Raw genomic sequence first — 104,214 nt, 5'->3', positions numbered from 1 at the left:
AAGTAGCCCCCAACACTCTGGGGTGGGGACCCCCAGCTCCAGCCACCCTCTCTGGGATCAGAGAGCAAAGAAAACTGTGTCCAGCTGCCTCCTCCATTCACAAACCTAGCCAGGACCCTGGGGGACTGCCACACTGTGCTGGGGGGCACAGTCCCACACACAGCCCCTGGCACCAGGCACTGCTGAGCCACACACACAGATCCAGCAGGCTCCTCTCCTCAACTCTTGCTCCTAAGATTTCCTATAAATTCAGCTAAACTAATCTCTTCTAATAAAACCTGTTATTGTTAAAGCTCACCTCCAGGTTTTACAAATCACTGTGCTGCACAGCAATTTGTTTATTCCCTGTTTGAGATGATTTGCAGCCTCCTGCCCCTCCTAGCATGTCCCTGGGTCTTCCTTGTCCTCTGCTGTGTCCTGTGTTTTGCTGCACAGGTGACCAATGCATCCTAAACTCTCTTCTCCTCGCAATCCCATTCCCTGACAGAGAATTTGAGCATAACCCCAGCCCCATAGCTCTGCCATGAATTGCTATGGCACAGCACCATTACTGGAAAAAAAATTGCTGCAATGATTTACAGCTGCTGCCCTGCAGCTCCTGAATGTTTTTCTCCTGTGCCCTTTGCTCCCCAAGACTGCAGTTCTCCAGGTGGCAGAGGTGACCATGGCTCCAAAGACACCAACCACCTCTGCCTGTTCCTGCCCCCAGCACAGGCTGACACCTCTGGTGGTAGAAAGAGCCACCAGTGCTTGTCCTTCTCATCAGCACAGCGAGGGGTGAGCATGATGGAGGTCCAGGAAGTAACAAGCTTCAAAGGAGCTGCAGGATTCCAGGCAGCTGGGCTAGGCTGGGCATTGCCACTGGAGTGGCAGAACGAGGCCCCAGGGGCAGCCAGCACCCTGCTTTGGGCACCCCACCTCCCACCAGGCTGGAAATCTGGTCTGAGTGCCCAGGTGGGTGTCAGGATTTCACCTGGCAGCCCACCCAGCCACCCCACAGCACCCAGCACTCCATGGCCACAGCACGGAGCATCCCCAGCTCACCTGGGACCTTGCTGTATCCTGCACCCCGCAGGGCAGCAGCTCCCAGGCTGGGCAGGAGCTCCCCAGCTGGAGCTTTTTAAAGCTCTGAGCCCTCAGGTGCAGGTGATGATGTTGATGCCCACCCTCATGGCCATCCCCACCGGCCCCAGTCCAGCAGCCCTAGCTCTGCCCCTTTTTACCCGAGGCCATGCCAAAGCCCTGTCCCCTTGCCGTGCCACAGACAGAGAGCACAGACCGGCAGAGGCTTCGTTTAAAGAGCTTTATTAGCTGCAGCAGGTCTGATGGTGGCAGGCTGGGGGGCAGCAGGGGAGCAGCGCCCGGCACCCGGGCGGGGAGGCTCGGGACCCCCCTCTCCCTCCCCACAGCTCCGTCACCAGTGGCCGTGGTCACCCGTGGGGGCAGCAGGAACGGGCTCTGCTGTTTGCACTGCGACACAAGAGCCCGTGGGCCAGACCCTGCCCGGGGCAACGTGGTGCTGTGGCCTGGTGGGGAGGGATGTTTGACCGAGAGGGGGCCGAGAGCCACGGCAGCACGGGCAGCGGGACGGGGCCACGCTGGACGGGGCTGGCGGATGAGCGCCCCATCCTCTGTGAGATGCGAGGGGAGGAGGAGTGATGGGTGAAGGGGCCAGCGCCGATGGCACACCTTCCCGGGCATACACGGAGCACGGGCAGCTGCCTGGCTGAGCGATGCCAGGAATGGGCCGTGCCGTCCTTCCTCTGCTGAGCTCAGGCCTTGACGTGCTGCTGGGGGCTGCGGGCAGGCAGGGGCAGGCAGGGCAGGGGGGGATACACACGGGCTCTAGGATGGAGGCTGGAACTAAGATACGCACTGTGGGGCTGGAACCGAGCAACTAAACGGGGCAACCTACAGGAACAGGCGGCTGGGTCTGCGAAGCACGGGGGAGGGCAGGGAGGGTCCCGTGGGCAGGAGGGCCCCACTGGGCAGAGAGCGGGGACACAGCACAGCCCGCGGCACCACGGTGGCAGCGGCAGCGGGCGCCCACCCGCACAAGGCCGGGGGGATGGGGACCACCACGTGTGGGCACATGCCCTGGCCCCGGGCACAGCCCCGGCGATGCAGCCACGGCACTGACAGGTCCGGCTCCCACACCACGCCGAGCCCTGGCACCGCTGGGCCCCGTGGCTGGGGAGAAACCCGCGGCGCCCTGTGGGAGAGGGAGGTGGCGAGGGGTGCTGGACAAGACGGGGTGGTGGGGCCAGTCTCTGGCAGGGGGTGCGGGACCCTTGGTGGCTCCGCTGAGTCCGGGGCGGAGGGGGGCTCCGGCGTCCCCCCGCACCGCCCACCTACAGCACACAGGAGGTGTCTGCCGAGCGCTTCTTCAGCTCCTTCCCGGCTTTGTGGTGGTGGTGGTGGTGTGCGTGGGCTGAGCCCGGCGCGGCGAGCTCTGCCAGCGGCGCCTCCCGCAGCTCGGTGTCCTGGGGGTGCCCCGGGCCCCCCGCTGCCTCCACCCGCAGGTACGCCTTCACCTTGTGGTGCCGTGCCTTGCCGTCGCTGGAGTCGATCACCCGGCATTCGTACGTCCCCTCGTCCTCCAGCTTCACTCGCGACAGCCGCAGCTTGTGGGAGATGTTGCTGCCGACCACCTTCACCACCTGCATCGGGGCAGACGGGTGGTCAGGGGGCCCCCAGGACTCCCGCTGCCCCCCCCCAGACACCCGGGTCAGTGCCACCCCCGACCGTGTGCCACCACACCACGCCACGCCCTGGCTGGCGAGGACGTGGTAAAGGCTGGTGAAGTTGGTGCAGGGGGGACCCAGCCCCAGCCTGGGCCCGCAGGATGATGGAAGCCCCGGCTCGCACCCGGCCACGCAGGGCTCGGAGATCGATGCGGAACCACGCTGGCTAATTAGCTTTTCTACCAAATTGATTCGCTCTCAGTATTTATCACCCAATGAAATTTAAGACTTACTCACTAGCCAGAGCCGTGGCTGCTCTGGGCTGGGTCAATAAATCAGATTTATAACCCACCCCGAGGCCCCTGGCTCTGTTCCCTATAATCACACTGGATGGCAAAGGCCGTTTTTCTATTCGCCACTGCATTTGTTAGCTGAGGATTTTATGGTGTTTGGAAATGGGGCTGGAGAGGGGCAAAACCCACCCCAAACAGCACAGGAGGCAGCGTGGGGACCAGGACCCCTCAATGTCCCCTCACTGTGGTGGCATCCAGTACTGGAACATGAAGACACCTGCCCACACGTGCACATACAAGCACATACAAACACACATGAGCACACACAAGCTGCTGCATTCAGCTGCCCTGCACACCATGGGCTGCTGAGAGGGAGCCGTGAGCCCCAATCCTGCACTGCTCCAAGTGTGGGTCTCTTGGGACAGGACAAGCCCTGGTGCAAGTGTGCCCAGATGCTGAGACTGCCATGGGAAAGGAGCTTCAAAAAAACCTCTTCGTTGAGAGAGCCAGAAGTCACTGAAATTAATGGCTGGGAAATTTAGAACTAATAAAATAAAACCCCAATTTGCTGGTGCCACCAGTGGCCATGGAGCCACTACCCAGCAGGTCACTGAGCCTCAGGAGGGAAGATTTTATGACAGGCCATAACTCCTGTGGCTCCACCAGCACAGGCAGGGCAGCGACAGCCCTCACTGCCCATGGGAATGGGGCAGAGCCCCGGCATGGCCAGGATGGGCAGATTTGCTGTGCCCAGCCCCAGCTCAGCCCTGTGCTCTGCCGTTGGATTCAAAGGGGGGGAAAAATAAACCCAAACTCATCATGTTTCACAGCTCTTCATCCCTGCAAAGCATCTCCAGCACCAGGTGTGTTTGGTGAATAATACACGGCCAAGGGGTGCCTGGCACAGTGGCTCCTCCTCGGGATTTACATCCCCCCCTCACTGTTTGACCCTGCTGTTTGTTCCCTGTCACCTGCTGTTGTGGCTGTACCTCACGTTCCATCAGAACCGCCCATGCTCATTTACCTCCTCCATTCCATAAACACTTAATGACCAAGGACATTTGAAATAACAACAAACAAAAGAGGTTTGAAGCTCCAGCCTCTCCCTGCTGGCTGGATCTGGAGGAAGCAGCAGAGACCTCGAATGATTCAAAACAAATCCTGGTTACACTCACACACCCGTCAATTCCATCCCGGCGTGCAATTAACTGCCTAATTATGCTGAAACATGCACTGGTTGAACTGAGAGAAGTGCTGGCCCCAGGATGGCTCCGTGCACCCACCACAGCCCCTCCTGCCCCTGGAGCAGGGCCTGGGTGGGATGCAGGGAGCAGCAGCCCCCCGAGCTGAGCAGACAGGGCCTGGCAGAGCCCAGGCTCTGGCTGCTCCAGCAGCAGTCCTGGAACTTTGCTGCCTGTGGGGCAAAGACCCACAGCACCCTGGTGAGGAACAGATCCTGGAGGAACCCACTTAGGTTTGGATATGGATTGTGGGTGTCAATTAATCTAAGGGGACATGACCGCTGGAGGGGGATTTGTTACCATCGAGAGAGCCATGCACTGATCCTGCAAGTGAGTGCTGAAAGGTGATGCTCTCCCTTGGGAAGGGCTCCCGAGGGATGAGAGACTGATCCTGGGTGTGAGGGGCACCCATCTGAGAAGCCACGGGTGCCTGACCAACCCCATCCCCCCTTGCTCACTCAGTGAAGGAAAATAGAAGTGCCAGGAGCGAGTGCCAGGTAACAGTGGGAAGCTTTCCAGCACTGCTCTGTGTCTGTGGCACCCCCAAATGCAGAGCTCCCCAAGGCAGGGAGGGCCAGGGGGGCACACACCTGGCAGCAGAAGTCCAAGAGTGTTTTATTTAACTGATTAGCAGCTCCTCATTCTGCTCACATGAGCCTAAATGGCTTTGGGATGCTAATCCGCCGAGTCAATTGGATTATTTTATCCCTGGCATTAATGTGTCACTCAGATGCCGGACGAGGCTCAGGGTCCAGGCTGTGCCTCTCGGTGCCAGGGAGAGCAGGGCAGCCACCCCTCACCCCGGTCACCCCCAGGACTGAGCCAAGGCAGACCCAGGTCTCCCACCCTGGTGTTCCCAGCCTGTGGCACTGGGACCAGCAGAATGTCCTGCTGAGCCCTCAACAAGAACCATCACCCAAACTCACGCTGATTTTTGTCGCCTCTTTCCCGGGCTCCTCTGGTGGTGATGATTTCAGCTGTGGAAAAAGCAGGGTAGGGGGAGACCAGAGAGGGAAGAGAAATGGTCAGTTCAGCCCACCAGACTCCTTCCCACTCCCAGGATGCCTGCCCCAAGCAGGAAGGAAGAGGGAGAAAGGGGGAAGAGAGAAGAGTCTGCCCAACCCCAGCAAACCCAGGCACCCAGGGCAGATGAAGTCACACTGGGTACCCGGGATGGGAGGGACCAGCAGCAGCACAGCAGCCAGGGAGCATAGGGGTGCTCACCCACAGGTTCTGCTGCATCTCAGCTCCAGGTGCTCCCCACGGTCCAGGAGTGGGGATGGAGCCCTGATCACTGTGGCATCACTGCTGCAAGGAGTGACCCCTGTCCCTGGAACTCTGTCCCCATCACTGCCAGCACCTGCCCCATTGCCACCAATCTTCCCTCCTGCAGCCACAGGCTGTGCATTCCCAGCACCTTCAACACCCTTGGCCCTGCCCACCCTCGACCCCTGGCAGGCCTCCACCCATGCTGGCAGCACTGCCCTGAGGCTCCTCAGTTTATGGCAACACCAGCAGCAACCCTGCCAAAGTCACTACAATAAAGACTCATTAAAATCCCCAAAGCTGTTTCCCATTCTTTGGCCCTTATCTCTGTGTGAACAGAGAGAGAAATAAAGAGAGGCTGTTTGCTGGACGAGTACACAGGGGAACAGGGGACAAGGGAGGGGTGGAGGGTGCAGGGCCAGGAGGGATGAGCTGGTGATGAGATAGGCAAAGGCACAAGCACAAAAAAAAAAAAAAAAAAAAAAAAAAGACAAAGCCTCAGCATGGGATGGATCCTGGCAATGGGCCAGGCAGCCCCTTGGCTGGGAAGGGCAGCCAGGACAGCCCAGCCCCACTGGCCCCGGAGCATCCTCGGTGCAGCTGGACGTCAAGCAGCCCATGCAGCCAATTAATTGCACCACAGGACCCTCGGCTGCTCTGTCAGAGCAGAAGGTGAAACCCTGCTCTGCAGGTCCAGCCAGCACCGGGGGTGCTGCTGCGGGTCGGGGTCCCACCAAAACCCAGCAGTGGCTGCAAACAAAGCCCTTCCCCATGGCAAGTGCAGGCAAAGGCTCTGCCTGAAGGGCTCTGCCGTTCCTTGCTGCCGTGGAGGAGGAGGACGAGGGGCATTACCTGACTGGAAGCCCACGTCTGTTTGTCCGTCCAGTCCTTGTGGTTGCGGACGTACCACCACTGGATCTCAAGGGAGTAGGAGGGGGAGCCGCTGCCGCGGAAGGAACACGCCATCTCCACATCCTCACCCGCCTGCGCCGTCATGTCGTGGGGGGTCTCGGTGAAGAGAGCTGCTGGAGACAGAGCGAGGGCTGTGGGTGCCTGCGGGGACGCAGCACTGTCCCGGTGAAGGACAATGCCACCGGCCACACAGGCAGAGTCACCAGGAGTGCCTGGATCCTTCCCTGGCCAAACAGACCCAGCCCCTATGGCACAGCAGACAGGTCCTTGTCATCCCCAGCTTCTCCTTTCCCACACCAGTGTCCCCTCCCCACCCCCAGCAGAGGTGCCTGCCCCCCACCCAGGCACTTTGCAAAGAGCAGTGGGGGGAAAGGGAGGGAGCAGAAACCTGTGGTCCCTGCTGGCTCAGCATCCCTCAGACCCCTGCCCCAGAACGAGCGCGGGACCTGCCACACCTCTGAGGTGAAGGAAATAAATAGAGCATGATTGCATCTCATTCAGATCAGGACATAACTGAAAAACAAATCCTCACTTAATGCGGCCCCAAACAGGCTCCCACACGCCATATGGTTTGCTTTCCTCGCTCAAAACAAATATTGTTCAGAGATGTAATTAGAATTCTTTTCATCTCCTCTGGAGAGACTGTTGTTCCTCCGTACAGACGGCCCCAGTGTGCAGGGCACCGGCAAACGCTGCTGCCACGATCGGTGCGGTGGCTTCTCCGTGGCACAGCATGGGGACAGGGCAGCCTGCCCCCTGCACACCCCGGCACTGCTTTGGCTTCCGAGGGTGCCCTGTGCCTCCGGTCTTCACTCCCCACCTCACGCTGCCGGCACTGCTGGCTCACAGCCACAGTGCAGGTCCCATGGGAGCCACCGGAGCCCTCTGGGACACACAGCCTGTCGGGAGCAACACTCTCTCCAGCCCTGATCCCTCTGAAAACCAATTATCACCAGCCCAGACAAAAAGTTAATACTTCTAATATCTCCCTGTCCCTCTGGATGCATGGAAATCCCATCCACTTATCGCTTTCCTTTAATCCATCTCAGCAGGGAACAGAGGAAAATACCCAACGCCAGGGTTTACCAAGGCAGGGTGTCCTGGTGGGGTTCCCGGCGCTGTTCCCACATCCCGTTCACCCAGAGCCTGGTGCCAGCAACCACATGGATTCTGTGCTGGGCAGGGAGGGAACCCCAGGCAAGGGAACAACTCTGGTGACCAAGGGTTGTGGGAGGAGCAGGGGGGTCTTCTTGGCACAGGACAAGGGGTTCCTCCATGCTCCAAGCCATGACTGGGCACAACAGCTGAGGCTATTGTGTCCGGTCATTGACCAGCACTCGCCCACCCATTCCCTGGCTGCAGCCAGGATCAGGCTCTTGCCCCGCAGAATTCCTGCTGGCAGGAGCAATGGCCAGAGCCAGTGGGTCCCAGCAGAGCCTGCACCAGGCCCCCAGCCACCACAGCTCCAGCAGTGCAGAGGTGGGGTAATGGCCTGAGGGCTCCAGCCAGGTCCAAATTACTGTGAACACAATTAAAATCTGCTCCCACAGACGGGAATTTGGCAGATAAGCTGAGAAAAGGCTGGATTGAATCAAGCGCCTTCTTTCTTTCTGATTTTAATTGGGAAGCGTATGTACTAATTAACCCCAGAGCTCAGCCACCTCCAAGCACATCCAGAGGAGCATAGATCCTGCAGATGGATACCCAGGGTCATCACTTTTGCTGGGGACACATCTTTCACATATGTCCTCCAGCAGCACCATGTGCCTTGCCTGATGGATGCCGTGGACCCAAACCCCACCTGGAGAGAGGTGACTCAGTGCCCCTCAGCCCTGCCCCTCACAGGGACCCCAGTGGGGATCAGGGTCCCCCCAGGCAGCCCCCAGGCTGGGCATGGACCCTGCACTGGGTTGGCCAAGCTGCCTGGACACTGCTCCTGTGAACACTGGACAAGTCACCAACTCTGGCCACTGCCCTATCCCCGCAGTGTCCCGGTCCCTGCCCCCCCAGCCCCATCCCTCTCCCCCCACTGACACTGGAGCCTCATCCCCACAGAGGGAGGGAGGGGGCCGCCGCTCCGTGTGCTTTATGGCCTGCTACCTGTCATAAACTGAGAACACTAGGATCAATAAATCTTCCAGGAAATAAAAATCAGGGGAAATAAAATGAACTCAATGGGGAAACACAGATAAACAGAATTGAAAATGCCTGCTGGGACAGCTTGGTGCTCTCATAAACCAGAGACAGACCTGTGGTGGGCACATCCCTCACCTTGGTCACGCTCTGCACGGGGAGGGGGCTCCTGCAGCGGGGATGGGACTGTGCTGGGGCAAGAGCAGGTCGTGCATTGCCCCAAGCACCTGGAAATGACCTCAGACCCCTGCTCCATCCCCCTGCCTCGTCCTTAGGCCCCACGCAGCACAGAAAGCCGTGCAGCCCCAGGAGCCCAGCAGGACTCTGCCTGCTGCCTGCCATTCCTCAGCTGTGCCAGCCTCCACAGCCCCCCACCACAGCCCCCACACGGCACCAAGGACAACACCAGAGCAGCGTCAGAGGCACCAACTCAGGCTAATGGTTTTGTAAAGATGTACCAAAGGACAATGAAATATGCATTGGACATTTGCAAACTCCTGTTAATCACCTGGTCAGCGCAGGTTCCTGCTCCGGGAGGAATTTTTTCCCTAAGCACGGAGTCAGAAGCCTCTTTCTCTGCCCAGCGGAGCTGGAGCCCCTCTCTGGAGCTGCAGCCGGGCTGGTGGGGTGACAGCCAAGCAGGCGGTGGGGCTGGGGCTGGCTCCGTCCCACACTGGGCAGGGACAGGGGCTGGGGGAGCTGAAATGTCCCTCTGCTCCTGCCCGCTGGAGTGTCCATCCAGACCTGCCCTGCCTCCCTGGTGTGGGGCCGGCTCTGACCTGCTGGGTTTGTGCTGCACCGCTGCAGGAAAAGCAAATGAGTCCAAGAGAATCCACCACCACTGACACTCTCCCCAGGCACCCACAGCCCCTCCGGCACCGTCCCCTCCCCAGACATCCACGACCTCCCCAGCACCCTCCCCTTCCCAGGAGCCCACGGCCCCCGTGGCTGATGGACAGCGACAGCCCCGGCTTCAGGGGCGCCATGTCCTGCCGGCAGCAAAGGCACCCGGGACACATCCCGGCACACGGACAGGGCAGGGACAGAGAGACACATGGACCCTCCTGGCTGCTACGGACCCCCCAGCCCTTGGCACAGCCTGCCTGGGAAAGAGCCATCCCGGGAGATCGGGAGGCACCCTCCGGATGGATCCAGTAGAGAGCTGGGCACTACCCCAGTGCCTGTGTGACCGATGCCCCACCATGGGGACCCCGGATCTGCCAGAGGCTGCTGCACAGGTCGGGCTGCAGCCTCCCTCCCCTCCCCTTCCCACCGCCACGAGCAGCTGTGGATGCGTCTCCTCCTGACAAGGCTGCGAGCAGGGATGCTGACCCCGGGGCGCTGAAAACACATCGCGGTGCGAACCGCTGCATAAACACGGCGTGACGGCCGCGTCACTGCTGAGAGAGGCCAGGTGGCCCCGGCCCCGGCAGCTGAGCGGGCAGAGCACTTTGGCGGGGAGCGCTGCTCTCCTCCAGCCATCCAGCCATCTCCCTTCCCACGAGACGCGTCAGGCTGGAGCGTCGCGGCCGTGGCTGGGGCCGGGAGGCTCCCACCACACGCTGGGGATGGCAGCGCCATTGCTCTGCCCCTCTTTACTGTCATATGAGCAGCAGAAGGAGCTCAAATTTGCAGCATGTGAGTTAAAACAAAAAAAACCCCACCTAACTCAGTGAATGTGATCAGGCCAGCACTCACCTCATCAGAGAGCTGGAATTAACCTTGAAAACTGCAGATGTTTCCAGCAGTGCCCCTTCGTGTTGGGCTGCCCCAGCTCCTGTCCCCAGCGCTTCCCACTCCCCTAATGTTTAACCCCCTCAGCAAGAGTGAGGTCAGTGGTGAGTGTCTCCAGTCTGGCCCCGGATACACAAAGCTTTGCCCATGGAAGGGGACTTGCTGCTCCCATCTGGGTCCTGGGGACTCACAGTTCTCAGAAAATTCCCTCCCAAGGGGCTCAAGGAAGAGCTGCTATTTGGTAGTATAAGTAGCAAAGCCCTAAAACGGCCTTTTTTTGACAGCTCCCTGTGGAGCTCCAGCAGTGTGTGCAGCCAGCCTGCAGCCACCCCTCGCTCTGGTGCTGCTCTCTGCCAGGGGATGGCTCCCAGCAGCCAGGGGAGGATTCTCACCTGGAATCATTCTGTAGGAATGGGAGGGGGCAGACAGGATCAGCCCCCCTGGTCTCACACCCAGCACCCAAAACCCGAGCCACCGGCGCCGGCAGCTGCTGCCAAGAGCTGCCCACACCGCACACAGGTGCTGGTACCATCCCCCAGAGCTGGCAGTGCCTGGTGCTCATGGACACGGCACCTTCCAGCCCGGCTCTGCCCACCCCACCACTGCTGAGCTCATCCCAGTCCAGCTGCACACGGAGCACACGATACAAGTCATGAATGCACCCGTCACAACCGAGCCCAGCCAACATCCCCGGTGCTCAATCGGGCACCCACCACAGATGGAGCCATAGGGAGGGGACAGCCAGGCAGGAAAGGGGAAACAGCCACGGAACAGAGGAGCTCGGAGAGAGCCAGAGCTGTCAAGGACGGGGCCAGGAAGGGCTGTCTGTCCCAAGATGGACAAGTCCCACTCACACCATGAACCAAAAATCCCAGAGGAGCCGTGAAGGGGAGAGGGCCCAGCAGGTGCCCACTTGGGCATCCATCTGGCCCCGGAGCAGCCCCTGGTGAAGGAGGCAGCAGTGCAGAGCCTCCAGCTCCCTGGCCCACTCCAGGTCCTCACTCCAGCCCTGCCGTGCTGCCCACAGCTCCCAGACCGTATGCAGCCGTGCCGGCTGTTGGTTGATTCCTGCCTCGCTCATGGGGAACGTTATGATTAAAATTAGCTGTCACTGTCCTAACGTAATAATTCCCAGTGTCTGGCCCGTCGTCTGTCAGCCGCTTCAAGGGAAGAGAAAGCCCAGACGTTTGATGAGGAGAGGTGTCAGATGTAATTGCGCTGAATGACTGCACGAACAGCAGCAGGAAAAACACATCGCGTGGAGAATTCCCACCAGGAAGTGTGCAAAAATCCGGCAGAATGCAAAGTGTTTATGAAAGTAATTGATAGAATAATCACTGGGGTGTGCGGGAACGGAGCAGGGCAGCGCCCTGGGGAGCCGGGGCACCGCTCTCTCCAGCCTGCAGCCGCGGCTCTGCTGAGGCGAGGCGATATCGCCTGTACAGGATGCCGGGAAGAAGCCGGGCAGCTCCTCCTCACGGCACAGCTCCCCTGCCCCGCTCCAGAGCCAGCAGGCTGGGAAAGCGGCTGGAGCTTCCCAGCCAGTGCATGAGAAAGCCGATGGCAGCAACCCAGCGTGCACAGGCTGCAATGGGGGGCATGAATAATTGAAGGAGCCAGGCTGAGGAGAGGAGAGAAGGGGGAGAGGCAGCAGCACTGTGGGTAGGGAAGGGATGGTGGGAAGAATCCTCGGGCTCAGATGCTCTCACGGGGCAGTTGGAGCCCATTCTGGTTTCATCCTTGCCACAGGCAGAGCCTTTGCTGTGGCGGCAGGTAAAGGACTTTCTTTGACTGTGACTTTTCTCTCCCCACAGCCGTGGCTGCCCTGCGAGCAGAACCCCGCTGCCCACTGTGGGGTGGCAGGAGGGGGGAGGTGCCCGCACCCCAGGGGTGCTCATGGCCACTCGCCGATGCCTGCAGAGCACACGCTGCTCCCGGTCAATTCCCGGCTGCATCCGGCGTGGACAAATTGAAAGGAAGAATGAACGCACTCCGGGGCTGTGGCAGAGCCTTGGGATGCCGTGGAGGCTCCTCCAGGCCTCCAGCACCTGGCAGAGATGGCAGCGAGCTCTGGGCGCTGCCTGCTGCGGGCAGAGCCTGGCAGGACCTGCCCGTGCCCGCCAGCCACGGCCGAACCCATCCCGCTGGCCACAGCCCCTCTCCCGCTCCACGTCTCCAACCTGCTGGACTCTCGTGGTGTGGAGGCAAAGCTGCACCAGCCAGTAATGAAATGATCAGTCTCCGATCTGCTAAACAGCGATTTATACAGGTTTTCAGCACACACAGCTTTTATCAAATTGGTATTCACCTACTGAACACAAATGGCTTATTATACATGACCCACTTATTCACTGCTTTTCAGTATCGTTAATAAAGGTTTCTGTTGTGATTAAGTGAGTTGCTGCAGAACTGCTCGAGTAGCAAGCTGTAATGTGGCTCCAAAGTGCACTCGCCCTCCCAGAATATTTCATCTCCTTTGGCTCCCTGTTCCCTCACAGCGACCATTTCACTATTTATTTGCCTATTGCTGAATTTCTGTGGGGAGCAGCAGTGGCTAATGGAGGCTCTTCACCCACCTTTCCGTCTGGCATGCCAGCCTGGCAGGTCTGGAAACTCTCCTGCTGTGAACCCCCAATGCAGAGGCTGACCATCCCTTCCCTGGGCAGGCAGGTGCCTGCCAGCCCACGCACTGCTGCGGGACACCACGAACTGCGGAACACCTCACACCCGCCACCCTGGCATGGCCCGAGGCGAGTGCCTGGAGGCTCCTCGGGGCAGACAGTGGGTCCCTCCGCACACGGGAGGCCCCGGAGCTGGGCGGGGGGAAGAGCTGGGACCGGGGCACCCAGCATGTCCCCGTGGTCACCCCTCGGGCTGAGACTGAATGTGCCCGTGTCACTCCACAGAGAGCGAGGAGGGGTCTCAGCAGCCTCCTCCGAGGGGTCTTGGTGCCCTGTCACCTTCTCGAGACCCACGAGGGAGCTGCCCCTACGCCAGGTTCCTCACCGGAGGGTGCAGGATGCAGGAGGAGGTTCCCCTTCCCAACCCCGGTGGATCCCGGCGGGCTCGGCAGCACGGACCCGCCGAACCGCCGTGCACCGGAGAGAGCGGAGGAGCGGGAGGCGGCGGGGAGCCCCGCTGCCGGGCGTGGGGCATCGCACGGCGGGGCGGGCGGCGGCACCGGGAGGCGCACCGAGATGCTCACGGACGCGGGGTGCGGGTGGTGGCGGCGACGCCGTGAGACACACGGAGACGGGGTGCGGACGGCGGCGGGCACCGGGAGGCGCACCGGGAGGTTCACGGACGCGGGGTGCGGGTGGCTGCAGGCGCCGGGACGCACCGTGCGGAGCCCCCGACTCGGCAGCCCAGCGGCGAAGGCAGCGGCCGCCCCCCGGGCTCCGGAGTCGGGAGCGGCGAAGCCCAACCCCAGCTCGCCCCGGCTGTCCCCCGCTCCTCGAGCCGCCGGCGCGACGGACCGCGACACGGAGCTGCCCTCGGCGGCGGAGCCCGACCGGGATCCCCGATCCCCCGCACCCGTCCCGCTGTCCGAGCAGGAGCCGCCCCGACCCGCCGCCAGCCCCGCGGGGCACCGAGCCCCGGGAGCTCCCGCCGCTCAGCCGCCCCCTTCCCGAGCCCCGGCCGCCGTCGCCGCCTCACCGCTGCCCGCCGCCGGGGCGTCCCACGGGGGGTGCCGGGAGGCGGCGCCGAGCTGCAGGTAGAGCCCCAGGTAGTGGAAAATCCCCAGGGCCAGGGCCAGGGCGCCCATCTTGCCGCGGGCGCGTCCGTCCCGGGGGCGGCGGCGCCGCCGGGCCGAGCCCTGTCCCCGGGGCTGCGCCGCGGTCCCGGCGCCGCCGCGCTGCGGAGCTCTTCCCTCGCGCGGAGGGCGCCGCGCGCCGAGGCGGTGCCGCGGCTCGCCCGGAGCCTCCCCCGCCCGGCGGAGGGATCCCGGCCCGCGCGCACCCCCCAAGTTTTTTTCCCTCGGTTCATCCTCAAACCGCGCGGGGCGGGGCCGCACCCGCCGCGCCCACGCGGGACCCCCGGCACCGCCGGGACCCCCGGCACCGCCGGGACCCCCCCGTTATTGCCCCGCACCGCCTCGAACCCCCGGCACCGCCGGGACCCCCGTGCCGCCCCGCCGGGACACCCGTGCCGCCCCGCACCGCCTGGAACCCCCGGCACCGCCGGGATTCCTCGCACCGCCCCTCCCGCACCTCTCCTCCGCCCTGCCGGGACCTACCGGCACCGCCGCGCCCACTCGGGACCCCTCAGCATCCCCCGTCCCGCCTGGACTCCCACGCCTCGCCGGGACCCTCCGCACCGCACTGCCGGGACCACCCGCACGGCCGGAGCCCCGCGGCACGCACAGGTCCCACACAGGGAAAGGTTTCTCCCGGGCGGCCCCGGTCCCCGCGGGGCGAGACCCCGGGCACCGCCGGTCTCGGCGGGGGAGGCTTCAGCACCCAGGACAGAGCCCGGCGCAGAGCGCGGCTCCGCCCGACCAGCCCGGCCCGGCACGGCCCGGCACGGCCCGGCCCGGCCCGGTACGGCCCAGTACCACCCAGCCCAGGGCCCTCCAGTTCATCTCAGCACGGCCCCAGCGTCTGCAGATGCAGCGCCGGAGGGGCAGTGCCCGGCCGGTGCGGTGCCCGCTGCTTCGGCTTCACCGCAAGTGCCAGGGCCCAGCTGGGGGCACTTCGAGGGGCTTTTGAAACGTTACAGGAAGAACAAGGACACGCGTCCCCACGTGTATCCTGATCGCTGTCCCAGACTGTGCAAGACTTGTCTCAAAACGAAAAACCTGAAGCTGGGGTGGGTTGCAAGCTCACATGCACCCTCAGAGCCCGGCTGGAGTGTGGCTGGTGGCACCAGAGAGGTGGAACGGCCACCCTGCTCCTGACTCGAGCAGGATTTCATGGAACCGCTGGGATCCCAGTGTCCCTTTGGGTGGATAAATCCTGAGGTCAAATTCACCGACAGCACCAACACTTCCAGAGCTGCACATCACAGCAGGTCACAACCACAGCACCTGTGCAATTCATACACCTCTTCTGAAAAGCCTAAAATTCACCAAGGGGCCCAGTGGTGCCGTATCACTGTCCTAAACACTGGCCTCAGCACCAGGGGAGGCACAGAGCAGGTATCACTCACACGAGAATATCTGTATGCAACAGAGCAATCAAAAGGATATTACTTGCTCTCTAGATAAACAGAAAAAAATCAGATTATTTCAGGTGTTTTCTGCCAAGAGATGACAGATGTTGGCTGCAAAGAGATTCTTTAAATTGGATTTGAAAATACTGACTGTATTTCCTCAGCCTTCCCTTGGCAGGGCTCCAGAAAGAGTGGGGGTATTCTTCCCATTCCCCTCCAGCAAGGCAGGTCCTGGCCAGGAGCTGTGCTGCCTCGTACCTGCGTTACTAATCAATAAATTAAAAAAAAAAAAAATTGTACCTGCTGCAGCATTTGCTGCATGTCAGAATAAAGCCTGTCTCAGAGCAGAGCATTGATCTCTGCCCAAGTTCATTACTCCCTCTGGAGTTAAAAGCTGAGGGAAGGAGGGAGCAGCAGTGACAGAAAAATGGGCATGATGGCCATGCCCGGCTGCATTTAGAGGTTTCCATGGCTGGTTGGGATCGGAGGGTCTCACTCTGGGATGGCAACAGCAGCAGTGGCAAAGGACTTCAGGTGTCCTGAGGTGAAGCTGCCTGGAGCTGCTGAGCAAACACAGCTGGGTCAGGGAGGAGCTCTGGGCTGGATCCAGACAAAGCAAAAGCATCAGATCTCCCAGAGGCATGTGTGGAGGCAAAACCCACGCACTGAAACAGAGGGATTCATGTACTGAAGGGATGGGGTTTGTGAAGCCCTGAAATAGGGGGTTCTTGCACTGAAAGACAGAGTTCAGGTACTGAAAGATGGAGTTTGTGCACAGGGTCAAGTGCATCAGGAGAAGCAGCAAAGGCCAAGCACTCGTGTGCTCCACATTTTAGGCGATTGGCCCAGTCTCGTGGCTGCTGTCTGGCCCAGGGACCATCTTCTGCCACTGGTCAGCAAGGGAATAAAAACAAGCCCACACTGAGGTGGCAGCTACAAACTGTGCTCCCCCAGACTTGGCACCACACTTTGCGAAGCACCCACCCACAGGTGTAGCCAGAGCAGGAGCTGGAGACGTCACCCAGTGGTGACTGCACATTCCAGGCGTGGGCAGGGGTTCCCGGCTCCAGCCCAGCTCCTGCACCCCGACACAAGGGCAGCACATCCCCCACTGGAGGCCGAGGCCATGCAGCTGCACCTCCAGGGCTGAAACCTGCCTGTGCACCATCTGAGATATTTAAATCATGCCAGGAGGAAGCAAAGAACATAAATTCCTCCTGGAGCCAGGAACACCTCCAGAGGCAGAGCCTGAATTAAGTCCCATTTCCAGCAGATTTTCTGCCATCACAGTGGATGAAAAACGGGTACTGGGGCTCTGCAGGACCCAGCAGACAGGAAAGTGCCAGTGCCCGTGTCTTAAGCACGCTGGGAAGGTTTGGTTCTCCTCCTCAATTTTAATCCACCGGTGACGAGGCCTCGGGCAGGTGCTGCTGCGGGTGCAGCCGTGCAGCCCCAAAGAACCCCCTGCTGTCTGACAGGGACACGGGGGGAGGTCACTCGCACGCAGAGGCGGGAGCAGAGCCAGCGGCTCCCGGAGCCGAGCCGGCACCCGCTGCGCAGCGGGTCCCTTATCTGCTCACTGTTATTGCTCAAAACAGCCAGCGCCTCCCTCACAGGGCTTCTCTTCCAGCAGAATGGGCTCAGGGACTCGCTCTCGAGGATGAAACGCTCCTTGTCTCTGTCAGTGCCAGGTTCCTGCCCACTGCTCAGTTCTGCTTGGGGTGGGGGGGGGCACTCGCCAGATGAAGGAAAGCAGTGGGCACTTCCATGCAATGAAACCACAAAGATCCCAGAGGCACCACATCCACCATGGTCACAGCTCGTGCACCCGTGAGGTTTGCATGTGAATTCCCTGGGACACCTGTCCATCAGGAAAAGGCAACCTGCAAAGCTGGAGGGTGCAGTGGAGTTCAGGAGAGCTGGGTGGGGTTGGAAGGGGATGGGGGTCAGCCAGATCGGTAACACCTCATGAGGCATCGGCCTCAGGGGGATGCCCAGACCCTGAGGGGCACAAAGAACATCCCTGGGGACACAGCTCTAACCTGGAGTTGCCCAAGGACACCCAGAATGAAAGCAAGAGAATTGGTCCTTCCTGCTGGCTCCTGAGTGCTGCTCGTGCTCATTGCAAAGCCAACAACACCTCATGTTCCCTTTTGACAGGAAAAGCTGCCCAGCAAATTGAAGAAAAAAACCTCAAACCCCAAACCCCAGAGCTGCTGAAGCACTGGGGTCTGCCTCATGCATTATTTTGAAATTCACTTCTTTAAGGGTTCATGCAGGGGCACCCCAAGGCTCAGCACTGAGCTCTCCTAAGGTCCAGGAGCCAACGCTCGAATTTGCGTCTGCCTGGGAGAGTGAATTGGGTTGTTCATCTCTCTGACGGGCAGAATAAACACCCTCCACATTGATACTGAGCTCATTTCTGATACTTGTTTAGAGACTTGACAATTCCTGTATAAAAGGATTTCCTTCCACAGCTGAAGTTTGACATTCCTGCATTATTAGATTATTTGCAAAGGTCTGCGTGCGCTGCAGGAAAACAATGCTCCCGCCAGGCAACATTAGAGCCTGCTCCTCCACAAATCATCCTGGGCACAGCCAGCCAGGGAGGCAGCGCCTGTCGGGATCCCCCGGTGCAGGGAGGCAGCAGCCAGGGAGGCGGTGAGTGGGAGCTCAGGTGAGCAAACACAACCCACCCACCCACACCACGACAGCCACAACAGCATCAAAAATAACAGACCGAGCAGGAGAGGGTTTTTAGGTAGAGGGAACCTTGCTCAAGACACCAGCACCACCACGGGCTCCTTGTGTCACTGCCAGCATAGCCCTTCCCAGTGGCACGACCTGGCTGGGAGAGCAGTGGGAGTATTTCTGGGCAGGGACACACGGTGGTTTTGTCCCCCTGCCTGTTTTGGGATGGTCACAGCCCTCTGTCCCTGGCCCCCCACCCTGGGGAGCCCCGGGATTCCCAGAAGGATGTGGGAAAAGCAGCAGGAACACCCCCCCCCCCCCCAGCACATGGGGGCTTTGGGACTCATAGGCCTCTGCCCAGAGCAGCCCCTGCACAGGGAAGTCTCCAAAGCATAAAATTCAGAAGAAAATTACTTGAAAAGAATTATTTCTTCAGAGAACTCAAGCCTGTTTCCAGGCCATTAACTCCTTCCTCTGCAGAACCCACTGCCAGGTTCCTGATGGAGAGGAGCAACATCACAGGTGTCTGTCATTGTGGAACAGTTCCCTCTTTCCAAACAATTAAGCACCAAAAAAATTAAATGTAAAAGAAACAAACAAAAAAATACCACAAACCAACCAGCCCTTCCCCCTCCAAATAATTTCCTGCCCCAAGAGAAAAGCTTTCCCTGAGAGCAAGGCCTTAAAAGAAAAAAAAAAAAATAATGAAAAAAATCAATAGTGTAAGTGACTTATTTTGCAGCTGACGGTTTGCTCCCAGTGCTGACAGCCTCTGTCTGTATTTAGCACAGCCTCAGTTCCTCCACTGGGATATCAGGAGATGTTCCTCAGCCATGATTTACACTCATTTCCCCCCATTTAGGGAGGCTCAGCCGGGAGCGCAGCTGAAGATGGATTTGGACACACAGTGAGGATGGTCCGTGCCTATTTCCCGTGGCCAGAGGGAAATGCCAGCAGCTTCTGCCACTCCCAGCAGGAGGAAACCAGTGCTCCCATCCCCCCTGAGACTGCCAGCACTGGGACTCCCACCCTGTCACCCACGGCATGGATGGTGTCACCATTCCTCTCCCTCCCCTCTCTCACACTTGCGACAGGATTTCCCCAGCCCCAGCCAAGCCCAGCTTGGCCTCAGTCCAACTAAACCCCATCGGGGCAAGCACCTCCATGGGGCAGAGGTGCTTGATGACCCCACAGACTGAGGACAGCATCTCCCTCATCCTTTGCTGCCTTCCTGCTTTTAAATCCTGCACTGGTGCTCAGCAGCCTCGTGCACCTGGTACCAAACTGGGATCAGTGTCCTGGCAAAGCCCAGATGTCCGGGTGACAGGCTCATCCCCGCCTGCAGCAGCCACTGCCCACAGCTCGTCTCAGCCTGGGGCAGCCTTGGGCGTCCCCAGGGGTCAGAGCTCCCACCACTGCATCCCGGGATCCTGCTGCAGAGGGAAGCGTGAGGCACCGCGGGTGCTCTGCTGAAGAACATCCTCCCAGCTCCTTTCTCCTGGAGAGCAAGATTCCTGCTTCCCATCACCAGAGTGCCCCATCCATCACGTTCCCCTCTAATTACCTTCTCATTTAGCTCTTTAGTCAAATCTGTTTACAATCAGAGACGAGAAAGCATGGCCCAGGGAGGGGTACAATGGGAAGAGGTCTCTGTTCCTGCATGTTTTGCTGCCCTGTGCCTGAGGCTGGCCCGGTACTCTGAGAGCAGAGTGGGCAGGAGAGTGTGGCTCAACACAGTGAGGGCTCACAGAGGAGCCAAGGCCACCAGGCTCCTGCCACCAGTCCCTGCCATCACTCCCAGCAGCCCACAGTCGCACAGGTGCTGCCTGTGGGTTGTGCCAATCCCACATCCTCTCCCAAAATCCACGTTTAACTCAAAAGCCAACAGTGATGCTGCTGTTCCAGGGCTACAGAACCAGCAGGGTTAAAGCAGGGCACAAATCCCCCTGTCTGCAGCCTGTGGATGCTTCCTCAGGGAAATCTGTTACTAACTCCACCTTTTAATCCTCCCCCAATTACAATAACGTCATTCTCCACAACTGCCAAGACTCGGGGTGCCCATCCTCACACCTCCAAGGCTTTTCTGTGCTGCTCAATATGACAGCACAAATGAGCTGGCTAGAGCAGCACATTAAGCTGAATAATTACCTTAATTATTAACTGTGTGCCCAGGTGGACCCCAGCCTATCCCAAGGACCAAGGCAGAGGATCCAGTGTTTCCCAGCAGTGGGGTGTGGGGCCAGAGTGTGGGTGCATGGCAGGGCCTGCTGTGATTACCAGGACCAAAATCAACCAGGCTCCTTTGGAGCAGTGGGGTTCGTCCCTCTGAAAGAGCTTGGAAATTAGAAGGGAATAATTCATCATCCACCTTGTAAAAGCCTGATTTGCAGGAACCATCTCTGCGCAAATTCCTCAGCGACATCTGGAGCACCCTCATCCATCACAAGGACAGTGGCTGGGCTGGGTGGGATGAGCACACTGCCATTCCCCAATCCCACAAATTCTTCTTTCAGCTGGGGAAGACAATACTCATGGCAAGGCATTCCTGCTCCCCAGGTGCAGCACCACAGCCCCAAGAACTGCGACAGGCAGTGCAGGGGTGGCACCATGCCCCCAGCCCTGCAGAGGGAACACCACCTCACAGGATGCTGCTGAGGCCCAGGCCCCATCACAGGCTGTGCCTGTTCCTTCTCCTGATCCAGGACAGCACTGGCTGCTGACAGCTGGAGCAGTGCCAGGACCCTTTCCTGCTCCCCAGGGAACCCACACACCACACCACCACGCTTTTGGTTCCTCCAGCCCCTGTCCCTTGCTGCGAGACCTTCCATTGTGAGTTCACTGGCACAACCCACTGTGGCAGTGACCAACATCTCATTCCCAGCAGATGCTGCAGGAGGTTTTCCCCATCTGAGAGGAGCCAACTCAGAGAAGGGATCATGCACTGCACACCCGCAGCGGCCCACCAGCTGTGCATGGAAATGATCACAAGCATACACACACGTGCAGCAAACAGCAAAATCAGGTTTAAAATGGACACTCAGATTTATAAACTTACCTTGCCCTTAGGCAGTTTACTGAAGTTTTCTCAAGACCTTTCCTGCCCTTTTATCCCCCAGATACATGGCCCACTTCTCACCTGAAATTGTTCCACATTCACTAAGTCCCCTTTCTGCTCTGCCTCAAACTCTCTCTCTGAGATCCCTATCCCTCCCTTTCTCCTCAGCTCCTCCAACACAAGCACAGTGTGAGGGGACAGCCACTTATCTTCCAGGGAAAACCAGAGACCAGCTCTGACCACAACTCCACTGGTGTGGAAAGGGAATAATTCCCAGACTCAAGTAAAAACCTAAACACACGTGAAAGCTAAAGGAAAAAACACCTTTAAGGAAGCAGATTGAAAACAGAAGAAAGAAATGAGGAATTTGACAAGTTCTGCACAAAAAAAAAAAAAAAGTATTTTTGCAGCTTTTTGTGGCTGCTGAAGCCACGACTTCCATGCTGATGCCCTGAACACCAGCGTTCAATAGCACCAGGCCAGCAGTGCCTGTGCAGTCAGGATTGAAGGCAGTCTTTAAGCTTGCCTGACAATGCATTTTTCTTGGAGATAAAAAATGAATGCTGCCAGCATGCAAATCTCTCTAAATTAGGCACGGCCCAGCTTGCGGGAGCCACGATGGCTTGTGATGACAGTCATTAACTTCAGCAGCAGAAAAGAGGATGCAGGAAAATATCCTCTGCTACTTCCTATCCCAGTTGGGAGTCCCGGCTCAGGGAAGCACTGGAGTCTGACACAATGACACCCAAAACCACACTGGGGTGCAGAAGGTGGTGAGAATGAGCTGTGTCCCCTTCCCCTGGGGCAGGCAGGATCAACCCTCTGCTCTCAGGGACTTGCTGCTGCTCCAAGAGCCAAGCTCCCTGTCCAGGAACCACAACACTGGTTTTCTACTGAACAAGCACAGCCAAGACCCAAAGCTGACTGTGAAAGGAAGGCAATGGAATTTGGGCATGTCACTGCTTACTCCCCTCACTCTTAGTTCTGGGTAAAACCCCAATGGACTCATTCCCTCTTTTTCCTCTTCAGGAGGGAACAGTGACCAGCCTGTGACAGAACCTACTTTCAATTCCCACTCACCTTTGGGAAGATTTAACAGGAATGGCTGATGTGGCCAATTCCTGGATCTTGTCTGCCTCTGAAGAAGGGATGAACTGGACACACACCACCACCTCAGCCTCCCATCAGAGCAAGGGTTGTACATTTTCATTAATGGATCACGCTGGAATAACCTGCCTACAGTCTCTTGAGCCATGCAGGCTTCCTCTCTGCCCTCCCTGCCACATATACATTTGTATTGTTTCACACTGATCCTTGGCAGCTTGATTTAGGGGGAAAAAGATAAAAAGGATGAGAACCTCATGCTGGCTTTGTGCTGGGTATGCAGCTGCAGCCCCACTCACAGAACACTGCTCAAATAACAAACCAGGAACTAAAAAAAAAAAGCAAACTATCTTTAATATCTCCCAAATCCCATTTAGAAGCAGTTTCATAGAAACATCACTTTCATCGTGCAATAGAGGCTGGAGGAGGGGCAGGAGGAGGGAGAACTGGCGCCACATCCTTGTGAGCAGACACAGAGGTGTCTCCCAGGTCCTCAGAAATTCTCCAGCAGATCCAGGATCCGCTTCTGCTCACTCTCCCGAAACTCCTGGTTCTTCCCGTCCCCGATGTTCTCCGCGTACTCTGCAGGGAGAGAGCAGAGGGACACAGGCTGTGAGTGCAACAGCAACAAACAAAGGACAGCAACTCCTGCAGACACCACAGAGGAATCTACACCCACACAAACAGCCAAATGGGAATTAATGCAAGGAGCATTGATGGTTTTCCTGCCCATCCCCAGGGTTAAAGCTTTGCATAACAAACACCTGCTGACACTCATTAAAGCTTTTGAGGCAGACAGACACAGAGAGCTCCCTGCTCTGGCCCAAGCAGACAGCAGCACCCAGAAGCACCCATTTTCTGGCATGGGAATCATGGCATTATGCCCAAGAAATGCAAACAGTACCATAAATCACTGCAAATCACCAGCTTCCCAGGTCCCTTTGGACACTGAGCATCATCAGGGAAGGCCAAGTGGGGTCTGTGACAACTGCCTATCATTCCCTGTTCTGGGTTTAACTTGCCTGCTGTCCAAGCATCCTGAATGAGGATTTTTGCCGAGGAGACCCCAATTCCTCCATCTACCCAGTGCTTTTAACCACACAGAAGAAAAGCCACCAGTTCAGATTTAACTACAAACCAAACTACTTGTCATCAGGCAGAGGACACCAGACCCTGACTATGGTCTTGCCCATCCATGCACAAGGCCAAACACCACAGAACTAAACATGCCCTCTGTAGCTCTCCTTGATACTAATTTGGAGCTAGCAGCTCTCATCCCCTACCAGCTCCCTCCTTCCTGCAACCAGAACCTGTATTTTCAAAGACGGTTTAAAAAGAAAATATGAAAAGCAGGTTCTGAGCTGCAGAAGCAAGGAGCTGAACAAATCTGAGGAATCAGGAGCAGGCTGATGCTTCAGACAGCGCTTCCCTGCCTCCGCTGTTTGCATTCTTTTCCTTCTTCCAAACAAACAGAACAGCTTGTATTCAGCACTGAATGGTAAGTTGCTGCAGAAAGTTTGCTTTAATATTTATACGTTTAGCACAGCTACACACTCTGAGCTCCATCAAAGCCTTTGTTACAGGAGCACTGAAAGCAGTGAGGACAGGCAGAAGTTAGCTGATGTGGGAGTCTTCCCTCCTGTGTGAACACTCTCTCTCTCTCTCTCTCTCTCCCTTCCCATGTAAAAGCAATAGAGTTCTTTGCCAAGCCTCTGGAAAAAAATATTTTTAATATTTATAACCTGCTACCGGTAACATGAGCAGGTGGTAATGCTGAGGTTTGCTGCAGGTGAACCTGAGCTGCCCACTGTCCCAGCAAAGGACCAGCTCAGGACACCTTCTCTTAGTGAAGGAGCTGCTCTCCACAGCTCTTAAAAGCAGCAGAAAGCTCCTACAAGGACAGATTCCTTGTAGCTCCTGTGGATGGACTGATTGCTGCGAGGCAGGAGATGATCCCAGTGCACAGGGATGGGGTCCCCTTCCCAGCCAAGGCTGGCACTTAGCTCAGGCTCCCCTGTCCCCTCAGGCAGTACCAGAGCCTGAGTACTGGGGCTGGTGGAGGAGCCAGCTCTGTCCCCAGCAGTCCCTTCCATGCTCCATCAGGGTAAGTGCCTCTGGAACAGCCGGAGTGGATGCGAGTGCTGGAGTTTATTGCAGCCCAAGGGCAACACTTCTCACCTGCAGTGGCCTCTCCAAGCCCAGGTGAGGGACAGCCACAGTCTCCAAGCCTGGCACAGCCAGCAGCCCTGCCCCCAGCTGTAAGGATGGTCAGACTGCTTGGACTAGGGCACAAGCAGGGAGCCACTGAGTGCCACTAATGACACTGCCCTTCCTTTGTACTGGGAGATCACCCAAACAAAAACAAGACATAAATTCTTCTTATCTTGTCCAAAAGCTCAGCATTTCTCCTTCTAAACATCGAGGCTTTGTAAGACTAAAACCCCAGTTACTCCAAGGCAGAATGTTTACTGGGTTATGACAGCTGCTAATGCTCATTTGAAGCATTAGCAGCTTGAAGACACCAGATAAAACCCCCAGAATCAGGCTTAAAAAAGTAAATCTCCAACCGAGATTTTATGTATTTACTTTTTATTTAAAATTCCACCACTTCACTGAGACTGCTAAAAAAAATCAAATGTAAGCTGCCCCTGCCAACAGTTAACCAGAGCTTACACATTGCTGTAGCTACACAAAGGGAAAGGGCCCAAGATTGGTTTCTGCTTCATTAGACAAAATACAATGGTTACAGAACAGTAAAAATCAATTGGGAAATACTGAGGCTTGTAATGGATATTGGAAGCTCTGGAGCCTGCACAGATGGAGGCACCATGAGCCAGACTAGGCTCCATCCTCAGAGCACACTGACCCTTCCTTTGTGTTTACCTGTGCTAACAGGTTTGGGCTGAAATGTGCAGCAGACATTCCACGTGCCCAGCTCCCAGTGTGCCTGCTCACCTGACACCAGGTGTGAGGGGGGCCTCAGCAGGGACAGCTCTGACAAAGCTCCTGAGGGAGTCAGGATCAATGGCTAGTCCCTCTGGATCAGTGAGGAACAGGGAGATTTGCCATTCCAGAGCCAAGTATCACCTCAGAGAGGCCAGTGCCTCACTCCATTCCCAATGACAGATGGAGACCAGGCACCTCCCCAAGATACAGAGACTGCTGCCATCCCCAGTCCAGCCTCCATCCCCAAAACATCTCTCTAGCCAAGGTACACTCCGCTCAGTTGTTTTCTTCCAAAGCATAAACTAACTGTCCTGTTGCAAGAAATGTTTGATCTTCCAGAAAAAGGAAGTGTGGGAGGACTGGTCAGCCTGCAGAAATGCATTAATGAGCCTCCCGTTATTCCCTGCCCACTCCTCCCCCTTGAAAGCTCTACCATAAGAAAACAGTCTCGCTTCCTTGCTTGCATCGTAAGTAATTCTGAGCCACCCCAAGGGATCCATCAGCTGTCAGGTTGCCAGAGAAACATGGAGAATATGTAGGCCATAAAAATCAAACTAAAAACTGAGCACCTAATTAGTATGCAAAAATAGAAAATAAAAACTGAACAAGAGCAAAACACTGAACAAAAAGTAAAAATAAACCAGTCCTCATCTGTCCTGAGAGCAAGTTGGGAAGTAGCCTGGAAACATTCCAGCCAAGGCTCAAGCTCCTGATCTTTCAGTAACTTGCAACAGAGTCTTGTGCAGTTGACTCCAGTGAAGTTTTGGAAGTCCCTTGCTGGCCCCTGCATCCCAGCAGCACACTGCAGGGCCCACACCCAAATCCCTGTTCCAACCCCTTTGCTTCCCTGAGAAGCTGTGTCCAGGGAACTGACTCCTTCAGGGAAGCAGGTGCTGCTGCTGTTACAGGCTGGTGAATCTGTGCTGACTATGCATGTGGACACAGGTGTGTAACTACTGAAATGCTCAAATTTCAGAGCCCAGACTGCAGCTGAGCCCAGTGCTGCTCCTGCCTCCTGGGTCCAACTGCAGGACTTCACAAGCATCCACTAAGAAATTTATCACTGAGGTTTTGATTATTGTCTCTAGAAGTCTCTAAAACTGGCAAGTGTAAGAGTTGGGAAGAGCTGCAGTCAGAGCCCAAATTCTGTACCCATCCCTGCATCATTAACAAGCCAATGTGCCTCTTCAGGAAGGGAATGTGCTGCTGCTGAGAGCACCCAACCCAGCACGACCCTGAGCTTGCAACACCCGATACAACCACGGAGAAAGTTTCACAATGCAAGTCACTGTCTGGGAAAGAAAGAATCAGATGAAATTTTAATGCAGCTGCCCTCCAATTCAGCTTGGTATGTAAGTCAACACCCCAGAGTCGTGACCGTGAGGTGGGCAAACCCGGCGAGGTGTGCAGACAACTCCCCCAGGGACACACGGCCCAGGGCAAGTGTGGGAATCTCAACAAGGACGTGTGCCGTACTCCACACTGGAAAGGGACAGTTTAGAGGCAGGAATTTTCAAGTATCATAACTAAAATCAGAAAAGACATCCTATGCAGCCCCCCGCTCACCAGCAGGCATTAACTTGCACTTCGTGGCTAAAGACAAGGGCCAATGAGATTGCCTATAGCTGCAAGTAATTTCACACTGTCAGAAAATCACTCTTAATTTTGTCATACCAGCCAGCCTTCCGATTCCTTTTATCCTGCATATGAGAAGGGAGAAAGCCGACAGGTTTTGCAGGAAATAAGCTGTGTGTACCTGCCATTTTTGAAGTGGGGGCAAGAAAAGCCCAGGAGAACATTGTTGCTCCCAAAGAAAGCAGAAACACTGAAACACATCCCACAGCCCACTATCCCAGAAATGCTGCCAAGCTTCCCTTCCCTCCAGAAGAAAAATAGACTCCTCTCCTCACACTGAACACAGTCCCTTTGGAGCAGATACATTCCATAAGGAAGCATCTTCTCCAAGCAGCTCTGGCTCCCTGCTGCTCCCACTAAGCCTCTCAGCTCCAAGGGGCCATGGGAAGAGGCTGAGTCCTGCCCTCCTCTCCCCCATTTCCACTAGCTGCTGCTGCTGAAGGCTGCAGGCTGCAGAGGAGGGCCACAGCTCAAATAGGCATTGCTCTAATTCACCATGAGCATTAAAAATAACAAGCAGTACTTTAAAACTGGGATTGCAAATCACAACAGCTACATTTTAAAGCTATGGAGGATACTTTAATGCTATAATCCGTATTAATTTGACACTAAGAACAAGACAAATACACCACAGGTACTAATATGGTGCAGATGGTAAAGTGCAAGGCCATGTTAATGAAAGACGAGACTCCACTATTCTTCCCTCTAGCAGGCCTTACACTTCCCTTAAATATTTACTCTCACGTTAATGTCAGCAGTGAATTCCAGCCAGGCTGGAGCTGATGGAAGCGTGCAGTGATGTGCAGTTCTCTGACAGCAGCTACAGCAAGTGTCCTAACTCGGAGGCAAAGCAAAGCACGCCACTAATCAGGGTGATTCCAGCCCTGCCAGGATCTCAGAACACTGCTCAGCTGCTGCCTGGAGATGCTCAGGAAGCCAAGGAGAATTACATGTGAAGGCTCATCCTGCAAAGCGATGACCAAGCTGTCCCTGGTAGCGATGAGACACTTGCACAAAAATATCTCTACTCACCCTTCAGGATGTGTCGAACAATTTTAATGGAGCTGCCTCTCATGTTCAGGATCTGGTGGACTCTCTGACGAATCTGATGGGAAGTAGGACAGAGAAGAAAGAGATCTTCAACACACATCCATGCACAGCCCCACTTTTTCCCACTTTGAGGGATAAGCAGAGACCTGAGCACCACAAAACCCAACTCAGTCTTGGCAGCCCTCAGCATCTGCTCAGGAACACCCAGAAGGCACATAGCACAGAAATAAGAAGCCACAGAATGCATTCACAAACCCAAATGTGTTCACAGAGGAAGCAAAGATGCAGCATTTTGCACAGATCAAGAAAAGCTGTGCTTTCATGAGACCTCCTGAGAGCAGGTCCCTTCCCCCTGCTCCCTCAGCAATGGCATCACCATGGCCTTTCCATTTCAAACCCTGACCTTGCTCACACAGGTTATATGAATTTAGTGACAACAATCAACTTCTGTCCCCACTAATGCCCTATCTGCTGTAATTTGATGGAGCTCTATGGACACAAGTGCAATAAACAGGAGGTTTCCTCCCCAAAAGGGAATTAGAGAAACAATTACTCAACGCAGAATTTGCAAAGATTTAGAGCCTTGTCTGCACCATGAATGGAAACACAGATGATCTGCCAACCCTGTATGCAGTTTTACCTGGGGAACGTTGGCATTACAGATCTCTGCCATGATGTAACAGATGAGCTGCAGCACAAAGAGCCCGGCATCCAGACGACGGAGATAGAATTCGTCTTCCATGTCATCGTCTATGATCTCTCCTCGACGCACCATGTCCTGTAAAGCCACACAAAGGAAAGGTGTGAGGATTCTCTCAGAGCACTTCCCAATTAGGAGTGAAAAAATGTTGGTGGAATTTGTGGTTTCTTAAGAATTGTTTTGTTCCCCCAAGCATTATCAGCCATGTATTTCTCACCGAAGAAGTATTTTTAATAGTTCATTTAAATTCACAAAACATTTCATTCAGTTTTGAAGAAGTTTTGCCGTTGCTGGTTGTGAAGTGTGTCCATCTGCAAGTCAAAATTTTAATTTAAACATACAAATCCCATTTCTACATTGAGAGGTGAGAGTGTGTGACTATGGAACAGACCCATGTATCTGTGATTTACAAGTCCTTTGTCAGAATGGAACAAAACCTGCTCTTTTACTGGCCATCTGAGGGTGCTGTTCAGCAGTGCAGAACATGACTCTAGCACACTCTAAGAGCTATCAGGCTTCTAGCTTCATGATTGACTGATATATGAGAAAACACATCTGAAAATCCTGCACAAGGACAGCTTTTCCGTGCCCAGACCCAGGCTCTTCCAGCTGTTTCTAAGGGGTGTGCCAGGGCAGACCCGGGACAGGGTTTTTTAGCCAAAGACTCCCATGGGAATGATGACCCACCATCCATCCTCCCTCTGTATACATGTGTTTCACCAGATAGACCTGCCCAGAGGGAAGCCAGAGGAAGAATGAAAGAGGCCATTCCATTCCATTCCATTCCATTCCATTCCATTCCATTCCATTCCATTCCATTCCATTCCATTCCATTCCATTCCATTCCATTCCTCATGTCCAGAGAGCTCATCTTCTTCAAAACACTGCCAGAGCCACCTGGCAGCGAGCTCAGAACGGCCTCATGTGAGCTGGCCCCAGGACGTGCCTGGGCTCCATCCTCATGGGGACTGACAGGCCCGAACAGCTGTGTCACGTGTCACCTTCTGCATTTTGGGGTTTGTCTTCAGGTTTTGTTCTTAAACAAAGGAAGCAGCTCGTCAGCCCCGCGAGCTCGCTGCAGCTCTGTGATTTATTCCGCAGCCGTCTGGCAGGTGGGCGCGCGCCGGCGGAGCAATATTTCCTCATTAGAGCCATCACCTGCGAGCGCTCCGTACCCGCAACGCTCCACAGGACGCGCCTCCTCGGGCGCGCGTGCTCCAGGCACGCACCCACGGTCACCAGCACCAAAGCTGACTGAGGCTGCTGAATTTTGCTGTTCTGTCAAGCCAAGCCCTCGCACCTAGCGATGAGTTGAGGGTTTTAGGTGTAAGAAGGAAAATGAGCCCTGTGTAACTCTCCCTGGAGGGGGGCAATGGATGCTCCCCAGATAGAAATCTGATGGAGTGACTTAGACAGCTGTTTCTCACTTCTTCTTGAAACGAAGAGGAAAACTTAGGTAGTGAAATACTTCTCCTTTCCTCCTAGAAATCCAGTCTGTCAGTAAAAGAACAAGTTTAGAAGCCAGTGCCTTCTTAATAGTCTTGTGAAATCAACTGCTTTGGCTACACTCAGATGTGACGCTTTAGCGTCAGATCCTGAAGACTCCAACACATGCATGACTGTCATTTACTCCAGATTCTCAAAATCATGGGCACAGGCATGATTGGGCAAAGCCTGCATGTGAGCTCTTGCCAGTAAATAGAAAAATCTAATTTTGTGCAGAGTGACTTCCCTCACCCTAAATCCATGCCAAATGGCTCAAATCTGGTCTCTAAAGCTGAACAATGATGAGTCTGGCTAGTGAGAGAGCTGAACACTGACTGAATTATCTAAAAGAACACTCAAGAAAGACAACACACTCACTCCTGTACCACCGCTCGCACTCTGCACTGCACACAGGCTTATTGGCTGCTCTGCTCAACAGTGCTAAATTCCTGAGCAGAAAAACATCCACAGGCCAGGACTGAATCTCCAGAGCAAAAAACAAAGGCCAGGTCTGCTCTGTATTCTGATCCAAGCACGGTGATCACAGGAGCTGGATCCAGGCAGCCGCGGTCTTGATTACACAGCGGTGGCGGCTCTAACAGCCCCTCTCAGCAGAGAAGATTATTTTGTGCCAGTAAATTAAGCAGATATGAATTAGAAGACAAGTACAGTTTTAAGGTACCTTTTCACAGTCCTCTTTTTTTTTTTTTTTTTTAAACTACACCCACCCTTTCAGTGCTAATCTGCCTCCAGTACAGTGTGAAGCAGCCCCTTTCCCACTTGGACTTTCTTTCAAAGCTGTCAGTCGCTAACCTCCAAATGAGCGCTCAGGTGCCATTTCTAATCTGCCAGCAATATGTGCTGAGATGCCCCTTGCTGATGGGAGAAGACAGCAATAAGATGGGCTTCTGTGAAGCTAAAATGAGCTTCTCTCACACTAATGAGGCAGGACTGACAGGCCTCGAGGTGTCAAGTAGAGACTCCAAGCCTAAAGATGCGATGGATGTGCCAGTGCTGTACCAAAAATCACATAGCTCCACACAGGCACTGGAGGAGATTTCTGCATCCTCCTCCCTCCTCACCTATCACTCGCCTTCTAGCATGCACTGCACAGCTGGGCATAGCAAAAGGATACTGACCAAGAACAAAGAACACCTGCAGGATCCTGGTTTTACACCCTCACCACATGGAACAGCAAGGCCAATCCAGGTGGACAGAAATGAGCATGTTCCAAATAGCTGTGCACCACAACAACCTCCACAATGCGTCTCTCACTCTAAGGATGGAGTCTCTCACCTTACTACTTTCTGTCTGTATTACTGGGGAGAGCTGAGGGATGTCAGACATGCTCAGGAAGTGCCTTCAGATCACAGGCTAAGAGCCACACTCACAGCCATCATGTCCTGCCCTCAGCACAGCTCCAAGCAATTCGGTCTTTCTACACCAAACTGAAAGGATGGACTGACACAAATCCCCACCTGTTATCCCTACCTGTGGATACCACACTCATCCTAGGAGTTCCACCTCTTCCTTTCAAGGATAGAGTGGCTGAGCTGTACCACAATTAGCATGTAATTTGTAAGTCATTATAGCACAAAGTGTCTAGTGAGAATATTTTATTGAATAAACCTGATGAGCATAATTTTCCATGGAACTATAAAAATATTAAACTATCTCTTGTCATTTCCTACTATCTTTAGAGATCATCAAGGCTATTGCTGCCACCCATAATTATACCTCATTTTATAGAAAGGTAAAGGCCACAGGATGTTGCACCGTTTCCTACAGAAATAATTAAAGAAATTGAGAGGAGAACAAGATATTTTCATTAACTAAAAACTCTGAGAAAAGTGCTAAGATAGGCATCAGGTGTTGGAGACAGTGCTCTCATGGACTGTGCACCTGGGTTTCCCATGGCAATTAGGATAATCACCAAGTTATCATCTCTGAACCTTCTGAACAGATTCCACTGAAACAAACAAGGGGGTAACACTGAGAAGGGATTCAATGATATCATGCTGTTTCACAGTCCAGATCAGGGTGCAGATTATTACAACTGCTCCTCCTCAAAACAGCCGGCTTCAGAAATTCCTCCCCTCCCTTCCACCCTCAACTACTCCCCTACCATCAATGCCATGGGCTGAAAATCAGGGCTATAAACCAAATCACAAAAATAAGCCAAGCTAAAAGAAATAAAAAGGAAGAGAACTGCATGAGCAGGAGCTTCTTATGCCGGCTGCACTACTAAAGATAAAGCACTCAGTCATTCCTTGTGTAAGCAGCTTTTCACTCCTTGTAATGCAAGACTTACACCGGGATACTCTGTCCATCAGACTCAGATCTCACTCTCATCAGTGTAGGCTGAACCTATAAAATCTCACCAAGTATCATTTTTCCATGGGGCAGGGAGAAAGGTGAGGATCTGTATACCAGATTTTTGGGGTACTATGTCCTCTACTGCAAGGGAAAGGTCAAAAGCCCCCCAGTGACAGAGCACAGTTTCTAAAGTGTTCATACAATCCACCTCAGTGATTCATGTGCCACAACAACGAACATTAAAGTGTCCCATAAATCCTGTCACAGCCAGACAGGGCCATGATGTGACAGACAGAATGATAGCTTTTGCCTCTTTCTGTATGTGGAAAATACTTGAGCCACTTCAGCTCTCAGGAGACCATGTCCCACTGACCATCTGATGAAGCTTCAAAATAAAGCAAACAATAATTCTCCAAAAGTGTTCCAAGCTAGGAATGAACCTGAACATCATATTTTATACATGTTGTGGCCAGTATGTTGAATCCATGAGATGCTTCTGTCAAATCCTGTTATTAGTTCTAATAGAAGGTAAAGAATTGAGGTCCATTTATTTTGGATACAAAAATAGTTTTACTTCTCTTATGCATTTAGTAGACATGAATAGGTTAATATTATTAATTGAAAAGCTTCCACAATAGAGTCTTCACACTCAAATCCCCTCCACTCCTGCTTTGTGCTGGCTGATGTTTTGCTACAGATGTTAACGTTTGCAGGCTGCTCCAGGGTGTTTCTGGATAAAGGGCACATACCCTTGCTCTGCATGTGGTATTTTAGGGCTCTGTACAAGCAGCTCCAGCACACTACAAGGCTTCAACTGAAAAAATCCAATCTGATTTTTGAGTTCTAAAACCCCCACACCAACATCAAAACCAATAATTTCTTGCCCTGTCCTGAGGAGGAAGGACAGAGCACAAAAAGAAAGCAGGAAAGGGTAAACGCTGTTTTCCTCCAGGTCACCGCTCAGTGGTGATGCTGCCACTGTCCATATGGAGCCTGAGTGCTGGCAGCAAAAGCAGCTCCATTCATCACTCACTCCCGTGCCTCTTTGAGCAGCAGCAGCGCTCCGATGCCCTCGGAATGTTTGGCAGTGCCCAGAGAAGCAGCCTTGGCAGCGGGCAGGCAGCTGTTTGTCGGGGCCTGGTGGGGGGCTGCTGCCCGTGGCACGCAGAGCGCGGTGTGCGGGATGGCAGCTGCAGCCATTGCTCTCCGTCGGTGCTAATCAATCTCACACCCTCCCCAGCACTGATACAGATAATCTTGTGGGAAGCTGGCCAAGCTCACTAACAGCTCTGCAAGCTGCTTCCTGACCCCAGCCGCTCGTTCCCTTTCAAAAGGTCTGTTCCAGCTTCAGTTCCAAGAAAGTGCTGTGTGGTACCAAGGCTCGTGTCACTCAAACATTCACTGCTGGTGTGCAGAGAGCACACAGCCCTTGGCTGCTCCTCAGCCAACTCATCAACACAGACACTTTCTCATTGCTGATCACAACTCTGCAGACCAGGGTAGGAGGCCTCACACATTATCATGTAATTGTCTCTCTGCGTTTCACCTGCTCTCCATCTGCCAAACCAAGCAGGACTGCAGCCAGGTAAAAGTGAAGGCAAATTGAAGCACAGGCAGACTTAGGTACTTCTAGTAAAATTCACTCTAAGAGACAGCCAGAAGCACTTGGAGAGAAATTCTTGGCCCTCTTTATCTGAGGTTACCTGGAACCTGGAAAGTGAGGCAATAGGAATTAAGAGGAACAGCACAGGTATGAGGGCACACCTAAAAACAGTGACTGGCTGAACCAGAAGTCCTGTACAGATGACATGGCTGTGCAGACGTGTTACAGACATGACCTGGCAAAACTTAAGCAATACATACGTGTTTCTCCCCATCAATCTTCTTATCAGCTACTTGCATTGCATCCAGGTACTTAAAATACAGTTCCATCAGCCTATCAACCTGCAAGGGCAGAAGAGAGAGACATAAGCAAGAAAAAAGAACAATGCAATCATCTTTAATCCTTCCTGCAATTTTCCTCTCAGCTTCAGCCTTCACAAGGCAACAGGCAGCTCTGTCCTTCCCGGGACAGAATGTGTTACAGAAGGAAGGTACAAGTGCAAGCTGGATGAGCATGCTGGGGCTGCAGACTTTTGGATGTCACCTTATTTGGGGAACATGGTCCCATCAGTGCCAGATAAACGGCAGCAAACAGACACGTTTGCCCCAGCTCACTCGCTGTGCTGTGATCCTCCAGGCTCCTGGCTTCCCCAGTGGACTTGTCTATCTGTGCTGGATGTTCCAGCTCTCCCACTCTCCTCTGAACTGTGTTAGGGCAGCTGAAATCCTTTCTAGTAATTATCTACAATTGGTAGAACAGGTTATGAAAAACACTTTAAAACACACTAATGAGGAATACTAAGGTACCAGTATTTTTCCCAGTGGCAGAATTTACAAATCCCTTGGGATCCTTGGTTTGCAAAAGCTTTTTCTTTTCTGCAAAGCTTTGATCTATCCACCACCATGTAAATATTTTGGGAAGAATTTCCCAGAGCAAACACCACTAAAATGAAACATTCTAGGAGAAGAGTGGAGAATGTTAAATGCGTACCATAGCAACTCCTAAACTCTCTGCAAAAGAGCTTCACCAGACACACTGGCACCTTTCCACACTATCCTGATCTCAGAGCCAGCACGATCTAATACTGCAGATTGTCTTCTATGGCCAGGTTTCAGCAGAGACAAAACCCAGGACAGAATTGCTACTACCATATGCAAGGGCACCAGAAAACAAGAGCACAGGGGATGTGGAGGCCATGCACTAGATGTCCAGTTTTGCAGTTTGTAGATACAATGTGAATGAGAGAACAAAGGTCTGTGACAGCAGAAGTCTCCGCAGGCAGGCACGAGGATGGCTTTTCGTAACTCGGCGAGCGCACCAGGCACCCTGAGCAAGAACCCTCCCAACCTGGCGGCCCAGAGACTGAGACACATTCAGCACTCACCTTCTCACTGTCATTCTCTGTGAATTTATTCAGTAACCGTGTCCTCTGCTGCCCTCTCAGGTTTCGCAGAAGGGAAGCCAGGATGGAACAGACATGTTCTAGAAATAAAAAAAGGAAAATTGCATGCTGAGATCAGGAAGAGCAGCTTATTTCCCTCTGTAACCTGCCATTAAATTTACTATTAACACTCCAGTATGTAGCTGTTGATAAGCAGAACCTTGGTTCCTTCCCATCATGGTGAGAGGAGACAGAGCAGCAGTAAGAGACACAAGCCATGTTTGCAGGGAGCACAGATAGCTCCTCATTCCAGCCCTACCAGTGAGGTCTCCTCCTCGTCTGCCTCAGGGACCTAAAGCACCTTACATAGAGCACAAGTTCCACTCTGGTTTTCTCCTCTTTTGTGCCTAAAGGAGCCCTGGCCAAAACCAGCACTTAAATGACCCTCAGGTCACCAAAGCAAGGACAGCTACTGAAACAAGAGAGCTGGAGAAAGGGAATAAGTGTGCTCCTGCAGAGACTGAAGTGGTATGAGCTAGTGGAAAAATTCTCAAATCAACCACTTTCAGCTATAGAAAATCCCATCAATGAATATAAATGGGCCACAACAAACCAGAAACGACCAAATAAACATGTTTAGAGTCTTCTCAATTGCACTTGGGGGGCATATTTTTCAGCACAAATCAAGGAGACAAGTAAAAGTCAAGGCTGCAAGCACACAGGAGACACCTGTGTCAATGTCCCACCACTCTGAGAGGTGACTGAGCCACTTGTCTCAAGCCCAAGCACAGCAGTGCAAAGCAAAGGGGAAGGGCTTGAATCTCTTTCCCTTTCCAAATCAGTCAGTACAACTTCCCACCTGCATGACTGCATTAAACACAGGCCATGGTGGTTTAGTCACCCTAGCTTCTCCAAGATGTCCTCACTGTAATTTTGCTGATTAAGACTGATGAAAATTAATGGCCATAAACAGTTCCTCACCCATGGTGGTGGGGAGCAACCAGATTTGATCTTTTCAGAGGGGGAAACACAGCATACAGGGGAGAGAGATCACTGTTTCATTGCTGTCACACCATGCATTTCCCCAGCACTGCCCAGCCCAGAGCCACGAGCTGCCCTGATTGATCAGTCCAGCACAAAGAATGAGCAACACCACTGTGTTTGCAGGGATTTCCTGCTCCTAGCAGCCTGGGCCCTGGAAGGTGAAAGCACGCAGGCTGCCTGGCCAGGGCGCCTGTGCTCCCTGCTGCATGGATTATCTGCATCCTGCACACAAGGGCAGCACCAGGAGAGGCTGCACAGGCACACTCACACCCCCCATTTCATTAGCTGCTTATAAATGGAGCTTCCTTTTCGAAACAGATTTCTGCCTGAGGTGGTGTCAATTTTTCATGTTCCAAGGAGATTGGGAGCGTTGCTGGCAGGAGGAGCAGGCAGATAACAGGTTTATCGGGTGGCCACACCGTGTGGCTGCTCCGTCATTCCGACAGCCTAACGGGGGTGAACGATGGCTTGGGGGGTGTCAGAGCACGCTCCCACTGCACACAAACTGCTACTCCACAGAAAGCAACACCAAATCAAGTGTTGACATTAAAAGCATTGTAAAAACCTTTAAGTTCTTGCAAGATCCCATTTTCTTAAGGAGAAATAAATTCAACAAAATGAAGAATTTTCCCCCCATATATGCCAACATATGCTCTGCTGGTTTAGGAAGAAGTCAGCATTCTGTATGTCACACTATTTTTTTCCCCAACCCTCTTTTTTTGGAAGTGTTGATGCAGCATTTTAGCAGCAGTATTCTCACCAATGATCTATCTTCATTGCTTTTTCCCGATATTCCTTTACTAGGAAATGTGTTTTAGCTATCATTTTTGCTTTGGTGGTTGTATGCAGATATTTATCCATTTTATCAATAAAATCTTTAAAACTACTGACAAGTCTAAAGGAGCTGACACAGAGATTTTGAGAACAAGGTTATGCTTTCAACATATCACTGCAGAAAATCCAGGAAATATTCAGTTGCCTGGTCAAAATGTTCAAAGAAATATTTTACAGAAATATTTCTGAACTATCTAAACTGTTCTGAACTATCTAAACAAGAGCTTCCTGAAAAATAACACATTAGTGTGTTTTATGCCGCACCCCAAAATCAAGGTTATGCCTGATAATGCAAGTCCTGGCCCAATAAATACCAACATCCACAGGCAAGGACACTGGCCAAAATGAGGGCAAAGGTTGATGGAATGAGAGGTTGAGTCTGTGATTCAGTGGATTAAAGTGTTTGCACAGCCATGGGAAGGGAGAAACAGCAACCTTATGGTGCAGGTTCCCATAGACGAGGTCTCACCATTTTACCACAGACTGACCCAATCTCCATCTCACATGTGCAACATTTTAAAAGCTGTAATCACAATATTTGCACAGGGTTGGATCTCCTTTGGGAAATGGTGAGTAGCTGATGCTGTTTTGAGCCCCCAGAACACAGAACCTGCAGCTGCCTGGCTTTGATCTCAGTGCAGACAGAGGCCATGAGCTGTGCATTGCCCCAGGGTGAAGCCACAGGCAGCCTCCCTGCTACAGAATATTCTGGGAGCTTCTCCATAGGAATATAACACTCAGCCAAGGTCTACATCCCCTGCACAAAAGGCATCACTTCCAGAGAGGGCACAGACAAGGCCAGAGGCAGAGGTTGCAGACGAGCCCTATTTCAAAGAATGACGAAATGTGATTCCTTTGAGAAGCAAACACCAAACCAAGTTGTGCTGAAGCACCACAAAGGTGCCTTCACAGAAATAACAGGTACCAGCTGGCAGCTACTATGCATCAAGAACAACTTTTTTCGTGCAAACATCGCAAAATCCCCTAAATTCATGGATGTGGGAAGATGGGAGGCTTCTCTCTCACCAGCCAGTAGCACTGCTGCTGCCCCGTGGCTGGCTCACCTGCAAGCCCTGCTGCTCCCCACGATCCCAATCCTGCAGGGCACCATCCCAGACACATCCCTCGCTCTAGGAGGTCATATTCCATTTGCTTCCTGCAGCAGCACCGGGGTCCTGCTTAGCCCAGCATCACCTCAAGCTCTCAGAAGCCTTTTTCTCTCCAGACAGGCACAGGGACTTCAGCATGCAAGCAGTGTTTAAAACACCCTAATTAGATCGATCTTGACTTCAGCTCGGCGTGTTGGAATACAGATTAATCTATTCCATGGCTGGCACTGGCAGCTGCAACAGCAGGAGGTCCTGTCAAATCAAGCTGTAACACTAGACTCCTCTGCCTTTATTATCCCCACACCCTGCTTTTTTTTTTTTTTTTTTTCCCCTCTTTTTACATCTCATTATAATGGACATTTGCCTGGCAGGGGAGGAAGCTCAACAGTGAGGAAGAGGAGGCAAGCATCATCCTGCAGGAAGGGACCAGTGGGCAGTTCTGGATGCCAGGGACAGCAGCTTGTTGGAGGCCAAGCAGGATGATCTGGTGAACCCAGCAGAACACATTTAAGAGCCTTCTGTCTTGTAAAGAAGGCGTAATATAAATTGCAGTTTCTAATTAGAAGCAGGAAAATACCATAAAAAAAGCAAGCCAGCTCTTTGAGATACTTCTACCCCTCCTAGGCACACAACTCTTCTAATGCAAGAATTAGACAAGATATTATAATATTATAAGATATTATTACAAGGTATTACAACTCTTGGATTATAAGAGGCTTCAGGGCTGCTGGGAAACCTGGATAAAGCCACTGGTCCATTCCAGTACTACAGGTGGCACTGGGACATGCTATTCCAGCAGAGTAGCATCTGATAATCTGACTTGTTTCCACATGCATTAATAATCTACATTTCAAAAGAGTAACCCACTCAAGTATCACTGCATTTTGCCAAGAAAAATCTTATCTTAAAATAATGAGAACAAGCAAGAAACACAAATTTTATGGATGGGTGAAGGGGGGCCTGGGAGGGTTGGGAAAGCTCCACATGCAACAGCCCTGGTGAGCTGGATCCAGTCATCAAGCTGAACGTAAAACAAAATTCTTTCTATTGACTGAGAAAGTTTATTTTTCTGATGTTCTTGCAACAGAGCACGCTCACTTTAATTGAGATAAATTTAACTCTGTTCTCAGCATCATGGCTCACTCAAATCACAGGTTCCTGTCAGAGGGTGATGGTGAAATAACAAATTGGCATAATAAAGTTCTGCTTAAACAGACTGATGCCTTCCCTGGGTGCTCACTCCTCAAGACCACCAAAAGGAAAAACACTTTCTGCTGGCTGGCAGAGGGTGCTCAGTTAATACCAATAACTCCTTATCAGGCCATGTTTCTGCTGCTGCCTTTTCACTTCCCCATGCCCAGGGAACCTGGTTCTGAAGCAGATACTCATTCCAAGGGCTCTGCTGCCTTTAGTGCATGTCACAAAGGAGTAAGAGTATATTTACTAAGAAATGGGTTTTGTTGCTGTTTTTAAAGGGAGGGTGTAGCTGAGGATCTCCAAAAGAGGCTTTGTTATTGATAGAGGGCAAACAAGCAAAACACCCCAGCGATAGGAATTCTCCTTTGGAAACTGGCTGAACTAATTCTCAGGTTATCAAATTAAACATTCCTAAGTAAAACTGACATCTAAGACAAGAGAAGGCTTTTAAATGAAGATGAATTGGACAAACATCCTTTTATAGTTCATTACACTCTCCAAGTGAGCAAAACTCGGCTGCAAATAACCATCCTGAGAAAGAGCAGGAGGATATACAGCCTGTCGAGCTAGCTATGATTGCTTCACTACAGACTCTCTAATTCAGGAGGAATTTGTGTTTTCTCCATTTTTACCTCACTGAGACTGTTCAAGAATTTCAAACCAGCATCCAGCACTGTGACTCGACTGTGTTGAGAGCTGCTGCACCCTCATGGACAGGGAGACACCCCAACTCTCAGCTCTGCAGCAGGAGGGTTTTTGGAATGCAGATGCTCATATAGCAACCCCCACATTTCAAAAGTCACAACACAGAAGTGTTATTTAAAATCTTACCCTCTATTTATGCCAAGAACCACCCAGAGGCAGATTTCTGTGCACTCCCTGCAATCACAGACATTAAAGGGACACTGCTGTTCAACCAGCTCACAATACACAACCACGATGGCACCTCCTACACAGCCAGGCTGGTTCTCTTTGTGGCTGTCCAACCCAGCTGGGCACTCACATGAGTATTGCAACCCCACAGACACAGGAAAACTCTAAGCCATTTCTGTCTTCAGCTGCAAAATATTTCTGGTTTGAGTTGCTTCACTGCCTCAGAAAAAGGGAAATTGCTTCCAGTGAGTTTTTTCTCCCAAATCTAATATCCTAATATAATGATCTGTACAAACACAGGCAAAATTCAAGTGTAGATAATGTGCACTCAGTTAGACACCACAGGCCCAATCTTCAGGCTCAGATCATCCATAAAGACGGTTAAGAAATTTTCCCTTTCTTTTTTCCTAATTACATAGTGTACATAAAGCATAAATACGTGCAGTTTGGATTTAAATTGTTCACAGGCTCCCTAGAGTAAAATAATTTTTAAACACTGACAGTGTTTAAAATGTAGCTAACCAGCACTGACACCTTTATGCAAGCATTTAGAAAGGAAGAAATACATTACAGAGAAGTTGCTTTTATCAAATTTAATTTGGATTATAAATTTCTGCAATAAATAAAAGCTCAGCAAGTCACATTGAGATTTTTTTTCACTGGGGTATTTATTATTTTGTCACATTCAGAACACTGCCTTAGAGACAATAAAACAAACATGGTTTTATAGACTATCTCTTATGTAAATAGCAACACTGCTATAAAATAAAGACAAGGGGATATTTTCCTACAACCATCAGATACATACAGAAGATCTGATGCTCTGGAGATTGAGCACTGGATGTCCTGTGAGAGGTGAAGCACTTGGAGCCACAGCGGGTGCCAGGACCTCCAGCCTGGTGGCCCTTCAGCCACTGCATGCAAAGAGACAGAGGGACAGGCAGGACAAACCCTTCAGCAGAGCTGTTTGGAACCTCACCCAGTGCTGGAACATTTTAGCAAGGCTGGCCTTTAGGCAGCTGTAATTAGGCCCCACGTTTCAGAGCCCACTGAGGATTTTGTGGTTTAGAGCACAGCCTGGGGTGCCCAGCCCAACACCATCCCAGCAGCAACACAGGGAGGGCAAGCACAGCCCAGCTCCTCAGAGCTGCTTGAAATAAATACTGAGGCCACTGCTGCAAAGCCATTCCAAAGAATCCTTTAAAGGAACCTCTTCCTCCATTTGGCACGCACATGAAAGCTCTCCTAATACAGGATTGTTCTAATTAACTTTTTTGAAACAGATTGAACACAGGATAAAGTTTTTATGAGCAAATATTCAGACTGAACATGAGAATTCTTTTTGATCAATAAACAAAGAGATAAGCAAAGAGCAGCATGCTCCTAGGACCAGAAGAGCACAGAGAGAACCAGTTCCTTCATGCCACACCTGCACCATTTCCCTTAAAGCCAGAGGCACCCAGGAACCTGTGCCATGTTCCCCCCAGGAGCAACTACTGCATGGTTGGGGCAGCACTCAGCAGAGTAAAAGCACACACTGTGCTGCTTACACCGTGTCAGGACAACGGCGTGACAGGCTCCAGGGAACCCTGTTGAACATCTCTATTACCTCCTGTCGTTAGAAATTCAGTAACTCACCTGCCCAGTGATGCAAAACAAAGAAAATTGGACTTACTACCACAGCCTTTTAGGGAGAGTTTATTTTAATAGAACTGATTTCTGGACTCATCTTAATGTTCTCCATTTCTTCAGCATGATAATGAGACGGAGATGTGATACAAAGCCTGTTTGCATGGATCACTTCATTCTCCTCAGGCCAGACTGGCTTTTCAAGCTATCACAGAAATAGTCAGGAACTGACCCTGTCAGGGCTTTCCAGACTAATCCTCACAGCAGCCAGGACTGCCCACAGGTATCAACTGCAGTCTCCAGAAGAAGCAGATGAGACAGAGATTAGCTCACTTTCCAAAACTGAAAAATAAAGTCAATGGCATGAGCCACAGACTCAGACCTCTACACAGAACCTCCCATTCCAGCTGAAGCTTTCTCTCAGTAAGAATTAAACAAACCTCACTTTCACACTGCAAATGAAAATTTCTAAACCTCCCCTAAACCCATCGAAGCATAACTGTGTATTTTATTACATAAACCAGCAATTTTATTACATAACCTACAGAAACCAAACCTATCTCTGCAAGTCCACTGAATAAACCCCAGACCTCAAGATAGCATTTTCCCCTCACCATTATCTACCCAAGACAAGCAACCCAAGGCAGATAAAGTGACCAGAACTGTCAGCGGGTGTGTGAATTGCTCTGGGGTTGAGTGACAGGTGAGTTCCTGCTCTCCACCTGTGCCAGGAAAGCAGCCACTGCCACACATATGCCCATGACACTGCCCATTCCTTGTCCTGCTCAGGAGGGAGAACAAGCAGCTGTCCCCAGCTCAGCACCTCTGCCAGAGAAAGAAGCTGCTCAGTCCCAGCACCCAGAGAGCTCTGCAGGAACAGCACCTCCCTCCTGGCCTTGGGAGAACACCTGAATCCCACCTGAGCTGCCAGGACAGTCCCAGAGCAGGGGATTTGGGTTTCGAGTTCCCATGTTTCTGCTGTGTCCTTCCACTTTCCCTTGGCTTGCTGCAGGAGTTCAGGATGGATCTTAGGCATATGTGAAACCCACTCACACCTCTTCAGCTTTTAACAGTATTCACCCTCTGTAGAAATGAGCTGAGCAATGAACTGGCACAAAACCTTAAGCATCACTGGCAGTATTTAAAGTTTCTTCCAAGACATCGTCCATGCTCTATTTTGTTTCCCAACAAAATGGGAAAGGCGGTGTTACCAGGAGCAGGAGGGACTGACCACTCAGCTCAGTGTAAGGTCCCACAGTAATAGTAGTTTTACTCCACAGCAGATCTCTGTTGAAGCAGTTTTTCAGGGTAGAGAGTTAAAAAATATAAAAAGGAGAAAAAAAACTAACTTCAAAAGTAATGCAGTTTATTTCTGCAATGCCTGATGTTCATCCAGTCACACTTCAGTGCTCAGAGCCATGAAAACACTGCTTTTGAGGTGACATTTGTAGTTGCCTCATTACTCTTTTCAAAAGAGTTTTGCATCAGAGTAAGAACTTCAAACAACAGACTCTACAGGAGTAAAATAACTTATTAACAGCACATGAAATGGAATTGCTAGGAGCTGCTGATACCAAAACAAGCAGGACAAGTGTGCCCTCAACAGCCAGCTGTGACAGGAGCAGCAGGCTGGACACCCAGAGCTGAAGGCTGCAAAGATGGGTGCTGTGCCCTTCCCTCCTCCCTGCAGGTACTTTTTAGACACTGGCTGTCCATTCATCTCCTCCATAGAAATAAGAAGGATCTGGAAGCACACCTACCTTCGTGTTCTTTTTCAGTTGTTCCAACTTTCTTTATCTTTTTGGGTGATTTCATGAAGAGAGGGAAGATGGTTCTCAGCCCAAGGATGTCCACAAACTTGTGACAGTTGTCTGTGCCCTCTGGTCCAATCATGGCGTGGTCCAGCACCTTCAGGGCACTGCTGCGGGAAATCTTCTTCTCTCTGTGAAAAGAGGCAAATTAAATTGTACAGGGACATGAGGAGCTTTGGAGCACCCTACTTTAAAGAGACAAGGAAAGGAACACAACAAGGACAAGATGAAGAGTCTGAGCACAAGCTCTAAGCAAGATTTCTCTTCTAGAAGCCAAAACACTGTATCAACAGTAACTCTTTTCAAAACTGTGGCTGAGAATATTGTCTTGGTTCTTTTTTAATGTCTTAATTTCTTTTTATTTTCTATTTTTATTTCATTTTATGTATTTTATTCTCATGGTTTTATTTTCTTACTTCTTGGCTACTGAAGAAGATATTATTTCACTCCTTTACAAACACTGGCACAAAACAGAAGGGGAGGCTGGGTTGGATACAGAAGGCAAATACTATCACACCAAAAGATCAGGACTTTGATCTAATAACAGTTTAATTTAATAAAGGAGTAGGTTTGGTGAGCATAGCTGGGTCAGTTATAATGAAACCCCATCGCCAGGAACCACACAATGAAAGGAGGCTGACAGACTCTGGGCTGTTCTGCTTTAATGCCACTTCAGAATGTTGATGGTGGTAACTCATACCAGTAACACAGGGATGCCCTGAAAATGATCTCCAGCTGCCCTGTACCTCACAAACCAAACCAGAGGAATTTATAATCCACCCAGGGGAAAACAAGCTGAACTGAAAAACTGCTCAATAATACAGCCCAGACCAAGTGAACATCAGTAGGAGCTGACATGAGCTTGGAGAACATAAGCCACCAGTGTCCCTAAAGGCCAGCCTAGGAGGACAGTCCCCCCAGGATAGGACAGTCACAAGCCTCACCGCCTTTCACCCCAAGCACATGCCAATCTCCTCTGATCCTGCCCAGCTGCAGACTGAGGCACCAGGACCCCATGTCCATCAGCAGGGGCTCCTCAAAGCCTCCAGAGAGCTGTGGGAAACAACTTCCCTGCAGAGACCCAACCTCATGAGCCTTTAACAACAGGCAAACTAAAATACCTATCTATGAACACCCCAGCCTGAAAGAAAGTGACCCTGCCCAGTGTGGCCACAGGCACTTCTGACCCCGTGGTGGGAGGGCAGCGTGTGGAGCTGGACTCTGAGTTCCCCCCACCAACCAAGGGCTATGCAGGAGGGTGGTTTGGCACCCCCACATCCCCACTACAGAGAGCTAAAAATAAAGTACTCCTTAGGCCAGATGACACCAGAAATGTTTTCAGGGGAAGTAATTGCATATTGATCAGCATTTAGGAAGGCTGTGCAGGGCTGAGCTCTGGAATATTCATTGGGTTTAAGTTCAGGCTTTTAGAGATCAATAGCTGCTTGCCTGGACTGTCTGGAGTTGATTTTATTTGAAATATTTATTCTGCCAGAGGGCAAGCAGTTTATCTTAGTCTCATCTATGCCCATTGAGGGAACTTTTAGCTGAACACTAATTCACAGACAAGCAAACATGAGAATCACCAAATGCAGAGGGGCCTCAGTGTTCATGGAAACTCTGAATTACAACTTTATTCACTAACCATTGTTTTCCTCCTTTTAACATCTTTACATCTGAGACAACTCTTTTGATACATCTATTATTTAAAAAAATGTTGTGCTGACATTATTTGTACTTTCCACATTAGCAGAACATAGCCTTTAACTTTCCAAAATACCAATAAAATAAAAGCAGAACACTAGATTTCCTGAGAAAGTGTGCTTAAAATGGTTCCGTTTAATTAAACAGAAGATTTAGTAAAGACACAGCTTATGTTTCCAGGAGTCATTAGGAACAGCAGGACAAGAAAACATAAAAATATTCTAATAATCATTTAAAAATCTACCCTGAAATAGCTACAGAAAAGCTTTGGGGAGCCATATGGAGTTTCACCTTGTTTTGTGTACAGGAGACAAAAACTTTTATTGAGGGTCAAGCAAAGTCCCAGCATAGCTGCAGGACAGAACATTTTGTGGCCCAAGTGATGCAGATCCCCATGAGCTCCCTGGGTTGTATTTGTCTCTGTGCATACACATGCTCCTCAGTTCATAGCTGGGAAAGCCACACATGATTTTCCCTGAGCAACAGAGAATCTCCCTGACACATCCCCCGGGAGCAGCACGGCTGCATCTCCTCAAACCCCACACAGCTCCACAGCCAAAGCAATAACTGCCTGTCAGAGTGCACCAGGAGCTGACAGGACATGCCTGTTTTCCTCTCTTTTGACTAAACTGCAGTTAGGTTACTAGGCAAGACTGAGGGACTGAGCACTAAGAAGTACTTTCTGAACTAAAAAGAAAATTTAGTTTAATTCTAAGGGACATTTCTAAACTTTCTGCTGATGGCTGCTAGCTTGATAAACCATCTTGCTTTTGATAAAGATGTGACATAAAATAAACAAGCTTCCCTTGGTGCAGAGATGTAAATTAAATAATTATATATACAGCCCTGCTCTCATTCTAATTCCAAACTTCCTCCTTCACTCGTGCTGTCACCAGCTTCATCCCTCTTGACCTGCTCTTCTCTCAGACCCTCTGCTCATCTCCCATGTACTTGCTTGCTTAAGCCCCAGTTTCTTCAGGGCCAACTGCAAGTCCCAGATCACAGCATGAGTCCAGGACCCATCTGGCCACACACATAAGGCACATCAGCCACACGGGGCTCATTTTCAGGCATTGCCACTGACCCCACACAAACCAGGAGAAGTCCACATGATACAAGATCGCCTTTTGCTGTTGGCTACACATTTTAAGGCTCAGCACAACAGAAACCATCCTGTTCTCATGACTATCTGTAGGAATATCATGAGCACATTAAATGCTCATTGAAAGCTGCTGCAGCTCTCTGCAGGTCTGTGTGCACAACCATCAATAATGGAACGACTTGGCTGGATGGATCAGGCAGCACCAGACACAGAATGCTGTGTTCCCTACGACAGTAATGGAGATTCAAGCCTGATATCTTTATTCTCACACAGCTTATCTATCTCACATCATGTCAATACACTTTCAACTTTGCCTATTTGTCCTTTCATCTCTACAGGCTGTGGTACAGTGATTAACCACCTCCAAAGTAAAACCAAAAAATAACAGATCTCTGCCCCCAGACTTCAGAGGACACCAACTGGAGAGAAAAATACTCTGCCTTGTTTGTGGGCAAGGTGGTCAATCACAACTGAAAGGCATGTCTGCTCTCTGCTGTTTATCATGAAGGAATCAAGAAGACACAGATGTACAGCTTCAGATCACAACTATCCACATTCAACAACAGATTGCGGTCACCTAAGCTGCTCTATCCAAGAAAAACTGAGCACCTGTGAGAGTTTCTAAGCACTACAACTAGATTAGAAGAGTTTAAAAAATATAAAATAATCAGCTGTCAATATAGTACATGCCTGTGGATAATAGTGACAGAAGCTTCTAGAACAAATTCTGTGAATTGTTAGTTTTTTTACCAATCCCACTCAAAATGTAGAATCCACAGATTGAGGCCTTGGAAACTCCAACAGACAGAGCTGCTGCTGGCAGATCCATCACACTCTGTCCCTCCCAACCCTTTGCAACTACTATGGGGGGCAAAATGCAGCCAAGGAGAAATTTTCCTCTCGTTATAATTTTCCAGCTGGAATCCTGTGCAGAGAGTGGTAAACAGTAGAGTCAAAAATGGGTAAAAAGCTCTTAAAAATCCAAACACTGAATCCCACCCACATAGCACAAGAACTCCAACTAATTAGTTCTGCAAGGCTGGTTTAGCAGCTTAGGACTCCAGGCAGAGGGAGGCCTCCTTCCCGTTCTTAGTTTTGGAGCTTTTCCTTAATTAGCCTCAAGAAAACCCAGTGTTCCTATTTGAATAATCCATGTTGGGTTATTTATTCAGTTCCCTGCTGCTGCACATTGCCCAGCCCTGAGCTGCAGGAGCTCAGCATTCCTGGCTGGTGTTTGTTAACCCGCCAGCACACAGCCTGGCACTCTGGGGACAGCCAGACAGAGCCCACTGTGCCCTCCCACAGCTCTGGGGAGCCAGACAGCCCAGCAGACACAACTCAGTGCCAGCCCAGCAAGGAAAAGTGAAGAGAGAGCAGAGAAGCCCCAGAGGTTCAGGGTGTGACAAAGCACAGCACAAGAAACACAAACTTATGCCCCACTCACAGAAGTAATTTTTGTATCAGCATTCACAAAAATTCAGCATCTCACAGGCTACACAATACAGTGAAGCCTGAACTGGGGAACAAAAGGAAAAATGTTTTCCCTAGGGACAACCAAAGGTCCTCTCCTGCCCTCATAGGGGTCGTTTAAATCCTTAGAGGGTTTACCTGACCTACAGCATTCTCTGTGGCAGACACCCAGATGAAAGATCTGCCACTTTCCAGCAGCTACTTTGGCAATCTCAGCTCTTAGGAAATAAAGACAAAAAGTTAAAAACAGGAAGAGAAGACAGACAAATATCCTAACACAGAAGTTTTAAAATAAAACCACAAATATCTAGCTAGAACATGTACTGGCACATCAAAAGCAGGAAGGAAATTACAAGGCTAATGAGGTACCTGAGCATCAGGTTCATCAGCTGCAGACCCTCACCCTTCAGGAAGCGATCACGGTTGGAGCTGAGCATTAGGCAGGAGCAAAGGGAGTCAAACAGGTTCTCCATCATTTCCTGCTCCTCCGCTGTACTCGGATTGTGTCGTTTAAACACCTGAATGACAAAGAAAGCAAAATTACCCCCAAATGTTGGGCTGTGCTGTTGCAGAACACACATGAAGAGACTGCACCAAAAGCTCCAGCACCTGACAGGTATCAGCCAGTGATAACACAGGTCACTGCTGCATCCTCTGTAGCTGCTGCCCTTTGCTGCCCTGACTGTGCACCTACAAATGTGCAGCAGCTTGGTGCAGGATTTAAAGGATAATACACAGGGCCTGGAAGGGGAAGGGCAAATTCGCACTCAAGTATGTGGATAAGCTGATTACCAGAGATTCCTACACAATTCATGCCTGAGGGTGGTGTAGGCAGCACTGCCTGAAGAAATACAAGTGAGCTAGCAGCACACTACCTTCAGCCAGCTCAAACATGGGCAGCCCTGTGCTTGGAGTGGAGCATGCTGAAGATGGACCAATTCCAACCCTGCCTACCTCCAACTCACCATGAAACTATAATAATAGTTATAATAATAATTTAACTTCCGTGTACCTCAGCATTAACATCTTTACAAAAGGGATTCATCTCACTGACCATGGATGACACACCACGTGGAAGATACTTGGGGACTGTGCTTCACCAAAGATGAAGCACTGCTAGGGCAGCACCCCGGATATTTTCCATTCCTCCCACCCAGCCCAGCAGTCTCCGGATGGAAGAGAAGGCATGTGGGAATTACTCACAGATAACTGCTGAAGCAGCACATCGATCCCATCCAGCTCCCCAAGCAATTCTCTGTTGTCTAGACGGAGGTGGGGGGAAGGGGGGAAAGAGAGAGAAAAATGAAGCTAACTGTCAGATTTTACAGCCATCTAACACTGATACATCAGCAAACAAAATCAATACAGCTTGACAGAGCACAAAAGCTGCAAAGAAAGAGAGGGTGGAGGTGAGGGAGCACATGGGGGAGAGTTAAGCCAGCAAAGGAGAGCTGGAGGCAGGAAAGGGCTGCTGTGATCTGAGAGAAGCTTGGATTCTGCCCTCACTGATAGAGATATGGTAGGCATGGCTCACCATCATTATTCTGGAGCAGAATCGCCAGCACCTCACTGCAGTACAGCTTGTTGGCATCAAAAGGCATCTTTGCCTGTGGGGGAAGGAACAAGAGAACCATCAGGGCATGGCCCTCAGCATCTCATTTATTTGAAGAACACATTAATCAAAGCACCAAATGTACAAGCAGCACATAAAATAAAACACAACTGCAGTAATTCTGTAGTTTTCCTCAGTGACAGAATAGTAACAATTCTGATTCAGGGGTGATAGGAGGTGCATGTGGGTTCATGCACACATGTAGAAGGTCCACTGTGATTCTTCACATGGTCCCACATCAGTAGGTTTGGCCAAGGTGGCTCAAAACCCCTAAGAACAGTCTCCAGTTGTTTGCCATACAGAATCTCTTTCCTGTGATGTATTTTCCACAATGTTACGTGGGTGCATGGTGCTTATCTCTGTTCTGGAAGTCCGTGCCTGTCAGCAAAACCAGAATTTCTGAACATACATCACAATAACATTATATAGTAACTGCCAGAGTTTCCTGTGAGGATCAGAGTGTGCCAGTCACAAGAACATGAGATGGGTTTTGCCCGCACAATCGTATAACTTCCATTTCAGATATTCCCTCCATCCTCAAATATGCTAAAGAAGTCATAATGAAATGAAAATGCTGAATTTGAACCCTCGAAAAAACCTCTAGAGTGGATTCTGAACTGGATCCAATGTTTTTGTGTGCTTCCAAAGCTGCTTCATCTACAGAAACACACTGAACATTAACCAATTAGATAATAATGCAACCTGGTTTACTGAGAGACTCATAAAATAAAACAAGTTTAAAAATCATCAGTTACCAGCTATTTATCCTCCACTGTTCAAGAAGGGAAAAAGCAGAAGTCCTAGGCTTAAAACATAGCATTTGTCACCCAGTTTTTTCCCCAAACACACAGCTCCCTGCAGCATGGTGGACAGTCCTGCCTATGCAGGGCTGCTGGGCCAATCATCCCACCCCACTGCCATGGAACAGAGCACGGTGTGCAAGCACACACAGAAATATGGAAATCAGGAAGACCCCAAATACCACCAAGGATTGACTTTAAATAAAGCTTTTCATTCCAAATGATCCCCAACCCCTCTGCAGAGGATGGTATTTACAGCAGCCAGGTGACACCTCCAGGCAGACCACGAGGGAGAGGGAAAAGTGCTCGGTGCTGTACAGCCCTGACAGCTTCTGCCATGGGGTGACCAATTGCTGCCCTGCAAATCCTGGGAAACAACATTCTGATCTCCTAAGACTGCACACATCATCAAACCCTGCTTGTGTTTGCAGAAGTGAGCTATGAGCTCTCCACCCTAGGCTTCTGATGCAGCTCTGACAGTCACAATACAATTATAAGACCTGAAATGTTGTCAGGAAACAGAAAGTGACGCTCTGTGCTGTGTGCCAGATGGCCTCATCACTGCCCAGACAGAACTCTGATCTTAAAATGTATCCCACAGATACTCCACAGCATCTCTACCCAGCTGCTGAGATCCTGGGTTAATCCCAAACACATCTGTCAGGGAAAGAGATTCAAGACCACGCACTGCCAAGAGCCAAAGCACCTGGAGAGGGGTTCATTAGCTTCCCACAGCCCTGTACAGGTAAGAAAAAGCCCTGCCTGATCCTACATCCCAAATCCAGGGATTAACACAGCCAGGGAACCCAAGAGACACACCCTACACAAGCTTGGAACACCACTGAGCATTCACATTCTGTGTCACCAAGCAGGGGAATCCTAGTTGGGATTATTTTGCTTTCCCAAGTTTTTCAGTCTTTCAGCTGCCACAGCAATTCCAAGGCAGGCAGCAAGCAGTACCTACCTGCCAAGACTAAAATTAATTTCACTTTTTCTTTTTAAGCAAAGGACATAATTATGTTACTACCTGTAGTGAGAAATTACAGATTACTTCTGCTAACAAGGATGTGAAGTGCACAGAGGGGTACCTGCACATACACAGCTGATGGAGAATTTCTGGAATTCAGAGGCTTTCTAATCATGCAGACATTTAAGCATGGAAGTGCTAATGCCTTACTGACAAGTTAGAGAACAGCCAGAATTTCTTTGCTATATTTCCTTTACTATTTTTGTGAGAGGGCTGAACTATCCATTCTTTTTCTACAGCATTTTCCAGTGAAAGTTTAGGCATTTTTTCACACAAGACAGAGTCAAAGTGTGTAACTCACTGTCAAAGGATGCAGTGTATGAAAAGCAGCTTTTAATTTAAAAGGCAATTAGCTGAGTTCAAAGCAAAAGCCGCCACCAGCAACATTTAAACACAGACATCACTTAAAACTCAAAAATTGTTAGAAATGTGGGAAGCAAAGGCCATTAAATGGTTAATATTAGTGTCCCCTCTCACTGGTCAGCTTTTATAGTCCTACAGATCTCACACATGGAAATCCAACATATATAAATCATATGAAAAGATAAAAGAGACAATTTATACTGCAAGCCATTTATAAAGACAAAACCTAAGTGTGTCTCTTTAAACTCTTTAAACTGCTGAGGACATACACCCTGAACTATAACTTTTTGTCCTTAACTGGGCTTTTATAACACACACAAGCACAACTGATTTTTCTTAACCTAGTTTTTGTGCTAACTGGTGTGTAGAAGTAAAGTGAGAAACCAGCTTACCTTCAGCCTCTTGAGCAGCCACTGCATGAGGCCCTGCTGTGCAGCCTCTGTGCACATCTCCGGCCTGAACTCTGCCATGTTCTCCACAATTCCTGGGAAGAAAGGCACAGAAAACAGATGGTTTTCCCCATCAAAAATTACAAATCTCATGTTTGCAGTCTCTTTCATTCTTACAGTCCTGGGAGATTACAATCCTGAAGGACTGCAAGGAGTGGGTGATGGTCTGACTGCCAGCAGTGGCACCACCCTGCCACTGTTCTGTGCTGTGCAAAGATCAGGCAGCAAAGAGGCAGTTATGTCCTCCCATGAACTGCAGATGTTTTACTACCTGAAAGTTAAATATATTGTTAAAACAGAAACAAAGTATAGCTCACAGATATGTTCATAATAAATACATGGACAGTGGAGCACATTCCTGGAGGTTTTTAAAAGCTGTGTAGATGTGGCACTTTGAGACATGGTTTAGTGGTGACCTTGGCAGTGTTGGGTTAATAGCTGGACTCAGTGATCTTAGAGAGTTTTACCAACTTAAACAGTTCTGTGCTTGCCTCTGGTGCAGTGCAGTGATCCATGTATCTGCACCTCCCAACACAACTGGTTTGGGAAGAGGCACCTTTCATCCAGCCACGCGACAAAGGTCAAACTCTGGTTCTAGGGACAAGTCATTCCAAACTGTGCTTGAATAAAAGCTGTACCAGATCCTGTACTGCAGTGCTGGCAGTCCAAGAGAAAAAGAGGACGGGGGCAAGGAAGGGATAACTCACATCCCTAGGTACAAACCACAGAAAGAAGCAAGGAGCTGTGCAGCAGCCACTTACCCAGGGTGTTGTGGACACCATCAGCCTCCTCTTTCACACTTTCATCCAGGCGTTCTAAATTCTGGACCAACAAGGCCACAACCTGGCCCTCCACCTAAATCCCCAGGGTCATGGAAAAGACAAAGAGATAAGAAACAAGAATGAAAAGAAGAAGATGAAGGAAACACCCTGCCAGACATGACCAGAAAACACGAACAAACCTGCTGTAAAATCTCAGAGGAAGTGAAGGAATCATCATGTAAATCTGTCACTATGTTTTCCCTAATTAATGAAACAACTTTTGTGTTTCAGATTAAACAGAACACCATCAGGAGTGAAACATGCACCTTGTCACAATCTTACTTCCTGAACCAGCCTGATTTATAATCCCTCAGAATTCTGAAGCATGAGGTTCACATACCACTGTGGATGGGAGAACTGTCAGTTCTGTGAGCAGCTGCACTCCCAGCTGGTCACTGCTGCCTGCCTACATTGCTGCTGGACCTTCCACCTAACAGGTACAAAAAGCTGACAGAATAATGCTCACACCCACAGATCCAAACCCAAGAGTTGAACTGTCACCAGCTGAAGTCCTGCAGTTAAATCCTCTCAAGATGAATGCACCAAGTTGACTTCAGTGAATTAAGGAAACTATAGAGGCAGGAGGGAGTCCCTGAATCACAGAGCTCACACCCAAAACACACCTTTAAAACTCGAATTGGAAAGAGTCCCAGCTTGACTCTGGCAAACTTTCCACTCTGAACATGAGTTTGGAACAGTTAAACAAAATAACATTGCCAATTCAAACACTCTTAACCAGCTTTCAGCCCAGTAAATATGTGGAAAAAACACATATATGGGCTGCTGCAGAAAACTAAGCAACAATCTTCGAATACCCTACAACCTTTTACCTACTTTTAAAAGAAAAAAAAAAACTAATCTAAAAAGCAGATATCTAAACATTTTTCCCAAGATAGGCCTGACCTGTTTCTTTCAAGCAGGACAATGAAACCTCTAAACATGGCTATTATCAGTGGGCTGGTGACAATGAAAACAGAAAGAACTTCACTTGATTTACTACCTCTCCATATATTTTATAGAAAACATCTTCTCTAGCAGATCCTCTCTCCCATTTCCTTCACCCAGCAATCTTCCCACCAAGGCAGAGTAATTAACAACAGCCCAGAGGCCAGCTGGAGGAACTGGGCTCTGGGCACTGTCATTAACCTCTGGAAGGTAACATTATAGTGACTGGACAAGGATTGTAGGAGAAAACAGAGCAGCCAAACAAAGCAAACAAAAGAAAAACTGTAATTTCCTGTCTTCCAAATTCAACACAATAGTTACAGAACCAGACACGGACACAGCCATAGCGACACTCAAAGGCAGCAATTCATCAGCTCCAAGGTAGGACAGACCTGTAAAACTCATGTTTGGTTGGGCATCACCTCTCTGGAGGGTTTGGTATTCCCCTTCTGCAGCCAGGGAGCAGGAGGCATCCAGCACAAACAGCAGGAAAAGGGGAAACCCATCCCCACAGAGGCCAAGAGGCACTCAGAGAGTTAACTGTGCAAGGAACACTTAACACCAACCAATGCATTTTCTACCCACCCAGGTAATTTTCTGGGTTGGTTCACTCTCCATGCCAAAAGAGATCCTTACTTCTGGACCCTCCTCCACCCTTAAAGTTCATTTGCTCTGCTACGTGAAAACTTCGAAATTTTTACTTCTTGTTAAGAAAAAATCCCACTGTCACCGACAGATGCCCCAGTTCAAGCCCAAATTTTTGGGCTTGAAACAAGAGTTACTGGGTAGAAGACAACCAGTCTCCTGTGCAAGAGGTGAGAAAGATCACAGGGGCATCACTGTCCTCTGGGTAACAAACTTCAGTTCTCCATGAGTGAACCCGGGTCACACTTTCACGGGAGAGAAGGGAAATGCAAACAAAGCTCCTGTTTTCAATGGGACACTGTCCAAGTCACAAATATTACTTCGTTCTCCCTCCCTGCACCAAAAAAATCTCCCAGCCCACACAAATTTTGCAATATGACAGTGCTCCTTCCAAAAAAGAAGTGGCACAACAATGTGCAAATGGTGCAAGCACCCACTCCCCAAACTCTAGCATTTCTTCAAAAACAGCCATCATGGTCTCAGGGTCAGAAAAGGCTTCTCCTGACTATCTCCATCATGATGTTGGCAGCAAAGACACCCAGAGCTGCAGATAGCAGGATGGGTCAGTGCTCATTGCTGGGCTGAGACAGATGTTGAGGTACTGAAATAATCTGGGGTTTACTACTTACAAGAGCGTCTATGAGGACTTCAGCTCCTTCTTCACTCTCATGGAGAGTATCAATATCAGTCAGCTCTTGCAGCAAGTCAACCACAGCTATGGAAACATGTATTGGGTGTTAAGGACAACCAACAGGGAGGCAAATACATTTAATATCAATAGTAGATGGCTCTTAGGCCAGTGTGTTCATTACACGACCCCAAAGCAACTGGCAATACATTACCAGTGAGGTGACAAAATGCATTACAATCACAGCAGCAGGGCACAGGATACCAGACACAAGAGCACACAGACTACTGCAGCAAACCTTCCCCAAAAGCACTAAAATTAGGGAATCTGAACAATTAGGAATGATAAAAACAAATGTGATTCTGTGCTTACTGTATCAGGCAATTTTACTGTTTCTTCAAGGTACTTATTTTTTTCAAATCAAACATGCTGGAGTTGGTCTAAGGAGGCACCATCTTGCATTGTCAAGACTGAACACAAGCAAAAAGAAATGAGTTATAATAATGTGATTTGGGTATTCTGCTCTCAGTGATAGCCCTGCTAACCTGATACACACACACACCTAACGAGGGCACCGCCGGCAGCAGGAGCATCACCCCCCTCTGCCCAGCCCAATTAGGGCAGCACACTCCTCAAACCGCAGCCCTCGCAGGAACAGCAGAGCTTCTGCCAGCCCAATTTTCACTCATTAACTCTGGGCTGCATAACACACAGCTCCCCTGCCTGCTGCACAGCTCCCTTGTACGACAAGACGTATTCCAGCTCATTAGACCCACTTCCCTATTCTCTCAGACACACTGATCAATCCTGCCGGCGTCCCAAGGGCAGAGCAGGAGACGTGGTTTTCTGAATGTCCTAAATAACCACTCTGTGATGGATCTCTCTCAAGTGCCCAGGCTGACAAAGCGGCTCCCAGGTCTCCTATTTGTGCATTTGCTCAGACACACAAACAGCAACAGGAAAAGTATTTTCATCTGTCTTTTTTTAGTGAGGTTCAGCTGTGTGCTGGGGCTGGCGGGAGAGGTGAGCTCTGCAAGAGAGAGCCTGGACCTTCTGCTGGACAAGCTGCAGGCGAGTCACCAGCGTGTCACTTCAGCCAAGTGCCACCTGAGCAGAGTGTCACTGCAGTGACAAAGGTTAATCACACATTACACTGCACCAGCAAGAGCAAAACCAGGAAGTCAACAGAAGGAATTCTTATCTTCTCCTTGGCACTCATTGGGCAATTTGCAGAATTGACAAACTGTGCTTGGGAGAGCAGAGGACCACTGAGGTGGTCTGGGGGTTAATACAGGAAGGATGAGGACAAATTGAGGGAATGGGGTTTCATCAGCTCGTGGGAGAGAAAGCTCAGGGAGGAATCGGTTGAAGATTTCTGCTGTCTCCTGGGTGCTACAAAGATAACTGAACCAAGTTCTTTTGAGAGTGCACAGCAAAGAACTCTGCAGAGTTCATCATGCAGCGCATTCCTGTCTGGAAAGCTTCTGTTGAGGCTTGCAGTGAGAATATCAGCTGTCCTATGAAATTCAGGAGATAGTAAAGCAAAGCCTCGCTTGAGGCTTTCATGTCTTTCGTTAATAAAATCTTGTTGGTGATCATCTTTCATTCACATGTTTTGTGTAAAACTGTATGAATCATTCAGCAGATTATTTGCTCCCCCTGGACATTGCTTTTGTCTCCTTGCATTAGTCCCTCAAGACACCACATTTAAATTGCATGTGAAGAGCCATTTGTTTAGCGCTCTCCTTGAAGAACTCATTTTAAAAAATATTTTCCCATTTGTTTTAACAAAACATCATTAGAAAACCTGAGCTGTATCAATTCAACTTTATGTCTTGATGCTTCACTTCAATAGTGCTTCTACCCTCTATGTGAGCAGCAGCAGTCTCTGCTTCCAGTGCAGCTCAAAACACTTCAGCAGTTTTATAACAATACTTTTCCCAAAATTGCAGTTCTCAGGCCAAATTCCTACCCATAAACTCATTGACAGGCAAATTGCAAACCAAATAAAAAGAGTTCACACTGGAAAACTTGACAAGTCTTTGACAGCAGCAGTGACCCCAGCACAAAGCTTTCCATGGCAGACAGGACAAAGCAAGCTGTACTCTGGTACACTTTATCTGGAAAACAGCTCTGCTATCCCAGTCAATATTCCCACAGTTCCTTTTTTCCCCATGAATGAGAAATTCAGTATAAAAGCACATAGTGCAAACAAGTCTGTGGTGTCTGGTATAAAATAAATAATTAAACTACAGAAACCACAAAATTGGATTTGCATGGGAGGAGCTTCCCCCTGTACAACATAAATTGTTAACAGTCATTTGAGAGCCATTTCCTTGCAGATCTCAGATAAGGGAAACTGTGGGGTTTACTGTTTTGCAAGGGCCAGCATTCACCACATCAAGGTGCCACCTGATGCAAGTCAAAATACCCAAACACAGTGCTCGCTAATATAAACTGGCATGCAATAAAATATTTATGTTTTGGTTTTTTAGCTTCTGATCACTGCACCCACTTAGAAAGAATGAATTATGAATTCTCAATAGATGGTGCCATAAAGAAAAGTGCTAAAAAAGAAAAGCAAGATCTGTGCATCAGACCACAACATGCAGCACTAACAGGCCTTTTCACATTGTATATTCCAAAACACCTCAGGAAAGCTGGTAAGGGTTATCTCCTGCTTTACACATAAAGAAGCAAAGAATAAATTACCTTCCTAAGGCCACGGATCAATAAAAATGGAAAAAGGACTGCCTGAGTCCCAAGTCAACACGCCGTGCCCTTTCCACAGGGCTTCACTGCTCCCTCCACCCACAGATATTTTCAGGACACAGACATGCAATCTCCTAAGTCATGTAACAATTTTTCAGCTTAATCTGCTGTAGAATATTTTACAAGCAAAGCGGTCTGAGGTCTGCTTTTACAGACTGCACAGTGGGGAGCTGGGCATAGTGCCAGTTCCTAGCTGACAGCTAAGCATCAAGGCACCAGGATACTCAAAAAATGGCACTGTTTTTGATCAACACTACCAAAATGGGAAGCTCTTTCTCAGATGCCTTCAGAGCCAGGTGCAGAGAGGGATCAGGGGCAGTGACACAGGACCTCACTGAGCATGGAAACTGAATTGTCCCTGGATATGTACTTAATCAGAGGGGCCACCCACAGCCTTGAGCTCTGTGCAAACCAAACTAAAGGTATGGGCACATGAAGAGGGCACATTTACAAACTAAGGTGAAGCATGTGGTGAGCTAGCCCATAACAAACAGCTGACAGCTTGACAGCTCAGCTCTCAGCAAGAAGGGGTAAAACATTTTCATTGGGGCTATTCCAAAGTTTGCAGTCTGAGATTACTGCTGCTAAGACCAGGCCTTCACTTCTCTTCTGCTGCTCATCTGCTCACACTCTTAACACTGCCACTTCAAAACCAGATGAAAGGGTCATAAAACAAGAGAGGAGAATAACAGCAGTGAAAAAAATTCAGAATCAATATTATTTGAACAGAGGGCTTTCACCGGGAAAAAAATGAAAAACCAACACATAAATTCAGTGTTGTAGGAAGAGGAGAAAAACGTCTAAAGGAGCCGGGAAAGAGGATATGAGAGATTACAGAAAAGTCTGTAGAAAGCCTCTCCCATGAGAGCTGCTTTAACAACTGAAGGATATCTGTGTTGTCATGTCCCAGCAGCCCAAGCAGAGACTGCACAGCGTTCAGCTCCACCAGCAGGTGATACAGGCCGGGCATCGTCGCGATCACGTGCATTTCCTGAATGATGTCATTTAAATCCAGTTCTGACTCCATAAACCTGAGGCAAGACAAAAAAGGGTAACAAAAAGGCAAGAAGACACCACTACCTTCCAGGAGACACCATGCAGGACTTGTCACCCCAGGTGCACATGGCACCAGGATTGCTATCCTCCCTGTCCTACACCTGCCCCTTGAAGTCTAATCCTGCAGCAGCATAAACATTTCTACTGTATAATTTACATATAGTAAATAATCAGATTTATTCCAATTTTGTAAATCAGTTCTAGAATTTCAAGAAGAAATTAAAATCAAGATGCTGCAGCCACACATGAGAAAACCTGCAGAGAAAATTCTGCAGAGCGCTGCACCTTCCCTAGCTAGCACATATTAGTATGTGGGTTATAGGAGTCTCAAGTCCATAAAAATAAACTGGGTAAGGGAAAGGACAGCAAACTGGACAAAAAATAATGGCATTGAACTGGAGGAAGAAATCCCTTTAATATGAATACAGAACACCTTGAAGGGAGGAAGATGCTTCAAGAACAGGAACACACATCTGGCTCTCTGAGCCCATCCAGCTGTTCTGCTCACCACAGCACTGGGTAACATTAAATTACTTCTTCCCCACACAAACCTCTGACTGGTATACAAGCACACACCTTCACATCAAATGATGGAATGAAACCTTTAATTATTGCTGATGATGGTTTTTGTGCTGCCAGCCATATATTGACCGTGCCAGAGTCTCAATAAAGCCATTTTTAATTAACAAAGTCAGTTTCAAGTAATACTTAGAAGAACTACAAGGCAATAACTGCCATTAATAAGCCTTATGTAAATGAAAACATCTCTGTATTCCAGCAGTTGATTTAGGTTACACCTAAAATCAAAGGAAAAAAAGTTAAGCATAGTCTTACTTCTCTGGATTATCAGGAAACTTGATCCGCAGCTCCTGGTTTTTGTAGGACCTCTTCTCAAAGGTGAGAATCATCTTCTTCACTGAACTTTCATCCAAAGGTTCCTCCTGACCAAATCAGAAAAGGCAGAAAAGTGAGCTTTGGATGGCTGGAGAAAATATCAGCAATTTGGTGAGACTGCAGCCAGGCCCAGGGCCCTGGGAATTCCAGCCAGCTCTGGAATGTCACTGCAGAGAGCTGCCAAACACCTCACATGCCATCACTACCCACTCCAGCTCAGACCTCGAGCTGCTCTTTTACACCTGTTATAACCTGGCCCCACCAGTTCATATTGAGGTTTTTTTGCTTCTGACATAGAGCAAACCTGCACTCACAGCCTGTGCCCAGGGAGAGCTTCTCTGCAGAAGTCCCTTGTTGTGCTATAGCTTTTTGTAAGTCTACATTTAACTGCCCTGAATTTATGTTCTTTCGCATTTTCTTCACTTGGATAAGCTTTCACTGCTATCTTAAATCCTTTTCCTGAAGAAAAAAAAATAAATCAATATTCTACTCTAGTATTTTCTCTTTATTTTGTAAATGCTCCTAAGGTGTTTCTCAGCTGGAGTTGTATATTTACTGTACAGCAGCAATGCAACCTTGGCTGCCTCCCTGACACCTACAAACATTTTCCTTAGTTTATGACTTTAATGCACTTCTTTTATTAAAAAATTGATTATATAGATTTCCCTGTGTAACATCTTCCCTCTCCTCTGACTGTGTTACAACCACTATTTAAGAGAAGCTCTCAAAACAAAAACCAAACCAGATACCCTCCCATCTTCATCCAAGTTTTGTGCCCATCCCCTGCTCAGGATTAAATCAAGAGCTGCTGCTGGTGCTGCAGATTCTTTGGTCAGTGACTCTAAGCAGGAATCTGGTATGAGATAGAAAACTTCCAATTCTTCAGCAAACTCCATTACAAGAACAACACCAGCCCCAGCCTTCAGTTATGACTGGATTTCCTCCATTCCTTTACCCAACCTGTCTCATTGCCATCCCACTCATGTCACCACCCCTTTCAGCCAATCAATACTACAGTGCCCAAAGCACATTCTGCTTGCCGTGGGATTTCAACCCACACATGCTGACACTGCTTCCTTCTGCTCCCTTTGATTTTTTGCTTCCTCTAACACATATCACTATAATATCTCCATTAGGATCTGCTTTATATCTTGTATTGAATTTGCATTCAGTATTGCAATGTCCTACAGATTAGCTTCTTCACATCAAATTTACTGGGACAAAGCACATTTTAATGGCACTTATATTAAATGCAGTCCAAAGTAATAAACAAGAGATTTGAGTTCTATAGAAAGCCTGGACTTTCAGCCTTTAAAATGTCTGGCTGGGAGGACTCCACTTGACAAAAATGAGGGACTGGCACACTGCAGGAATCCACAAGACTCCAGCCAGTCAGGAGGACTCTTCTCTCAATCCATCCTCCCTGGAGCTGAAATGCTACAGAAATCCTGCATTATCTTTCTCTGCTATCAGCAACAACTGTCATGGCAATAGCTCAACATCAAAAAAAAGAGGGAGATTCTCAAAGACAGATGTTGGCAATGCTGTATACAAAGGACAATGATATTTTACAAAGCTACACAATTCTGCAGTGGTGAATATCACTTGTTTTTTTATCAAACAGGACACAGGCAACAGGAAGCAAATATCTTCTAGATTTATACCAATCCATGTGTCACATTTATAAAGTGATCTTTTCCCTGGCCCTTGGCAGAAAGGCCAATGCAGCATTGGATTTCTGTCTCCAAGGCTTGAAATCACTTACCCTTGACAGCTGCCACCCCCCTCCTCTGACCCAAGACCTTTCTTGTACAGAAGAATGTTTGTTTATTTGCTGCTGCTGCACAGCTACAAAGAGGGGGAGAAGCTGCATGGTTGGGGGTACTGATGAGAACAACAGTCAGGAAATTGGTTAGAACACAGAAACTGTTTCCTAAAAATATACTTTAGAAAGTAATCTGGGTATTCTCAGACCAAACAGAGATTAGACTTGAAAGCCCTCTCCCTTTTGCTCCCGCCTTAAATCTTCAGCTGATATATTTGAGAAATTTGAAATTAATGAACACCTTGCAGGGCAGGAAAGCAAACTCACAAACTGAAGCTGTATGAGCACAGAAAAATCACATTAAGCCTCAAAATGGAGGCTTAGAAATGGCAAGAAATGGAAATCACAGAGCAGGGGTTTGGTTATTTCCACTGCCTCTTCTTTCTCAGAGGACTTACTTCCTCATCTTCCTCTTCTCCATCCCTCTCAATTATCTGAAGAAGTTTCTTCTTCTCATCATCAGTTTCTTCCAGGGCAGCAGACTCCTCTTCCCTATGACGACCATGCTCTCGGGCACTGGCTTGTTTCCGACGTGCTTTGATTTCCTCTTCCTCTTCATCGCGGGGTCTTTTTGTCCCTCTGTTAGGCTGAAGTCAGAGAAATAAAAGGTGAATGAATACAAGTGTTTAGTGACCCTTGCAAACCAGAATACCAATATTACAAGCCATACTGAGGAAATTCTTACAAGTTTAAAAGATTTGCTTACACGACACTTAACAACTCTGAAAACTGGAAAGGAAATTAATTTAGTGAAGTGGAACATCACGAGTAGATGAATGCCTCTGCCAAGAGCTGTGTCAACATCCTACCTTCTTTGATCTATGAACACAATTCACGGGAAAATATCTTCATAGACAGCAAGGACAAGGAGTGCACAGACAAGGAGTGGCCGAACAGCCCTGCTCAGTGGGGCACAGCTGCCCATAAAGGAATCCCAATCTGCTGACTCAGCTGAGACAACCCCACATTTCACAGCCAGCAGACTGATATACTCAGCAGACAGCAGGGAAAGATAATTTTTTACCCACAACATATACAAGATTATATTGAATTCCTGTGTGCCTCCCATTTCACCCCTATCCTTCTGTCTCAAGTCTACTAACAAGTAAAAGCAGAATCAGCCCAGCTCAGAGTAGGCAGGACAAAGAATACTGCTGCTTGCTGCAGCTCTGCAGGGGCTTGGCACTGGATTATACAGCGCCCAAACCATCATGGTTTGCTTGGAACAACCTATTGTTTTATTCCACTATTTCTAGTTGATTGCCAAAATTAAAGGTAATTCACCAAGGACAAGAAGAAGTCCATTAATCCTAATCCCATGTTTTCATTCAGGCAGAAAGGGATAAAAGCATTTGCAACAGAAGAAAAACCTTTCCCTTCAAAAACTACAAGGACATTAAATTTGGTCTCTCACATTTTCGAAGGACAACCAAGCTGGAACAGGAGTACTCTATGCTCTATAACTACAGCAAAACAAAGCTTAATTCTTTACTATTTAAAAGGAGTGTATGTATCAAGAATAATAAAATAATAAAAAAAATACTTTTACTTTACATCACTGCTCAAGTGATCACTTGGTAGGTGATTTTGTAACCTCATGTCCATCTTAATTTATAAAACACCACCTGGCAGGCAGCCCCTACTCTTCTGCTCTGTGGGACCCTTTGTCTAAAATGGCAAAAGTCACACCAGGCTTCCATGAACACAGGCCCTGCCATTATGTGAGACTGAGATCTTTCTCAGGTTTGATCCAAAGTAAGGCGCAGAGGAAGTAAGTGACAGTGTCATTATCCCTCAAGCTCTGGCACTAGGCTGAGCATCAAGATGGGAATTTCCAGCTCCCTGTCAGGTTAGGAACCTTTGGGCTGCAGAGGGTAATAAACCTTCCAGGCTCCTAAGGGAATCCAGCTGTGGTTCCAGTTCCACCACACGCTGCACCAGTGGCACAGCCCAATGACAAGCTGGTAAATCATCTGCTCTGGAGAAAATGCTGCTTTCAGGAGACGTAAAAAAATAAAGCCCCCCCACACCAGCCCCAAAAAGCACATGAGGAGTTAATTATAGTTAAAAAGCAGGCCAGGCAGCAGCCTGACTGGGATCACCTTGTTTTCAGGGTTACCACCTTGTCACCACTTTAGGGAAGATGCAGAATCAAGTTTCCCAGACAACACATTAGCACAAATCAGAGCTGTATCTGCTCGCTCCCAGGCAAACCTGTTCAAGCTCTGTTATCTGTCTCCTTTCTCCCTATATCTTCTCTGCCATTTCCATTACAGATGGTACATTCCTGACTTAAAACCCTTCTAAAGTGCCTCCATGCACTTTTAAAGCAGTTACTCAGCTCATAATTCAATAGCCATGACATGGAAGCATACCCAGAGATTCTGTGAAATGAAAAATTTATTTGCTTGGAGGGTTTTGTGGATTAGGTTTTTTTTTAAGCAGATTCCTATTACTTATCTTCTAGGTGCATTAAAATATAATTTCACATAGATCTATTTAGAAAAAAATGTGTCATTGACAACAACTAATAATTCAAACACTCCCTGAGCAACCAGCAACCCCATAAAAAGAATAAGGAAAAGGTGCTCTTCTAAATGACATCATCCAAGGAAAAAACTTCAGTAAATCCACACTCCTTACTCAAGGTCCTTGATGTCACAAGGGGCCCTGCCCTTCCTATGTCCTTCCATTCACTCCTTGGTAATACCCTACTCATCCTAAACCATCTGACAGATTAATGTCACAAACACAAATACAACAATTAATGACATAAATCCAAATTTTACACCTAAATCTCAACAAGATTTGCCATGGATGTTCCTAATTTGGAATTAGAATCTCAATCCTCACTCTTATTTCTAAACATTAAAAAGGACCAAAGCCTCTGGCAAGCCTGAGGTGTAATAAGAGGCTGAAGGAGCTGGGGGTCTGTCAGATGCAAAGTAATGTGCCACAGGAAGGGATTGCATCCTAGAACAAAACCTAAATTAAAACGCCATCATTAAACCATCCCCATTTCCTCTGAGTACACAATCCTCAAGATCAGAATTTACACCCTTGCTTCCATCTCAATTATTTTACCCTTTTTTTGTATTTATGCATTGCTGGGGGAGGCGTCTCTAACACACAGCAGAATCATTATGATAAATCATGGAAGTGCCCCGCGTGCGATCATTAACGCTGCCAGCAGCCTGGCAATAGGCAGTAATTGAATTCTGGGCAAACGCTATTAAGCAGGCATTAAGGCTTTGCCTCTCCTTATTGATGTTATGCAAAACCTCGCTAAGAACATTGCCGTTCCCAACCAGCACTTATTAAAGCCACAAAACCAAGGCCCAAGTGGAACACCTGGGTCCTGCTCATTCCACAAGAGATGCACAGTCATGAACAACTGATTTAAGGCAGGCATTAATTTCTGTTCATTGATTTTCATCTTGGGTTTGCATTTGTGTTTTGCAAAGGACTGTTACCAACTAGCAAGCATTAAGCTCATAGGTTGCTGCACCGAGCCTGGTGCATTTCACTCAGCAAACACACAGATTGTGTCCTCTTGGGGTCCAGGTGTCGAGGTGACCCCAAGAATGTAAAAGTCCTTGTTCTCCCAGCCCGCGCAGCCAAAGAAGAAGTCGGAATGCGTAGGCTCGGCTTCTCAAGGTTGTTTATTTTCTCTTATCTATAACATTCTTTCTCAGACCTGCTGAGCTCTGTCTAGCAGGTCGTCCATGGCATTCTGTCTGCCCTCTAGGGCGGTGTTTACATTTTATACTAAAAACTATGTGTGCTATGTTTACAATAACGTGCCAATATCTATCATTTATGTTGGACAGTGTGTCTCTACCTTAAACCAATAGAAAAGTGTCACCATCACAGCAAGACATGGAGGAGAAGGTCAGGACACACCCAAATCCCTCCATCGTGTTCCCTTGAACCCCATTCTAAAACCCCCAAAATTCTACTTTTTCACCCTGTGTTAATCCAACTACCACACTACTCAAACCCCTGTGGCTTGTAATTCCTCATACAAAGTTGGCAGTTTTTTCCACGGGCCAAAATCGAAGCCACAGGTGTTTTTGACTTCGTGCCAAGGTCTCCGAGCCCCCTGCCAGGATCTCGAGACAGCCAGGGCAGCCAGAGGGATGTCCTGGGTTCCCACAGTGTCCAAACACATTTATTTAACCAATTCCATAGCTTCACAGACATCTGCACAAGTTCTGCCTTTCTGGTAGAAAAGGGAACGTTAATCATTTGATAAACAAAATGCGGGTTTTTTTACTTAGTTGTGCTAAGGTGAATCTGGCAAGAAGTTAGAATTCATTAGAAAATGCACAAGAAAAGCATTTTTCAACTGTTATGTTAGCTAAGCTTAATTCCGTTCCTGATGAATGCAGGGCATTCACAGTAATTTATTCAGCAGGCATTTTCATTTAAATCTAACACAGATAGCACAACACAAAAACCAATGAATACAAAAGGGTTTAAAAAAAGCTACTGTTTATAAAATATGATAAAGTAAACAGAAGCTGGTAATTGGGAACGGGAGAATTATCTTTCCCTTTCTCTTGTCGTCCTCCTGTACTGGTTGTGTCTGTTAGCTGCCAGACACTCCCTGGGGCCCAGCCTTTGGGTACAGACTTTCCCCAGACACACCTGACACAGGTCCTGGTCTATGCACAGCCAGGTAAGGCCGAGCCTGACCTCGGTGTGGGTAGCAGGAGCAGCACCAACCACGTGTGCCAGGAGGAACGGGGAAACAATGTCCTAAATCAAAGCACAATAATCTGCCAGCACCCCTGGGCTCCCTCCAAGCAGTGATTGCACATTAATATCAGGGTTAAGTACACCGCAAAATCAGAACAGACATTTCTCAGAATCCTGATTGCTTCAGCCTTTGCCAAACATAAGGAAGGATTAGAGAGGTCTCAATAGTTTCATATTACTCAGGAACTACTCAGGAGTTTCATATTACTAAGGTATCTGTTTTGCAAGTAACCTCATTACTGTGAAGCTCAGAATTTTTTTCTTAATGAAATCTGAAATAAATCTTCATAAGTGATGCAGCTTCGGTGTCCACATCCCAGCCTGCTCCAAAGAGCCACTCAGACAGCAGCACAGCAGCTGTCAGTTTGGGATCCTAATCTCCAGAGGAATCTTCAATGACTTCCTAATTTTGTTTCCAATGTTTGTGATAAACCATGCAACTATCAATCTCACTTTCCCATGCTTTTTCTTCCTGAGGCATGACACAAGCACTTCTAAACAGTGCAGGGTCTGAGTGCTAAAAACTGGAAGAACTGGTACCCCAGGAAAATCAGAAATCTCAGAGACCCAAGAACTCCAAAATCACACAATCTGAGGCAAATGCAATGACAGGTGCACACTGTATCCACATGGATACAGATTATTCATTTCAGAGGGAATGAACCCCTGTGCCCTCCAGCCTCCCTTGCAAGGCTCTGAACCACCCAAGGAACACATCAGGGAGGCGCAGGACAGGTATCTTTCTTGACACCCTCTGCTTTGATGGTCAAAGACAGCACATTGGGAAATAAACCAGAGATTCACTTGCCACCCTATGAGAGCACCAAGACACCTCTGGCAGCATGGGGCTGTACTCCCAGGAGCAGAGCCAAGGGATGAGGTGGACAGCTGAGCCAATGTCGGCTCCTTGTTTTAACTGCCGCCAGGAGAGGAGCTACAGGGGTAATAATGCTGTAAGTAGTCAACAACCAGCTCAGCTGAGCTGCCCCCACCATCAGATGCATCCATTACATTGCAAATTGACAGCAAATTATCCGTACCAGCAGCAGGAATGATGATGTGCCCCCGTGGATACAACAGAGATCCATCCCGTACACACCGCGCTCAACCCCGCCAGAGCACGGGGAGATGGCCCAGCGCGGTGAAGGCAGATCTCACCCCACCCCTTACTGCTTCTTCTGCTGTTTGATTTTACTGACATTCCAGCAAAAAATCAGCGCTTTGCAATGATCACTCACGGTGATGAAATCTTCCTTTAATGAGAATTCAAATAATCTCCCTTATTCCCTCCCAAGACAACTGAAAGAAGACTCTGAATAGCCCCGGTGTTGGCTTTATCTTCTTAATTACCCTCTGTAATCAGAGACCAAACACGGAGGATCTGGGCAAACAGCAGCAATATTTAATCATCACTTTAGACCATCTGCAACTGTTTTGCAGCTACACATAAAGTTTATGGATTCCTGAGCTTTGTATAAATGGCCAGGTGCTGTTTAATTGTATTTTTTGTTGCAAGAGGTTTCTTTTCCTGTTCTGGCAGACACTTGGTGCTGAATTGGTGGCACGGTGCCTGCAGTCTTCCACGCCAAGTTTGACTCTGAGGGAGAACATCTTCTTGCCGAAGCAAGGGCACAGATTACACATTTAGAGGAGAAAATTCAAAACAGTGTAAGAGGAAAGCAATTATTTTGGGTTGTGCTGAGGGAGGTTGAGAAGACCAACTCATTTGCAGCAAGAGATTAAAATCAGAGAGCTGAGGCACCACACCACCTCCCCGACAGCCGGTACCATCCCTGCAATGAGGACAGCCAAGGAGACCTTGAGCCAGCCCAGAGCAGGGAAGCTCCCAAATCCAGGGCTGGAGCGGGCCAGGAGCTGCTGGGTGAGCTGCCAAGCCACCCTCCCCTGGCCATCTTCTTCAAGCCACCCTCCCCGAAGGCAGAGCCTGACCCACAGGATGGGAAGCAGTGAAATCTGCTGTTTCCAACTATTTTTCCCCACCTTTCAGCAGGAAATGCCCTCACAGAAGGGAATCTCATTTTCTCAGAACCAGAGCTATTTGCCTGCCTTCTGCTCCTCCACTTCTTCCACCTGTACTCACCATTGCCCCCAGTTCTGGAGGTCTGAATTCAGCACCACTGACTTCCAATGCTCACTAAAGCACCACCTCAGCTAGTGACACGAGAAGCACCTGCATTCAGCTGTGCTGCCCAGGAGAGCACAGAGCCAGGACAAATCCTTCAGGAACTCTTTCAGCAGTTGGCTGAAAGCTGCAGAATGCTTTTCCCCACAGCTAAGAACAATTTTAGCAGCAAGAAATGAAATTAAGATTTAGATACCCTGCAGCTAAGCAGCACTTCTTTACCTCGACAGAATAGAGCCCCCACTGTCACAAGCAATCACCCCCTCACCGTGCTGAAAGCTCCTCCAAGGGAAAGCTGCACAAAATCCACGTGAGCAAAGCAAAGTGGATGGACACTTCCCTCCAGAGTGGAGGGAATCCTGGGGAGTCCACATTCTGAGAGCAAGAGGAAAACCAACTAACAAAACCCCAAACTGGAACTTGGTTTAAAAATGACAAAGTTCATTCAGGTTTATCTCTCTGTGCCTTAATCTGCATCCCAGACATGTAAGGGATTGCTAAATGCCAAATGGGGTGGAGAAGGCCAAAGAATCAAATGAACATAAGAAATGAAAATTCTAATTTGGTGTTGAAAAATCACATTTGAAAAAGACAGGGAAATACAGAAGTGGAGTAGATCTCAGACCAGCAGGGCTGTGCTGCTGGATGCAGCAGGATGTGAAAGGATGTTTGAGACAGAGCAATCCACAGAAGGAAACATCCTGGAGATTACCAAGGAGGAATCCAGTGGAGCTGTCAAAGACAGACTGCCCCAGAAACTTCAACACCACTGGGAAAACTGCTGAGAAACTTCTCAAACCCAACAGCAACTTCCCTTTTTTCCCTGAGCATCTCCAAACAACACATTGGCAAAGCACAAACGTGGAGTGAACAGCAAGACACTCCCTTCACTTCACCGCTGTGCCCCCGGAACGAGGCACACCGGGAGGGCACTGAGCTCCACCAGGAATTCTGTGCTCTCAGCTCGGGAGCAGAGCCGGCCTCTCTTACACAGCTGATAATGCCTCGGGGTGTTTTCCTCACCCAGGGAAACCCCACGGCTGCAGCCGGGCTGAGAACCGAAGCAAAGCCCGGCATTATCCCAGCCAAGGTATCCAAATGTTCCTGCAGTTCCTGCCTTCATTCCCTGTTCTACAGGGACCACCTGAAATCTGCTCCTGGGACAATAAATCAACACCCTCGGCACACAACGAGCCATCAGTGACCGCAGGGCAAGGGAAGAAAACGCACCGAGTAAAGGAAAACTTTCATAAAGAAAACTTTTTCAAACATATTTTGATAAAAATGGAATTAAACAGGTTTTGTCATAAAACAGAGAGGAAAAGACATGCTAGAACAGCCAGGGAACGAGCTCAGGCGGGCACCAATCTGCCCATCTGTGGCCGAAACGGCACCGGCAAAGCCGCGGAGCCCCCGGTAATAGGGTCTACCGGGCACCGCCGCGCCCAGAAGGGGAGAGACCCCCAAAACTTAGCGACGCTTTAACCAGACCCCGTGCGAGCGCACCGAGCGCGGCCGGTGAGGCCCCGCACAGCGGCCGCCCCAGGCCCGCACCGGAGCTGGAGCAGCATCGCTGCCGCCACAGCGGGGCCGTGGACGAGGGCACCTCCGCGCTGGCGGCCGGAGCGCAGGGGACCGCGACACCCCCAGCACGGCCCAGCCGCCCGAGCTCACCTGGTAGCTGAGCAGCTCCCCCACGTCCATCGCACCCGCCGGGCCCCGCCACCGGGAACCTGTCGCAAACCACCGGGGCCGCGCGACACCTGCCGTAAGGCGGGCAGCGCAGGCCGGGCGGCGGGGCGCCACGCTGCCGGAAAGCGAGGCGAAGGGGGCCGTGCCGGAAAGGGAGAGGCGGGAGACGCCACACTGCCGTAAAGCAGCGCGGGGCTGTCGCGAACGGGAGCGGGGCCGCCCCCGGGCCTCGGTGCGAGCCCCAGCACAGGGGGCTCCCCGCCTGTCCCCCGGTGCCACACGGCACGGGGCAGGCAGAGGACGAGACCCCGAGGCAGCCCCGGAGACGGGAGGGCCCGCCCTGCCGCGAGCAGCCGGTGCCACGGGCGGAGCGGGCACCGGCGCTGCCGTCACCCGGGGCGGGAGGCGACAGCCAGCAGGGCCCCGCCGCGGGCGGCCCCGAGCGCTGCCCCCCGGGACAGCGGGAACCGGCGTTTGGTCGTGACGCGTTTTCCATAACCTTCCAAAGGCGCTGCCCGCGGTTATTGACAACGCGCTTCTATTTATAGCGCCGCCATTGACCGCTGTCACCTTGAAAACACGCCAATAACCGGCCCCTCTGCTTGCTGAGGTCGTGACAAATCGCTCTGTAATTCCACAAGATGCAGAACCCCAGAGAGACTGAGGCATTTCTCAATTTAACAAATAAGAATAATTAGGAGAGAGTCAACTCGGCCAAAATCCTACTGAATTTATTTCAACTATGCTTTAACAAACAGTCTTGAGCTGAAATAATTTTTCATAATGATCGCAGCTCTTACGCAGTTATCTCAGCAGGAGTCTGATTTGAGAAATCTCAGAAAATTAAAAAAATATATAATGTTTTTGAAGGAGTCCCTCGCATCCCCCATTGTTTCAAGAAAATATAGGAGATCGGTCATGGCAAAATTAACTCAACAAATCTGCATGTTAAAGATGAGATAAATAGAAGATAATTATTAGCTCATCTGCCTTAGGGATATTGAGTGTTCAGATAATTCCCCAGCTGTGAAACCTCCACAATTTGAGACCCTCGAGGGGCACTGGCACATACTGGGAACAGGATTCAGCTACTGGGAAGCTTGACCCCCACCCAGGGATAGCCACAACAAGCAGGTGTAGCACACACACGGAGAGCAGTGGGGATAAGAACTGACCACCCACAGACACACAGAGTATGATGAGCTGCTCCTGCCCCGAGGCTTCCCCTGCACCTCATTCCCACTGAGTGGAACTGCTCTGGGATGAGCTGGGGGAAGGCAAAAACCATCAGTGACAAGCAGAGCCCCAGCCTGAGCACGGCTCCTTGGCCTCGAGCTTCTCGTTAAAGAAAGGGATGGAAAATGTTCAATTCACCTCCCTGACAGGACTCAAAGGCCAGGGGGAACACTCAAAAAAAACCAAATGCAGGAATTTGAAGAACCGAGGCACCGCATTGCTGCCTGGGAAGCTCAGTTCTCATCCAGTCCTACAGGGCAGGATGCAATAACAGAATTTTCATCCAATAAGGTGAGTTGGAGCACAGGGACAAAACACTGAATTAAAAAGTGAAACCAGGAGCAAAAACAAAGTATTAAAGAAGCTCTCAAGGAAATAAATGAAGGATGGAGACGAGCAGGTGAATGGTAGGTGCTGCATGGGGCCGGCACCAGCCTCTCCCAGATGGAACATGCAACAAAGCTGGGTAAGGGGCTGAAGGCTCTGGATAGGCTGGAGCAAACCCTGGGACTTGGCTTGGTCGGGAGAACAAGGACTCCTGGCTTCCTATTCCCAGGCACCCACCTTCCACAGGCGATGGGGTGCCACCCTCGGGGCTGACCATGTCCCCTGGCCTTTCCTGACACTTTTCCCTGGATGAGCACAGAGGAGCCAGGACCCAGCAGCAGCTGCAGATGAGGCTTATGCAATGGTCTCAGCATGGAAACACCGGATCCTCATCCCAGCAAAGCAGGGCTGCAGGGGATGCTCAGAACCGTGGATGGGAGCGAAGGCAGGAGGAGGAGGAGAATCCTGGTTTAATTTTATTCCGAGTTCAGGTTTCAACCCAGATGCCTCAAGATCTAATTCCAAATAAATAATTGTACTGAGTAACCCAGGTCCCCCAGTGATTAACTAAACACACTGAGGCTCGCTGAAATTGAATTAGTGGTGTGCACTCAGCCGTTATTACCCTCCCCACGTCATGAATATTAATGAGGGGTTATTAAGAAATGTAAATGATGCCTCAGGGGGTTGGGAGCACAGGGGGTGCAGGGCCGTGCGGGCTGATATGACAAACCATTAGGAAAACAGCCTGATTGAAGCCACTTTTTAATTATGTCAGATCTCGCTCTTTGGCGGGTGCAGCCGCGTTTCCGGATGCTTTCGTCTTTATTAAAATGAGAAAAAGGGAACAAGTCAGAGTGGAATGGGAAATGAGCCTTTGCATGGGGGGAGATTCAGCTGCCCAACAGCCTGGCATGTGTGGGGGACTGGGTCCTGCACCCCACAGGGTCTCCCCCTGGCTCAGCTCTGGCCAGGACACCCCCATGCTGACAGAGGGGGACACTGGTACCCCCACACCCCCTGCACCCCGTCCCTGGACCCCCACAGTCCCCAGCTCCACCATTGCCCTGCTGCCTGCAGCCCCTTCCCTCGGTTCAGCCTCGCTGGGCAGTGGAGCCGCTGCCACAGGCTCATGCATTTTAACAGGCTCTCACAGGGCTCCCCGCGCCGGAATGGGAGCTGACAGGGCCAGCTGAGTTAATCAGAGTGGATAATGGAGGGAAAGAGAGAAATCTCAGCCCAAATTGCTGCAGAAATCATGAGCCGGGACTCAAAACCATCGAATTAAGCAGGGATGATGCTTAAAGGGAAAGGCAGCAGTTCTCCCAGCCTGCTGTCCCACTGAAGCAGGAAAGGAGAATGGCCACAGAGCCCCTGTCCTCCCACAGAGAATAGGGGCCGCCGAACATTAAGGAGACCCTGTTCCATGGCAGAGATGTGCCACTGGCACTGGGATAGGCATCGTGGTCCATCCAGCTCTGCCACATCAGGGGGTCACACACAAAACAGAGAAGGCCAGGGGCTGTTCTTTGGAGGGCACCGTCAGATCAGATGCTTTGTTGGAGTGACGAGTATGGCACAAGCCTGGACCTGCTCCGCCATCCCAACACTCACTCCCCTCTGTGTGCTCACCCTCCGAGAGCATCAAAACCGGGTGCCTGGACAGGTCTGAGCCGCCAGCAAGGGAACAATGAGCATCAGATGGAATCACAGCCCATCCCTGCGACCCGCCGGCATCGCGCGGCGTCACCGCAGACAGATGGAGCAGTCTGGGACAGGCACGCACACGGAGTTCGTTGGGATTCAGGTCTCTCCGCCCTGATAGCTTCATAACACCAGGCTGCCGCTTAATTGCACCCGTAAGTGCTGGAATTACTGAAGGGTAAAATGCAAATGGTGTAACCTTTCCTGAGCTCACCCGGCACTGCTGTGCCGGCTCTGTGCCGAAGGGAGCTGCCTGAATCCCTTCCTGCTTCTTAATTGCTCAAAATCTGCTGGGACATGCCCTCCCCAGGCCCCAGGAGGGAGAGGACAGGCCCCTTATCAGGGTTGTGTGCTGGTTCCCCAGAGCTGGAGGCACTGGGGAAGCCCTGGGAGCTGCCACCTCCCCAGTCTGACCGTGACACCCATTCCAGCCCCACAGCACCGTGACCAGCTGAGCTGGGGCTGTGAAGGTGTAAGCACGGAGCAAAACACAGCCTGTGCCCTCCCTCTCCAGTGCCACCTCCCCACCCTGAAAGCCTGGCACAGCTCCTGGCCAGGATCCCTGTGAGCTTGGTCCTGGGGTCCCGTGGCGCTGGATGCCAGGGCACAGCACGGCAGGAGCTGGAGGGCTCCAGTGCCAGCACAGGAACCCAGCTGTGGTATTATGGTTAATGAGATTTTCATGAACCTGCAAAGCATTTGGTGGGAGGGGTGGGGACGGGCCCGGGAAATTAAAGGTTGCTGACCTGTGAAATCAGGCTGTGAGAAGACAGGCACTGAGCTGAGGGTAGATGGGGCTGGAGTGGGGAGGGAAAAGGAAGGTGCAAGGGGAGAGGGTGCCTGTGGTCAGGCTGTCCCTGCTCCCCACCTGTGGCAATGCCATTCACTGTCCTGGTACCGTTGGAAGCTGGGTGCTGAAGCAGCACCTTATTTATGGCTCTACTTCCCTGAGATAACTCCACAAAGTGTGACAATCAAAATTAAAGATTTCTCCAGAAAGGCAGCCTAGGGGAAATCACTGCTGTGGCCAGTGGAGATTTCCCAACGGTGACTTTTAAATTAAAGGAGAAAAAAATTCCTTTAATTTGGCAGCATGCATGGGATGCAGCTCACTGGGCACGTTATTATCCAGCTCAGCAAATGCTCCCAGAATTCACTCATGCTCCAAATTACCAATCTATCTGTGAGGCTGCACATCCCCACCTGTGCCAGCATCAACTTGCACTAGGGGGCTTTGTCCCAGCCAGGACTGGGTGTGTCCTGACACCCCAGAGTTAAGTCCTGGCAGCTGCCCCCTCCCCACACAACCCAGTTTTTCTGCCGAGCTGAAACAGCTGCCTCATGTCCCCAGCATAGGAGCAGCCCAAGGCCATGGGGAATGGTGGCGCAGGGGGTGCAGGCAGCTGTGGCCCTGCCTGCCCTGGCACAGCTCTTCCCCTCCCTCTCCCCCACCCCTTCAGGATGAAGCAATGAAATTATTTTTCTACTTGAGTAGTTTTCAATTTAGATTAAGAAAAATCTGCGCTCCGTTAGCGACGCCGCAGTAAATCACGCGCGGGCGGCACGGCGCGGCCGCAGCCCCATTGCTTATCGCCTGCAAACCTTTTTTCACGTTGACAGGCTCTGAGTGTGACATTGAGCAGGGCAGCAGCAGCCTGGCAGGACACTGCAAAGGGTGGGGGATCCCCACCTGGCACTCTACCTGGGGCAGCGCCCAGGGCAGGCAGGCACCCTGAGAAGGATCAGGCTCGCCACAATCCCATGCAGTCCCTGCCAGTCCCAGCATGGCTTGACAGCACGCTGGGGGCACACTAAGTGCATGCTGCTGGCAACACTCAGTACTCCAGCAGCTCACCAAGCCCTTGCTCTTGCCCATCACCCAACACAGCTGTGACAGTGCCATCACTGGCTGCCCTGCAGCCACACCACGAGCAGAGCCCATCCTCACGCTCATCTCAGCACTGCCGCCATCATCGTGCCAGCACCATCAAAAGGAGCATTTGACAGAAAACAAACCTTTTTTTTTCCCTCTGGTTCTTGCAGCTCATTTATCGCTGGCGCGGGGCAGGCGGAGCTGTCAGCGCCTGAACCTCACTCATCCGTTTAACCTTGGGGGAAGAAACACATTTGTGCCGGATAACGTGCATCAGATGGTGGCACCAGGAGCGCCTGTAGCTGCTGCGCCTGATGGATGGGCTACAGGGGCCTCGCCTGACCTGTGCTTGTATGTTATCTGCATTGCTGCGGGAGGCTTTTCATCACACCGACAGCTCCGGCAGCACCGGCCTGGCAGGAGCGACTCACCGGGAATGGCTGTGGGCACTGCAGCCAGAGGCACCCAGCCCCATGGCTGTACTGGCATCGTGGCACCTGTGGCACCGAGCCACCATGCCAGAGGACACGTGTCAGGCTGTGCCCGTGCCAGACGCCTGGCTGCGGCGGGGCTGGAGGGACAGGGAGAGCAGAGCTGGTGCCTGCCATGCCGAGGGGACAAAGGACACCCTCACTGCTGGCGGTGCCAACCAGGCCAGCTGAAAGGAGAGGCTAAGCTGCTGCACTTGTTCTTTCGGTGACATTTTGCCAACAAGGGGTCCTGTGACAGTGACAGAGAGGGCATGGTGCTGGGCAGCCTGGAGCCCCAGTGACAGATGAGCGCTGCCAAGTGCCGACACAAAAGCCATTTGGTGTAGGGAAATGATAGATGCTAACACTAATTTTAAGCACAGGCAGCCGAATTCCTCCAGACAGTCTCGGCACTCAGGATTTAGGGCACAGCTGCTGGGTTCAGATAAGGTGTGAAATCAGCCCAGCGTGCAGGGTGTTACTTGGTAATGAATGGCCGGTGATGGATGGAGGTGGCTCAGTGCTATAACCTCCACATTTGGAGCCTTTCAAATCTTTTGCCATCAATCTTGGTTGCTGCCAGGCACCAGGAGGAGGAGCCAGGAACTGGCAATGGGCACACACCGTGCTGGGTGAGCACCACAGTTTGGATTCCCCCTGCACCACTGGCAGGAATACTGGAGGGGTCTGGGAACAGATCCTGCCCAAGCTGGAGCAGTTACAGCTGGTTTCTCCAGTACCACCAGCAGCATGGCCACACACACCACCTCTCCTTCCTCTTACCATGGAGCATTGCTGGCTGCTTCCATGTGCTGGCAGCAACCTGCTAAGGAAGGGGATGGTGAGGCATCCTGGTCTCCATGGGGACATCCCTGCTCATCCAGCAGTGCCATGGTGAGCAGCCTCAGACCCACGTGGACAGCGCCAGCCCAAAATATTTATGGTGAAAGTGATGCTGGAAATGGCAAGTGCTGTGCTTGTCTCTAGCATTTAATCTTTCCTCTGACCTTATAAAAAAATCTATTTGTGTTGAGATTTTAAATTCACTTCCTAAATCATCCACTACAGGCTTTACACCGTATTAATTCCTCCTCAAGCAAATGAGTTTGGTATTTGTTCTTTTCCGGTACTGCCAAAGCCAGAGTGCTGGAAGGATGAATGCCAGGCTCCCCACAGACCTAATGCCTGTGCGCCAGGCAGCTCTCTGTGCCCCTTGCACCCCTGTGAGCAATGTCACTCTGTGTGCACACTCACCCCCACCCACAGCACCTCTGAAGGGATCCCATCTCCTCCAGCTCACAGGAGAGCTCTGGCAGGATAGACACTGCTGTCACCTCCCAGGAGAAGGAAGAATCAGAGATGGGGGTGAAGGCCAGGGTCTGCACAGAGCAGCAGCCCCCCAGGCACCCTCCTGCCTCACGGGTCAGGGACTGCCTTGTGCCAGGGTACACGTGGCACTGCTGCAGTTGGAACAGATCCTTCAGAGGAGCACACCAACACACAGCCATCAATCCAGAGCCAGGACGAGACATGGGCAGTGCTGGTATTGAGCAAATCACTGGGAATGCAAGCCAGGTGCACCTGGGGAAATACATCAACAAATTACTGCTGATGAGGGTTACAGGGCGTTCCCTGCTCACACACTGCACCTGGGCCCCTCTTCTCCTGGGATCTAAGGGGAGGGGTTAATGATAAACCAGGGAGTTTATCAGTCCCTGCGCAATGGGTGTGAGCAGGGTGAGTGGACAACCTGCTCCTGATTTATTGCCCTGGAAACGTTTTATTTAGGCAATGTATTTAAAGGAACTAATTAGAATTGTATTAATATTTATGGACCATATGGAGAAGCTGATAACTGCTATTGGAGGGTATTAGCTGTTATCTTACACTGGGCAAGACTGTGATGTTTGGAGACAACTTTAATTGTGGTAAGAGCAACCAAGGTCTCACCAGCAGCCAGTGACAGCAGCCCACCTGTCACTGCATGGCCAAACTATGCTGGAATTAATAACTCTGCTCACATGGTTCCCCTGAGCAGCAGAGCATCCCTCCAGGCATCCCTCCACAGGAATGGAAGCCCCTGCTCTTCCAACCCCTGGAGCAGCAGGATGGTCTCCCTGCTGGACACGATGCTCCCAGTCCTGTCGCTGCCAGTGCTCCCATCCACCCAGCCTGGAGCAGGGGCCGGGAGGGGCCCCAGGGACAGGCAGCCCCAGCAGTCCCTGGCTCATCCATAACCAGCTCCCTGCCCGTGCCCGACCTCTCGCTATAGCAAAGTTCACATCAATTTTCCTTCCCCTCATTTGTCTGTAAACCATGAAGAAAAATCACCGCCGTCTGCCCGCATCAGGCCGCGGCCGTGATGTATGGCTGTAATAAAATCCCCATTTTGGGAGGCCGCCTTCCCGCGCCGCCAGCCAGGCGCCACGCGTGGCCGTGCCACCAGCCGGGTGCCATGCGTGGCACAGAGCCGTGAGCAGCCAGCACCAGCCCAGCCTAGACCCTTGCATCTTGGCTTGGCTTCACTGCATTATGGATAGGGGCTATTAGAGCTGCTAGTGAGCAGCAGTCCCTGTGAGTGTTCAGGCAGCCAGTGCCGTTTAACCCCCAGATTGTGAGAGACAGCTCAAGGCAGGGCTGAGCGGGGCTGCAGCAGGCAGTACTCTGCCTGAGCTGGGGGACAGCTGTGGTCCTCTCTGATCTCCCTCAGCTCCCCCAGCTCTAGGAGCAGTGTGCTGGGGATGAGGTGCCAGCCCCTTGCCTCCCACATACAGAAACTTTCATGTCAGCACCCAGCAGCAGCCACGGCGCGAGCTCGGGGCCAAGCAGTCCGAGAGCACGTGGGCAGGGACACCTTCCACTGGACCAGGTTGCTGCAACCCCTATCCAACTTGGCCTTAAATCTAGGGATGAGGCAGCCACAGCTTCTCTGGACAGCCTGTTCCAGCTTTTCACTGCCCTCACAGGGAACAATTCCTCCCTAATCTCTAATCTAACCCCATCCTCTGTCAGTGGGAAGTCATTCCACCTTGTTCTGTAACTCCATGCCCTTGTCCAAAGTCCCTCTCCAGCCCCCTTGGGGCCTTTTTAGGCGCTGGAAGGTGCCATAGCATGTCCACAGAGCCTTCTCTTCTCGAGGCTGAACATTCCCAGCTCTCCCAGCCTGGCTCCAGAGCAGAAGTGCTCCAGCCCTCGGAGCATCTTCGTGGCCTCCTCTGGACCCCCTCCAGCAGCTCCACATTCTTCCTATGCTGGGTCACCGACGGGGACGGGGACGGGGACGGGCGGCGCTGCCGGAGCCCGGCAGAGCCCGGTCCGCTCCCGGTCCGCTCCGGCGGAGCAACAGCCTCCTCTGCCGGCCGCCGCGAGGGATCGGCGCCGGGACCAGGACGGAACCGGCCCCCGAGCCGCGACACACGGCGGGAGGGGACGGAAGGAACCGCCAGCGGCACCGGCAGCGGCTGGGAGGAGTTGCGGGAGGGAAGTGGGTGCAGGTGGGGAGGGGGCTGCCCAGACCAGGGGGTCCATGTCCCCCAGCCCAATGCAGAGGGCACGCCAGGCTCACACTGCCATGTGCCGCACGATGCCATCGCTGATGCCGCTGCCCGCCGTGACACACATCGGGCACACAGCAGCCGGGCAGGAAGAGTGCAAGGGCCCCGCAGAGCCCGGGGCCGCCAGCACCAGCCAAAGGGGTGACCCCCACATCGCCACCACTGCACTGTGGCACATGCCACATTGGGGCAAAGCTGTCACCCAGAGGGAACCCATGCATGTGACCAGGCTGCTCTCAAAGCCCCTGGTTCCTGCTCATGTTTCCTTTTGATTTAGACACAGAGTTCCGCCAGCAACAAATGCATTCGGCTGCTCGGAACAGGGATGACGCACACAGGAATTTCCAAGTGGGAAAGTATGATCGTTGAGCTGTAAAATCCTGGATGAGGCCACAGAGGTCACATTGGGTTCAGCACAGATGCCTGCATCCTGGCAGGCTGGCCTTGTCACAACTTCCCAGGCAGGGCGTGTCCCTGGTGTCCCCGGTGTCCCCCCATACACTGGGACCCCAGCTGGGGCCATTCTCCAGCTCCAGCACAGGACAAGTCTCTTCCAACAGTCCCTCAAAAAGCCTGGTTCTGTCCCTCTCCACCCACTGCAGCCCTGGCTGTCCCCTGTGCTTTGCTGCAGTCCTGCCAGTCCCATGCCCTGCCCTCCAATCCAGGCCACCTCTGCCCAACTTGCCAGCAGCACCTACAAGTGCCCTTTGCCATTCAGTGAGGCACAGAGAGCTGTGCCTGCATAGCCACAGCTCAACAATGAAAGGAGCCACAGAACAGCCCCCTGGCAGGGCTGCAGTCCCTTGACCATGCCCCTGTCTGCATGGAATGGGATGCAGGAAGCCGAGGTCCTGCTTGGCAGGGTCTCAGACACAGCAGTGGCAGCACGGTGGGGTTCCCCAAGAGCAGGGAGCACACCTCACCCTTGGCATGGTCACCCTTCACATGCTCAGTTGGGCTCCCTGTGATCCCCCACATCTTTGACCTTGGGCATCCCAGGGTCACTGTCACCAGTCTGGGAGCATGGGGAGGCGAGAGGCAGCCCCAGTGCTGACCCCGCCACAGCACCCATCTGCTGGGACATGTCTGCAGCCAGCGACGTGTCGGCACTGAGCCACCAGCCTGTCCCCACGGAGGAATGGTGCTCAGCAACGGGTGCACCCAGCCTTGTGTCTCATGGAGGCTTCCCACGCTCTGCTCCCCCTGAGGCCATGCTTGCCCGCAGGGACCCAGCCGGTTGTCCCCTGAGGCTCCACTGGCAGACGTGGCATGATGCAGGCACCAGGCCAGGGCTGGGACAGGCAGGTGCTGGGTCTCTGGGATGGGCACAACCCAGCAGACCCACAGCCCTGTGTCACCCCAGTGACACACTGCCAGGACAGCAGTTCCCAGGGAAACATCTTCCTGAGCAGCCCCCTCTGGGTTCCTATCTCACAAATTCACCTAATCACTTGTCACAGCTGGGTAGTTCTGGGCTCCCAATGGCTGTAGGGTGACCCCAACCCATGGCTTCGTTTCTCTTTCCCCATGAGAGTGCTGAGGGTCCTTCCCCCTGCTGCAGCTGGGTTTTCAGGGCTGGACAAGGCCAGGTAAATAATTTCTCAGGCCGTCATTGCCTCGGGCACAACTGTGACACGCAGCAGCAGAGAGTGTTTTGGCACACGAAGGTTGTGTGCATGGCCCCTCCCCAGCCCCACACAGATATAAACCCTGCCAACCTGCGCTCCTCATCCATACCTTTGGCATTCACCAACATGAAGACCACCATCATTTTGCTCCTGGGCATCCTGGCCCTGTGTGCCCAGCTTCAGGCAGCCCCTACGACTGCTGGGGACAAAGGTGAGTGCTGGGGGGCTTGGGGTGGATGCCTTCTGCTAGCCCCTGGAGCACTGCAAGGCTAATTGGGGCAGGGGTCCCAGATGGAACGAGCAGGTAGGAGCAATCCCACAGCACAGAACCAGGCACATGCCAAGCTCCGGAGCATCCACGCACCACCGAGGTCTGCGCCGCAGGGGCAGCGTGGGCAGGGGGGGCTCGGCTGTGGCAGGATGTGGCAGTGTGGCAGGAGCCCTCAGCAGGTGCACGGCTGGACCTGAGGGGCCATGCACCAGTCCATGCCCACGGTGTGGGGACCCTGTGCTGCCGACTGAGGGGCCCAGCGTCTCCAGAGGATGGGGTGTCCCTCTGTATCCCTGTACTCGCTATCCCTGCTCTGTGCCAGCAGTGGGAGGCTGGCTCACTGCTCGGGGGCACCTCAGTGTGCCCCTTTTAATCATTGACCACATTCCCTCAGCAGTCAGGTGACGTGACTCCAGCACCTTCCCTGCTGCCATGGAGGAGCCACGGTCACCCGCGAGGCTTGGGCGCAGTCACCGTGACCAGGCTCAGTGGTGGTGGGCACAGCTCACGAGGGATGCAGCAGAGACAAGACTTTGGGGTCTGGCTTGAGGCTGCTAATTCCATGTGCTCAGCCATGTCCCTGGACTTTGGGGTCTGGCTTGAGGCTGCTAATTCCATGTCCCTGGCCATGGGGACAGCAGGCAGACCCCTGTACTCCCCACAGCCATCCTCAGCCTCTGCTGAAGAAGCACCTGGCAGAGCCAGGGTGGGGACACTAATATCCCGGATGCCATACACTGGGGACAGGAGCCAGAGCATTCCTGTCTGTCAGAAGGTCATGCCAACTGCGTGGGCTGGAGCTGCTGGCCCTGCTGCCAGCTTGCTCGGTCCCTCTCCAGGTGCTCTAGCTGGCTGGGGGCAGCTTCAGCTGGATTGTCCCCTCAGCAACCAGCTGGGCACCTTGGAGCCGGGGCACAAGTGTGGGCAAAACCACTGGTTTCAGCTCTCAGTTTCCCCTGTGGTTTTCCCCTCGTCTCCTTCCATGAGCCTTCCATTTCTGGGCTCCCGTCTGCTGTCATCCAGCTGCTCTTGTGCTGGCATCCTCTCTCACAGCCTGCCAGTGCTGGCTGCTCACTGCCAGCACCAAGGTCATCCCACGCTGGGGTCACCCCATGCTGGGGCAGAGTTGTCACAGGGTCAGACCAAGGCAAGGATGCTCAAAGACAGCACCAGCACAGGGCCACAGCCAAGTCGCAGTGGGACACCAGTGACCTTGGGTGGGCAGTGTGGGACTGACAGCAGTGCTGCTGCTCTAGAGAAGCTGCTGCTGGGTCCAGGTGGGCTATGTCTCTGTGCAGCACAGGTAGGGATGGTGCAGGTCCCTCCTCTCCATCCTGGTGGGCAGTGTGCTCACCTCCCAGCCATTACCACCCTCATCCCACCCTGGCCAACACAGCACTGTGCTCTGGCCCTGGGGCAGGGGTGACTGGGCTGCAAGATGCTTGTTTTAACTCCTGGCATCCCGATGTTGGCCCTGGGCCCACTGTGGGAGCATCCCAGCCAGCCTGAGCATGGCTAGCTCCCTGCAGCTCCTCAGCAAGGTCCCCATTCGGGGGGGGCACAGGGAAAACGGCTGCCTTTATGATCTCCCTGCCACCCCAGGCCTCTGCCATGTGTCACTCCCACTGCTGTCAGCGGTGACATGAGGTGCGGCAGTGGGGCAGGCGGCTGAGCGCCGGCTCCTGTTCCTGCATAAACACCCGGCAGGGAGGGGACCACAGGCAAAGGCAAACAGTTACTGATTTACTGCCACGCCGCCGTGCCACATTGTTGACTGTGGGGTTAAATTACCTGGAGACGGACCCCGGCGGAGCAGACGCCAACTCGTGACTCAGGCAGGGATCATGTCCCGGCCCCGTGCACCCTTGGCCCATGCGAGTTTGCAGGATGCCCGGAGCTGGGGCTGCCTCCAGCAGCAGCAAGAGCACATCACCAGGAACAGGGCAGGTTTCATCCTCCAGCAGGAGCATGGGTGCTGGCAGAGTGGCAAACACTGATGTGAGCAGGGCAGCCATGCCAGGTGGGCGAGCTGGGCGCATTCAAACCATTCCCAGCTTGACATTGCCAGGGACGGGGAAGTGTCCTGATGCACCAGATGTGCCATGGGAAAGGTATCCCAGACAGGCCAAAGGGACTGGGGTCATACAGCCCCAGTACCACTATGCCCCCGAGCACTGAGAGTGCATGTCAGTGATTCACTCCCTGATAGCCACTTGCACAAATGGTGGTTGGATGGTCCATCTGCATCCCCAGTGCTGTGGGAGGCTGTGAGGATGTCAGAATCCGTGGGACAGGGATGTGGCCAGGCAAGAGCTCCGGTAGCTGTGGGAAGGTGCAGGGCAGCCCCAGGGCAGGCACCTGCCCAAGGCACAGGCAGCCTGGAGGACCCTTCACTTGAGGAGCAAGAGCTGGAGGAGAACAGCAGCTGGAACAGGAGCAGGAGCTGGGCGAGTAGCAGTAGAGCTGAGCCACAACCCTGTCTGCATTGCTGGCTCCTCCCGGCCTCGGGCATCAGCGACCCAGGCCAGGGGCTCCATTCAAGCTCATGCCTGTGGCCGGGGCGCTGCAGGGTGAGTCTGAGCAGGGACGGCTCATGCCCCGTCCCTGGGGCACTCGCGCCTGCCTCGCTCCCGGCGAGCGGTACCACTTCATCCCCAGGGCCGATGGCCACGCAGGGCCATGGCGACCCAGCGCCCCGGCGGGCTCAGTGTGGGGCTGTTTGGGGTCCGGCGTGCGGGGGCCGTGGCCAGGGGTGCTTGGCTGCTGTTCCTGCCGGGCGAGTTCTCAGCATGGCCGCCCAGTCTCCTCGAGGCTCCCCCTCCCTGGTCGGCAGCCAGCAGCAGCAGATACCTGATACTCGGGTTGTGCAAGCGCGAAGGGGGAGCCTGGCCCTGCCCGGCCCTTGGGAGCCACCCGGAAGGCCGAGCCCGCCGGCCCCACCTGGAGAGGAGCTTAAAGGCCGGCCGGGCGGCCACAGCGCAGCCGGTTCCTGCACCATGCCCACGGCCCGCAGCGTCCTCATCTTGGCGGGGCTCCTGGCTCTCTGGGCAGAGCTGCCGGCAGCATCCGCCCAGAATGACACCAGTGAGTATGAGCGCATGGCCCAGCACGGCTCGTCACGGCACGCCCGGCGAGCGGCCAGCATCCCTCCCTCCCAGCCCTAGGGCAGCCGGCGTGGGGGGGCCGGGGCGAGCACCGGCCTGTGCCCGGCGCGGTTGGGCTCGGCAGCATCCCTGGACCCAGCCCTGCGGCCGGGGCAGCATCTCCCGGAAAGGGACGCAGCCCTCGCCCTGCCCGGCGCCGGCCGCCCCGCGCCTGCCCACGCCCCCGCCTTTGCCTTGCAGCAAAAGCCGGCGTGTGCCCGAGCCCGGCGATGGATGCGGTGAACTGCACAGTGGGGTGCCAGTCCGATGGCGACTGCGAGAGCACCCTCAAGTGCTGCCCGGCAGCCTGCGGCAAGGCCTGCCAGAAGCCTGACGGTAACACTCCCTCCTGCTCCTGGCCGTGCTGCCCAGAGTCGGTGCCGCTGCCACGAAGCCAGCGGCCCGTCCCAGCCAGCAGTACGGGTGCTCCAGGGTGCAGTGGTGGCCACAGGCCTGGGTGCCCGATGTGTGTTCAGCTGCAGCACGGGGACATAGAAGCCCAGCAGGCTCGGGGTGTGCTCCTGCTGGGCCACACTCACACCTTCCTCCTCTCAGTGATGCATGGGCTGAGTGGACACCCCTAAATGATGCTGGGGCTTGGGTGGAGGGTGGGGTCTGCACCACTCTCCATTGCAGTCCTTGTTGCCTGCTCAGCCTTCTGGGCAGCCGCCAGCCCAGGATGTGGGGGGCACTGCTCTGTTGCTCACCACAAGAGTCCTTCTAGACAGCGACCCAAGGAGATGGGTGCAGGAGTTGGAATCCACAGCTGCAGACAGATGGATATGACCTGGAGGCTCCAGTGCCTCCATGGCTGCCTGCAGGACAGAGCTGGCTTGGCTGCACCACAGTGGAGGGCAGCATGGTGCAGAGCCAGAGCTCAATGCCAGTGGCAGGCAGTGGGGCAGGGGCTCCACGCTGCTGGGCAAAGGCTGTCTGGGGGGCCTGTGATCTTGGCTGAGGCCTAGCCTGTGCCCCCATGCTGTGAACAAACAGCCTGGGCCATCCATGGCAGCTGTAGAGGACAGCAGGGCCAAGGCCTGCATCACGTCTGCATGTTGCAGCTGTGCATCCTGTGCCAGCCATGCGTCCCTGAGAGGGAGCGCTGGGCATAGGGACCGTTGGGGACCACTGTGCCATGTGGCCTCCCTGACGTGTCCCCATCAGGTCCAGCTGGCAAGGAGCGCCAACAAGCGGATCTGTGAGATGGGGGAAATGCTGGTTACCGTGATGATCCTTCCTCCATGGCAGATGGGGCCAGGGCCATGCCCACAGCTTTGGGACCTGCTGGGTAGGCCCTGCCCCCCATGCCAGGGCCAGCAGGTCTCAGCCATGTTCTTTTGCCTTTCAGAGAAGCCTGGCACCTGCCCACCCGTCAACCCGGGCATCCCCATGCTGGGCGTCTGCACCAACCAGTGCAAGACTGATGCCAACTGCTCCGGGATCCAGAAGTGTTGCAGGAACGGCTGCGGCAAGGTCTCCTGTGTGACACCCATCCACTGAGGTCAGCTGGGTGCATTCCAGCCCCGGGGATCCCACAGCACCGCAGCACGGTGCCTATGCACCCATCCCACTCACAGCCTCTGCTCCTTTGCAGGTGCAGCCGCCTCCTGCCAGCCCAGCCACAGGGAAGCTGCTGCCCGATGCCCATCCCACATGCCCTGGCCGTGGCCCTGCACCATCCCCCTGGCTTGGAGCCTTCAGCCTCAGTTTTCTCTCTGGGGTTCTCTGCTCAGGGCAAGCCCCTTGCACTCTCTCCAATAAAGCAGCTTCTCCCTGACATGCTGTGGCTGCCTCTCCATCCCACACCATGGCCACTTATCTGTTCCATGCTGGGGCCACCTCTCCACCACAAGCCATGGCTGCCTCTCCATCCCATGCCAGGGATACCTGGAAGGGCTTCACACAAGCAGCAGCATCAATTGACTCTGTCATGCCTCCAAGGGTCCCCAGCCTGTGCCCTGCCTGGGGCTGTCCCATGGGTCTATGGCCCCAGCTGTCCCTGCACAATGGCTCCTCCACCTTGGGTCCTCCACCATGCTCAGAGCACTCTCAAGGTGCAGCTGTGTCCATGTCCCATCAGAGCAGAGGGGCTCTCTGCTCCCTGCCTGCAATGGCCAGGGGACAAACAGGCTGCAGTGTGGGCTCGTACACGAGCATCACCCAAACTCCTCCTTACCTCTGCCCTCCCAGCCTGGCCATGGCACCTTGCCCACAGCAGAAGCCTGAAGGAGCTTTTGGCAGTGCAACCCACATGCCCTGGTCCCATGCCTGCCCCTGCCATATCCCTCTCCACCTGCTCAAATCTGGGCTCCTGCTCCTGTCCTGCTTTCCCCTGGCACTTCCTGCTCTCCACAGGTCTCCAGGGGCCCTGTTTCTTCCGTACCTGCCTGCTCCTGCTCCCAGCCCCTGGGATCAGAGCATGTCCCTCCTACCTGGGAGGGGCTGGCACCCCCATAGCCCCCACCCTTGGCAGAGCCATCCCCTGGGACTGAGTGAGCCCCACACCTTGCCCAGCACTGCCCAGTGTCTGGTGCTGGTTCGCCCTCTCTCTGCGGTGCAGGTGCAGGCTGTGCCAGCACCACAGCTCCACAGCAGCTCTCCCTGCTCCAGGTGTGCCAGGAGGGATCCAGCGGACACTGAAGACTGGGACAGGACCGCTCCTGTGTCCCATCCATGCTCTCAATGGTGTGGCTCTGGGAGTGCTGCTCAGCCCTTGGCCCAGCTGCTCACAGGTCACCAGTGACCCAGAAAGGGAGCTGCGGATGTGTCAGCCATGGGCCATAAGCCCAGAACTGCCCCAGGAGTCTCCCCCAAGCTGAATTGTTCATGCCCAGCACTCCCACAGTCCTGGAAGTGTGCTGCCATGAGAAGGAGCAGCTTGGCTTGGCCAGCCTCCACTCCAGCAGGGTTTAAATCCCAGCCCATTGCCCAGAAGCACATTGACTGCAGCACAATGCTGGGCCACTGCACCCTTCTGGTGCTCCTGGCGCTGCTCGCCCTGGCCCAGCAGCACAGCCCCAGGGACCAGGGCACTGCCCTCACCCTCACTGCATCCCCTCACCGGGCCCTGCAGGGACATTGGACCCCCACTGCCCCGCCTGCCCCGCCCAAAGTGGGTGAGTGCCCAGTGGGGGCGAGCGGAGCCCCTTGGCCCCCCGGACTGTACTGCCTCTCCGACCATGGCTGCCCTGGTGCTGAGAAGTGCTGCCAGAACGGGAAGGTCTGGACCTGCCTCCTGCCCACCACAGGTACTGCTGCTCACCCCAAGGGATGCCAGCACGAGGATTGGGCAATGGGTGGGATGTGGGCTGGTGCCTGTGTTGGTGCCCCTGGCGGGGGTGTCCCTGCTCCCTGAGACATGGCTACATGGCTGCATGGAGCATCTCCCTCTGCAGAGAGCCCGGGCTACTGCCCCCGTGCTGGCAGTGCCATCGGGCCAAGCTGTGGGACGAGATGTCACAATGACACCACATGCCACTCGGGGCAGAAGTGCTGCACCCGCGGCTGCTGCACCCGCTGCGTGCTTGCTGAGCCAGGTGAGGTGTCCTGGGGATCCCCATGCCAGGCTGAGGATGCCCTGGGGCAGCCCCAGGGGTCTGCAGCCCCCATCACACTATAGGGGAGTCGTGGGCAGTGGGGCCAGGCTGGCTGCATGCCAGACCCTGAGCCTTCCCTCCAGCCAAACCTGGGTTCTGCCCATGGAAGCGTGCCCAGAGGAGAGCTGCTGCCTGCCCCAACCGCTGCACCGATGACCGGGACTGCCCTGGGGAGCACAAGTGCTGCTTCTCTGGCTGTGGGTTGGCCTGCACCCCTCCAGACACAGGTACAGCCCTTCCAGCCCTCTCTGATGCCCATGTCCAGCCCACCACTGCACTGGTGCTAGCCCATCTCCCCCCTGGCAGAGCCAATGTGTGCCTGGCCCTACTGCTGGACAAGCCACAGCGGCTGTGCCCGGCCAAGTGTGCAGCTGGTGGCATCCATCCAGGCCCCAGGGAGTGTGTGCCACTGGCTGCAGCTCCCAGTGCCACACGCCTGCCCTGGGCACAGCCCCAGCCCTCAGAGCTGGCCCTCAGGGTTGTGGGAAGGGATCCCCAGGCCCAGCTCCTCCGTTACGGGCGGGAGATGGCTCTGAGTGCGTGAAAGGCTGAACCCCCTCCTGACCCTTCCTCCTGCACCCCTCTCAGATTGCAACCAAAGCAAGGGTTGTCCTTCACCACTCCAGCTACCAGCTGAGCTGTGACTGGTCTCACTGGGTCAGACTGGTATGGGTGTGAGCTGGTGACTGAGGTCATCATGGTGCTTGGGGAAGGAAGATGGACGCGCAGGACAGGGACAGGATGGAAACCGAGGCTGCGCCAGGAGCGGGACTGGGGACAGAATCCCAGCACAGCTGCACTCTTCCCTGTCACCAGGGAGCCACCGTGCCACAGCGAAGCCCGGCGTGTGCCCCATGGTGCTGCGGGGCTCCTTGGGGCCCTGCCTGGAGCGGTGTGACACTGACAGTGACTGCACTGGGGACGACAAGTGCTGCACCACTGGCTGTGGTCACATCTGCAAACCACCCACCAAGGGTAAACCATCGGCACCCTGTGGGGCCAAGACCCCTGTGCCCCCTCCCTATCTGTCACCGTGACCCTCCGGGGGGCAATGGGAAGCTGGGGACTGAGCTGCTGTCCAATGGGGCAGGAGCTCAGTGAGGAGCTCACCCTGCAGGCAGGGCAGCTCCTCCACCCTGGAGGGGTGCCCTGAGCCCCTCACCCCTTTCTCTCTCCATATGTGCCAGCATGGCCAGGTCTCTGTCCCCTTGCAGCAGAGGGTGATCAGGCTGCCTCCTCCTGTGCCTGCAGGACAAGGACTGTCCCCTTGGCCAGAAGTGCTGCCTGCAGGGCTGCAGCTGCGTCTGCGTCCACCCACTGTGGGGTATAGTCCCCTCCAGCCTGCTGCCTCCTGGGTCCAGCCTGGAGGGGACAGAGGGGGGACAGGGTGGGAGCACTACAGGGCTCCCCATCCCTCAGAGAAGGAGCACTGAGGCATCCTCACTGACCACCTCACTTGCCTCTTCCAGGTACAGCGTAGCCATGGCCATGAAGGGCTGCACCAGGAGCTGCCATTTCAGGGTCATCCCCACCCCACTGTGATTGCACCCATGGGCTGAGCAGAGGTGCTGGTGCACCCCACACCTCTCCCTGCACTGGACCCTGTGCACTGGCAGGATGGCACCAGCGCTGACTCCGATGCTTCTGCTCAGGGTCCCTGGCACCCCCAGCCGTGCCATTAAGGGCTGCATGCTGCCTGCACTACCCATGGCCAAGATTCCTAGCAACCCCACATGAGGCAAAACCCTGCATCCACAGTGGCCCCAGCTACTCCACAGCACTGAGACAGAATAAACCATCCCACAGGCACCTCTGGTCTAGGTCACCATCCCTGTTCTGTGCTCTGCTTCCCGGAGGTGCTGGCAGCCTGGGCTGCGTGCAGGCAGGGAGGTGCAGGCAGCCATCCCTGCACGCAGGCGCTGCCCGAGGGCAGGGAGAGGGTCCCAGTTCCATGCAGGTGACTTCCAGCCATCATTGTTCCATGGTAACCATCCTGCTGGGCCTGGGGGCTGCATGATGTCCACTCACCAGTCATGGACTGGAAAACCAGTTCCCTCAGATTCCTTGTGCCAAGGAAGGGTTCATTAGCATCCCAGAGTGTCAAAACCTGGTGGGAACAGCAGTCACGGGTCAGGACAGATAGAGCACCCAGAAAAGAAAGGGGGCAGGGAGCATCACCCATGTGCCAGGGGCCACGGCAGGACCTGCTTACTCATGGTGCTGGATCCCAAGCAGTCCCATGCATGGAAGCTTCACTTGGCTGAGAAGCAGCACCATGGCAGTAGAGCTGTTAGAACCCCTCGTGCTGCCATGCCAGGACCAAGCCACGGGGTCTATCCACAGCCCCCACTCCAGGGAGCAGAGGGGTGAGTGAGGCTCAAAGGAAACCCAGAGTGGGAGTGGCAGCCAGCTCCAGCAAGGATGGGGTGGTGCAACATGGGGGACAGCAGTGCCTGACCCCATCTGGCCTTCCCAGCCCCACAGGTCACCATGACCCCAAAGCAGGGCTTGGGCAGAGATAAGCGGGATGGCTGGCGGGGCGCCGGCGGGTTCTGGGAACTGCCCCTCCTCCTGCCCCTCCTGCCCATAGCACAACCAGCTGCCACAGCAGGCAGCTCAACTTCAGCTGCCCTGGCACTTCAGGCGCCCCAGACTTTAAACCAAGCCCCAGCTCAGCTCCAGACATGCACAGCATCTCCAGCAGCACCATAAGCCCAGGAGTTTTCCTCCTCCTGGGCCTCCTCATACTCAGGGCAGAGCCGAGTGTAACACCAGAGAAGGGTGGTGAGTACCAGGAGTCAAACCCAGCAGCTGCCGGCACAGGCAGCCTGGGAGCAGCTCCTTGCATCCCGGCCCCCATGTCCCTGCCGTGTCCCCTCTGTCCCTGCCCAGCATATGCTGACAGGGACCATGTCCCAGCTGGCTGCAGCACCTGCACTGCAGCCCTGCTGCCTGGGGGACCCTGCCCCCACCCCAGGGTGCAGGGACATGTGTGCATGCCCTCAGCCCCGTGGGCACCCCCTGACCCCACGGGCACAGCAACTGTCAGCTCTCAGCCGTACCACGTGCAGCAGGGTCCCTGCTGCATCCTGGGCACAGACCCCTGCTGCCATCCCCCCGCCGGGGGACAGTGCCTGGGGCGGTGGTGCCCAGCTGCGGTGTGGCTCTGCCCACACAGAGACCACAGCCAGTGCCTCTTTGTTTGAACCAAGCAGCTGCTGTTTGCAGTGAAACTCCGGCAGCGTCTGTTTGCAGCCCAAACACCCGGCTGCTGGCAGAGGCAGCTCCCGCCGCAGCCCCAGCTGGCAGCAGGAGCTGGGCACAGGCGCCAGCTGGAGCTCGCCTGTACCAGAGGCAGGGCTGTCCCAGGTTTCCCAACATGGCCAAGAGGAGCACAGGGTGCCAAGAGGAGGAGGAGGAGAAGGAAGAGGAGGAGACGGCAGCAGTGAGGAGCGTGCTGCTTGCAGTGAGGATGCCTGTGGCAGCAGGATGCTCAGGAATAGATCCTGACCTCCAGCTGGTGCTGGCTTCACCCTGACAGGGCCAGTGACACTCCTCGTGGCACTTGCGAGGGCACACACGGGCCGTGCCGCCCCGCCCCATGACATGTCACGCTACACTGTGCCACACTGTGCTGTGCCATGCAGGTCTCGGTGTGGGGGTCCAGCAGCCCCAGGCCATGATGCAGAGAAGTCTCCAACTCCTGGGCTGCAGTCCCTGCTCCAGTTCCCTGCAGAGAGACCCACATCCTGCTTCCCCAGGGATGGAGGATGAGGGGCTCTGGCACTGTCCTGACATTGCCATCCCACCGCAGGGGACTCCCAGAAACCGGGGCGGTGTCCACGGGACTTCATGCGCTGCTTGCGCCTGGAGTCCCCACTCTGTGCCAATGACTCCAGCTGCCCCGCTGGGCTCAAGTGCTGCCACTGGGAGTGCCGGCTCCGCTGCATCCCCCCGGCAGCAGGTACGGCACCACGCTACAGCCGCTGACACGCCTCTGTCCCAGGGCAGCTGGCACCCCTCTCCCTGTCCCATTCCCTCTGCAACCCCCATTGCTATGGAGCAACCCCCTGTGCGCTGCTAGCAGCCTCCTGACTGCCACTGGGATGTGTGGATGGGATGGGACATAGGGAGGGGGGCAGCCAGGGTGAGGCAGAGGGGTCTGGCAGGGGCAGGTTTCCTGGTGCTGCCCTAGGACACTGCAGTGCAGCCTCACCTCTCGGCCCCTCGGCGCTGCAGAGAAGCCCGGTGCCTGCCCGGCAGCAGCCCCCGAGGGGCTCATTGCCCCCTGCTCCTTCCCCTGCTTGGAGGACAAGGACTGCCTGGGAGCGCAGAAGTGCTGCCCGCTGGGCTGCGGCTCTGCCTGCCTGGAGCCGGCGCAGGGTAAGGACTCGGCGGGGACGGCTGGGAGCCCCGGCTCGCCCCAGGGACCCTGTGTGCCACAGCTGTCTCCCTGACGCCCTGGCCCCTGGGGCAGCACACGGTGCTTTCCCTGCACCGGCAGCTCCTGACAGCTGCCGGGAAAACCCAACGCCGGGACGTGGCCGCAGGCACCAGGAATGTGCGGGTCATGGCAGGAACCAGGGACCCCCGGGGCAGGCAGGGCGCCAGCGGGGGATGCTGAATCGTCACACCCCTTCTGCCCTGTCAGACCAGCCCAAGCCCAGCGAGGGCCCCACGGTGCAGCCAGGACCATTCCGGGAGCGGTGCCGAGGCGACAGCGACTGCCCCGACGCGCAGAAATGCTGCAACAGCAGCTGTGGCCACCAGTGCCTGCCGAGAGTGCCGGCCGGTGAGGCAGGACAGGACAGGATGGGACAGGATGGGACAGGATGGGCAGTGAGGGCGGGGACATGGCTCAGAGACCGGGAATGACGCCGTGGGGCAGCAGCCACCATGGCACAGAGCTGTGGCACAAACGGGACCCCTCATCCCATGCTCACCAGGGTGGGTTCTGCCAGGTCTGGGGTGGGGACACACTGCAGAGCCCCCAGGTGGGCACTGGAGTGGGGAGGGAAGGGCACAGAGCAACCAGCCTCCGGTGAGGCCACCATCATGCTCTCATCCTGCTCCACGGTGCAGAGGACACCAGCCCTGCCCCAGTCACTCAAAGGCCACTGCAGCACCAGTGGGGATGCTTCAAGGACGAGGACTGTCCCCCGTCCCACGTGTGCTGTCACCAGCTGTGCAGCAGGCACTGTGTGGCAAACAGCCAAGGTGAGGGGGCTGGGAGCCCCATGTGCCCTGGTCGCCACGGCCGTGTCTCCAAGCAGTGGCACTGCAGCCACCCCACTCCATGCCTGCAGGGAAGGACGGGTTCTGCCCAGTCCGTGCCGGGCTGTTCCCCAGTTACGACTGCAGAGCCTGGTGCTGGCACGATGGCGAGTGCCCCCGCGAGGAGAAGTGCTGCCTCCGTGGCTGCGACTACGTCTGCCTGCCCCCGTCCCGAGGTGCCAGATACGGGCAGGGGTGTCCCCCAGCTCCAGGGACTGTGACACTGGGTGGGGAAGACCCGCTGTTGCTGCTTGCACTCCCAGCCCTGCTGCCTCCTGCCCCTAGAGAAACCAGGCATCTGCCCGCTGGCTGAGGAGGCTTCGCTGGCCCCGTGTGGCACCACCTGCACCAAGGACTGGCAGTGCCCAGGGGCTGAGAAGTGCTGCAGCAGCAGCAGATGTGGTTACGTGTGCTCAGCCCCCGAACCAGGTGAGGAGACGATCACTAGAACAGTGATTCCACCGGGAATGCTGTCAGAGCTCCTGGGCGCAGGATGTGGGACAGCGCTGCCACAGGGCAAGCACTCAGATCCCCGGGTCAGGGCACCCCGAGGCTGCACCAAAGGAGGTGCCTGCAATACAGGGTGGTCCCTCCTCCTGCTGTCTCTTCCTGTCCCTCTCAGAAAAACCCGGTGTGTGCCCAAAAGTGAGGCCACAACACGCATCGGAGCCGTGCACGGAGATGGACTCGTGCACCCACGACAGGGACTGCTCCCGGCAGGAGAAGTGCTGCTTCTCTGGCTGCGCCATGCGCTGCACCCGCCCTGCCCAAGGTGAGCGTGGCAGCCCGGTCACCAGCACGGGGGAGCGATGTGAGAGCGGGGCTGGGACCTCCGCCCTCACCCGAGTCCCCTCCTCTGGCAGAGCACGCCGGAGAATGCCCCCGGGCAGGGCCGTGCTGGGACCTGCGGCGCCGGCGCGGGAGCCAGTGCCTGGATGACAGTGTCTGCCGGCGAGAGGAGAAGTGCTGTGACACCGGCTGTGGCCGGGAGTGCGTGGCCGTGCCCAGAGGTAGAAGGCATAGCCTGCTCTGGGGGAGCTGGCCCCAGCCTCAGCCCCCCAAGGGCAGCCAGGTGACAGAAAGTTGGTGCCCCTGCAGACAGTGGGGACAAAGCTGATGGCCGGTGTGTGGAGGAGTGCCAGGCTGATTCACAGTGTCCCCGGGGGCAGCGGTGCACCAGCATCGGCTGTGGCCACGTCTGCATGGAGATCCCTGGAGGTGAGAACCAGCCAGGCCCTCTGGGAGACATGTGTGGCTGCCATGGAGTGCCCCATGGTGAGGTGCCCCAGGCCAGATGTGTCCCAGCTGGGTGATTACCTCGCAGGCAGAGTGGGAGTGTGCCCCATGCCCAGGGAGAGGGGCACGTGCTTGGACCTGTGCAACTTCGACGAGGAGTGTCCCTGGGGCCACAAGTGCTGCAGCAACGGCTGTGGCCACGTCTGCACGCCAGCCTCCCTGCAAGGTCAGCCCCTCACACCCGCCCAGCCCAGCAGGGACAGAGCCCGGGTCCCCTTGGCACCCACCCTGGGGCATTCCTGGCCCTTCATCCCCAATGAGCACCCCTCACCATGACCACACTGGAACCCTGAGCTGGGTCTGCCAAGGTGGCTGTACCTGTGGGGGTCTCACACCCTCCACAGATATGATCTGCCCCCATCCTTCTTTCCATGCCTCCCCCCTTTTCTGTGCAAGTGATGAGCACACACAGCCTCAGCTTAGTCACCAGGTGATCATTCTCCCCTCCCCACAGAGCGTGACACTGTGGCTGTGCCCCAGCCCAGTGCTCAGCGGTGCTCAGAGGAGTGTGAGGCCGACTCACAGTGTCCCTGGGGACAGAGGTGCACCCGCACCTCCTGCGGCCGTGTCTGCATGGACGCTCCTGGAGGTGAGGCACAGGAGACCCAGTGTTGCCCCAGGAGACATGGGCTGTCTCAGCCAGGTGGTCCATGGCAGGGTGCTCTGCTCTGCAGGCAGAGGTGGAGTGTGCCCCATGCCTGGGGGCGGTGGGACCTGCCTGGACCTGTGCAGCCTCGATGAGGAGTGTCCCTGGGGCCACAAGTGCTGCAGCAACGGCTGTGGCCACGTCTGCACACGGGTGCCTGGTGGTAAGGAGGCCTATGGCCATCGTAAGGGGGCCAGCACCAGGGCTAGCACCAGGTCATGCAGGGTGCCAGCTGACCTGTATGAAGGGCACAGCCCTCAGCATGCTCCCAGCTCAGCATCACTGTGAGGCCAGTTCCCACTGCTGCCCCATTGCTCTGCTCCCAGCAGACGCATTTGCAGGGAGAGGGGATTTGAAGTGATGCAGAGTGGGATGGAGCTCTCATGGAGCTGGCCAGCACGGCCACTGGTCCCTCACTCCTGCAGCCTTATTGCTCCCTAAAAGCATATCCTCCTTTTCAGATGCTGTGTGATGGGAGAGCAGTTCCTCTGCAGCAGGAAGCTAGGGGACATGGGACAGTCATGAGTCCCAGCTGGCCTCTCCCCTCCCCACCACCTCCAGCAATAAAGACTGTGCTTGACTGCCCCCAGATGCCCCATGTGGTCCTGGAGTGGCCTTGAAATCACCTGAGGCCTTCAGGGCTAGGAGGTTCAGCCGCAGTTGGTGCCACAGGACCAGTGAAGCAGTGCAGACACACAGACCCGGCTCAGGGCGGGGGGGGACAGGCACCACCCCAGGCATCCATCGAGGCAGGAGCTGTTCCTCCTCCATTCAGTGGCTTCAGCTCCCAGTCAGGTCATGTCGGCAGCTTGAAGGCTTGGTTGGGCTGGGAGCCCATCCGTGGCAAGGGGAGCTGCAGGGTGGTGGCTGGGTGAGCCCTGCCGTGCCATGCTGCTGGAGGCACCCACCGCCCGGTCCCCATGAGGGACGAGTGCCCAGAGGGACGGGCACTGTCTGCTCCTGCCAGCACAGGCAGGAAGGACCAGACCCAGACGTGCTCATCCAGGGACCCGTCCTTGTATTGTCACAGTCCAAGGGGAGGGACAGGCTCCTCGGCTCAGGCACCAGGCATAGGAGGGGGCATCCACGCTGTCAGGGGCACATGTCCCTGTCCTTAGGCCAGTGAGCATCCCAGGCAAGCCACAGCCCCCAGCATGGCTACCCAGGCCCACAGCCCTCATTGCCACCAGCCCCATGGTCTCCCTGTAGGGTCGGGGATATGGCCACCAGCAGCAGCTTCCCCCAGGCAGGGGCTGTGCAGAAGCCACCACCTCCTGGGCCAGCACTGCCAGGCACCTGGAACTGAGAGCTGGGGCATCAGGAGAGGGGCCAGGAGCAGCTGCCATCTGTGGCCCATGGCCCACAGCACATTGCTAGTTACTGACGTGGGAACAGGCCTGGAAGCACTCGCCCTTGGTCTCAAAGTTGTTCCTGTTGCCGCCGCAGCCGCCGTAGATGAACTCCTCACACTGCTGGCTGGAGGCATTGAAGAAGAAGCGGCGGAAGAGCGCCTTGCAGTTCCCACAGACTGAGGGCAGGTAGCAGAAATCTGCACGATCCAAAGGGGACAGGCTGAGCCAGGGCAGGGGGGGACACATCACCACGCTCAGCACTCTCACGCCCTCAGCCCTGCACAGTTCTGGTTCCTTTTTACTGCCATACCCTTCGTGCCAGCACACAGCCCTGCACCACCTTCCTACAGCCCCACACACCAGTAGCTTCCCCACAGCACAGGGTGGTGACCCCCAGGGTCTGCAAGACCCATCAAGAGCTCAGGAACACCCCAGGGACCTCCCTTCCCAGTTTGCTACCCCATGCCAGCCAACACCCCTCCTGTCACCCACCCTTGTGAATGCCACGCTGCCACTCCAGAGCCCCAACCACCACGGAGTCCTCACCCAACACTGGCTCCTGGCATGTGTAGCCACACTTGCTGGGACAGCACTTGGTGGCTCCGTGGCAGTCGGCATCACGGGTGCAGCGTGAACAGGAGGCACCCATGTGGCAGGAGCCACAGTCCTTGTCCAGCAGGTCCTCCACCTCTGGGATGTGGTAGCAGTACCCAGGCTTTGCTGCAGGACACAGTGGCCAGGACGCTGCTGAGAGGCACACAGCAGGGGCCGCAGCAGCCCCCCAGTGCCCCGGCGTCAGACCCCAAGCTCCCACAGTCCCACACTTGTAGGCACCTGGCAGCATGTGGGGCAGTGGGAAGCACTGGGCAACAGTGGCACTCAGAGGATCCCCATTCCCAGGCCATGACCTGGCCACACTCACCCATCCCCAGTTCCTTTTGTCCAGGTGTGTGCGGGGCCGGGCTGGACCGCTTGGCTAGGGGGAGCAGGGCAGCCAGGAGGAGAAGACAACCAGGTGGCAGCTCCATGGTGCCCTGGATGGCCAGGTCTGGCCTCGGGTGTGGTGGGCTGGGATTTAAGGTGTGCAGGCGGGGCGGAGGGAGCAGGGCTGGTGCCTAAACCAAGCTAATACCTGCCATGCAGGTAATGAGCCACACCCGGGCAGGGCCTGGTCTCCCTGGTGGCATCCTGGCCACAGCCCTCGAGCTGGGGGGACCGGTAGGACAGGACAGCTGTGCAGGCACAGCCCTCAGGGAGCCCAGCCGGGTGGCAGCAGCATGCCCAGGCTGGGCTGGGGCAGCACCAGCAGCTTCCGTAGCCTCCTGGGGATAAGCCTGTGCTGGGGACAGACGTGGGAAGGTTGGCACCGGCCTCTCCATTGCCAGGGATCATGACAGTGCCATGCCAGGGCATGGAAAGCTGCCAGCTCTGGCGCAGCCATCAGCCAGGGAAGGGCTGGGGCACAGCACACTGCAGCACCACTCTCCCTGTGGTGCAAGTCCTGAGGAAAAGCTGTGCCAGAGGTGTATCCCTTCATCGCTTTCTCCAATGCTTCTTCACGTCTGACAGAGAGCATCCCGGGCAGGACGGACCCATGCACAGGGCTGAGCCTGTGGGTACCACCTCGCTGCCTACCATTGTGGCTGTGGAAGGCAGGTCCCGCTGATGCTCCCTTCCATTCCCATCCTGTCCCTTTGCCGCCTTCCTCATCACCCTCTCTCGGTTTGGGGCCGCCCCCTTCACCCACCCTGCTCCCGCGGAACACCAGTGCGGAGCCGTGTCCTGTGCCCGCCGGCAGCCCCCTGCTCCTGGCAGCAGGTTGGGGGTCCAGGGGCTGCATCGTGCCTGGGTGGCCCCCGGGGCTGGGACACGGCTCGCAGCCGGCTCAGCTTCCAGGCGAGGGGCCGGGCCCACGGCAGCGCAGGGCCCCGGGCGCTGAGCTGGGAGGCACCCGCACGTACCCGTGGGTGGGCGTGGGGTGAAACCTGCCAAAGGAGGGAGAAACACATTAAGATGTTCCCATTCAGCAAGAATAATTGTTATCCTAATTACTGCCGTAATTATTGTCCCAAGGGGGAAGCGGAGGGCGAGGAAAGCTCCGTGGGGAGGGGCCAGGAAAGTCGGAGTCGGGGTGGGGTTTGGAGAGCGATGCCACCCCCGCCCGCGCCCCCCGCCCACGCCCCACCGCAGCTTTTCCTGCCTCTCCCGCGAAGCCCCGGGATGAGGTCCTGGCAGTGTCCCCGGCTCGGGACACGGTGACGTGGCCAGTCCTGAGTAGGGGTGGGAGCAAATCCGGCGGGACGTGCCGGAGGCGGTCGGGGATTCAGAGTCAGGGTGGGCAATGGGAAAGATACCCTTACACAGGGACTTAGCGGCCACCCTCGGTGGCCACAGTGCCAAAATCCACCGAGGCTGAACTTTTCGTGCTGTCTCCCCGGGGAATCGCAGCGGCCGGGTGATCACTGGACGAACTGATGGCGTCTTCCAGAGCAGCCCCGCCTGTCGCTGCACCGGCAGTAACAGCATGGCCAGGCTGGGACAACACCACGGTGGATTCAGGGACGGTCCCAGCGATGAGAGGGGGCTGCTCCCAGGTAGATGTTGAGGTTTCACATGACAGAAAACCACTCCCAGAGGAGGACCTGTGTCGTACCCCCTTGTCCTGCCCTGACACCAGGGACCCGCAGGGCAAGCAATGGGTGCAGCCATGAGGGCAGAGCCACCAGCCAGACCTCCTCTATGGGAAAGCAGTGACCGGGGTACCCAGGGAACACCCAGGAATGTGGCACCTCCCAGGAATGCGGCAGCCAGCAGGGACAGAGACAGAGGCGGCGCTGTGCCACGGGGATGATGTTCCTGGCCAGGCCAGGAGCGGTGCCGAGGGGCTGAGCAGGAGCACAGGGAGCCTGGACTGCACACACACGTGTCCACACCTGGCTCCCACGTGTGCACACACACTCATACACGTGCAGAGTGCGTGAACCCTCCTGCCTCTCCCAGGGACAGGCACTCCCGGAAGGGACTGTCAGGGAAAGCCCCGGCAGCTCCGGTGGCGTCCTTGCGACACTCTGCAGTGCCCAGTGCGGCCAATCCCATGAAGGGGCAGAGGCAGCTTGAGCACCGTGTGACGGGAATCTGAGCACCCACCCAGCCTGCGGCAAGGACACGGGACCCGTTGCTCCAGCCTTGCAGTCCTGGTGCCCACACAGAGCCCCCACCCCCTGTCCCCAGCAGCAGGACCCCGTGGCCCTGGACCTTTCCTGGTCTCCAGGTGTTGGGCCAGCTGGGCAGCGGCTGGGCAGGGCCGAGGGGCTGGTGGCAGCGTGGGGCTGTGGACCGTGTCCGGTCACAGGACGTCCCTCGGGAACCAGTGATTGTTCCCAGAGGCAGAACAATGCCCGGAGAGCTGCCAGGGCACCACGGGCTGCTCCACAGCGCCCAGCCCGGGGAGCCTCCTCCACTGTTTCACCAGACCATCCCCAAGCGGGATCCCCCGGCCCTGTCCCGTACCTGTCTCCTGCAGCCGGGAGTTGCACTGGCTGCTCTTGTCTTGTGGCACAGTGCGGCTCTCTTGGGGCTGCACGGAGCCCAGCACCAAGCAGCAGCACCTTCCTGCCTCCCGCGAGGCTTGTCCAGCCCAGCTGCCCAAAGGAGGGAGGGGACGGGAGGGTTCACGCTCGGATGGAGCTTGTCAGGTGCTGGGGCATGGGCCAGGTCATGGGCATCAACCTTCTGCCCCAGGAGGATTTAAACCCCTGCCTGTGCCCAGAGAGGCAGCCCCCACGCTGCCCATCCATGCCATGCGGCTGCTGTCGCTGCTCCTGCTCCTGGGGCTCTGCTGCCTCTGGGCCCGGCTGGTCTCCCCAGGTGAGTGTGGGTGGGCACGGGTGGGCACGGGTGGGCACGGGTGGGCATAGGTGGATGCTCGAGCCAGTGGAACAGTGCTGCAGGAGGATTTGCAGCCATGGGCACAGAGACCACTGTGACCACGGCTGGGAGTGCAGCATCCCACCTGTGCCATCTCCCCTACATTTTTGCATGCTGCAGAAATGACCACCAAACCCCCCACAGCTCCCGGGGAGAGCTGTCTGGGGTCTCTGGAGCCCTCATCCCCAGGGTCCCACTGTGGGGCTGACAGATGTGCCCAGTCGTGCCTGAACACGGACTCCTGTCTTTCCCAGCATTCACCTAGCCCCCACCTGGACCTGGAACAAGGACCCAGTCTGTGCAGCCAACCGACACCAGACAGCCAGACAACAGCTGGACAGCTGGACAGCCAGCCATGGAGGGCTCCATCCACTGCTGGATAATCACCCCACCTCCCAATCCCACCTCAGCACCCTCAGCTCCGTGCTTACCATAGGGGTGTCTGTGCCCCCCACCCCCCAGTAAACCCAGTCTGTGATGAACAATGCCTGGCTCCTGCTGCATTCCTCTGCTGGTGAGCCCCCACCAGCTTCTGAGAGACCTTCAGTCCCTGTGGGAGGGATGGGGTCCCTTTTGGAGGATGCTTGGGGAGCCTCAGGGAGCTGGGGCCACACACCCTATGGGGAGGTTTCCTCTGGTCCAGAGATGCGCTGTGGGTCCTGGGTGGGAGTGTGTCTGGGGCTGTCTCTGGGGGTCTCCCACATGGAACAGAAGCATTTTGCTGTGGTAGAGGGTCCTGCTGAGCCCACCCTGGGCAGGAGCAGTACCAGAGGGTCCCTGTGCAGGGATGGGGCTGGGGCAGCCACAATGATCTGGCCGTGCCAGGCACTGACCAAGGACAGCTTGTCACACCCAGCCAGTGGCCACTGTGGGGTTTATTGGGAAAGAGAAGGTCCTGCCCAAAACACCACTGGTGCCCAGGACCAGCCCTGGTAGAGTGAGGCAGAGGAAGAGGCCCCTGCACCCACACACTGTGGGCTCTCCTCTCCTCACATGTTCCTTGTATACTTTCTGGCATAAGTCAACAAATGTAATCACTGTAACCATCATCATCATCATCATCATCATCATCATTGGTGTTAAAAAATTTGACACCAGGCTCTCATCTCCATCAGATAGATTTATTGGCACAGATCAATCATGCAATCTGGTAGCTTGAGCTGCAGCCTCAAAAGGAGGACCCCAAACAAAGAAATCTCTGGGCAATTATATCCTTAGAGTGTAAACTCCCCATCCCTCACTGACAGTCCAGATCAAGAGTATTGTTAGGCTCTGGGGTCTTCTCACTCTTCATTGCCTCACTGTTTTGTTACCAAGTGGCTGCCACGTGGTCATTTTCACACCCTCTGAGGTCAGTTTTGGTGGGGGTTTCACTCAGTTCTGTGGTCCATGTTACAATATGGTTGTTTCAGTTCATACACCATGATCTATGGGCTGTCTACTCCAGCTATTCATTTTTAAGTAACATTTAAGCTACAGCTTTGTCTATTCTAGTATTAATGTTCAGATTGTCAGCCCTGGATTTCACTACTCTCTGTCTTTTACCTACACAACACACCCAATAGGGTTCAGGTAAAGTTCAGCTTGCACCTGTCAGGTCCAGCTCCTGATATGAAACAAGCACTCAGCTACCTTCAAATAATAGAAAATTTTCAACAGTCATGATCACCACAGTCACGACAGCAGACACCAGGTTTGGCCTTTCAGAACATCAAAACCCAAATGTTTTCATTATGATCTCTAACTGCAAAGCAAGTTCACTTCATGCCAACACCTGCTTCTTGCCCAGGGGCCATGAATTAACCTGGGTGGTTTGGCTCTTGGCACTTGTTCTGTTTACTCCAGTAATTTTAACTCTTTGCTGACCAGGTTGAACACCCAACAACATTCTGTTGTGTTAAAATTGAATCTTGTGCTCCTGTGTCTGTTAAAAATTGTATTAATTTTTGTCCAATAGCATCAGAATGTCTGGACCATTATTATGTCTGCCTTAATAGGATTTCAATTGCCAGATTTCAGTCTGGCCTGGCTTACAGCCATAGTGCTCTTGCAGATCAGTCATCTAAATCAAATCAAATGGGACAGGTTTGGAGTATAATTTCCCACTCTATCCTAAGGTCCACTGGTTTCTTCTGTTTTTCCAAAGAGTCTGGTTTCATATTCAGGGAGATTTGAAGGAAACAAAGAACCATCTTCTCCGGGTTCACTATGGTCAGGGCTGCCCTAAATGCTTCCAATTTCATTCTTCAGGGGATAGCAGTTAGTTTTCTAATCTATACAATGTCGGAGGACAGGCAGTCCACATAAATATAACTTCAATCTTTTCTTCTGACTTTTATTTATTTTTCTTTTCTTCCTGTAGCTTTTCTTCCTGTTTATGCAGCTTCTCAATTTTCAAAGACAATATTACAGCTTCTTTCCTACCTTCTAGTTCTCTCTCAGATCTTATTTCTCTCTGCTATAGTTTTTCCTATCCTAACAGGCAGCTTCTGTGCAGGTGTCTAATATCTTACAAAAAACTTCTTTGCTCTTTTCATCTTTTATAAAGTCCCTGGCTACCTTTAGCTTTTCTCCCATAGCTTTTCAATCCTGCCAGTTTTCATCATGTGGAGCACAAATTTGAAAGAAAATAATTTGAGCACATTGCTCTGCATCTCCCCTCAGCCTTGGCATGTTAGTAGCCCACAACACTAAATCTCCTGTATCCAGGGTCAATGTATATAAGTTAAAATAATTGTTGGCTGCCCATTGATAACAGTACTCACATAATTTGTCCAGATTGGATTGGGGCAGTTGCAGGTGAAGTAGCAGTGAGCATAGAAAGCAAAGCAACAGGAACAGGCAGTGGAAAACCTTTTTCAGTGGGCACAGAGGGAGGAGCAAGGTCTGGGCTAGAATTTACCTCAGGATATCATGTACCAACCCCACTCCCGAGATGCTGCTTTTCCCAAGCTCAGTTATCCCATACATATCATTAGTCCATCTGCCCCATGTACTGATTCTGTAATCTATGGTGAAGGCAAATCAAAACAGTCTCTTTGAAACCCCCTGTGTGGGCCACACTTCTGCAGGTTTTGCCCCAGCATGTCAAGTAATATATGGCCATTCCTCCTGGCATAATATCACTGTGAGTTGTAGAGATCATTTAGTAGCGCCAACTATCTTCTCCCAGTTCTGCAGTGCCTCGGCTAAGGCATCCTCTTCTTCATGCCAGGTACATTGCTCATCTTTCCCAAAACCCACAAAACCCAAACTTGCATAAGGCAGGACTTGAACCTCCTTTAGAGATTTGACACTCACTGCTCAGTCCTTCCTTACTCCAGAGCTCCTG

At 53.3% G+C, this 104,214-nt stretch overlaps 6 protein-coding genes across 7 annotated transcripts; 3 read left to right on the top strand and 3 right to left on the bottom strand.

Moving 5' to 3' along the window:
- Nucleotides 1–1,289: 1,289 nt before the first annotated feature.
- On the bottom strand, nucleotides 1,290–14,128 carry VSTM2L (V-set and transmembrane domain containing 2 like). 2 transcript variants are annotated; one of them, XM_053958948.1, is made up of 4 exons: nucleotides 13,921–14,128; nucleotides 6,337–6,509; nucleotides 5,145–5,195; nucleotides 1,290–2,660 (listed from the first exon to the last, which is right to left on the bottom strand). In XM_053958948.1, the coding sequence occupies exons 1-4, from the start codon at nucleotides 14,027–14,029 to the stop codon at nucleotides 2,352–2,354; spliced, it is 642 nt and encodes a 213-aa protein (XP_053814923.1). In that variant the 5' UTR covers nucleotides 14,030–14,128; the 3' UTR covers nucleotides 1,290–2,351. The 2 variants fall into 2 exon arrangements, with proteins under 2 accessions (XP_053814923.1, XP_053814925.1); XM_053958950.1 differs by having other exon boundaries at nucleotides 6,337–6,506.
- An 8,472-nt stretch (nucleotides 14,129–22,600) lies between these two features.
- On the bottom strand, nucleotides 22,601–70,695 carry CTNNBL1 (catenin beta like 1). Its single transcript, XM_053958491.1, has 16 exons — nucleotides 70,569–70,695; nucleotides 62,389–62,577; nucleotides 60,106–60,212; nucleotides 59,107–59,246; nucleotides 55,445–55,542; nucleotides 53,166–53,259; nucleotides 52,348–52,439; nucleotides 49,688–49,760; nucleotides 49,357–49,415; nucleotides 48,523–48,671; nucleotides 43,827–44,008; nucleotides 35,384–35,481; nucleotides 34,260–34,340; nucleotides 28,536–28,673; nucleotides 27,878–27,950; nucleotides 22,601–22,846 (listed from the first exon to the last, which is right to left on the bottom strand). The coding sequence occupies exons 1-16, from the start codon at nucleotides 70,596–70,598 to the stop codon at nucleotides 22,758–22,760; spliced, it is 1,692 nt and encodes a 563-aa protein (XP_053814466.1). The 5' UTR covers nucleotides 70,599–70,695; the 3' UTR covers nucleotides 22,601–22,757.
- A 13,699-nt stretch (nucleotides 70,696–84,394) lies between these two features.
- Nucleotides 84,395–86,569, top strand: LOC128796702 (WAP four-disulfide core domain protein 2-like). The gene is made up of 4 exons (XM_053958600.1): nucleotides 84,395–84,733; nucleotides 84,994–85,128; nucleotides 86,141–86,293; nucleotides 86,387–86,569. Exons 1-3 carry the CDS (start codon nucleotides 84,439–84,441, stop codon nucleotides 86,290–86,292), a joined length of 582 nt encoding a protein of 193 aa, XP_053814575.1. The 5' UTR covers nucleotides 84,395–84,438; the 3' UTR covers nucleotide 86,293; nucleotides 86,387–86,569.
- A 1,176-nt stretch (nucleotides 86,570–87,745) lies between these two features.
- Nucleotides 87,746–90,173, top strand: LOC128796883 (WAP four-disulfide core domain protein 3-like). Its single transcript, XM_053958932.1, has 6 exons — nucleotides 87,746–88,040; nucleotides 88,188–88,328; nucleotides 88,472–88,615; nucleotides 89,205–89,421; nucleotides 89,510–89,532; nucleotides 89,617–90,173. Exons 1-6 carry the CDS (start codon nucleotides 87,746–87,748, stop codon nucleotides 89,928–89,930), a joined length of 1,134 nt encoding a protein of 377 aa, XP_053814907.1. The 3' UTR covers nucleotides 89,931–90,173.
- Nucleotides 90,174–91,026: 853 nt separating this feature from the next.
- On the top strand, nucleotides 91,027–96,179 carry LOC128796803 (SCO-spondin-like). Its single transcript, XM_053958811.1, has 14 exons — nucleotides 91,027–91,172; nucleotides 92,203–92,352; nucleotides 92,628–92,771; nucleotides 93,040–93,180; nucleotides 93,471–93,605; nucleotides 93,695–93,838; nucleotides 93,948–94,091; nucleotides 94,285–94,434; nucleotides 94,526–94,672; nucleotides 94,761–94,880; nucleotides 94,987–95,124; nucleotides 95,413–95,547; nucleotides 95,633–95,767; nucleotides 96,066–96,179. Exons 1-14 carry the CDS (start codon nucleotides 91,073–91,075, stop codon nucleotides 96,074–96,076), a joined length of 1,794 nt encoding a protein of 597 aa, XP_053814786.1. The 5' UTR covers nucleotides 91,027–91,072; the 3' UTR covers nucleotides 96,077–96,179.
- A 438-nt stretch (nucleotides 96,180–96,617) lies between these two features.
- Nucleotides 96,618–97,960, bottom strand: SPINT4 (serine peptidase inhibitor, Kunitz type 4). Its single transcript, XM_053958862.1, has 3 exons — nucleotides 97,879–97,960; nucleotides 97,503–97,676; nucleotides 96,618–97,153 (listed from the first exon to the last, which is right to left on the bottom strand). Exons 1-3 carry the CDS (start codon nucleotides 97,880–97,882, stop codon nucleotides 96,978–96,980), a joined length of 354 nt encoding a protein of 117 aa, XP_053814837.1. The 5' UTR covers nucleotides 97,883–97,960; the 3' UTR covers nucleotides 96,618–96,977.
- Between the last annotated feature and the right edge of the window lie 6,254 nt (nucleotides 97,961–104,214).

Source organism: Vidua chalybeata, chromosome 17, assembly GCF_026979565.1.
Source record: "Vidua chalybeata isolate OUT-0048 chromosome 17, bVidCha1 merged haplotype, whole genome shotgun sequence".
NCBI lineage: Eukaryota > Metazoa > Chordata > Aves > Passeriformes > Viduidae > Vidua > Vidua chalybeata.
This window is presented reverse-complemented; position numbering and strand designations above follow the sequence as displayed.

What these genes read in the sequence shown, in the direction of transcription:
- LOC128796883 (XM_053958932.1), top strand. Translation starts at nt 87,746, where the DNA reads ATGCTGGGCCACTGCACCCTTCTGGTGCTCCTGGCGCTGCTCGCCCTG. An exon ending in CTGCGTGCTTGCTGAGCCAG is followed by an intron (nt 88,329 to 88,471) that starts GTGAGGTGTCCT and finishes CCTTCCCTCCAG; the next exon opens with CCAAACCTGGGTTCTGCCCA. An exon ending in CTGCACCCCTCCAGACACAG is followed by an intron (nt 88,616 to 89,204) that starts GTACAGCCCTTC and finishes CCCTGTCACCAG; the next exon opens with GGAGCCACCGTGCCACAGCG.
- LOC128796803 (XM_053958811.1), top strand. Translation starts at nt 91,073, where the DNA reads ATGCACAGCATCTCCAGCAGCACCATAAGCCCAGGAGTTTTCCTCCTC. An exon ending in TGTAACACCAGAGAAGGGTG is followed by an intron (nt 91,173 to 92,202) that starts GTGAGTACCAGG and finishes ATCCCACCGCAG; the next exon opens with GGGACTCCCAGAAACCGGGG. An exon ending in CTGTGTGGCAAACAGCCAAG is followed by an intron (nt 93,606 to 93,694) that starts GTGAGGGGGCTG and finishes CCATGCCTGCAG; the next exon opens with GGAAGGACGGGTTCTGCCCA.
- SPINT4 (XM_053958862.1), bottom strand. An exon ending in ATGCCAGGAGCCAGTGTTGG is followed by an intron (nt 97,154 to 97,502) that starts GTGAGGACTCCG and finishes TGGATCGTGCAG; the next exon opens with ATTTCTGCTACCTGCCCTCA.
- LOC128796702 (XM_053958600.1), top strand. Translation starts at nt 84,439, where the DNA reads ATGGCCGCCCAGTCTCCTCGAGGCTCCCCCTCCCTGGTCGGCAGCCAG. An exon ending in ATCCGCCCAGAATGACACCA is followed by an intron (nt 84,734 to 84,993) that starts GTGAGTATGAGC and finishes TTTGCCTTGCAG; the next exon opens with CAAAAGCCGGCGTGTGCCCG. An exon ending in GGCCTGCCAGAAGCCTGACG is followed by an intron (nt 85,129 to 86,140) that starts GTAACACTCCCT and finishes TTTGCCTTTCAG; the next exon opens with AGAAGCCTGGCACCTGCCCA.
- CTNNBL1 (XM_053958491.1), bottom strand. Translation starts at nt 70,598, where the DNA reads ATGGACGTGGGGGAGCTGCTCAGCTACCAG. An exon ending in TGGTGTCCACAACACCCTGG is followed by an intron (nt 52,440 to 53,165) that starts GTAAGTGGCTGC and finishes CTTTCTTCCCAG; the next exon opens with GAATTGTGGAGAACATGGCA. An exon ending in TGTTCGACACATCCTGAAGG is followed by an intron (nt 22,847 to 27,877) that starts GTGAGTAGAGAT and finishes CTCTCCCTGCAG; the next exon opens with AGTACGCGGAGAACATCGGG.
- VSTM2L (XM_053958948.1), bottom strand. Translation starts at nt 14,029, where the DNA reads ATGGGCGCCCTGGCCCTGGCCCTGGGGATTTTCCACTACCTGGGGCTC. An exon ending in AGACGTGGGCTTCCAGTCAG is followed by an intron (nt 5,196 to 6,336) that starts GTAATGCCCCTC and finishes CTTTTTCCACAG; the next exon opens with CTGAAATCATCACCACCAGA. An exon ending in AAGAGGCGACAAAAATCAGC is followed by an intron (nt 2,661 to 5,144) that starts GTGAGTTTGGGT and finishes GCCCCGATGCAG; the next exon opens with GTGGTGAAGGTGGTCGGCAG.